The 143,037-nt window shown below is 42.2% G+C and overlaps 6 protein-coding genes across 19 annotated transcripts; 5 read left to right on the forward strand and 1 right to left on the reverse strand.

Moving 5' to 3' along the window:
* The first annotated feature begins 11,046 nt into the window (after window positions 1–11,046).
* On the forward strand, window positions 11,047–17,377 carry LOC101174326 (fibroblast growth factor 8b-like). 4 transcript variants are annotated; one of them, XM_023960058.1, is made up of 7 exons: window positions 11,047–11,216; window positions 11,286–11,392; window positions 15,216–15,358; window positions 15,447–15,483; window positions 15,796–15,976; window positions 16,364–16,470; window positions 16,661–17,377. In XM_023960058.1, exons 3-7 carry the CDS (start codon window positions 15,285–15,287, stop codon window positions 16,955–16,957), a joined length of 696 nt encoding a protein of 231 aa, XP_023815826.1. In that variant the 5' UTR covers window positions 11,047–11,216; window positions 11,286–11,392; window positions 15,216–15,284; the 3' UTR covers window positions 16,958–17,377. The 4 variants fall into 4 exon arrangements, with proteins under 4 accessions (XP_023815826.1, XP_023815828.1, XP_023815838.1 ...); XM_023960060.1 differs by lacking the exon at window positions 11,286–11,392; XM_023960070.1 differs by lacking the exons at window positions 11,047–11,216; window positions 11,286–11,392 and adding an exon at window positions 11,416–11,528.
* Window positions 17,378–18,209: 832 nt separating this feature from the next.
* Window positions 18,210–22,232, reverse strand: dpcd (deleted in primary ciliary dyskinesia homolog (mouse)). The gene is made up of 7 exons (XM_023960074.1): window positions 22,148–22,232; window positions 19,858–19,938; window positions 19,644–19,772; window positions 19,470–19,570; window positions 19,209–19,252; window positions 18,978–19,080; window positions 18,210–18,789 (listed from the first exon to the last, which is right to left on the reverse strand). Exons 1-7 carry the CDS (start codon window positions 22,212–22,214, stop codon window positions 18,691–18,693), a joined length of 624 nt encoding a protein of 207 aa, XP_023815842.1. The 5' UTR covers window positions 22,215–22,232; the 3' UTR covers window positions 18,210–18,690.
* Window positions 19,979–27,276, forward strand: poll (DNA polymerase lambda). Of its 7 annotated transcripts, none has more exons than XM_023960034.1 (9): window positions 22,380–22,458; window positions 23,426–23,846; window positions 23,877–23,919; window positions 24,106–24,223; window positions 24,306–24,647; window positions 24,737–24,910; window positions 25,168–25,296; window positions 26,398–26,566; window positions 26,641–27,276. In XM_023960034.1, the coding sequence occupies exons 2-9, from the start codon at window positions 23,474–23,476 to the stop codon at window positions 26,994–26,996; spliced, it is 1,704 nt and encodes a 567-aa protein (XP_023815802.1). In that variant the 5' UTR covers window positions 22,380–22,458; window positions 23,426–23,473; the 3' UTR covers window positions 26,997–27,276. The 7 variants fall into 7 exon arrangements, with proteins under 7 accessions (XP_023815796.1, XP_004066233.1, XP_023815802.1 ...); XM_023960036.1 differs by having other exon boundaries at window positions 23,426–23,649; window positions 23,743–23,919; XM_023960028.1 differs by lacking the exon at window positions 22,380–22,458 and adding an exon at window positions 19,979–19,997 and having other exon boundaries at window positions 23,426–23,919.
* A 789-nt stretch (window positions 27,277–28,065) lies between these two features.
* wbp1l (WW domain binding protein 1 like) lies at window positions 28,066–42,905 on the forward strand. Of its 4 annotated transcripts, XM_023960043.1 has the most exons (5): window positions 28,066–28,500; window positions 30,589–30,657; window positions 35,490–35,592; window positions 38,874–39,035; window positions 40,120–42,905. In XM_023960043.1, the coding sequence occupies exons 1-5, from the start codon at window positions 28,438–28,440 to the stop codon at window positions 40,926–40,928; spliced, it is 1,206 nt and encodes a 401-aa protein (XP_023815811.1). In that variant the 5' UTR covers window positions 28,066–28,437; the 3' UTR covers window positions 40,929–42,905. The 4 variants fall into 4 exon arrangements, with proteins under 4 accessions (XP_023815811.1, XP_023815814.1, XP_023815812.1 ...); XM_023960046.1 differs by lacking the exon at window positions 30,589–30,657 and having other exon boundaries at window positions 28,077–28,500; XM_023960044.1 differs by lacking the exons at window positions 28,066–28,500; window positions 30,589–30,657 and adding an exon at window positions 31,289–32,188.
* A 1,649-nt stretch (window positions 42,906–44,554) lies between these two features.
* as3mt (arsenite methyltransferase) lies at window positions 44,555–59,481 on the forward strand. The gene is made up of 11 exons (XM_020705503.2): window positions 44,555–44,652; window positions 44,783–44,831; window positions 49,379–49,506; window positions 49,581–49,731; window positions 52,200–52,336; window positions 52,414–52,483; window positions 52,572–52,653; window positions 53,500–53,631; window positions 58,023–58,162; window positions 58,235–58,357; window positions 59,049–59,481. The coding sequence occupies exons 1-11, from the start codon at window positions 44,636–44,638 to the stop codon at window positions 59,157–59,159; spliced, it is 1,140 nt and encodes a 379-aa protein (XP_020561162.2). The 5' UTR covers window positions 44,555–44,635; the 3' UTR covers window positions 59,160–59,481.
* Window positions 59,482–59,581: 100 nt separating this feature from the next.
* On the forward strand, window positions 59,582–115,010 carry cnnm2 (cyclin and CBS domain divalent metal cation transport mediator 2). Of its 2 annotated transcripts, XM_004066239.4 has the most exons (8): window positions 59,582–61,754; window positions 95,820–95,963; window positions 98,640–98,777; window positions 100,341–100,510; window positions 101,490–101,583; window positions 103,893–103,955; window positions 109,413–109,591; window positions 113,629–115,010. In XM_004066239.4, the coding sequence occupies exons 1-8, from the start codon at window positions 59,984–59,986 to the stop codon at window positions 113,887–113,889; spliced, it is 2,820 nt and encodes a 939-aa protein (XP_004066287.3). In that variant the 5' UTR covers window positions 59,582–59,983; the 3' UTR covers window positions 113,890–115,010. The 2 variants fall into 2 exon arrangements, with proteins under 2 accessions (XP_004066287.3, XP_011477780.3); XM_011479478.3 differs by lacking the exon at window positions 103,893–103,955.
* Window positions 115,011–143,037: the final 28,027 nt, after the last annotated feature.

The raw sequence follows: 143,037 nt of genomic DNA on the forward strand, positions 1-143,037 counted from the left end.
CTCCAGTGGTATTTGGTGGAACTGCAACATTTGCGTCTTCCTGTTAAATGGATCAAACTTGAGAACGGAAGGTGAGGGCGTGGCTTTTACACTCTGCACTCTAAAGAGAGAGAGCCAGAGACTGAAGCAGAACAAACCCCACGAAAAATTCAGCTGCTGCCCTTTTGGGGGCGCTGTAATCTAAAATGACTCCAACTCCTGGCATGAAGAAGAAAACTGTCTTCTGTTTCTCTCTCTGAAGAAGCTCCTAACTACACCACCTTTATCCAGCAGACTTTTCCAAAATGCTTTATGATTCCTGACTCTTCAGATTCACACTGTGGCTGTTTAATTTCTCCTCCAAACACACAGATCTTACAGGATTTCCTCTCTTAAGATCCCCTCCTCTGTTTGGCCCATGGAATTCATTGACTGTATAGGAGAACCTGGACTGAGCAACTGTGATGTTATCCATGGAAAATGCCTTACTTCTGGCTCCAGCAAAGTGAAGCCAATTTAGTTGCCATTTTTCCGCAATGCGGACATCGTCACGTTGGAGCCAGACAACAGTATTTGGTCCAAGTCGGTCTGAGTCAATGTTTCTATGGCAACTGTTGTTGCCAATCATGAATGAGCTTGTTGGAAGTCCACATTCCTTCCACTGAAAGCGGGCTCAGGAGAATCTGTCAATCAAACTTTGGGGGTCAGGGCCAGCGGGCACCACATGCTTTTACTACGGTATCTGATTGGTCTGTTCATAACTTGAATAACTTGCGTTAAAAAATATACATAATGAAAAAACAAACAGAGATTAGCAGGAAGATGTTAAGAAAAAGATGTCAGAACAAGACTTGGTATTCCAACAAATAGAATGACAGAGTAATACAGTTTATGTTTATTTGCCAATAGAAGTCTATGTGATTTTGGCTTCTTGGAGCCAGCAAGTACTTCCTGCTTGGATGGGGGGGGGGGGGGCTAATATGCCAAGAGACAGTGGCTGTTTTTAAGGAATTAAAGATCTAAAGGCATTACCAAACAAGACATGCTAACTTTGACTAATTGGGATTGAATGGTGTCTGGAAGCATCTGGAAATTGTTTTAACAGCACAACAGGGTTTTTTTACAAGAACCCCACAAATGAAATGAAAACGCCTCAAAAGCAAGCTACAAGGCAGAAACACCGATTACAAAGTACTGCAAACCTTTTACCATTGGGGAAGTACATTTATATGACACATACAGTCAATGGTCTGGACTAGAGCTCTCTCGTTTGGTCCAAACCAGAGCTCAGGTGAGCTGTCACACCTGCAGAACCATGAGGACCAGCAGAGGAAACCAGATCTGGACCCGACCTGGACCAGACCTGCCAAAATCAAAGGGCCCTTGAATAGTGTCAAAGGGGCAGGTTGATGGAGGTGAGATATCATAACCATAGTAAAAGATTAAAATGTAGTGCTGGCAGGTAGATGACACAGAAGAGTACAAGCTGCTGAAACGTTCCCAAACAACGGGACATTAGACTCTCACACAATAAAAAGGCTGTGGGTGATGCCTGTGTTATCATATTGGAACCTTTCTTTGAGAGGATATTTCCTGTTCCTCAGTAAAGGGACTGAGTTGTGACCAACAGGAGGTAACCTTTAAAAAAACAAGCTTGATTGGGATGTTGTGTTCTGGCTTTCATTTTTATCAGTCACCACAGCTGTTTCTGCTTTGCTAGTTTTCGTGCATGGTTTCTGCTGCTCATTGTCAGATCCCTGCATGTCACTTCTGCTTTGAGTCGCACCGAGGTTCCAGTCTGTTAGAGTGTCGTCATGCTTTACTTTTTTCATGTTTAGGTTCAGTTTTTGGGTGGGGGCTTTGCTCATTTGTTTCTGTTTTCAGCATCTGCAGAGTACTCCACCTCCTTTGGGTCTCACAACCATCATTTCTGACAGGGAATCAAAGTGGTTTTCTTTAATCCTTTACAACCTTCAGTCCTTGTTACTGGTCTGGAATGTGGGCCCTTCTTGAAATGAACTCAAATGAACATAAGAATATTCAAAAAACTACTGTACACCTTTTACAAAATAAACTGAAATGGATGTAACAAAACAAAGGTATCACATCTAAGATTGCTGCGGTAATGTGTTCATAGAATGAGTAGAAACCTGTTATGTAATGGGAACCATCAGATTGTAGCATCACGACCGTAGCCCAAAGGTTGGCCTGTGAGGCTGCACACAGGTTTTTCTCTTTCCAAATGGTTGCTTTGGCATGTCCGTGCCATTTGAGCTTTCTCAGTAGCAAAGCCACAAATCTTGTTTTATTTGATGCGTTTGTCACTATAGGCATTCGCTCCATTTGTTCCCCTGTTGCCCCCTGCCCCGTCCCCCAATTACACGGCTCCTGTGTGGCTCCTCTGTGCATGATAAGCAGCTGTACAGCAGGTGATGCAGACTGGGGCATCTTGGAAATTCACTGGTCAATTTGGATTACCAACATCTCTGTGGATTTCTCACAGGCAGCAGTTTTCTCCGTTTTCTCCAAAACGGAGAAAACTGGCCTGAAGCAGCAACGAGCGATGTTTTTCCAGAAATAGATCAAAGTTCATGAATCAAGTGGAATTTAGTTCAAAAGGCTGATAAATGATGAAGGGTCACCAAAGAACATAAAGAGTATCTTTTTTCAGCTGTTGACTTAGTGAGGTTTCAGCATAGAGGGCGTCATGTCAATCAAAGAGTTTAATCGCGCCCCTGTCAAAATAAAGATTCCTTCCCTATCCATCTGCATGAGGCTTTTGATTTGTAAACAAGTCTCTGTGATCAGGAGTCATTTGAGCACACTTTAGTTTGAGAACAGAAATTAGAGAGACTAAAGGAAATAGGGGGAAATTGGTGGAGTTACTTTTGATGAAAACAGGTTATGGGGTGCTTTAAATAAACAAACTTATAAGAACAGTTGAAGCTTTTCATTAAATAATTTTTTACTGATTGTCGGAGCCAGTTTAGCTCGTGCTGGTTTGCAGCGCCTTCCGTCCGTGAAACCAGGGTTCGACTCCGGGCTGCTCCCTGTTCCCTTCTCTACTTCTGTGCCGGTCCCAAGCCCGGTTGCTTTGAGAGGGTTGCGTCAGGAAGGGCATCCGGTGTAAAACATTGCCAAGTTTACCATGCAACTCGTTCGCTGTGGCGACCCCTGATGGGAAAAGCCGAAAGAGAGACAATTTTTTACTGATTGTCAGGAATGATTCCAAGAAAATGTCAAGTATTTACCATTTTTGTTATTTTGCTAAACTTCTCACATCGGTTTTATCATTTTTCTTTTCAAAATATAGTCCTACTCCAGGGAGTGTCACAAAAACATCAGGCTTAATGGGCTGGAAAACCAAAAACGGAGCACAAGGAGTTAAGAAGGGAGGAGGAGGAGGAGGAGCAAGGAGGGAATGAGAAAAAGAGCATAGGGAGGTACGATTCCCAGAGGACTGCTGAAGTTTCCCTCTTTCTTCTCTGCCTTTTGCATGGTCCTCTCACTCCCAGGTCTGCACAGCTGTGTCAGAGCCGGGGGCTGGTTTCTCCAGAGCCCAGATGAAAGAGCCGCCCTGAGCAGCCCTGCAGGTAGGTCTGCTAAAGCCATTGCTCTGGCTGTCCAGCACATGGAACAAAACGGGAGAAGGCGTTCAGGAAAAAAAAGAGCGAGGGGGGGAAAAGATGATGGAATGAAAACAGCAAAGAAGAAAGAAAAATAACAGAAGACATGGAGAGTGACAAGGTGTAAAGATCTGGGGGCAGAGTGGTGGTGGTGGTGGTGGTGGGGGGTGGGGGGGGGAAAGCAGCCATGGCCGTCCTCCGCCACCCGACGGAACAATGTCTGCTTTTATTGACTTTGTTTAACAGTTTTCAGTGGAAGCTCCGATGTGTTTACAAGACTGTAAATCACACTCTTGTCAGGGCGGGGGGGTCACGGAGTGAAGGACAACCGAGGCATCTAAGATGCTTGGAGCACAGGAGGACTGAGTGAGCCATCCGCATCTTTGCAGCTTCCTGCAAAGATGCAAGGGGGGGGGGGGGGGGTGTCACTAAAAAGAGCAAAAGAAGCTGTTTCAGACCCACAGCTGTGAAGGAAGAAGAAAATAAATCAGCTTGACTCAGAAACAGTTAAAGTGTCAGCAGAGAACTCCTTTCCATATCTGTGAGAACATCATCACACACAAACACTTTTAGCAAAACTGCCCCCCACCCCGTCACTTCTGCACACGGGGGCCGCTCCTGGACCGTCGCTTCGCCCACTCAAAGACTCGCTCAGCTCCGTTGACATGACTCGCTGCTTCACATGTCACTGGTTTCCACAAAGTGACACAAACACACACTTACCCACAAAGACACACTCACACAAATATACACACGTGAAAAACAAACAAACAACCACACACACAAACACATGTAACTACGCACAAACGCATACACAAACACACGTACATACTAATACACACATGTGCACAACACACATACGTAGAAACGCACACACAAAAAATATGCACAAACAAAAACACACAATCCTCTACACCACCTCACAAAAATATAGACGCACACGTGTTCAGGCAATCATCTGCTGTAAAGCTGAAATTGCCCCCACACACACTTTAGCCACCCACCTCTTCTGTGTCGGTTTAATGTCCCATTACAGAACAATACCTGGACTCACAGGCTGTCTGTCCCACACACAAAATGTTCATGATGACGTCAGAGGCTGGGGATGTCCCGATTTCTTTGAGTATCTACCGATACCGAGTCCGATCCCATATTTTTGTAACACATTGGGAAAAAAGAATACGGTAAATGTAAAAAAGGCAGATCCAGGTTTTCCATTATTTTTATTTTATTTACATTCTTTGTTCAGGGCAATTCTGTGAAGTAGTTTGAGCAAGCAAGTAAAAAATTGTGCAACTTCTAACTATTAGAAATAGGTCATAATTAGTCATGTGAGAAAGTTTGGTGCAGAGTTTTGGTATTTCCAGAACTATTGAACATTTTTGATCAGATGTGATTCATATCTCCATTAGAAATTGACAACAATCAAAAACAATGACTTTCTTCCAAAATAATGTATAAATATGATGACATGATGATGACATTGCTCCTTTTTCATATGAAGATTTCTACTATAGTATTTATCTGTAATAATAAGCTTGAAAAATACAGTGTTGATCAAAATAAAAATAAATATTTGATCCCTGATTGGAAAACAACATCCGATACAGATCGAGTCTGAAACTATGTGATCAGGCCCGATATGATCGGGCCCCTGATCACATGATCAGATATCGGAACATCCCTAATAAAGACATTCTGGGAAATGGCCAGGATGGAAGAAAGGAGGACGAGTTCCTCTCATTAGCTGCGTTTACATGGGCAAAAGTAATCGGAATGAACGCCTGATCGGAAGAAAAATGCGTCATGTAAACACGCTGTTCGGAATACTCTGCCCGATCAGACTTGTTCGGATCAAAATATCTTTCCGATCGAGATGGGTGGGTTATGCCGATTGTTGATCCGATCGTTGTGCATGTAAACGGTTCATTCCGATCGTGTGTCACTACTGCTCATGTCATGTCATGCATAGACGGTGTTTCGCTGAGGGAAAGCTTTGCAGCTCATACGGGACTGACCAGCTGCTCTGTGGACGCCCCGTGCAAAGCGCCGCTCCGCTCTCGCCCCGCCGGCTCTCCCCTCTCTTTCAGCCCTCACGAGGGGGATGTGGGGGAGGAGCGCTTCGTGTCCACTGACGTCTGGACCCGGCACCCGAGCTCTGTGTTCGGGTGCCAGTGGACCGAGTCAACCTCTCTGAGCAGAGCAGCCAGATTTATTAATGTGTTTGAGGGGAGGATGCTTTGTTACGTGTGCGTTTTGTTGTTTTGTTATGTGTGAGAATTCGGACTGCGAGCCGTCCCGCTATTCTGGGTTAGCGGCTGCCGGACTCAGGAGAACCGTGTGTGTCCGAGCAGAGCTCCGACCGCCAGCACACACAGCGGCTTTGGGGCGGTGTGTGAACTTTTCAAAGAAGAAATGTCGCTCAGTCCTTAGTTCAAACAATCACGTGGATTTGTGTTTCCAGTTTTGCCCCGACAAAATGAAGGCTGATGTTATTACCACATATTTACATGCAGCCAAGATGCAGATTATAGCGTTTCCCGCATGGATTAAATGTTATGTTCATAGATAGGCTAAAAGTTGTTAGTGCGTGTTAGCCTCTCCTAACACTAGCTTCTTCCAGCTCCGTTCTTCCACAAAAAAGCACTGACCACACGGATTAAAAATAAAATGATGAGCGAACAGGTGCTTCATAATATTCATTACATTAATAAAAGCATGTTTGGAAGATCGTCTCTTATATTTCCGAGCTGCTGCATAAATGTATGTGGCAGCTGTTTGTTTACAACGGGACTCATTTCCGCTTACGGTATTTTCAACACTACTGCGCATGGCCATATTAACTTATTCCGACCGAAAGTGTGACCCATGTAAACGTTTGTTCTAATCGGAAAAAGGTTTTCTGTGCCCATGTGCACGGTTGAATTTTAACCCGACCATTGATCCGATCAAGATATTTTGCCCATGTAACCGCGGCTACTGTCTGACTGCCATCTCTGAGGAAGCTCCTGAGTTTTTCACCCTATAGCTTTCAGACATTTCACTACTTCTCCTCCAAGAACAGAGCTTACAGCATGTCCTCCCTTCTTTGTTCCGTGGAAGGTCTGTCTGCTTTCACAGTGAAGTAAACCGCACCAGAGTTCATTTGCAAGAGAACAACGACCCTGACTCTGTACAGCAGTGGTGTCCAACCATTTTCAGACCACACACCGGTTTGATGTCAGACAATATTTTCACAGACCGCTAACGAAGATTCAATGAAACAAACTTGTTGGTTTGTAGAAGTTGTTTCTGATTTGTGAATAATTCAATAAAAGCAACTTTACTGGGTGTTTTTTTTTTTTACATAGAACACCATTATAACACTGAGAACTCAACCAAGTCTCAGATCATCTTTCAGGCCAGAAAGATTTATCATATTTTTTTTACAAAAATCCTGATTCATTGTGTATTTTTTAACACAAAAGAACATTTTCTGTGCTCAAGTTTCTTGACAGATGCCTACCTACAGTAATTTTTTTCTTGCTGTAGGAAAATACATGAATGTCCCTTTTACAACTTTATGCAACTTTATTTAATTGAATTTTCATTCTCTGTAAAATGTTTGTGGCTGTTTAAACTCTTAAACTTTATGACGAAGATTTTCCCTTTACCATCAAAGTGGATGCTAAAAACTGGACACCAACTTCAGCTGTGTCCGACTTTTATAGTGTGATGGATAAATAAAGCAAAATAAAATGACACAACTGCCGTTAAACTGGTATTTTCTAAAAATAATAATAAACGTGAATCCACCGTGTCTGCAACGTTATGACCAGCATGTGTGAAACATTCAAAAGCCAGTTTCAGGCAGTGCGAGCAGATTCAGGTCCGTGAGAACAACTGTCTCCATAAATCAGTATTTGGAGGAAAACTCCTGGTTTTGTCTGTTAATACCAGCTTAGTTTTTTAAGTCGAAGGCTCTTCTTCGGTTTCTTCACTGACTCTTTTCTCCCCAAAGAAACTTTCCAAATACCTTTTATTATTTGTTTTTTTATTAGCTTTTTAGTATAGCTCTCTGTTGGCAAATGTTGTGGCCCAAGCGGGCTGCTTAAAGTCACGTGACTTTAAGTGTCAGAAAATAAACAAAAGGGAAATAACCAAAGTTAGTATATGCAGTATTTTCTATCTGTGCCCCGGTGACCAGTACCAGTCTGCGGGGCCGGGGTTTGGCGACCACTGCTCTGCAGGACCAGAGTTCTCTTGTTTGATCAGGGGAGCTTTATGCAGAACCAAGAGGTTGATCAGAGGCAACCAGATCTGGACCAAACCAGGACCATTCTTTTGTTCTTTTTTCTTTCTTTACTGATCCTATCCATCAGAGGAGCACATGAGTAAGAGCTGATGGGCTGTCACGTTGGACAGATTTTACTGTAACAATAGGGGTCTATGAATCTTTGGACCCACGAGGTATATATTTATGTAACCCCTTTTGTATTTGACTCTATTTTTCTTGTTGGACCGGACGGAAAAGAGAAAAATGAGAGACAGTGGGATATTAGAGATGGTAAACATACAAAAGTGGCGAGAAATAGAAAGGGGGGTTGAAGAAGTTAGAGGATGATTAAAAACTAGGAGGGGAAGAATAACAAAAAGAGGCAACAAGTTGCTCCAGATTTATCACTGTCAAATGCATATTTTATCAAAACGGTTGGGCCTGACCACACTTACCCTCATCCACACACATTTACCTGTTGGCTCCAAAAACCATCACACGCATAAACATTAACAAACACCATAGAGCAGCTAACAATCATACTTATGCATACAAGCAAACACATGTGGGGGTGGGTGGGGGGGGCATAGAATGTTCTATTTGGATTATTCTGATGTGGCAAAACAACAGCGGGCTGAACTTAATGAAGCTCAAATGTGAATCGATTGCCATTAATTATTTTTTGCATGTTTGTTTGTACACATATTTAATTTACTCTTTATTATCTTTTAAAAAAAAATACAAGGAATCTAGTAAACGTCACCTGCACTGTTCAGTACCAGGTATTTATCTCTGAGTCACACTTGATGAGGTTTTGGATAAAGATGTTCTGGATCCAGTTTAGGTCAGAGAATCGGATCGGCCACCACAACTCATGAGATGAATCGAATTGTTATTAAAATGAATCGTTAAACCCCTACAAGGTACAGAGCCACACACACACAAATAAATAAATATATACAGGTATGCACACATATATGCACATTCACATGCAAATATGCGTGCACACACAAACACTTATTACTCAAATCTTCCATGAAAGTTTCCATGAATCATGTTTTAAGAAGGTTGCAGTATCTGGAGGAAAGATTTATCACAAAAAAAACTCAAACCAGGAACTTCTTTCTGACGTGGTGCTGACCTCTGCACTGCTGTGCAGCTCAGTTTTAAGCCAGGTAAAAACCGTCACTTTCATTTCATAAGCCCTTGGTTAGAAAAAGATGGCAAAGCTCATTGTCACATTAGATGAAACAGAAATAATGTGTAAAAGTGTATTTTTACTTCAACCACCTGGCAAGTGAGGTCCTGGTCTGGTTCTGTTCTGATCCAAAGCTTGTTTCTTCTGACGGTCCTCTTGATTCTGGAGGTGTGAAAGCTCATCTGATTCCAAGTCCAAGAGGTTTGTTTTTCCAGGAAATGATTTTAATTGCACAGCTTAAAGGGAGGCTACACCAAGTGATTAATACTTTACCCAGATTTAGCACCACTTCATAGCTTACAAATGTTATAATATGAAGCACTTCACTTGAATCATTTCAGAGGACTAGCCAACTAAAGTCTCTGGACTTGGGCCCTTCTTGAATTAAACAGGGGTGCTGCCATATTGGATAACTAGTGCTGCCATCTATGGGATGAAGCAAAACCCATGCAAGAGAGGCCCAAGTGCAGGAATTTTGCACTTAATGCATTTTAAATGTAAAGCATAGTCAATACATTACAATATACTTGGGATTAGCTGACCCTGTTTTGTTGCATTTTGATAACCAGCTAAACCAATCCATATCATAAAACTGCCACCACAGGCTTAACCCATTGACTGTATTACATAAAACTGGACGGATCGTGTGTGACGTCACCCATAGAAAACCAGTTCCAACCAGTTGAAGTCAATTCAGTTGCCATTCTTTCACGATGTGTCCATCGCCACGTCCATCGCCACGTTGGAACCAGACATCCTCAGTAAGCCGTGATTGGTCCATCTACATTTCTATGCCAACGACTCTCTCCAATCAGGAGTGAGCATGTTAGAAGGCACACCCCTTCCGAAATGCAGGCTCTGGAAAACCTGTCAATCAAGCGCTTCAAACATTCGACGCCAGGCCACCTAGCTAAATGTCGGCATCTGATTGGTCAGTTTATAACTTAAATAACTTATGTAACAGCAAAAATACGACAAAAAATGGGATTAGCAAGAGCATTTTGATAAAAGGTATCAGAGTCAGAATGGTTATTCTGACAAACAGATGTTTGTTTCTCTATAGAAGTCAATGGGATTTTGGCTTTTTGGAAACAGTGGGTAATTCCTATTTGGAACTTGTGTGTGTGTGGGGGGGGGGGGGGGGGGGGTTATTCCAGTTCACATTAACTGTCAATGGCTGAAGAAAAACTGACACCTCCTTTGGTGTCTGAGGCACCTCCTTGCTCATCTTCTCTCACTGTTGTTATGTGCTGGGACTGTAGAGGGCTGAGAAGTTATTTTTGAAACAAACTCTTTTTCGTTTTCTAGCAAGTCTTGTTACTTTCGCAAACCAAGCAGACTTTTGCAGGTGACTCTCCAGAGACCCAACCTGTGGCATCCAAGGCCAAAAGTGAGCCTGAAGTCAAAGCCGAGACTCCAGGATGAAAGCCTTGCATCAATCATCTCTCTGATTGTCTGCATGTTTAGCTGTCAGATCATTTGCCATAAAGCTGAGCGTGTTTCCAGAAATGCTGCGTTTTCCTTCAGTGAGACGCTTCTTCAGGGTTCACCAAGAATCTGTCAGTGAGAACCAGAGACTTTAGTGCCTGTTCTGAGTTCAGATGTTTAAATGGAATGTTAGGCAGCATAAAGTCTTCCTTCAGCTGCTTCTTCAGCTATGATGAGAAGGAAGAGCCTCAGTGCCTGTTTTGGGTTAACATTGTTGCAACACAGCAGCAGTGCATAATTACAACAGGTGGTTGAAAAGTTTTCCCTCCCGAAAGCCGCAGAGGTTTGGACTCTACACACTAACACCCTCTCTGCTCTGCTTTTCCTGACGGGGATGTGCACCTTTCCAGCTCCCGACCAGGACCAGGACCTCTGCATAAATGCTCATCTGTTCAGATATTCAGTCACGTCTTTTCTAAAAATAACCATTGTGCATCCTTGCCAAAAGGTCTCCTTTGTGCTCCGCTCTCCTCTCCAGCGTGTCCAGAGAAGGTTTGCTGCTCGCGCTCTGATACCAGAGCTCTCTATCAGCAAACTGGGATTCAGATGAGAAAAACAGCGTTGGAGGCTAATAGAAGAGGAAGGAGTGGAGGTAAAACTTGGAACCGCGTCAAGTCTTCTCAAAAATCGTTAAAAGGCCGGAAAAGCGGCTCACTGGAGAATTCAGGAGGTGAGGCAGCCGACAGTTTGGTATGTAACAAAGTGCAGTTAAAAAAAGGAGCTTTTGATCCCATTTCAGAGGCAGACCTTTCATGTTCACTCTGGAGAGTTTGAGCCAAACCTCCCTGACGGGTCATTTTGAGCAAATGTCGTTTGTGTTTGCAGAGACATCCTTGCTTCTAAGTGGTGAGTGGCTGCATCAAATGCTCCCCTCAGCTCCTGAAGCCGTGGATTAGGGTCTGATGAGTCTGAACACTGCAGGAGGTCAAACACGGCGAGAGCTGAACCGGCCTGCGACACCCAGCTATGAAATACAGTTCAGGTGGGGGGATTGAGATCACATGAATTCAAATCATGGATTCACTGGAAAACCAACCCAGTCTCATCCTAAAATGTGTAGTAGCTACATTTGTCCACATGGAAATACGTGAGAGTTTTACAAAAACGGCCCCTAAGTCCTTAAAAAATCTTGTTTTGTGTGATTTTCTACCGAAAAATGAACGAGCATCCGCCATGTTTTTTTCACGGCAGGCAAAAGCTCAGAAGTCACGTGATCCTGAGAAGGCTAATAGAAAATGAATAGGAAAATGAAACGTAAGTGTCTCACAAGTTAGGGGCCGTTTTTGTAAAACTCTCACGTATTTCCAAGTGGACAAATGTAAATACTACACATTTTAGGATGAGACTGGGTTGTGGAAAACTCAACCATCAAAGCCCAGATGAGGCGAGCACGCCTATGTTGATACAAACCAAACAACAATGTGTTGTGAGTAAACCCGATGAGAGAACAGCCCAACACACACACACATTCACACATTTAGGGGGGAGGAGGGGGGGTCAAAATCAACTCTGGAAACTTCCAGAACCCAAATGCTTTAGCTTCTGCATCAGTGTCTTTACTGAAGCTGTCACTGATTCCTGACACATTTGTTCACTGAGCAGCACGCAGGGTAGGCAGGCTGAATGAGTCTGTGGTGGCATGGTTTTTTTAAAGGTACCAAAACCACAGAAGCTACTGAAGATATGAACTTTGCATCTTACATAGAAATTCTCAAACAGTTTTTGCCTGCAGTCGTGAGTTTGTAAAATTTTCAGCAAAGAAATGAAACCAAACAAGTCTACTTTGATCTCCTGAAAGTTTGGCTACAAAACCATCTCAGCTTTTTGTCACATTCTGAGATTGTTCACAAAAAGCTTTGTCAAAATTTCATGTTTTAAATCACCACTAAAAGAAAAGTTTTTTTTTTATTTTTTTTTAAAAACCTACAGGAATCTGGACACTGTCTGGTTATGGGAACACAAATTCTCCTGACTCGAATTGTATTTTAAACAAACGTGTCATTTTTCGTTCCACTGACTAAATGTAACCGTTATTCTCTTTACAGATTGTTTTGTTTATGTTGAGGGAGGCTGTTTTGCAGAGTGACATTTAAGCAGAAGTCACCATTTCTTTTTACTTTTATAAACTGTACGATTGTAATTGCTTCATAAAAATGTTTTTTGAAAGGTTCTGCCTTATTTAAACCTTTTATGTTCAAACATGGAATATCAGCCCTGCCCCATGTTTAGACAATATTTAAATTCTTAGAGCATTCCCATTTTGGTTTGTTAATATTCTAAAACTGAGTCCAAACCTGTTGAAGTTTGAGCTGATAACCCCACAGATGTTCCTCCAGGTCCAGAAGACTCTAAAAAGCTCTTCACGAAATTACTCAACATTTGAATTTAAACTATTTATTGTTTTTTTTTTATTCTGGAAAAAAATATCTGAAATCCCAAAAACATTAGATAGATAAATTTTTATATATTAAAAATACGAATTTATACTAATTTTGTCGGAATAAATGCAAGAAACATTTTTAGAAAACCTAAAGGTATAGGAAACAGAGTTTTTTCTGTCAAAACTGTTGTCATATTGTGACTAAAAGGTCACCAAAGTTCGTAGCTAAAATGAGGGACACGGCGGCGCCCACAGCAGAAACAGGAGCTGGCCAGCCGTCGTGCTTAAGGAGGACAAACTGCGTTGCCATGACGATGAGGTCCGTTCGGGATGCGGGACGACAGGAGAGTCTCTGGGAAATGGATCTAAAACTGAACTTTTATCCTAAAAAAAAGGTTTTTGTATTTAGAACGAATGATTTCACGTTCGATGGAAGCTGAATTATATTCCCGTTTTTGGTAGTCATATTCCCACAGGAGCTGTGAAAAGAACAATTTACCTTAGCTCTGAAGAACCATCTTCTGCTAAGCCTTCGATAAAAGTCTCCTGATCAGTGATTGTGTGGTCTAATTTGATTATCACACATGTGGATTTCATATTTGTTCAACTGTTGCTTCATATGAGTCAAAAAGTGACAGAATTGGGGGCTGAACTGTTCCAGGTGGCAAAATCCCCCGTTCCCGTGTCCCCCTGGAACTAATAAGGCAGTCCATTTTCACCCTTTGAGTCCCTGCATCGGCTGGAATGACTGATTTACGGCTGAGACGCAGCCCAAACTCAAACAATTATACATGTGCTGTATTTCACCCTCATATAGCTGCTCTGTGTGAACACTTTCCCATCGTGTTCGCACTGGCCCGCGTTCATGAGCCTCTCAGAGTGAGTCCAGAAATCTGTTCTGCCTCATTAGGACAATAATCTGATTTGAGGTTGGGAGAGTGTAAACCTACACTGCTTAGAGTTCTGATCTCATTTGAAGCCTCGGCACAGCCAAAGAAATGCTGCCGAGGTCCTGCACGGGGACTAGCATTCGGGTCGGGTTTTTTTGGGGGGTGGGGGTGTACAGTCTGGTTGAGGCAAAAGGGACATTTGTGAGGTTGACATCTATAGTTAGATGATCACCTCAGATGGACTCACGTGATGCACGTGCGTTTCTGATTTGAACAGGACAAATGCGCGTATTAACATTTCTTCCTCAGTGAGATAAAAAGTCATCTTTGGTAAATTTAAGCGACATGAAAAAGACAAATTAAATGTTGTTTTTGTGTGTTCAATGTAAAACAGCGTCACGGTGCAGAGATCACACATTGAAGGCGCAGAACTGCTGCTCCAAACCAGAGAGGCGCGCGACGGCGGCGCAGCGCAGGCCCAGAAATCTCTTCCCAGGCTGAGAAAAGGGCTGTAGTCCGTGGCGCAGCCCTCACATGTTATGAGAAAACCATAGTGCGTTCACGTGGAATCCACACTACTCACAGAGGCAGGGTAAGAAAGCACATCCAGGTTTCTGCTGCGCTCCGCGGGGACACCAAACAACCTCCGAGCTGAAGTCGAGGAAGAACCACGAAACTGATTGAAGAGTTTCCTAAATACGCGCTTCACGTTTTCCAATGCACACATTTCTGCTTAAATTGTGGGAGAGTGTCCTGTCATATCTTTGAGCTCTCTCAAGAAACAGCAAATAATTAGGAGCTTTACATAAATTAGACATCATTAATGAAGTTCTCGTGCTGATTAGCAGGAAAAAGCTCCGCGTCTTCATGACAGCAGCAGCAGTCCGCGCAGCATGAAGCTTTGAGGTGAATGTTTATGGATTTACAGGCAGACAGTTTCAGGTTGAGCACTTCAATCAGTGTTGCGTTTCATCTTGGCTGCAGCCTGCACGCTCCGCCTGCTCCCAGCAAAGAAAATCGACTTTCCCGTAAGTTGGAGTCTTTAAATGTGGACGCGCAGATGCTGTTTGCTCTCAGGACGCACCACAAGGATCAGTCGGAGTGTGCTGGAGCTCCACCGCGAAAGACAGCCGCTGGGGCGAAGTAACCGGACGCGCTTCAGCCTGGAAGTCTCGCGCTCTGTCAAAGCTGCCAAAGAGGAAGGTTCCTGTCAGAAAGCATCACGGAGTGGCACAAAGAGGATGTGATGGTTCGGTGACGGCGACGCGCTCCCCGGAGTTTGAACGCATCCAAGACTTTGTGAACTTGTTCAGTCTGCGCGCGGAGCGGCTGCGGACCGCGCGCCTGAACCCGAGACGCGTTTGGATATCTTAATTGCCGCGGGTCTCCCTGTTCGTAGGTGCGCAGGGGCGGTGAAGGTCAGCTTAAATCGCATCAGGAGAAGCTTTCTTTCCAGTTTCAGCACTGGATGAGCGGAATATTCATGAAGCAGTATCTGAACTTCTGCAGGATGAGGCTGAGAGCATCGAGGTTAGGTTATCTGTAAGTAAAGGCGCCAAAGTTGGTGAGTTTTTATTAAAACAAAACTATTTATTTTGAAGCCATTTTTGTGTTTTCTGCTGTACCACAGGTTCCTTCAGTTGGCGGCGCTTTGCTTTTACGCACAGGTAACTCCTGCTCTTACCTCCATTAACTCGGAAGAATTCAAATGTCTTCATTCATATGAGAAAAACTGCGACAACGTCTCATTAAGAGCAACTGGCATCAATTCAAACATCTTGAAAAATGCAGAGCTGCGCTCTGAAAGGTGATCGTTAAAACACATGTGGACGGGGGCGGGGGAGTCACGGCGGGGTGAAAGATCAGCGGCGCTCAAATCAAGAGTGACATGAAAGCGTCTCCGTGCGGCCCGCCGGGGGCTCGGCCCGCCTGACTGACACCGTCAGTCACGCAGCTGCGTCTCCTCTGCTGTCCCGCAGAACTCCGTGCAGTCTCCTCCGAACTTCAAGCAGCATGTGACGGAGCAGAGCCGGCTGTCGGACCGCATGAGCCGCAGGCTGACCCGAACCTACCAGCTGTACAGCAGAACCAGCGGGAAGCACGTCCAGGTTCTGGCCAACAGGAGGGTCAACGCCAACGGGGACGACGGCGCGGCTCACGGTAAAGATGAAAACGTCTGAGCAGCTGTATCAATTTTATGCTGGGGGGGGGGGTGAAGCAGCTTTTGGTGTTTTCTTCTCATCTGTCTGTGGACTTCAGCACAAACTCATCTCTGTACACCAACCAACCTTCTGTCCTCCACTCCTGGGTTTCCAGGGGTTAGTCTGTCTGACTGTCCCCTTCACCCCCCCCCCCCCCCCCCTTTATACTTGAGACAGTGAAACCCTAAAGCTGCTCAGACCCGAGCGTTCTGGAAGGCCTCAGCAACAATCAGGGGGTCCTTCATGTCAGTGTCAGGACTCGGTGGTTCTCCCACATCCATGAATGTCCCGTTTCCTGATGAGGAGGTGCGTCTCTGAATCATCTGCCTCCCCGTTGTCGTTACAGCAAAGCTGGAGGTGGAGACGGACTCCTTTGGAAGTCGTGTTCGCATTAAAGGAATGAAGACGGGATACTACATATGCATGAACAGGAAAGGGAAGCTGATTGGAAAGGTAATCGGAATTTTGACGTTTGTTGACATTCCAGATCCGCTGAGCTTGTCAGACACCAACATTAGATTTGGGGAATTTTCGCAGCACCTCTGAAGGCTTCCCTGAACATTTGATTGTCTGAATAAAAGAGTGGTGTTTTTCGGAAACATCTGAGCCCCCCTCCCTCCCCCTGCTTTTGTCCTCTCTGCAGAGGAAAGGACGAGGCAAAGACTGCATCTTCACCGAGATTGTTCTGGAGAACAACTACACGGCACTCCAGAACGCCAAGTACGAGGGCTGGTACATGGCTTTCACGCGCAAGGGCCGCCCAAGGAAGGCCTCCAAGACCAAGCAGCACCAGAGGGAGGCCCACTTCATGAAGCGCCTCCCGAGGGGGCACCTGCTGAGTGAAAGGAGGCCGTTTGATACGCTTCCTCTGCCCGTCCCCGTTCAGCCTTTCAGCAAGCGGACTAAGCACTCCCATCAGCTGCGCTCGGAGGGTCGCTGAGGGACAAGCGGCACAGCAGAGGCGCCGCCGACAGCTCCAGACTGGAGGGAAACCTGCATGTACGCCTAAGTGCCCGAAGGCCTCGTTTGTGGATTTACTGAGTAATTCTTGGTACTGAATTGTAGATAAACTATCTAATCTGCTAGTTATTTCCAATTCAGATGATCATGGGGGGGGGGGGGGTCTCCTCAACAAAACTGTCCTGGATGAGAGTTTGGGGGCAGAAAACTGCATCAGAGAATGTTTGAAAGGAGGGAAGTAGACGTGGCAGCTATCTGGGCTTCCAGCATCTGAGTCCCGCCTCACCTGTGGGACACGTAACCTGTTCTTTTCTACATATATGAATATATTTTTACTGTAAAAATGTAAATCAAATATTTATTGTAGAGTGTATATTAAAACCACTAAAGAAAAGGTCCAGGCCGAGCTCTGGTGTTTTGGAAAGTCACCCCCTCCTAAAAAATACCTTCTTTTTTTTTCTCCTGGTCTTCTTCGCACTGAAGACCCAGATAACTGAGGGGCAATATCTGTGACAGGCTGCTGAATTCAATGTGCTCAGCAAGTGAGACCCGGGCCTGAATGGCCCGAGCTATGCATTAAAAGCGATGAGGTCAGCCCACCATTTCGGCTCAGACAAAAGTTACCACCATGTAGTTGCATTTCTCACGATCGCACACCGTAACCCTCAGATCAAATGAGCCCTTTGTGGAACCTCATATAAAAGGGCATGTTATACAATAGTGGGTTCGAATAATAACACGAGGAGGGGTCAGTTATCAAAAAGAAGCCAGTCACACAGGGAGGGGCGACGGGGGGGGGTTACAGCTTGCAGAGAAAGCACCGGGGTCTGTGTGGCAAAATGTGGCATCGACTGAAAGAGGGGGAATGGCTGGGAAGAGGCATTCGGGAATGAAAGGGAGGCAGAAAAGAAGCCCTCTTCCCAGAAGCAGCTGAGCATGACCGTCGGAGGCCAAACGACAGGGGAGGAGGACGATCCGGAGCGCAGCCGCTCCCTGCCTGCCCGTCTGCTGCAGTCAAAAAACGACAGATTTCATCTTCCTGGTAGAAGAAAACATCACATCCCTCCAAATAATCTGGACATACGGGAGCACAGAGTGCCTCAAATGTGTTTGTCTTGCATCTGCAGAAAGACAAAGCACAATGACCTGTGGTTTGGTCTCCGCGAGCGGCACTTGCTTTCTGGGTTTGGACAAGCAGAAAAAAATGCTAGGAATCATAAGCTGTACTTAAATCCAAGAGTCTCACTCGAAGGCCCTCTTCAGGCTGCCTTCAGGTTTTTCTTTGAACTGAATCAGACAGTAAACAAAAGTGCAGCCTGTTTCTTCATGCTGCAAACATGCCAGGATGCAAACTGCTGGGCAAAGGTGCCTCAGACGTCTGCTGTCAGCTGTCAGCTCCGCGTTTCTGGGAATCAGAATCAACCAAATGCAAATTTCAAACCATCAGGTACAAGAGAACAAAACGTGTGAACATCCTTGGAGGGATCAAAATGCTTTGTTTGGAAAATGTAAAGATGTGGGATTTCACTTTCGGACAAGTTCTGAAACTCGTACATTTAGGAACATGGAGGTATTTTGCTGTTAATGTCCAGATTGCAATCAAAACAGAAGCGGGGGGAAAACTTGAGGTGGTTTCTGCAGGCGTGTGAACAAAAGCTCTGGAGGAAATGAGGCTGTGAGGCTGTGAATGCAGCCCCCGCTCTCAGCCAGAGCTCACTGGGCTTTGCAGTCCCCCTCAGTCGTCCCCCTCAGCTCCTTCAGCTCCTTCAGCAGTTCCTGCTCCCCCGTTAGGATCTCTTTTGGCTTCTTGTACTGGAAAAGAAGAAGACATTTCTCATTATCATACATCTCTGGCGGCTTCAAAACAATCCGTGAAACACAGAGAAAATGTGACACATTCAACATCAGGCAAAAGCTCTGGTTGGAAGGACATCAGTCTAAAAAAAAGGAGACTGGATGGTTTTTTTTCCAGATTAAAAAGCAAAGTGTGAGAAACTCACACTGACGATCAGCGTGTTGTTGGCGTGTGTGAAGCTGAGGGCGGCGCTCTCCAGAGGCAGACAACATCGATCAAGATCAGGAATACAGAACTTTTTAAAATACCTGCAAAGACACATGCAGGATTACAAACGCACGGTGCGCCGGCAGCAACGCGGATGGTTTGTCTACAGCGCCATCTATAGGGAGAGTCTGAACATTGCATGCAACAAGTGTGCAGCGCAGGAAGGTACTTTTTGTTTGAGGTCTTTATGACGACACATGGGAGCCGGTTTAGCTCGTGCTGGTTTGCGGCGCCTTCCGTCCGTGAAACCAGGGTTCGACTCCGGGCTGCTCCCTGTTCCCTTCTCTACCCCTGTGCCGGTTCCAAGCCCGGTTTGAGAAGGTTGCGTCAGGAAGGGCATCCGGCGTAAAACATTGCCAAGTTTACCATGCGACTTGTTCGCTGTGGCGACCCCTGATGGGAGAAGCCGAAAGAGGAAGAAGATGACGACACATCTTTCAGACGGCTCCACAAAAACACTGAAGACATCTTTCTGGTAGGCGAGGTTCCGGATTCTCCACTGAAAACAGGCTGTGGAAACCAGAGAAAACGCTGCTGAGCTCTGCAAACCCAATCATTACTAAGCTGAGGTCAGGTCAACATAAAAGCAGAAAAAAAAAAAAACCCACATTGGAGCAGCTCTCTCTGATTATGTCCGAGTCCTGAGATCCCGGGGTGTTGACCAGCGGCTCCCCAACCTCCACCTGCCAGGGGCTTTGAGCTCCCAGTGGGCTTTTATGGCGCCATTTCCGCACTGAAACACATTCAGAAGACTCATCCTGACTCTACCGCCGGCGCCAGTACCTTCATGCTGCAGAAAAGCTACATTTGATCCTCACTAATAAGTTCGTCTGTCTTCAAGTCGTATTCTTCTGCCATCTCTTTCCCATCAGAGAAGAGATAGTGGATCTTCCGCTTACCTGCAGGTAGAATCAAAAGTGTTCACGAGAAATACTAAATAAAAATCTCAAGCTGTGAGGTTATGTTATGTTTATTTATCTCTTTCAACAAAAATAATCAGAAAGTGTCGAGCAGGGACGGAGATGTCCGGGTAGAAACCCACTACAACTGCGGCCCCCCCCCCCCCGCTGTTTAACTGACCACCACGAAAAACTGATTTACATTTGATTTTTGTTTGTTTTTGAACACCGATGAAAACCATTGGGGCCTAAATATTTACATGCAGTCACAACAAAATTTTATTCATCACTTGAAGCTGAAACTTGTTTAAGCATTTGCTCTAAACCAGTGTTTTTGTGGGAGATGGTCAAGTGTGCCGTGAGAAATTGCCCTCATTAACTGATCTAAAAACATTTAACATCTCCAGGAAATCAGCTCTTTGTTCATCCAAACAGGCCCTGGTAAAACACATAGAAGTTAAAAATATGAAATATCATAAAATTATTTTTTCTTTGTGTTTATATGATTCTTTTAAAGACATTTTGATAAGAATAACGGGATACCGTTAGCTGCAGCTATAACTGTGTAAGGAAAAGTCCCGCCCCTTTAACTGTCTCCACCAATCATTCTTGAAGGCTTAATCACATGTCATCAGTATGACCAATCAGAAGTGGTTAAAGTCTTCGCTTCCTTGTTTCGATTTAGCGCAAAAAAGTCTCTCTGTTCTAAGAAAAATACCAGCTAAAGCTCGTCTTTAGCGGTGTAGCTTTCCACAGAATCTGGTATCAGACTGTGGAACAAGTGAACAAAACAATGAAGCTCAAAGACGCTGGTCTTTCTGCGGTCGGCGCATTATCGGCACTACATCTCCCATGATGCAGTATAGTGACTGTCTTAGCGCACAATGAGTCTCTCCTCTTAACGTCTTAAAACAACGAACACACATCAAACAGTTTTTGAATCTTTTGACTAAATTTTTAATACATCTTTTAGAAAAAAACAGCTGCAGCTTCCAGCTTTTTATGCAACAATTATCACAAAAATGCATGTGAGATTGCAGAGCGGCTGTAGATCAATACAGACTATGAGCTTATTTTTTTATTTTTTTTTTTTATCTATTTTTTTGGATGCTGGTGTGCCGCGGGATCTTTTTCAAGGTTAAAGTGTGCCGTGTCTCAAAAAAGGTTGAAAAACACTGCTCTAAACAATAAGTGGGGAGAGGCATTTGCCAATAAAAAAAAAAGAAACTCTTCTACTTTTAGGTTGAATTAGCAGATAAATGCAAGGTAAGAATCTTCATCATTACCACCCTAAAATAAAAATATTAGAAGGCAAAACACACACAGTGTATATAATTAAAATACATAGTTTATCTGTATAAGTGCAGTAAAAAAGGACACATGAATTTCTGATTCATGCCAGCTGTATGTAACATAAAGGAATTTTGAAGAAACGTGTTTAGTATTTGCCCTAGACCTTTGCAACAATAAAAGCCTGTGAAAACAGTGGAATGGTCTATGGCACAGACGGATATCTGATCAGAACTTGTGTGGGTTCAGAATTAAAATGCACTTTCATTGTTTGGTACAAATACTTTAGATTTGGGTCCCCATCCAATCAGCGCATCTGTTGTCCAAATACTGCCCTTTCAAACTCCTCCCATTTAATTACTAATCGTAGATTTGCTTTCGGTCTGTTAATAAAAAATGCAGTTTGGGTTTATAATCAAACTAAACAATACTAACTTGGGTCGAAAGATGTTTTTTGATGTCTCATTTAAATCGCCGTCTGAAAGAGCTTTAATGTTCTTGTGAACAAAAAGCATTATTAGCAAACAGGAGCATCTTCATGGTCAGGTTGAGTGGTATGAGGCTCAGGATTCACTGACACTTGAGCTGCTGTGACTTGTTTTTCTCATGATATTATTTTCTAGCTTGTTGTTGCTATTTTCATAGATTCGGAGTTTCTTAAGTAACGTGGAGCGTCACATAGAATATCTAAAGTACTGTTACTGTTAGTATTTTGTAAATACGAACGCATCTGCTCGAGTCTGTCTTTTCGAGATTCTGGTATTAACGTAGATGGAACTGTAGGGACAGCTAGCTTGTTGCCTAGCAACATGATTAGCTATGAAGTGAAGTCCAACTTTAGGAAAGGTAATTACGTCAGGTTAATACATTTTAAAATGTTTTTATTTATTTAAAGAGTATTGTATCTTTTTTAACTTACCACCCTGTATGAGCGCCGTTTTTCTCGATGACTTCAAAACTTCGGTCCAGCTTTGCAGCTCTGCCATTTTACACTTCCGTCTCTCAGGCGGTTACCACGGAAACAAGTGGCGCGAAAATGTTATTGTGTAGTTAATTTTGAACGATAAAACTATTTCTTAGTATTGTCTTATATGAAATATAAGATAATAATTAACATTATTAGTGAAATACAAATAAATTAAAACGCATTATTTTTGTGACCTCAACCCGGAAATGAAGCATTCATAGAAGGAACAACTTCCGCTTCAGGTCACCTGTGTTTGTAACAGGGTAAGAGCTAATATTTTATAGTACAGTTGTTTTAAGCAACAAATGTTCGGTTTTATTTCAAAATGTAGAAATATTTCAATTTGCATCAAACTGCAGATAAAACAGAAAGGGATCAAATTAAAACTGTTTTCTGTTTTCATCGTCATTCGGTGTGAATGAGCAGCTAGCCATTTACAACAAGCGGAGGAATATTGTTGGCCTTATATAGTCCTTCACCATTGTGACTGGATATTTACAAAAATATTAATTACGGTTTTAAAGGAAACACTATAATACAATTCAGAAAATTAACCTGTTTAAAGAATAGTATGTTGTGCCAGGCCCTGAATCTTGTCTAAAAGAGAGAAAAATGCTATCCTCCCTTACTTTTCAATCAATTTTAACTTCAATGATCGTCTTTTTATGTTTTATTTGTCTGCATGCAAGATATTAACTTCTTTTATACTGTAATTTAGCAAGTTTATCCTTTTCTTTTGTACTTTAATTTGATTTTTCCTCTTTAGAAATACTATTTTTTCAAACCGAGTTTTAATTCTATTATTGTGCTTCTTGAAATGACAAACCTCGTCTTTGTTGTTCCAGTATGTTGAGTCCTAAAATAAAGTTCTACTTTTACGTTTTCACCAACTAAAAAACTCGCAAAACATTTTTTTTTCTGGCTTTGCTCTCAAATGAACATAAACAGGATGTGAAGTGAATTTCTCTAAAAACTCAAAAATCTCTGGATTATTTGGAAGGACAATGCTTTACGCAGACCTTCCAGCTCATTTGCTATTACGCTGATATATTTATTCTAACTCCATATTACAGCCCTTTACCTCCGCCCAGTTACTTGCCACAGACACAGTCTGTGCCAGAAAAACATGTTCCCGTCCATCTAAATTCTCCCTTTTCTGTATTTGGAATTTAGTGTTCAAAGGTTGCTTGATGAGAAACCAACCCGTTTATTTATCTTTGGCTCATGTAGTCTTCTGGTCTGTGTGCAGGCCAGCCGTTCCTCTTCTCAGATGGAGAGATGGAGCCCCGTCATGGGATCATGAAGGCTTTCCCCAAAGTTAAAAGAGCCAAAGTGCTACAGGGACAGGATGCCCCTCCGATGAAGAAGAAACCTGACGAAATAGAGGTTAAGGGGGGAAACCCTTTTAGCAGACTGACAGTGTACCTTCTGCCTGCTGGGATTGGAAATGCGAGGTGCCAGATATTCCAGAGACAAATTCAGCAGATGGGAGGACAGTTGGAGAGTTCATTGTGTGCTGCTGTCACTCATGTTGTGGTGGATGACAGCATGGATGGAGACAGGGTTCTGCGATTGCTGAAAGTGGATGGCCTGCCCTCTGGTGTTCATCTGGTGAAATGCAGCTGGCTGAGCATGTGCATTAGTGAGCGGAAACTCCTGGATATGGATGGATACAGCCTTCAACTCCTGGATATGGATGGATACAGCCTTCTTTTACCCAAGAGGTTCATGGTCATCTTTACATTTTCTTTTGGAGTTTTTGTCTCAGATCAGGTTTTTTCTGTATTCTTTTAAACCTCTAGTGTTCATAGTTCAAGATGTTTCTTTCATGCATATCAAAACACATGATTTCATACATAAATGACATATTGGTATATGCTTTACATCTTTTAAATATATTGTCCACCCAGGAGCTCAGAATCAAAGCTGGAAAGTGTGAGTGAAAAACAAGCGGATTTCAAATCGATTGCAGAAAACTTCCCAGATCCAGAGACTCTTCAAACCAAGCAGGAGGAAGCTGCACTCACGGTCTGTTTCCAGGTCACAGCATTCTCAGATGAACCTGTCAAAGATAAGCTTTTCATCACGATTTATCTTAACACCTTTCTAGCAGACAATCCCAGACACTAAAGAGGAGGTGGGTGGGGAGGAAGACTGCGTCTCCCAGAGCGACCTTGTAGCTCTAATCACTGGTCAGCACCCCGAAGAAGAGAGCCCAGGCGCAAGTGGAAACCCTGATCCAGAGGCTGTCGTGGAGAAAACGGTCCCAGGGAAGTGGGTCTGTGCTCAGTCTTCCAAGTCTAAGACTAATAACTTTAATAAGCACATCACAGACAAGCTGGAGTTACTGGCTAAGGCCTACACACATCAGGGGGACAAGTGGAGGGCTTTGGGGTACTCCAAGGCTGTCAATGCACTGAAAAGCTACCACAAGCCAGTGACTTCATATCAGGTAGAGCTTGCTTTAAGAGCTGCTGGTTCCACTGGTTTTTAGCATGTAATCAACTCTCTCGTTTTCTCATTTCAAATCACTTTCTCTAGGAAGCATGCCAGATCCCGGGAATTGGAAAGCGCATGGCCGACAAGATCGATGAAATAATGGAGAGCGGCCACTTGCGTAAGCTGGATCACATCGGGGAGGCCGTGCCAGTGTTGGAGCTTTTCACCAACATTTGGGGGGCAGGAGCCAAGACTGCACAGCTGTGGTACCAACAGGTGAAAACACAGCCTACGGCCTCTGCCATGTCATTCCTCTGTAATACTAACGGAGGTGGTTTCATCCCAAACTTTGGGATTTATGGAGCTGCTCCAGTTCCAGCTGGGAAACAGGATATTTAGCTGTTGTTTTTGTTTGTTTTAAAGACTCGTGAAATGTTTTTTTTTAACTCAGAGAAACTGAGTTTTTTGTCATTAAGTTTTCTTGTTGAATACCAGCAGTCTCCAGAGGAATTTAGTGTCTTTTTTGCTGTCAGGGATTTCGCACCCTGGAGGACATCCGCACCAAAGCTCGCCTGAGCGCTACTCAGAAAATTGGCCTGAAGCACTACAATGACTTTCTAGAGCGAATGCCCAGAGAGGAGGCAGCAGCTATCGAAAAAGTGGTAATAAATCTTCATTTGACCCATCAAATGCTTGCTTTGTTCTGTGATGATGACTGAAACATTGACTCCTACAAATGTTAGGCTGCATTCCTATGCAGGTGATGGGATCCTCCTTTGAACCATCAGCCATTTGTGAATTGAAGCCCTGAGGTTGGAAAATGTTTGCTGTAGCTTTGCTGCACGATGATGTAAAAAACAGAGAGCAGCGTCCCAAAGGGGAAAAGGAAACTCCAAACCTGGACTGCTCTTAAGTTGGCCAGATAACTGCTGGTTTCTCTGTCAAAGAGCTGCTGACCGGGATTTTCACTTTCCATCAAAGCTGCCAGTGAGAGATTAGACGCGAAGAAGATGACAAAAGCATGTGTGTGTCCTTGGTCTGCGAAATAATGTGCTTTGCAAGGATGCCTCCATATTTAAGGGGGAAAAGTTAAGCATTTGCTGGTGGGGGGCACCAGAGGAAGACTGCAAAAGGAAAGGGTCTCTTTTTTCACGTAAAGAAACTTTCACTTTTCAGCCCTGAAGAAACCAGAGGGCTGGAGTCTACTCACAAACATCTCTGGAAGATTCCTGGAGTTTTCAGGAATGTCAGTGACCCAATCATCATGCCCATCAGGGATGAAGACTTTGCTCCTGATGCACAGATTTCTCTGGAAATGTTTATGATATTCTGCTCTGGAGAAAGTCCTTGTACTTTTAGGTTGAGGAACATTTTTGGAAAAAAAATTCTCAATCTTTGTATGTTTATCAAAGGGCTTCTTTTTTCCTTTGTCTCTATAAGAAAACCCAGTAAAGATGATCATGTAGCAGACCTGACATCAATCAACGTCATTACTTGAGAAGTTCTCCAAGCCCAATTCTTTCATTTCCTGCTTCTTTGGTCATTTCTTGCCCCGATTTCACTATGAAACCTGCAGCAGCCTTACATTTGAAATGAGCTCATTTAATTCATCAAAGTCAGATTCCTCCGTTTAAACATTTACCTTGTCCATGTTAGGTTGGGAATAGAACATTGGTTTAGAAAGCATCGGAAAATCTTTTTAATTGTGGTCAAGTTTTTAAAAGGCCCAGAACTTTAGTCATGCAACGGCTTCTTCTGTGCAGGTGAGGGAAGCTGTGAGAACCTTGGATCCGGGACTCGTGGCCGTCGCCTGTGGTTCCTACCGTCGGGGAAAGGCGACTTGTGGAGACGTGGACGTACTCATCACTCACCCTGATGGCAAGTCCCACAGAGGCGTCTTCAGCAAAGTGTTACAAATCCTCCATGATGATGGTAATCTTATTCATTTGTAAGCAATGTTATTGGATTTTCATGTAGGAGAGGGTGACAAAGTTTTGCCATTTTAGGGTTTTTGACAGACGATTTGGTGAGCCACGAGGAGAATGGAGAGCAGAAAAAATACATGGGTGTGTGCCGGTTGCCGGGCCACCGTCATCGCAGGTTGGACATCATCATAGTGCCTTACGACGAGTTTGCCTGCGCACTTCTGTATTTCACCGGATCCGCACACTTTAACCGCTCGATGAGAGCCCTGGCAAAAACAAAAGGCATGAGCTTGTCGGAGCATTCCCTGAACAAAGACGTGGTCCGCCAGGGCACCTCTAAAGTCTGCGCTGGAAGTCCAGTTCCCACACAGACAGAGAAGGATGTTTTTAGTCTTCTGGGGATACCATACAGAGAGCCGCATGAAAGGGATTGGTGATTATTCCAAGGGAAAATACACCCCAAACTGTGATCCTTCGCAAATACTTTATATCATGGCTTTCAATTCTTTAATAATTTTACAGAATATTAGGAGGAGCTCATTTAAACCTCAAAGTACACTTTCCAAATTGGAAGTAAAACAAGGAAGTATCAGATGTTGCAGTTCCTCAAAATACCACTTGATGTTGGTCACGGACAGGAGTAATTTCCCATCGACTTCCATGTTAAAAGGTCAGATTTCACACCAAAAATAAAAGCATTCAGCAGTGTATCGAAAACCTTTTTGATGTTTATGACTTTTTTTTTCCAATATTATGAAAAGTCTTTGGGGTGGTGGGGGAAGCAAAAGTGGTTAGGTTGGTACACCTAACAGTTTTAAACTTTATTTTGTCCCGGCCCAATTGCAGTCTTCTGATGGTCGTGGAGATGGAAGGAGCAAACAACTGTCAGTGCGCCCCTCCTGCTTAAACTCAATTCTGGAATTAATTTACTTATTTCTGGACAAAAGTTGGCTGCAAACGTGGCAGGAGGATTTTAAAGGATCAACGGGGATGCTGCCAGGAAGTTGAAGTGTTTCCGTAGAGTGTTTGATCTACAAAGTATTATTTTAATTAAATAATGTGGGTCATGGTGGAGAGGTAGAGTGGTCAACCTCTGATTGGAAGGTTGTGGGTTCGGTTCCCGCTCTGCACGCCCATGTGTCAAAGAGTTCTTAGGCAGGACACTGAACCCCACATCACTCCATCGATTGTGTGGGTGAATGGCACTGAGACGGTGAAGTGCGTTGGACCTTCTAAGAAGGCAGTAAAACGCTAAATAACCATTTATTATGAGATAGACGGAAAGTCAAGTAGATCTGTAGGTGGACTGGCTGTGCAGTCAAACGTCTTCTACATGAACATTTTGGAGTCCGGCTGACCAGAGGTTCAACATCCTGTCCTGAACCCGCACAGACATTTTAAAACAAAAATGATTTCCATTATTATCCAAGCTATGTTTTTGTTCACCTGACTGCCTTAAGACGAAGAAGAAAAAAACACGCTCATAAATGGACATGAAAAATAGGCCTGGTGCTCACGCGCACTGCTCGATGATTGGTCAATATCTCTGCAGCTGGTTCGAGCTGACCAACCACGTTCCAGTCCGCAAAACAACTTCTGCTCCGCGGTGCGGTCCGCCTGTCACGTTGCGCACATGGATCCGGGCTCGGTGACCACACCACACCCAGCTGACCGGAGCGGAGAGTCCTCTCCGGGGAACGCCTCGTGCAACAGCTGCATCCGGAGCACCGGCTGAGCACAGAGGAGGCGGCGGCCTCTCGACACGACGCGAGCCAGCCCGGAGCCCGATGTTTTCCCTGTAAAAAACTGTTCGAGAGTCGGCCTGCTCATGACTCCGCGCTTCCGCTTTCTCCTGGATTGAATGTTTTTCTCCTAAATATGGGATTATTTTTACAAGCTGCTGTCGCCTCCGTCTCTCCCACGGAGTCAGCGGCGGAGGAGGTAAGTTGAGCCCCACATACATATGACGAGCTATCAGCTGACCCCCGGCTGAGTTACTAAAGAGTCCGAGCGAGCTCGGAGAATGTTGTTTTCTGACGGCTTGTGTCGCCTAAAGCCGAGAGAAGCAAAGAGGTTCTCCGGGTGAGCAGCCTGTTAGCTTCCGTGGCTAACCCAGTTAGCATGGCTAAGGTGTTTTTATTTTCCGGAGTCTGCGTGTCTGCTGCGGACTCCTCGCCTTCTCTCAGGTTACCAAAGTTCTTTAAGAAGATTTTTTTTCACATTCGAGCGACCGTCCTGACAAACATCACACGCGTTCACGTTACTAACAGGCCCCGCAACGCTGCAAGCTAGAAAAACACTTAGCAGGCTAACATTTCTGTTAAAGTTTGTGTCAGGTTATAGTAGATATCAGGGTTTGACTTGTTATCACTAAAGGTAGAGACAAACTCTTTTTTGGAAAGCGTTTGGTCTTGCTTTTGGTTATTACGAACATTGAAAATGTTGTTCATGTATCACTTTGTGTTACATATTTCTGAAGGGCTTTATAAATAAAGTTTGATTTGATTCTTTAAAGTCTCGCGATTCTTCATGAGTGATCCCAGGAACAGAACAGAAGGTGTTTTTAAAGACAGCTCTGGCCTTCACCCACTTTCATGCTTTAGAAATCCTGTGACATAATCCTTGGCATTCTGTGTCCACTTTAATGTCAGCATTAATGCTGTGAGGTTCACCTGCAGCTCCGCCTCTCGCTGCTCCAGGTGTAGACAGATCCACATTCTGGTTGTGACTACTGATTTCATAATGAGAGGTCAGCTGTAACAAAGGCATATCACTGCAGGGCGACGGTTGCTCTCAGAACACCAGCATTTTTAGTTTATTTTTTAAGGCAATAAACATACCAACAATATAAATGTTCTTACTTGTGGTTGTTCACCTTTTGCCATATCCCTTCAGGGGTCGCCACAGCACAGAACCGGCTTTCACTAATTGGCTCAGCTGGTTTGGCAGAGATTTTTACAGCTGGAGTCCTTCCTGACACAACCCTGTATTTTCTCCGTGCTGGGGACCGGCACAGGGGGCCCCAGTCTTGGGGTCTTTTGTGGTTACATAGCTGGACAGTAGCATAAGGGGTCCTGACCAAGGACCCACACTGGATGAGGATCATCGCGGCCCCTGGGGCAACCAAAAATAGGTTCCCATGAAGTTACTAACACGCGGCCAATTGAGACACCCAGCCACCAGCAAACGTACTCTAGTAACTTTTTTAAAAATTTTGTTTTAAAAGCATTTTTTTTTTGTTAAAGTATTTTTCTTTAGAAGATTAAACAAAAAATCGGCTGTAAATGTGTTTCCAAGGACTTCTTACCTGTTTTATAATTCATTGTTTGGTTACTTAAGTAATGCTGTTGTAGAAGTAATTCTACTTCTGCTTGACTGCAGCCTGTGACTCATAAGGCCCCTCCAGTCAATGTCAGTGCAGATGCACATCCACAGCCACACACATGCAGTCTGGTTGAATCAAAAAGTGAAAGAAACCTCAGGAGAATGGCAACAGTCCAACTTTAAGCGTGAAAGCTAACGGGTATCAGTGTTGCAGTTCTCTTTTGAAAGTGGCAGCACTTTTCTGGCTGGTTAACACCTTGTGTGCAGAATGTGTTGCGACAGTTTTCTTTGCTAAATGGAGCAGAGGGAGGCTTTTTTTAATAGATGGTCCATCAATGAGCTGAGAAGTGGTCAGATATCGGGTCTAGAGCTCAGCCCTTTCTAATGAGGATGGCGTGTTTGTTCACAGAGGACAGTTGGTCTTTGAAGGTTTTCTAGAAAAATGGCAGACCAGAGTAGTCAGTGGAAGTGGTTTGGGTAATTTGGGATGAGGTAAAGGATGTGTGTGTGTGTTTATAATAAATATGACAACAAAGATCTAAGTTGGAACCTTTTCAAACGAAGATGCTCATCATTTGTATCAATCTGTACGGCTGTTAGTGAAGAAGTTGCTTGAATGCATTTGTTTTCCATCAGTTGTCATAAATGAATCACTTTCTAAAATAATTGAGCCGTTTTTCCTTCTTTTGTTTTTGTTTGTTTTAGGGGGACCAAAACCCAACCAAGCAAATGTGGGAGCATAGATTTATGTGGGACAGTGCGGGTCACAGAGAGGTACTGTAGTCCTAACTTAGGCATGTTGTTGATTTGTCTGACATGGAAATTAGTATGGGGGCTCCCTGCTAAAGCACATGATTCACATTTGATGATATTGTTTTGCTGTTTTTTGCTAAATGCGTGCGTTTAAAAGACTTGAGAGCCGTTTCATGCTTGTGCAGAGCGTGGGAATCTGCACGACCCTCTGAGATCCTGTAGGACCCCACAGAATGCCGTGTCCATTAACGGGGCAACAGATTCAGCTGCTGGGCAGTCAAGAGGGACACGTGGTCACTCGTACATTTGGATTTTCAGTCCTTTTCCACAGCCGAGATTTAACTTTGACACGAACCGAAGTTTGAGTCCAATAAATGCACCTTTTTCAGACACAAAAAGTAACCAGTCAAAGACTTGTTTCACTGAGCGCTGCCTTTAAAGTAGTTCTTAAGAGGGTTTAGTAAGAAGGTCTCATGTGCACACAGACTACCTTCACTTGTCCCTCCTGCACATGATGCACAACTTTGGTCCCCCAAGTCCAGTTCTTACCGTTCAGGCGTCCCAGCAGTGGTTGATGGGTTTTTTGACAGGAAACGCCATTGTTTCTTGAGCGATCCCTCCAGCTCCTCAGATGTTGGGTTTCAAGGGTTCATCAGTGTCAGCGCTGTGCCTCATTTTGATCAGAGATACTTTTTGTGGCTGAGCCAAAGAATATTGAAGAGGGGGTGTGGGCAGGACTGTGAGGTGGATCAGGTCTATGCCCAAGGACCTAACGAAGTTCACGTCCTGTCGCCGTTTCTGAGGAGATTTTCAACTCTTTTCAGCAGCTTCTTATTAAGGCATATTATGTTGCAGCGCTGCAGTCGCTTCAGTAACCAGATCAGTCTTTAATCAGCGTTTCAGCATGAGAGAGGTGGATTGTTTGGTTGTTGCATACTCAAAAGGGAGATGGGAATCTGGTCTTTGCGGATTCGTTGCTCAGTCGGTTGTTTGCCAAGACAAGCTGAGATTGTTTTGTTTAGAGCAGACGTTTTTGTTTCCCTTGGTTATTGCATGTGTTTGTTCTGTGAATCCTGCGCCGTCCCGCACTGAGCGTCCTGTCTGGCAGGCAGATGTGAGGAAAACAAGTCTCACCGAGATGAGAAACAGGAGATGCCGTGAAATCGTCCTGTGCCCAGCTGGCTTTTCAGGAATGTCGTGTTGATAAACAGGCCTGCACTTCTTCTCCCTGTCAGCGTTTTCTGATGTTCGGGTCTGGTGTGTCACTGATCTGTGTTTCTGCCTCTCGCTTTCTCACTGCCTGATCATCCTGCAGAGGAGTAGCTTGGAGCTCTGCTGGAGCTTGGAAATTTCCGTAAAGCAATCCGTGTCCAGTGTTTGGGCTGCGTTGGAGTGGGCTGAGGGTTGGTGTGTGGGTAGGGTCGAGAAGCAAAGAAACAGACGGGCTCAGCATTTGCTTCCAGTTTCTGGATCAGGACTCTTCATGTCCCTGGATGCAGGAGCTCCGCCGGTAATGGAAACCCCACTTTCTCATCTTCTTCTGCACTCTGAGGTGACTGAACAGATCCGACTGGACTTTTTGAACAACTTTTTCTGCCCTTCCTATTGACCATCCACCCTGTGTTCTTCCACCTGTTGGCTTTTCACAGTGTGGATGGCTGGTTTTGGTTGTCCATGCTGCTCATTTGCTGTATTGACAGTTGACACAAGACAACATGTTGTTGGAGTTCAGACAGTCGACTTCTGTTGGGGTTTGTTCAGTTTTCTGATCCGATCTGCTTTTATTCTGAATTAATTCATGCATTAAAACCTGAAGGATTTTGTGGGTTGACACACGTCTGAAAGCGTCTCGCTCTCATGACTGAGGTTCTTCAGGCTTGCAGATATTTCTAGAAACGAATGAACCCTAGTTTTCCATTGGTGGAGTGAGGCAAGTTGTATCTCTAATGAATCTGCTAAATATGAAGGAATATTTTCAGCATCTTTGTTTCCCTTAAAACTTCTGGGATGCTTTAATTTTTTTTTCTTTTTTACCTGAGGGCACAAAATGACAACTGAGTCTGCAGACAATAGTAAAATAAATCAATAAAAACTGTCGTTGGCCTTTCAAAGGGCTCGTCGGGGGATACTTTTTAGACTGTATCATTGCTAAATTGATGGATTGAAAGCATAACTCTGAATAAGTGGCACTGGCATCAGCAGCTCCTTCCTGAAACTGCACCATGTTTTGTTTTTGTTTCCAGAAGAACACAAAGTTAAACAAGATAAAATCAGGAATGATTTACAACAAATTATTATTGAACCTAGATAAAACCAAAGTGATGTTTTTTGGTAACAGCTACGCCAATACTGAGCTCTCAATTAAAATGAATAATGTCTCAATTAAAAGTGTTACAGAAATCAAATTCTTAGGGGTTTTTAATCGATGACAAACCAAGTTGGAAGCAACACATCAGACACATACAATCTAAAGTCTCCAAAAGTGTTTCAATCATAAATAAATCTAAACCTATAATAGAATACAACAGTAGATATTTATTGTACTGCTCCTTAATATTACCATATTTGACCTACTGTATAGAAATTTGGGGGAATAACATCTTGTCTTTTTACTTTAAAGCTATCTTGATCATACAAAGAATTTATTTTATCAATCCAGACTTTTAAAACTTTATGACCTTGTGGATTTTTACACTGCGCTACTTCTATACATAGCTAGCGGGAAATCGTTACCATTCAACATCCAAAAACAGTTCTTAGAAAATGAAGGAGGCTTCAAACTGGGGATGTAGGAACTTCAAGATCAAACTGATAAGAACCACAAAGAAAAGTTTCTGTGTGTCGGTGTGTGGCATTAAACTCTGGAACGGGTTACGTAATGAGCTCAAACAATGTTCAAATATCCAAATATTCAAGAAAATGTATAAAGAAACTCTGATTTCATGATATGAAGATAAGATGAGTTAAGGATCAACAGGTGTTTGAATAATTCCAAATACATGTGTGAACTTTATTTTGGTGAAATAATCAAAGCTCAGTTAGTGTTACATTGTAATGTGCAATGATGATCACTGAAATGTTTTAAATGACAATCTATAAACCATTGATTTTCTTTACTTGATCTGCAATGTGTAGCAATAATCACTGGTTTAATGTGATAATAAATGTGTTCTAATAATAATCAATGGTTATTACATGATGGTTATCTAAAGTGTGAATCATTAACGTTCACTGATAGGATGTAAGAATTCTTTCTCAGGATAATCAATAAGCACTTGGATTGTGTTACTTGATAACTTGATCTGAAATGTGTACAGCAATGATATCTGGATTCATATGAAGTTGTTTGTGATTGTAATCAATTAGTATTACATATTTGTGACATGATGTGTGATTTATGAATGAAATCATGAAGGGATGTTTTCAGATGATAATCAATATGCACTGGATTTTGTAATTTGAAAATAATCTACCTGATCAGAACCGGATTACGAAAACTATGCAAAACTATCTAATCAACTCAGTAGGGGTGGGATTATATAAACTCGCTTCATCCCACTAAGCTCAGCATGTCTTTAGTTAATGATCACTATATTTAATTAAGCAAATGTAACTTGGTGTATCTTTCTTTTTGTCTGTTTTTTTAATCTATGCATTTCATGAATTTCTTAAAATGCTAATTTAGTCGCTTATTTCATGCATTTCTGTAACGAGTTTGATAAATCTTTTTTTTTTGCATTGATTAATATTTGAAATTTAAAAAAATCAAATAAAATCCAAAACAGTCCAAAAATAAACCAAACACGGCGCAGTAAAGTAATAGTCACGTCTACAAAAGCAAGCTGATTCATAAAAACAGTTGTTTTTGGGGAGAAATGTTTGCTTTTCTGTTGGTTTCCAAGGAAAGAATTCAGCTTTATTCAGTAAAGTTCAGGGTTTTTTAAGTTGAAACAGTCACGTAGAATCTGGTTTTCATGAGTAAATTGATATCAGATTGGATATTTGACAAACTAATGTAGAATTATTATTATAATAATAATAATCTTAAACTTATGAATTGAAATGGATTCAGTATTTTAGAAGTTAAACTAGCTCCCAGTAACTCGGCACACAGCTGAAGCTTTGAGGTCTGGAAGTGATATGACCTTCATTTAATAACTTTCTCTATTTCTGTAAAGGGCTGATTTCAAACAGTAAAACTGTTTTAACACATTTTTTATCAAGTTCTTCTCTTTAGTCTTGTTAATAAATGCAGTACGCTGTTTTATTTGATGCAGTAATACCCTCAGAGATTTGTCCTCGTCCCTCTGCTTTACTGAGTTTCATTTTTATGTAGATTCTGTCTCTGCAGCCTGACCGGTTTCTCTTAGTAAACTGGATCAGAACTTTTGGAAGTGTGTTTGAAGTCAGTGTGATAAGTGCGTTCTTCTCATTTTTGGAGGACGCTATGGGAATGGTCGGATGGGATTTAATTAGACCTGGTCAGTATCGGGACACTCATGAAGCCGCCGTGGATCATCTGTCAGCACCTGCTGGCCTTCATCCTAAGACTTCACCGAAATACGAGAGGGTGAAATGACCAAGTGATGACATTTTTGTCTGAGGAGTCACCTTCGCTGTGTTGTCAATCTAGACTACAAAACAAGTGGCGGGCAGAACTCTGACACCACAGAGGTGAAGGATGTGTACTGTAAACAACAATCAGGCAGGAACTCTGCTTATTGCCGTGCACATACAGCTGCAAGCACAAAAGGCCAAAGTACAGTGCTGCTTTAAACATAGTTTTCATTTTAGGTCTTGATTTATCGTCTACTTTACTTGAAGTGACCGTGTTTCTCCTCCTCCTTTTGCAGAACCTGCTTCGCTGTGAGGGCGTGAACAACCAGACCTACTTCTGTGAGGCTGGACACTGCTGTGGAGAATCCCAGTGCTGTAGTTACTATTATGAGCTGTGGTGTAAGTCTTTGTCCATGTTTCTAGTTTCCTGCCTAACCCCCTCTGTTTTTACATCCTTTTTTTTTGCTAAATAAGATTTTCACTGACGTGAACCTCCTCAGTGAGTCTGAGCTGCATGGCAGGTTGTTTTTTTTTTTTTAAGGTCACAGTTTTTCTTCTCAAAACCAAAATAAACCTTTGAAACCTTTTGTTCAAAAGCAACCGTCTCTTGGATGGTCCTCCTGGTTCTGCAGGTGTGAAAGCTCACCTGAACTCTGGGTTAGACCGAGCGAAAGACCTCTGGTCGTCTCTAGAACGAGGGTGTCTGTACTCTTGCACATGAACTCTGGTGCAGTTTACTTCAGTGTGAATGCAGACGGACTGCCTTGCGATGCAAAAACAGTAAATGAGTTAGGCGCCGCCCACTTGGAGTTGAAAACAACTAAATGTTGGTCATAGGACAGATGAGACCATAAACAGTTGAAAAAAGTCAAAAGTCGAAAGTTGTTCCTCTTCAAGGTTCAAAGGTCTGTAATGTTCTGCATAGGTACACTTCACAAATTAATCTAGGAAATCATGTTTGATTCTTATAGAATTTATTTGTATGATGGTGCAAAAAAATCCGTATTTGGTCAATAACAAATATTCACCTCAATGCTTTGTGATTTAACCCTGGTTTCAGTGACAGAGGTCAAAGGTTTCCTGTCCACCAGGCTTGGACACATTGTAGCTAGCAGCTGTTCTGGTCTATTTTTCCATGAACGTCTTCTCAAAATCTGTGATGTTTTGGGGGCTGTCGCTGGGCTTTCTCATTCTCTATTGGATTGGAACCCAAAGGCTAGCTAGATCCCTCCACAACCATGAAGAACGTTTGACGTAGCCCCTCCTTTCGGTTCAGTTCAGAATTTCATAGGGCTCGGTTCGCCACATTTCGGTTCTGTTTAACAAATCTGCCTGATATGAGCTGCTATTTTATGAACTATTATTTTGTTGTTATTTATTGCATCTGTTTTGCTTCTGAACACCTGAATTTCTCCCTTGGGAGATTAATAACGTTTTTAACTCTCGATGTATCTATTTTCTGTATTTTTCGGTACAAAAAACTAAGGCAGAAAGAAATTACTCACAAAATGCAGTTATTGGTTTTACATAACAATAAATAAAATTGACCTATGTAGGTGATCTGCTTACTAAAATAAGAAAAACTATTCGCTGCCAGGAACCAAAAGCTTTGGATAATTAACACTGGCCTGGAAAAAACCTTCTAACTTGCACATTTTTTTTCTTGTAGACCCGATTGTTACAGTCGGGTGATGCCGTTTTAAGTTCGTTAACAGATTAGATGTATTACTGTGGCATTCGCTAACTTTGTGTAACAATGTCAACACACAGCATTTGACTTATTTAATTGTGTTTTCCCTTCATGGATTCCGACCACGTGTGGAGTAGGATGAGGCAAGCTAGTGAATTAGCAGCTCGGCTCTCGTTTCCTCGCTACCAGTGACAAAGCAGCTGGGTCGTTACAATCCATATGCGGCTAAAAAAGATAAAACGAACTGAAACGGTACAGAAGGGAACCGAGCCGAAACTGCCGTACTGAAAAGGTTCGGTTCAACCACGTGAATCGTTACACCCCTAGTTTTTGAGATCATTGTCATAAAGAATGATCCAGATGCGTTTCATCCTCAATGTGCAGACTGATGGACGGAGCTTTTTGTCCAAATCTCACCATACGTGGATCCTTTCACGCTTTACTTCATATGGATCAGTCGTCATTAGGGATGGGTACCGAGCCCCAGTATTGAACGAGCCCCCAGTATCCATGAGATCTGACCTCTACGGTTCTGCTATCGGTACTGGAGAAGTCGCCCTTTTTTTGTGTCCCACAATATCTCAACGTTATCTGCCATATTTAACTCACCAAGTCAGTCAATTTTCCATTAATTAATGATATTAATTTTGCTATTCTCGCTGAAGAGGAGAGGTCTGTCTGGCTATTTGTGTGCATGGGGGGGGGGCTGTTGTTCAGACAGTACGCGGCGCGCGCACACACACTAGACAAGGCAGCGGACACACGAAGAATGAAGAACTGTTGGCTTTCTGCAATCTACCTCCACCATGTTCCCCTATGCAACTGGATTTTATTTTAGAGTGAACAGTTTAGTTAATTTGTTTTATATTTCCATCATGGCAGCATTTTTTCAAGACATTGCAGTTTATTTTTCTTTAAATGACTTCTTTTTTCATGTGTTTTACTTTTCAAGATGGAAAATGTATACAGTAAAATGTTTTGTTAAAAAAACAATGTTTTGTTGCATAATGAGGAAATAAAACATTTTATGTTCTTAATTTGTTATTTATTTTTCGTCCTCAAAACGTATCAATAAAGTATCGTTAAAATACTGGATCGATGAGCAGTATCAATAAGAGTAGTAGTACCGTTAAAACCTTAACGATACCCATCCCTAGTCGTCATGTTCCCTTTGAAGAGAAGCAGGCCCAAAGCGTGACGTCTCCACTCCCATGCTTCACAGTGGGTATGGTGTTCTTGGATGCTTCCCGGAATTCTTCTTCCTTCAAACTCAGCAAGTGGCGTTTATTCCAGAGTTTCATTTTGGTCTCATCTGACCAAATGACATTCTACCCATCCTCCTCTAGATCCTCCAGATGATGTCCAGAGAACTTTAGCTGTGGACAAGGGCTGACGTGAGCAGGGGGACCTTTGAAGCACGTCAGGATTTGATTTTGTTGTGTGTTTCAATAGAAGAGCTTCTTAAAGAAATAACAGGTCTGAGACCTGGGAATTAATAAGCAATATTAAACAAAAAAAATCTTTGAAAATGAAACTTTTTTTCTTTATATATTACAACACAGGTGTCACATGACTGTTGACCTTCTGATTTGAAATCACTGATATTGTTGGTGAAACCAGAACTGTAAGTTTTCTTCACAGAGAGTAGCAGCAGGAGTCTGATAAGCTGCTATCTCTACCCCCCCCCCTGCTGACTAAGCCACAACGGTTTCCAGTTTAAAAAGAAAAACGGCTGGACATCAGTTGGCTTGCAGCTCCGCTTGTTTTTAGAATATTATGGATTTTTTGCATTTAAATGATCCTCACAAAGTGAACCAAAACTTTCTGTCCTGCTGATGTTTTCTCCAAATTTTCTATTTTAAAGCTAGAGATCACCTGTTGATCCGAGCTTTGTGTTGGAGGTGTGGTTGCTTCTCCTGTTGTGTGCACGTTGATGCACAGAAAGAGCTATTTGAAAAGGGAAAAACAAACCTGTGCTGCTCTTCCTCAGGGTTTTGGCTGGTGTGGGCCATCATCTTCATTTTAAGCTGCTGCTGCGTGTGTCACCATCGCCGCACCAAACACCGGCTGCAGCAGCAACAACGGCAGCACGAGATCAACCTCATCGCCTACCGGGAGGCTCACAACTACCCGTCCGTGCCCTTCTACTTCAGTAAGAGTCGCCTCCGTCACGCAGCATGCGTCACAGATCTCTGTGATCCAGATCCCAAAAAGATGGCAGTAACGTCAAAGCTCTGGGTCATGTATGGAAAGCAGCAGAGTTGTTGTCTCTCTGAACCTTGCTGGTGGTTTCCATTAAACCAGGGGTGTCAAACTCCAGGCGATCAGGGCCGGTGTAGGTACCAAAACTGTTGGGCCTGCAATAAGTGTTCTGGGGCATGACACTAATGATGACGTCACACTACGGTAACCCCACTTGGACAAACTGCTCGGGCTCTACATATTTTCATTTCAGGTTTCCTTTTGTAACTTAACGTTCATTTCCTTCATAACTTGTGTCTGACATTATTCTTTGTAATGTTTATATTTTACCAACACCCACTTTGTAAAAAGGTCTGTGGCTGTTCGAACGAACCTGCTGCTCCGCATGAGCAAACCGTGTCTCTGAGCAGAGCAGCTGGAGTCTCGTAGCTTCCTGTTTGCAGGCGGCTGTGTTTGTGTGTGCTTTGTTACGGTGTGCGGTCCGGAGAAGGGTTCAGACCGCTGTCCGTTGGACTGCTCTGCGTGAGGGGGCTGCCGGTCAGTTCTGCCAATAATAAAGCACTGGCCACACGGATTTAAAAAGCTTTAAGCAAACATGCACTTCATAATAATCATAGCAATAAGAAAAGCCCGTTTAGAAGATCATCTCGCTCTATGTCAGAGCTTTGTTTGTTTACAACGGAACTCATAACTTCCACGATTGCACCAGAATTTGTCCGGACCAGTCACTTTCTTACACGTCATCAGACCAACATACAGCCAATCAAATCGTGTGACGTCATCATTAGTCGAACACTTATTGCAAGACGAAGCGTTTTGGTACCTACACCAGCCTCCTGGTTTACAGAATTCCTGCCTTATCTGCTGCTAATCACCTGGATCAGGTGTGTTTAGCCAATAAGGAGCAGGTTGACCCTGGGCCTCGAGGCCCGGGTTCTGACACCCCTGCATTACGCAGCGTGACCCACATTTGGCTCTCTGCGGTTTCACAGTGACTTCAGCTGAGTCCTGATTGTCTTTCTTTACCTCCTCAGGGTTTCTGCCCAACTACCTCCTTCCCGACTATGAGGAGGTGGTTAACCGGCCGCCGACTCCGCCCCCGCCTTACACCGCCTTACTGACAGGACCGTCCTCGGTGGCTTCCAGCCCCCTAAATCCTGAGCAGCAGGACGGCCACTGTTCCACCGTCCAGCCCCCCCCAGGCCCTCCCACCTCGGACAGCCTGTGCTGCCGACCCACGGAGGAGCCGCCCCCCGTCTCTTTGGACTTCACGCCGAAGGCTGAAGGGAAACGCGTGCAGACCGCAGAAAATGCAGACACGATACTACGAGGGGGGGGGCTCGGCATGGAGCGGCTGTCCAGCCAGGGGGTGAAGGGGGACAGCGAGGAAGATTGCAGGGACCCGCTGATGAAGGACTTCAGTCTCTCAGAGGACAAGGAGCGCCTCCCCAACGGCAGGAGGAGGCGCTTCACAGGGGACTCCGGGATTGAGGTGTGCGTGTGCGGCACGCGCGGAAGCGGCGTCTGCGGGGGGGCCGGAGGGACTGGCCAGGAATGCAAGGAGTTGAGGGAGCTGGAGAGCCTGCTGGGACAGGACGAAGGAGACGACGACGATGAGGAGGGGGGGGAGGGGTCCGGGGACTTCTGCGACAGCTGTGGTCATGGAGCCTCGCTCCGGGGGGAGGACGACCCGCCGCCTGGGGCTCCAGACAGGGGTCCGACGGGCTCTCCTTTGCCCCCTGACCACCCAGGCGGGAGTCCGCTCCAGGAACCCGTGTGCCTCCTCCTGCACACCATCAATGAGCAGGAGGGAGGGGCCCCCAGCAGCAGCTTGGAGGGCTGAAGGGGCCCCTCTGTCTGAGGGACTTATTGATTCTTTTTATGAGCATGCCCCCCCAACGCACCGCAGCAGTGGCCTTAATCTGTGCAGTTCTGCTTCATTTGGGGGGAGCCGTGGAGCTTACCCCCACCGCACACTCGCAGATCTGCATCAGTTCCGTCATTTACCACAAGCAGCAGTTGAGACTTCAGTCCTGGGGGGGGCAGGAGCCCTCAAAGGCTGTTCCTCGCTGCCACTGAACTGTTGAAGATCATGCACAGCAGGATCATTTTGGGAGGGGGGGATGCAGCATGGAGCTCCTCTGCGGTCATGCGACTGATACTGTACTAGATGTGCAAGGACATCATGCCGGGGGGGGGGGGGGGGGGGGGGGGGGGTACATGCTTGTAAATAGCTTTTCAGTGATTAAAAACCGCTCTGCCTGGAGGTTCACATCCTTTGACGAGTCGGAGCGCGAGCACTTCCTGTTTGCACAGTTTTTGTAGAAGTTGTAGCAGAAAACCCCCCCCAACTTTGTTTCCTGAGTCATCGGGACCGTCGGAGCATCAGCCAGTGAGGCTCCCAGATGCTGAGATTTTTACCCTGATATGATGATTGTAGCTCATGCCTGAAAAACCCGACTGTGCTGGAACAATCAGTGAAACTGAAAAAGCAGCTGCCAAAAACAGGAATGTTAATCTTCTTAGAGATTAAACGGAAAAGGGCGAGCGACTTCAGACCTCGTACTTGCGTGTCAGTCTCTTTCAGCAAGTTTCCACGCTCACCAGCTTTTACTTGACTTGAGACCATCTGTACTCGCAGTTTTCCCATGAACCTCCTTGACTGCTGCCTTACAATGGACCAGTGAGCGACGCTGAAATGCAGCTCAGCTGGTTTTAAGGAAAGTTCTGGTTTTCTTCAGCTCTTCATGTTCAGTTAAAACAGCGCAACGTTCTGTAGAAGACAAAAAGAAACCCCGTTAATCCTCACTTACTCCAGCACGACGACAAGCATCCAAGAGGGCAATCTGCTAAAGATGCAAAGGTTTGGAGGCTCCCATCTGACCGACTTCTTTTGTTTGCACAGCAGAAGATTAGAATTCTTCAAAAAGTGGAAAAATGTGCTAATGTTTGGTGCAAAATGAGATTAAAACGATGTGATAATTAATCTGCAATTATTCTGCATTGAAACTCAGGAGAGACGCTTCAGGCATGAGGCTTTCTTTACTCACTTTGACTCCACATCCAAAGTTTCTGAGCTGGTCTTGAATGCATCACAGATGCGTTCTGCTGTCAGTCATTTAGATTTCCAATTGGAACTGTGTTGAAAGCAAACAGCCCCCCCAGCCGTGTGCACACGCAGCCTCTGCTGGAGTTTTCCTCCCGAGTCAAACGGGTTAAATGGATTTCTGCTTCCATTCCCTGGGGAACATCTCTTAACTCCTCTTCAGTCTAAATGTCAGCTTCCTCCTGGAAAAGTGAGCTGCGTGGTTACTATAGTTTTCATCCATTATGGCCTAAATACACTCTGAAGTGCTTTAGATAGAAATGCTTTTGTAAACTCAAAAAAGTGTACTTGGAAACTTTTAGTTAAGGAGCTCTTTTTCATATCATTCATTTTAAAATTGAAAGGGTTTATATAAAGAATGAAGAAACCACTTTATATTTGGAAGTGCTGTACGATATTCTGTAGCTTTATTCTGAACCAAAATGTGTTTTTCATCTCTTTTTAAAGGAAATCATTAGCGATATTAGTACGAACCGTTTTGGGTATTAAGTTCTACTTTTGAGGAAAGAGTTAAACTTTTGTTAAGATTTTAATCTGAGGTTGTTTGAAGGGTTAATCCTACTAACTGTATACGTTTGTAAAGATATTGGCTGATTTTGCCAAAGACACTTTGTTATGGTTTGTGCTTTTGCACAAACTTGTTTGAATGTTTCGATCATAAGCCATTCATTGTAAGATGGATGTATGTTCAATAAACATCGGATTTACACAAACCCATGTCTCCCACGTCGCATGTGTTTGTGGTGGGCATTTACTCTGGGGCTATTTTTTTAGTTGGCAGTTTTATACACTTGCAGAATGAATGAGCACATCCTGAAATTCAACCGAACCGTTTCCACACAGAAGGTCAAAGTTAAACACCTTCGGTTCAGCATTTACTAAATAGGTTTATTTTCTAAAAGACCAAAGAGGGAAATCCTGTTATGGATTGAGTGAAAGGAAACACTGCTGTTGAATTGAAAGAAACATACAGATACGTTTATTTAGACCAAAAATGAAAGCTTTCATTCTAAATGTCAATGTAAAAGTGGAATTTGTTCAAGCTTTATTTTATGTCATCTTATTGTTGATGGAAATGTTTACAACCTTTAAGAGATTTGTCCTTTTAGTATGTTGGAAGTTTTCGATCTGTTATTTTCCAGCTGCTGGTTCATGAATGCCCCACCCGCTGAAAAAAATTAAATGTTAAATTTAAAAGAAGTATAAATATTAGGTTCATTCAACAATTGGGAGACATTTGGGCTTCAAAATTCTTGAAAAATAAACTTTCACTTTCTGACGTTCTGCTACATATTTATCAACAATAAGTAATAAACTATTAAAAGCTTGAGCAGCTCAGTCAACAAATCAATAAAGTCATTTTTATTACATGATTTATTTGGTGTTTACAACACTCAGTGCAACGTCGGAACCAGCAACCAGAAAAAAGTTGTTGATTTCTGAAATGAAATTCCTTTTCCATTAAGTTCATCAAATAACATTCTGTCTGAATAACCATTTAATGTCACGTATGACTTGATTTAAATTCATTTTATCAACTCTCAAAATCTTTCTCCACCTGCTTTTCAAAACTGGCCCGTTTAAGTATTTATTGTACAATATTTATTCAAACACATTTTGCAAATATGATTGCATAAACTCTTTAAAGAAACACGGGTCCAACCCTTATAAGCAGAGAAATTAATATAGCATCTTTTTCAATTAAAATGATGTGGTGACAGGGTTGCATAAAGTATAATGGATTTAATATTTTTGATTATGGATCATCATTCAAAAGTGACAAATAAATGACCAAGACAACAAAATGAACAGCTTTTAATGAGGTCTGCTGCTCGTTTTTTCAAATAACGCTCAAGAAGTTGAAGAAATAACATCATTTTAATTTCATTTCTCTCTTTCTTTGAGTAAGTACTCTTGTCTCCTCTGTACTCTCTAAATCACATTTGGCTCGGTAGCGTCTCTGCTTTTCAGCAGCACTCTGGTGGGCCACACTAAAAAATCTGACTTAAATGAATGTCCCCTTTTATGAACTGTAACTCGTTGTTTGCATACAGTTTCATTTATTTTAAGTTAATCATCCTTTCAAGGTAGTTGCTGCAGCTAGAACCCATCTGGACTACTTTAACAAATTAAAGAATACCATTCAGTGTTTAAAATTCATAAATGTGTTTAAAAACGTACATAGATAATTTCAACTAAGGGTGGTATGTAAAATGCCCTCCAACTGTAGAATGACCCATTATCGTTGCAATTTCTGAAGTTAACTAAAACCTAATAAAAACGTGCCGGCATCTGTTCTTCATTTCATTTTTTCAGTGTTTTATTTTATTCTGAAATTTTCGGAAATGATTGTTGAGCTTCAACAGGAAGTGACGCATCACCTGAACTTTGAATGCACCAAACATTTCACTTGAACTTTGAACGCACCAAACATTTCAGAGTCGATGGCTGAAGACAGCAGGTATGGCTAGCTTTGGTTTCTTCTTTTTTGTTTCACAGATTGCAGTATATCTGGGCCCGCGCGTTGTTTGCGTGACGGAAGCGTGACACATACGTGATACTAAATGCTAGACTCTTGCTTCTTCTTCAAGCGCGCGCGGAACCGGATTCTCTGACAGCTCCACCCACGTGGACGTGAAGGTAAATAGCTTTTTTTCTTAAACTTTATTGAACATAAACACAATTACCAAAAACGATTATACGTGCAATGGAAACACAGCAATAACAATAATAACATTTTAATATAAAAGAATTCAGCTAGGGACATGTGAATAAGAAATTATAAGTCAACAAATGTTAATAGAAAAAAAATTTAGTAAAAATGAAACGAAAAAAAAAATACTGTATGGTGTCTGTGAGGGTATATTGATATTTTTGAGGGGGTTGTAATGTAAAGTCGATGAAATTCAATTATTATAATAAAGCCAAAAAATTTGGAGTAATCGTTCTCACTTTGCATTTCTGTAAATAAGCATTTATAATATATAATATATAATAATAAATAAATACACACACACACACACACATCTTAAAAAATAATAAAAATATATTAACAGTATCTGTTGAAAACTTATCAGACGATTAATTTTTAATTCATTATTTTTGAATCGCTGCAATGGCTTCTGGAGCTCATAAGAAAGTGCGCTATTCTATAAAAGGTGAACCAAGATTCAGGGGAATTATTGCCAAAATGATCATTATCTGAAAAATTAGCATTGCACATATTTTCTAGATAATATCACGTAAGAGTTTTTTATGTATTTGTTTGACTTTATTATGAATGCTATTTTTTTCAGGTACTCATCACTCTTTAATTCATTTAATATTTCTAAGACTACAGTCACATATGACAGAATGCCACCATAAACGTGATCTGATGGCTTTCAAAATACTATTGACTATTTTGTTACTGGAAAAGATTACAATTACAAAAACCTTTCATCATTAAATAGGTTACCATTTATATAGTTGATATCAGAAAAATAAATGAAACCTTTCTATCCAATTTGGCTTAAATATAGATTTGCTCTTCGTGGTTTTATCTTTGTTGTTCCAAATTACAGATTTATGTGGGAAAAAGTAACGCAACAACTTCCAAGCCAGTGAGGCTTGTTGGTAAAAGTTGGAGAGTTTTACAGGAAGCTTTTTGATATTGTAGTGAAGGTAAAGTGCTGCAAGTTGTGGATTTACCGTGGTAATGTGTGAACATGTGACACAGTAAACACTGTTTGTGTTGACTTTTCCCCCCCAGAACATTTATAACATCATTGTCTGTGTAAACTATAGTCAGCCTGCTGGGGGGTATTCCAGGAAGCATGTTTAAACTAGCCTGACTTTGAGCCTGAACTCTGGCTGAAATCCGCCTGAACTTGCTTACTCTGGGTATGTCGGTTCCAAAAGACCGGATATGAGTTGGCGTAATTACGCTCGACTTGGTAACCCTGGGTTAACGCACGGTACATAAAGACATTCTCAATAGATCGCTGATTTCTGGAGTCACCATGGAAACGCGTGGAGAGAAAAAAGAAAGCGCGACACTTGAGACGGAAGTGATACGGAGTCTGAGATTTTAATGACGGCGGTTAAAAATTATAAGTCCATCAAAAAAGTAACACGGCTGAAAAATAATTTAAATAATTTAGTTAAATTTATTCAAACTCAATAATTGTTAATACAACTCAAATTTACGTATTTATCTAACTAAATGTCACATTACTCCATTAATCTTTTTTCCATCTTAATTACTTATATTTCTTGAACTTTCATATGTCTAAGTTTGAGCCGGCAGATATGCTCATTTTTACAACAATAAAAAGAACGGAAAAAAAATGCACCGAGTGCAAAAACTCACTAAAGAATTTTCTGTCACTGTCATAACAATACTAAGCGGTAGGGGTGCTATATAAACTCATCATCCTATCCTTTACTCTCACTCATGGTGCAGAGACGTAAGCATAGTAGGACAAAATAGCTCTGCCAAACACGGTGAAACACAGTAAAACAGCTATACAACTAAACACATTTTGTAAAAAACCCACACTTAAACCCAAATCCGTTCAGACAGGCAAAGGGAATGATATCCCAGAATCCCTTGCGGTGCCGATCTAACAGCAGCATCAAAGTTACACCTACTTAATTGAATTAATTTGAACGAAAGGAAAATAACTGTCTGAAAACTACGTGTAATTTTTAACAAAAAAATTTCTAACAAAAAATATGATTTATCTTAACTGAAGCAAATAATTGAGTTAGATCAGAGTAAAAAAGTTTATCTTTCCAACATCCATATGTGGTCTTATCACCCTCTCATGGTGGAAAAAGTATTATTTGAGCTTCTTCATCCACTAAATCCTCTTCAAATGGACACACCATGCTGCTTCACCTCTCTGTAAACAAACTAAGCTTCAACCAAACCTGCTCCGGACCAGGTTATGTTCAGAGCATGAGTTGCCATGGTAACTTGACCTACCCTGAAACATACCTCCATTTCTGGAACCGAAAGCTGAGGTTATCAACTTTCTTAGCCTCAAACTTATCGTGGGAGCTAGCATAACCTGCTTTCTGGAATACCCCCCTGTTTTTCTGTTTTTCTATCACTCAGTTCGTTCTTAGCTGTCTGCTGCTTTCTCTCAGGAACTAACTAAGGGTAGCAGCAAAATAAACAAGTGAATGCGCCAGAAATAAACGGATGAATCATAAACCAATCAATTAGTCAAAACAACAACAACTATAGTTTCATTAGAAGCCTAGCCAACTCTTGAAATTACATTTAAACTCCTCAGTTAACTTTAAAGAAAGGCATCAGGCTCTGCTGTCACACGTCTGTCAGTCTCTGCACCACATCTTAACAACACTATGGTCCCTTTATTACACATGTGTCAAACTCAACGCCCGCGGGCCAAATGTGGCCCGCCATGTCATTTTATGTGGCTCGCGAGAGCATAAAAGTTAGAAAAAAGATGTTGGTGTGTATTTATTCATATCTAGGGGGAATTGGACTTGAAATATATCGGGCAACTATACATAAGGATTTAAACACTGTCCATATAACCTAACCTGTCAGACTCCTATGTATAAGGATTTATGCTAGAGTAACAAGCAAACATTTGTTTTCTATGCAACTGTAATTGTCACTTTAAAAACTTATAATAAATGAGTTATTTAACTTTAAGGAAAAGTTATGTTTATTTTTTATAACATTTAGTTACATGTATAAGTTTTATCTGGCCCTTTGAGGACAGCCACTGTGCTGATGTGGCCCTCTGTGAAAATGAGTTTTCACCCCTGCTTTATTATTTATAGAAATGCAATGTAGACCAAAAACTTTATTCAACCACTTGTTATTAAAAAATGATTTTAGTCTCTGCAGTTCCATACTGGAGACTGAACCTGTCATATACAGGGAAATAAGATTTGCTGATTACATGAGAAAGTCACGTTGGTTATTTTTGTTTTCAATTCTAAATTTCTGCCAAGTGGGACTAAATACTACCAAGGTCGTCCATAAGACTTTATCGCAGACATGAAACCAGAAACTGGATTTGGGTTTGTGTTTTTAATCTACACCTTTGGTTTTAGACTTTAACCCTTGTGCTATCTTAGATGACCCCACCCTTACATTGACGTGTTCTCCCTACCATGACAAAGGTGGATAAAGGTGGAAAGATTTCATGTAATCCATGGACACCAGTGAAGATCACAAATCATTGAAGAAAAAAGGTTCAGCGCACTGCCTAGTGGGTCTAAATGACCCAACTCCCAATGTTAAAGTGCCTAGGATAGCACAAGGGTTAAAGTCCTACTCCGATCGTCTATTGATCTGATGGAAAAGTGTTCCCAGTACATTCACAACGTTTTAAGTTTGAATGAAAAAATCTGTGTCGTTCTCTTTGACATAGTTTCTGTTGAGCAGCAGAAGTACATCAGAAATTCGCATCTAAGTTGTGGGCGGGACTATTGGTGCAAAAGTAAGCCTCAGTTTAGCAAGTGCCTGACTTGGAAAGGAGCAGAGCATTGAGACTTTGGCCCACCCATCAGAGTTTTTACGTCACAAACAAGCTTTTTCCAACAGTATTTTTTCATCTGCTCCTGATTCACAGCTATTTAAAGAAAGAAATACTCACAAACACAGTTTTAATCCTATGTTATTTTATATTTGTCCTCCATCATGAGAAAAAGGCTACAAGAACATTTTAAAAACAACAGCAGAACATCAATGAGTGGCTGAGGCTGAGCCCACACAACCAGTCACAGGTGGGATCTGTTGCCGCTGAATGCTCAGGTTAACTGTTAGAACCGACGACGAATGTGTTCAAAAAGTTGATCTTAAACATCGTAAAAGTGTGTTCATTTGTTTTATGGCTGAAGCCTCGTGGTGAAAGGACACCTCTGCTTTATCTTCAGGTCGCAGCTGTTTAGGTTGGCTTCAGTTGTCATCAAAATGGACCAAAGGGAAACAGTTTGGTGTCTGTTACATATTTGTGGAACTTCTTCAGTTTCTGGTTTTACTTTGCTGATTGTGCAGAAATTTCTCTGAACCTAACAGCTTTAGATCCTGCTAGTTTCTCATCTTAAAGTCAGTGTTTTACAGTGTACCACCAGCAGAGTGGCCTGTTGTAGTCATGAGTCTCTCCGGGAACACGTCTTGTTAGTGGCAGCTCCTTGATGAAGGGCGTTTCTTTGAACAGGAGTATTATGGCAGGAAGCTGAAAACAACCTCAGATCTGCAGAGCAATGCCTGCATGACTCCACCTCAGCCCAGCCCCGCCTTCATCCGCGAGGCTTTGAAGAAAGTTCACCCTGAAGTCGTCGCACGGTCAGTGCAGCACTTCCTGCCTTCTCACCTGCTCCTCGCACGGCTCGGACATTCAAGTTTCTGTGACCTCACAGGTACTACGGCTGCGGTCTGCTGGTGCCGGAGAGCTTGGAGGGCTGCTCCATCCTGGACCTGGGCAGCGGCAGTGGGAGGGACTGCTACATGCTGAGTCAGCTGGTGGGCCAGAAGGGTCATGTCACTGGCATTGACATGACTGAGGCCCAGGTACCTGCACCACAGAATATCTGTGACCTGTTGGCTGCATGAACAGCCAGCATTTTTGAAGATGCAAAGAGATGCTCCTTCGCAGTCATGAAGTGAAGAGACCTCCAGGTTCAGGTTTTTCCATCCATCCATCCATCCATCCATCCATCCATCCATCCATCATCTGCTGCTTAAGCCTTAATTACAAAATCCCTTATTCCTGGAAACAGGTTGTCTGCAAGCGAAAAAGGGGCAGATCTTTAAGAAATAGCAACGTCGTAGAGGCTGCAGAAAATGTTCATGCATATTCTTTTCTGCTGACAGCAACAGGTAGTTACCAACACTTAGACAACATGCAATGCATATGCAAAAAGATTTTTTGAAAAGCACAAAAAACAGTTTTTGAAAGCAGATATTTAATATTTTAATTTGCTACTTAGAAAGTTGCTTATAACGTTTAGTTTGCAATGTGTCGGCACATATGTATCACTACATACAGCTCTGCTGAAGTAGCAAAAGCAGGCCACGTCCTCAAGGCTGGGTAGAGAGCAGTCTGTGATGTTTTGGGCTGATAGATAAACTGCTGAATCAGTGTCTTTAAAGCACTACAGCATAGAACAAATTGTAGTTCCTGTTATAATCACTAAATGACACAAATGCCAAAGTGTCTCATGGGCAGAAACTGCACATAGATTTGAAGATGTCTTTAAGCATCCCTGCATGATAAAAATGCAATCTCTCTGTTTCTTAGCCAACTGCTTGTAAGCCAAATGTTGGTCCCAGGTATGGGTTATGTGGCCATTACATTTGTGTAAACCACGGACTATTAGGGCGCCACAGGAAGTTTCTACCGCGCCACACACTGATTTTGGCATTCATTAAAAAAATTGACTTAAACAATGGGGCATAATGCTTATGAAAAGCTATTGATCCAGTATTGAATTCAAACACTTGAGTAAACCGAGTTCTAAAGGCCTGCAGGCAGAAATCGCTTATATTCCCAGGGTTGTTCCACAGACTGTGTCATCTACTCTTGAATTGTTACATTTTCTAATGCTTCCACTAGAGTCAAAACTTTTTACCCCTCGTCTGTCAGCAGAATAAGCTACATCAGGTGCAGCAGCCTGTGAGCTGGAATGGGAGAAAGTGGGAGCTGAGGTGTAGTCTGAAGAGGGGATTAAAGAATTATTCCTAGGCACAGGGTTAGAGGTTGCAACTACCATTCCTGGTGTTGGTGGGAAGAAGGGATCTTGAAGATTCATTGCAAGAGATGTTAGAGAGTTTGGAGGTGTTTGTTAGGCATTGGGCACTTTGAGATAATATTATTCCCATGCATGTTGTTGTATTTGCATCTGCCTGTTTCTTCTACTTTTTGCAGGCACTCTCATTAATTCATTAACATTAATTCAATTCAATTTTATTTGTATAGCCCAAATTCATAACAACAGTCGTCTCAATTGGCTTTGTACTGGTAATTGTAAGGTAAAAATACAATCAAAAAGGATCATAAATGCATAGAATTCAATAGGATAATACTAAAACTTTAACTAAACAGACTAAACTAACCTGGCATCCCTGTCCTTAGACCCTCCTTCGTTGTAAGGAAAAAATAAAAGGTGCCTAAAAGCATCTGAGCTCTAATGTACTCAAATCCATAGTGTTGCTCTAAGTTTTCGTTGTATTATCTCTCGTACCTCATGCGGTACTTTTTGTTCCTTTTCAGGAACATCTTTACACCTTTTTTCCCCCCATACGAACAAAGATTGTAATTACAATCAGCCACGCCCACAAAGCGCATCCACTGTGTCAGGCTAGAAACGGCAGAGACGGGGTCCTAAAACTCTCAAACTTAAACCTCTTCAGCATTTGGCTGCACTGAGAACTTTTGCCCATGAAAGTTGTGAAATGGAGAAGTCTCACCTGAAAGTGACTGACTGCTGACCATGAAAACTAAGTTTGTAAAGGGACTGCATGACATTTTTACTCTCTTATAATAGTTTGAAATCATTTCAAATTTCTATTTGGAAAAAACCTGATTCATGATTTCTTCTTGTGGTGAAATCGTTCTGCACTTTCCTGACTGTTTCTGCAGTTGCTCGGGGTTAGTCACAGCAGATGCTGCTGGTCATCAGTGACCACATTTACATGCACATGTTCCGGATAAAGAGCCAAAGATTTTAGAAGAAACACTTGACAGTACGTGCAAAGCACGTTGGTGAGGGCTTGTTTTACAGGACCAGAGTCACTAAGTGAAAACTTTTTAACATATCATTCTTGAGTCAGATGTCTAGTCACAGCTTGACTGAAACCACAGAGAAAGGTTCAGAAGAAACTAGCTGTGAAGGGGAACTTGGATGAAATTTGTCTCCTAAAACCTGGATGAAGTTAAAGTGAACCAAGGATCAGACCACAGTTTCTCCACAATAAGACTCAAGAAACTGTCATTTCTAACTGATTTCTGCTGAAAATGTATCACCGTTTCTTCCCAGCTAGATGTGGCCAGAAAATACTTGGATTATCACATGACCGAGTTTGGCTTCCAGAAGCCAAATGTCAGTTTTGTGCAGGGATACATCGAGGCTTTGACTGAGGCGGGCCTCCAGAAGAACTCCTTTGATGTCATCATGTAAGATCTCCTACCATCCCCTGCTGTCTCTACCCAACAGGTCAGGTCTTTTGAACCCTTCACTTTGTTTTTTGTAGCTCCAACTGCGTGATCAATCTCTCTCCAGACAAGAGGCGCGTACTGTCTGAAGCTTACGCCGTGCTCAAGGTTCAGGCTGTCGGAAAACCAGCACTCATGAAGAGCTCTGTGCAGAATACCCGTCTTTATCACAAACGCTGTTCTTTCTGCTCATCAGGATGGGGGAGAGCTTTACTTCAGTGACATCTACTCCAGTGGAAGACTGCCAGAGCAAATCAGAAACCATAAAGTGTTGTGGGGTAAGTTGGAACAAAATCCTCCTGACACAAAATCAGAGGTGGCAAGAAAGACAGAATGATGTGTCAGTGTCAGTAGATGATGCTCATCTACATGGTGATCCAAGATGTTGGCTCAAGGGAATTTCAGTCTCTGCCATTAAATATGTATAAAGGGCTGGTCTGAGTGACCCCTTCCTCCTGGCTGTCTAAAATGGAAGTGCTCATTGGCTCCAAAAACCCAAATTCCCAAAAACTTCTAGATAAATATACAGCTATTTCTCAGTCATTCTATTTGTCAGAATAACCATTGTTGCTCTGATTTTTTTTCCAGCATGTTTTTTATTTTTTAAAATCTTTTTTTATGATATTTTTCTGTAGTTTAGGGTGTTCTAGTTATAAACCGACCAATCAGATGCCTCAATAAAAGTATGCGGTGGCTCCTTGCATGTGGACAATTTAAAATGTTCGAGCCATTCTGCCAAGCCCACTTTCAGCCCAATTTCTGTTGCTTATGAACTGCTTTTGATAGTTCATGTAGGTCATGGTTTTTAAGTTATTTCTGTGTAATTCTGAAATCTTTACAAAAACTTTCCAAGCTGTTCATTGGACTCTACCACCTGAAACTGGGAGAAAATAGAGGTGTTGTAAAACATCTATTCAGTAGTGTATTAATACCTGCCAAGCAACATGAAAATGTATATTCCTTTTTGCTCACATTTATGTCTGCATGTGTCCGGAAGTTTCTGAAATATTTCCTCTGGTTGGTGTTCTTCATGTTGGACGTGGTTTAGGAGCCTGCAGACTGCGTATGCACCCAGCTGTTTCTCTGTCAGAAGTGTGACACGTTGGTCTTGCTTGGTCTGTCAGGTGAGTGCCTTGGTGGGGCGCTCTGGTGGAAGGATCTCCTGCAGATGGCTGAAGCGACAGGCTTTAGTTTCCCGCGGCTGGTGACAGCCACCCCCGTCACGGTGGGCAACAAGGAGCTGCTGGACATCCTGGGTTTGAAATCCCTTTCTTCACTATTTATGCTGAAAACTGCTGATTTGTATTCATCAAATGTCAGTTTTCCATTGAGGATCTTCATGAATCCCATACCACTACAACTCCTTTGGCATCCAAGCAGCGTTGCCAGATTTGATGGAATACCCCCTAATTGGGCTTTTTTATAGAACTTTGACACAGTTGATTACATTTAACCAATTAAAAAAAGAACATTTTATGATTTTGAAAATATGTGCTTTTGGTGAAAAAAAATCGTAATGGGTGGAAATTCAGCAGAAATTTAAAAAATCGGAAAAGTTTCACAGTCTACTGCTTTTTATGCGACGTGCGCATTTGGCATGTGATGTGCCTTCAATAACGCTGTCACAATGTAGTGTGACCAGAGAAGCCTAGAAGGTCCAGGAACAGAGTTCTTTATTTTATTTGACAGGAAACCCAAAATGTCTGCACAGTTGCTTTTAATCTCCTTAGCCTCCCCTTCACACTGAGCTCCTTTGTCTTTAAGGGGCTCCAGTTAATTGGCTAGCCTTTCCCATGAAGGAAGCCACTTTAACCAAACAATACAAAAAAGACAGCAAAAGATACAAGGCTCTCGAAACTATACATTTAAAGTCTAGTAAGTTTAAAGTCTAGTACGTGTTCTGTATTCTCAGGTTGACATTCTGTCTATCCTGCTCTCTGATTGGCTGATTCTCCTGGAGCATCTTTATTTATCTTTATCTTTATTTTTGAATGCATTCCCTTGTGTTGTCCTAAAAAAAACGCTGCGGACCGGTATAACGTCATACAAATTTTTCAAGGACCAGTCTTTAAGATGTGGCGGATAACTCGTCGTAGAAGGAGGACCAGAGACATAACAACACAAACTCTAAGCTTTTATTATGACACGCATCAAATCAAATCAAACTTTATTTATAAAGCACTTTTCATATAAAAATATAAAACAAAGTGCTTTACATTAAAACACAACAAAGTATAAAAACAAGCATTGACGATCTAAAAATAAATAAATAAAAATAAATAAATAAATAGGGCCCCCCTCCCCGTACCTAGCCCCCCACTCCTTTCACACATCCCACCCCCTAACTGATGGCAAACGACAATGAGACGTAGGCTGAGCACAAAAACAGGATGCTGGAAACGCTAATAATTGGAACTTCCCCCTCCGTGAACAGTCGCATAGACAGCCAAATGCAGCATCACAGGCGGGGACCGCTCCACCACAGCTAAGCGGTGATGCAGATCCCCATCTAGAGCCGCAGTGGCTGAACAGCAGCCGACCCAGAGGGAGAGGTTCCAGCTGAGGAAGCACTGGAAATACAAATAAATAAAAATGAGAATAAAAAAGTAAACATATTGATAAAAACAATAAAACATTAAAATAAGGTTAATTAAAATAACGCGTTAAAAATCAGGTTCAAGTTCATAAAACAAGATAAAATGGCTGAATAAATAAATAAAATAAAAATAAAAAGTACATATAAATAAATAACTGAATAAATAAATAAAAGCAGTAAAGCATTAGCTAAAAGCCAGGTAAAAAAGATAGGTCTTGAGCCTTTTCTTAAAAGCATTAACGCTCTCTGCGGCTCTCAGGTCCTCTGGCAGACTGTTCCATAAACGGGGACCATAGTGCTGAAATGCAGCCTCTCCATAGGTTTTAGTTTTTACAGCTGGAATGGTCAACAGACCAGTGCCAGAGGATCTCAGGGTCCGTGAGGGTTCATACTTTACTAAAAGATCTGATAGATAAGAAGGCGCAAGACCGTTAAGACATTTAAAAACGAGTAAGAGTATTTTAAAATCAATCCTAAAGCATATGGGGAGCCAATGCAGGGATTTTAAAATTGGGGTGATGTGAGCTCGCCTCCTGGTCTTTGTAAGAACTCGTGCAGCAGAGTTCTGGAGAAGCTGAAGGTTCTTAATGTTGGTTTTTGGAAGACCGGCAAGCAGGGTGTTACAATAATCAACTTTACTCATGATAAAAGCATGCATTAGCATCTCCATATTCGCAAGAGAGAGTAGTGGGCGGACCCTAGCCAGATTTTTGAGATGATAAAAACCAGTCTTAACCACCTGTTTTATATGTGGGATAAAAGTTAGCTTAGAGTCAAAAATAACACACAGGTTTCTGATTGTTTCTGAATGACCTATAGAAAGTTCCTGTAGCTTCAGAAACTGTTTCTCTCTCTTGGCTTCAGGACCAATAACTAAAATTTCCGTTTTGTCCTGGTTGAGCTGCAGAAAATTATTTGCCATCCATAATTTCACATCTAAAATACAGTTAAAAAAAGTGCTTCTATTGGTCTTGTGTCATCAGGAGACATAGCTATGTACAGCTGGGTATCATCAGCATAGCTATGAAAACTGATGTTGTGGCTTCTGATGACATTCCCCAGAGGAAGCATGTAAATGTTAAAAAGCAAGGGGCCAAGGATGGAACCTTGAGGCACTCCACAATTAATTCCATGGACCCCAGAAAAGTGTGTGTCCATGCTTACCATAAAGTATCTCTCCATGAGATACGATTCGAACCACTTGAGAACAGTCTCTGAAAGGCCAAGACTTTTAAGTCTGTTTACAAGGATCAGGTGATCAACAGTATCAAAAGCTGCGCTTAGATCTAGTAGAACTAGTACTGAGATCTGACCTGAATCCAAGGCACATCTGACATCATTAACGATTTTTAACAAGGCTGTCTCTGTGCTGTGGTTCGTTCTAAAACCAGACTGGTTTATCTCAAAAATGTTGTTTTGAGAGAGAAACTCATTCAGCTGAATAAAAACAAGTTTTTCTAAAACCTTACTTAAAAATGGCAAGTTGGACACAGGTCTGTAGTTATTAAAAACTGAAGGGTCTAAAGTAGTTTTCGTGAGTAACGGTTTCACCACTGCCGTTTTAAAGGCAGCAGGAAAAATACCCGTCTGTAGAGAACCCTCAAACAGGAAGGGAAGTCCTTCGGCATCATTTTGTACTCTGGGCACCAGGAACAAGAGGGAGGGAATGAAATAAAAAAAGCAATAAACAAATATATACCTGTGGTGTATCTTGTTCTTGTATTATGTTATGTCTAAAAGTGATGAATTTTGACACAGTTGACAAGTAGACAACACTACTGTGTCACAAACGCGTTGAACACCGGTCTTTTAACACTCTCTTAGAATATGGTGTTCACACTGGACTGTCGCATCCCGATACTAACCCATGTACTCAGTTAGAATAGGCTTAAGGCCCGTTCACACCGGGACGAATTTCGCCGGCGATTTTCGCCGACGTTTAACGCCGCGTGACTAAACAAAGGGCACCAATGAGAGTGTGCACACCGACGCGAAAAAACGCCACGCGTCAAAGCGTCAAAAAAAAAAAAAACGCCTCGGGTTCGTTTTTTTTTTTCTACGCGTCGCGTTGAAATCTATTCGACCAATGAGAATGGCACTTTTGCACACGTGTCTGGAGCTTCTGAAGTTACAGTAAAACACAACTTGGGGGCGCTCAAACACGAAACTGCCTTGCTGAGCACACATACCAGCGAAGAAGATAGACGCCAAGTAGCGTCTACACTGCCGTGAAGAAATAATGACGGACATTCTAAAATATCCCCGAACCAAGCACCAGTTGGAGCTACTGGTGCTTGAAATATTCATGTTTTCTTTGTTTGATTCTGACAAGCGCGTAAATACTTGCTCTCTTCTTCTGAGTAAAAAGCGACTTTAAGAAGCGTAAAGTTGCGCAGCGCCACCTTGTGTACAGGAGTATTTCTGTTTACATTAAGCGCCATCTAATGTCAGGGAATGAAATTGCATGTTCGCTCGGCTCATCGTCAGCGAAAATCGCCTGGGTGTGAACACAAAAAACGTAGCGAAAAACGCTGGCGAATAACGCCTGGCGAATATTCGTCCCGGTGTGTACGGGCCTTTAGTGTGACATGTTGAAGCGGTGCAAATCTCATGAATCTTGCTCCAAGCTTTTTCTTTCACAGCTTTATTCCAATATGTGAAATATTTGGTGTCATATTATTTCAGCCGTTTGTTTGGTTCATCTTCCTCCAAACTGACTTTTGTTTTAGGATCCTGGAGAGGCTGGGGGTCAATGGTGAGGAACTAGTTTCCAGGACCGCCTCCTTTGATTCCAGAAGAGGCACACTGTACACACTCCTCATTCAAAGCTGTGATGATTGTTAGTCTGCAGAAAACCATCAGAAATCAAAGCCCCACCCTCCTGTGCTGGGAACCCCGAACAGGAAGGAATGTTCTCACGCAGCTGCTTTAGTTTCATCATTTGTTCTCATCGATTCACTTAAGTGTTTTGATCATCCAGGACGTTTCCTCAGACATCAATGCTGCTCACCAGCATCAGGTCTGATTCTCCTATCTGCTTCTGTCACACAGGTGATTTCAGATTTGTCTCTGCCACATACCGCCTGTTCAAGCTCCCCAGGGGTCAGTCCAAGGCCTGCCGGGTGATGTACAACGGAGGGATTCCAGGGTCAGAGACTGTCCTCCACTTTGACTGTTGCTACACCTTTAAGGTCTGTGTGTCAGTCCTGCAGAAACCAGGTTTTGTGTACGCAAATGTTTTAACATGGTGGTAATATCTGCAGGCCAATGAGCCAGTGGAGGTGGACCAGGAGCTGGCCAGCATCCTGAAACATTCCAGGTTTGCAGACGACTTCACTTTCCAGCCACCAGGGGGCTCCTGTGAGCCCCGCAGCGTCCCAGCTGAGGTCAGTGTTTCCCAGACAGTCTGAGGAATGAAGTATTCTGCTGTGCGCCTTTGTCACAGTGGAGATGAGTGTGTTTCCGATACCAGCTGGAAGAGCGTGACACACCCACGGCCGCACACGCGCTGCACGCTCTGTGCCTCACACACAGCAACACACACACTCGGAGGGTTGAGCAGCTGCTTGCAGACATAATCGGACTGGAGTCATGCTGGGAACCTTGAGCAGCAAGGAATGTTCTCTTCTCTTGCAGTGACATCTTATCAGCTCCTGGTGTCAGAAGTGCACAGGCACATGTACACATTTGTCAATATTGCTGGACTGTTTTACAAAGCTCTCGTACTCATAGATAACCACTTCTTTTAGCTTCTGCTGAAGCATTTATGCGTGGAAAGTACTTTAGAAGTGATTCATTACAGTCAGTTTACTATTTACCTTTGACACCCATCCGCCAACCACCATGCCCACCTCCTGAAGGAATCAAGGAGGAGAAAGTCTGCCTAACCCACACGGGTCTTAGCTGATAGGACCACCTTTATTCGTTCCTGTAAAACTGCAGCTACAAGTACTGAAAACAATCCTGCGCTGTCAAGCATGGTGGGCGGTGCTTTGATTTCTGATGGCACTCAACTTTGCTGCACAAAGCCAGATAACATCTCTGCTCTCAGCTCCTAACGCTGAATTATTGATGCAGGCGAACGCCGCGGATCCCTTCGAGCTGGCCCTCAAGTCCGGCGAGCAGGGCCTCGTCTCGGCCACAGGAGGGGGGTGCTGCAGCACTCGACCTGCTGACTGCTGCAAGTGATGCTGGGAAGACCACGGGAAGGACAATGCTGCACCGCTCCGTCAGCATACAGGACCTTTTCAGAAGCGGTGTCCTGCCTGTGACTTTCTGTTTCCTTTTTTTTGTGCTCCAGTCTATAAATCTGTAAGGAGAAAGGAAGAAACTGGTTTATTTTTAGTTCTAATCTTTCAAAATGAGAAATAATTTTAAATGGAAACCCAAAGAATGAGTTAAAACATTAATAAGCAGTATAGAAAGGTTAATGATCACATGTTCATTCAGAAATGTCCTTAAAGACAATAATGTATGCCAGTTCATTAAAGCTCTTATTGTCACATCAAAACTTGTCTTTTTGACCTTTTTTCATTTAAGTTTTGCACACAAATCATCTTTATAGAGTTCTAATGTTCTGCGTCGTGAGTCTGTAGCTATAAAAATATTCAAACATTGAATGTTTTGGTTTTATTCCATCTATCAACCAGCGGAGGGTAAAAAGTTTTTTGTCAGAGGTTGGAAAAGTTTGCATCTAATCAGGACTTTCACCCCCCACCCCTACCCCCTGTCCAGCAGCCAAACAAATGTTTGACTCTATGATCAACGGACACAAATGTAGATTTAAAGAATGCAGACTTGAGAGTAAATATTTAGGGAATCCCTGAAGTTTAAAGGATGATGTTCCTGAAAAGAAACTGCCTCGCATCTTTTTGCCCGGTCAAATCTGCTCATTTGCTGTGAGGAAACAGTTGTGGCTTTTTGGAGGACCGTTTGCGCGCAGCTCTGTCACTCCACGCGGTCACGGAGCGTGAAAGTGTCTGTCATCCCCTCACTCAGCCAGGCTTCTTCACATGAGGTGCACTTGTTTGGGAATTTCATTCGCCGAGGAAGCTGCGCAGGCCCCGCCTCCTGGCCGTCTGCGCCCCCTGATTGGTCGCCGCCGTCGCCTGTCTCGGGGACATCAGGCGAGGCGTGAGTGGCCCCAAAGTCTGAGCTCAGTGTCGGACACGTCGTGGGAACGAGCGTGTCCCGATGCACCAGTCCCGGCCGCCGTGCGCGGAGATGAAGGCGGACTCGGACGGACTCTGATCCACAGCGCCTCTCATTCAGGAGGTCGACTTCTACTGCTGATCGATATGGCAGATCCGTCATCCCAGGCAGAAACCGCCGCAAACATGGCGTCACTGAACCGGGTTCGAGCTCTGGCGATGATTCTCTTGACTGTCACGGGCTGCTGCGGCACCCCGACGAGCGGCGCGGAGGGCTCCGAGGAGACCGTCATAATCGGGCTGCGGCTGGAAGACACGGACGACATTTCCTTCATGGACAAGGGCTTCCTCCGGGTGAGCGAGCGCTCCCGCGTCCGCCTGCGGGTGTACGGGCAGAACATCAACAACGAGACCTGGTCCAAGATCGCCTTCACGGAGCACGAGCGCAGCCGCGCGGCGCGCGCCTACGACAGCTCCTCCTGGGATGAGCAGGACTCGGATGACTGGTCCGGCGCGCATCCCTGCGGGATCAGGACTTCGGATATCATCATCCTCCCCAACATCATCCTGAACCGAAAGACCTCCGGAATTTTGGAGATCGACGTGAAACCTCTGCGGAAGACCGAGAGGAGTAAAGCCTACTACCTTTGCATCGCCACCTCCGCGAGTGCCGCGGCGGGGACGCACGACCCGTGGACCGAGAACACCTGGATCTACCACGATGGGGAGGACACCAAAGTAATCGTGGTGGAGGAGAAGAAGTTCCTGTTGCCCTTCTGGCTCCAGGTCATCTTCATCTCCATGCTGCTGTGTCTGTCCGGCATGTTCAGCGGCTTGAACCTGGGCCTCATGGCTCTGGACCCCATGGAGCTCCAGATCGTCCAGAACTGCGGCACAGAGAGGGAGAAGAACTACGCCAAAAAGATCGAGCCGGTCCGGAGCCAGGGCAACTACCTTCTGTGCTCGCTCCTGCTGGGGAACGTGCTGGTGAACACCACGCTGACCATCCTGCTGGACGACATCGCCGGCTCCGGCCTCATCGCGGTGGTCATGTCCACCATCGGCATCGTCATTTTCGGGGAGATCGTGCCCCAGGCCATCTGCTCCAGACACGGCCTGGCTGTGGGTGCCAACACCATCTTCCTCACCAAGTTCTTCATGCTGCTCACCTTTCCCGCCTCCTACCCGGTGAGCAAGCTGCTGGACTACCTTCTCGGACAGGAGATCGGAACCGTGTACAACCGGGAGAAACTCCTGGAGATGCTGCGCGTCACGGACCCCTACAACGACTTGGTGAAGGAGGAGCTGAACATCATCCAGGGCGCGCTGGAGCTCAGGACTAAGACGGTGGAGGACGTGATGACCCCGCTGAGAGATTGCTTCATGATCCCCGGGGACACCACCCTGGACTTTAACACCATGTCCGAGATCATGAAGAGCGGCTACACGCGCATCCCCGTTTTCGAGGGCGAGAAGTCCAACATCGTGGACCTGCTCCTCGTCAAGGACCTGGCCTTTGTGGACCCGGACGATTGCACGCCGCTCAAAACCATCACCAAGTTTTACAGCCATCCTCTGCATTTTGTCTTTAACGACACCAAGCTGGACACCATGCTGGAGGAGTTCAAGAAAGGTGAGGCGAGTTTACTCCTCCGCTGTCAGCCTGCAGCTGGCGGAGGCACCTGTCACAGGTGACTCATACAGCAACCTGCGCACCATCCAGCGCACAGCTGGATATGCAGACGCAGCTGCTGCGTCTGCATATCCAGCTGTGCGCTCACCTGCAGACAAAACCTGCTTTGGAGGAATGTCTCTCAGTCGTTCCTGTACAGAGGGAGTGTAAAGGCTTATTTATTTATCCATCCTTCTTCCCATCGCTGCGTCCTGTGTTAATGTTCTGCCTCTCTCCTTCTGTTTTCCACCCCCCACCCCACCTCACCCCACACACTTGTGGGAACGGTGCAGCAGTCCCGCTCACCTTATCAGGTGGGGGAATCTGGCTTGAGAAGCTGCTTTGGTCCACCTCTGCTGGAATGCAGTGGTGTGGACAATGAATACCAAACTGGAAGCGGACTCCCATCTGCACATTTCTCTAGGCCGCTAGAGAAACCACTATTTTGGACAATCTTTGGCCTTCTCTGAAGTAGGCACACCTGAACGCACACCTGTATGTGTGCAAACGCGGATGTGAGCGCCTGCTGCCTTTTGTGCTCATTAGTAGTGGATAAACATGCAGCAAATCTATCAGCTCTGTTACCAGAGATTAACTCTCAGGGCCAAATTAGCATTACATAAGGGACTGTTTGGGGACAGGGGGGCCAGTTATAGTCATTTCTGGTTTACAGGTGTATACCGAGGTCCACAAATGAAAACAAGTTTTACATAAACAATTGCAGAATAATGGTTTGGTAAAAATCTATTTATGTCCGTCAGACGTTTATAACAGCACAAACACAAACACACACATTTACAGTCACAAACTTTTTGACACCAATATTCTTCTTAACTCATCGACCATTCTGAACCGTTCCCCTGCCAAGCAGCCAATCCGAGTGCAGTCTCTCACTAGTCAACCAGATTGCAAACTATTGATGATAATTGCAAAAACAAAGGACACTTCTTACTGTCACCTACCATCATAAGAAACACCAGAAAAAGAATCTTCATTTCCACTTGTGAATTCGGGAGTGTAGAATATTTTTCAACACACTTATTTGTTTTACAGTTTTTCTTCAGTTGCCTTGGTGCATTTCTCACAACTTAAACTTTGCTCAACAGTTATTGCAACCTCCACAACATTTAGTGGTAGTTTCCTGTTCAGTTTGTCCCATAGCATCTGTTTTTGGAAACATAGCAGTTGATTGAGAACAAATCTCTGCAAAACGATCACTTTAGACTTGCTTTTGATCATTATTAATTTGTTTTTATCCTGTCTCTCAATATTAACCATACTAGCACAGGCTGAATAATCATTGTTTCTACAAAAGAAAATCATCTTCATTTCATTGCTTGTGTGATTACACACAAACCTGTTGAACATGTCAGACATTTTGTAAATTAATTTTAAACCCTTTTTATTGAGTTTCCATGAAAATGTCCATAAATAACCTTTCAAAGGTGAACCTCACACTGATGAAAAGGAGCTGTGAGCTATTAATAATAATGGATTGGATTTATCTGCGCTTTTCCAGACATTTGAAGCACCTACAATATATGTCTATTATTCACTGACTCCTCATTCATGCTTGGTGATGGTCGCCACAGCTGCTGTCATACACATTCACACACACCAGTGGAGCAACACTGCAGGCAGGGAGGTGGACACAACAATGGTTGGCTGGGGGGAGCGGGGATCGAACTGCCGACCCTTCGATCATTGGACGACCTGCTCAACCACCCGAGCCACTGCTGCCCATCTCAGTCACTCACATGAAATTAGACTTTACAAGTATGTGTATCGTAACCAAGTGACAGGATTGTTATGAAGTGCATAACGTATCTAACTGCAAAACATGGACGGTCAGCTTCACGTAAGAGGGGTAAGGATGTGTGGAAGAAGGGGTCAACCACATAGACAGGGGAACACTTGTGGACCGTGTGGTAGATGATGACCTCACAATGGCTGTGGCGTGATGGCTGGTCAAAGACTGCAGTGAAATGTTGGGAGAACCATCAGTTCAATTATTAAGACATTTCATTGAGAGACTAGGTGATCAAACTGTAAGATATGTCAGCACAAACTGATTTGCTCTGCTCTATCATGGGCATAAAAGAGATTCTGTCCCCTTTTGCACATAGACTTCCAGTTTACTACAACTATAGATCAGATTTTGTGGCATAGTGTGCTGCAGTGTAATAGTAAAGAAAATAATATTATATTACAGCACTGTAAAAATGTAGCACGTTTACATTTGTTTGTACTTACAATACAATCTAGAAGAGGCGGAACAGACTCTGCAGCTAAAGTGGATATTCAGTGTCTTTATTTTTATTGATTTCTAATTTTTAAAATGTCGTACGTGGCTGTCTTCACTTTACGTGACATTTGGAAGCACTTCCAGAGAAATCTGTTCCAATGAGCACACGTTCAAACCATTTGACTTGATTGGAGTCATAACTTGCCATTTTGACGACACTGACACTTTTTACTGACATAAAAACTTGCTTTTAAAGATGAAATTATCTATTTTGATAAAAGGACTCGCTATTAAAGAATGAAGTACTCATTTTAAGCGATTGACTTGTTTTTGGTTGATTGACCTTCCATTTTGAGAAAGAGACTGACTACCTTGGTTTGCAGTTTGCACTAATTGTTTTAAGAAACGCCTGAGCAGTGGCGCAAACTTTAATACTTTTGTGAGAAATGCAGCAAAGCGACTGAGAAAAACTGTTAATGTGCTGTGTAAAGAGTGCAAAACAAGAAGCAGAGAATTATTCTGCACAGGCGATGGTTTTTTACAGATCCATAGATGTTGTTTTCAAATGCAATGCTAATTGACATGGATGGACATCATTTAACAAATGCAAAGTCCTGCTGAAATGAATATATTCGTCCACACCAGACTCACTACTGGCAAGCATGCAGATCCTTAAAAACCTGTGAGGCTTCTCCTGTGACCACCAGCATGTAAATATATTGTTAAGTCATTACTTGGACTATAATCTGTTTTCTTATTTTGTAAATTTAGTGGAATTTAGAAAACAAAACCCCATTTATGTTGTCATAAATAATTAGCTAATTTTTATATCCAGGTTTAGTTTAAAGAAATGATGACTGAGCTCGTATAAACATTTGAAACACAAATGTCATTTATAAATCATCTTTTGGAATTAAATGAAGTTGATTTTGCTGTGGCAGAAATTAAATGATTTGGAAAAATACAATCATAAGAAATACTACTTAGACTGAAGTTCTTATGAAGAATCAATTTTTAATCGGAGGTGTGAGTTCACACTTCAGCTGTTTACCTTCAAGGATTCTCTACAGCAAAAGCAAATGCACAACAGAGACAAAAGTGAAATAACACCCACAGTATGATACAAACCCTTAAGACCCCAGCAGATTACCTATATGTACAAACGTATTAAACTACCACCTTCATAAAAAAATGTCCAAAGTTTTCTTTATAGTTACTCTCTGGTGAAACAAAGTGTCATTTAGTGTTGTCAGAAATTCCTTTGGGATCATTCATGAACTTAGACTCCCAGTTTTTAGGATCAGGGTTTAGTGTTTAAGCAAATTGGTTCCTCCCATACAGCAGGAGGCAGTGTGCTCTCTTTTTATTGGTTTACCATCCACCACTAAATGATTGAGAAATGACTTTTGTGCGTGTAGAAAAGGCCTTACAGTATGGAAAAATTGCCTTCTCTCATTTCCCATCATCCCTTTGTTTACACTTTCTCCCGCTATCTTACAGCCCCTCACAAACCCAACCTGACATTACTGGTGAAAGGAAAATGGTGAGCAATATTTAAGTTATCCATACAGTTTTGAGCCAGATACCAGTTCAGATGAGCAAAACAAAGACATACACGGATCTACTTGTTTACAAGTGGATGTATCAGAATGGAGCGGAGCAGGAAGCTTATAGCCTGGCTTCTGTAGCACCTACATCACAGCTACAAGCCTTTTCCAACAGGTTTTTGTTTTTGCCTTGTCCTGATTCTCAACAATTTGATTAAAGAAATAACCAGAGATGCAAATTTAATTTTAATTTTTGTTAAAGATGTCTTCTATCATGAGAAAAATGCTACAGGAACATGCCAAAAACACCCAAAACACAGTTTTCATTGGAGTGAATCCTACCTAATATACCCAGCAGAAATGAGTTTAGTTCCAACATTTATGGCATGATAACCCTGACGCTGATGAAACAGTCGGTTCCGTACCCTTTACCAGTGCCTGCTTGTTTGTTTGTTGGCTTACGATGTCGGTTAGGTCTGAGGCAGCAAAGGCTGAGAGATCAATGCTTTTGCTTCTGCTCTAGAGTGATTAGTTTGTGGCTGACTCTGCTTTCACGTTTTCTTGAACAGACTAAATGAAACTGAGGTATGGTTGAGTGTTGATAGAATTATGAACACATGAGCCTGTGGACTGAGCATGTCTCCAGTTCTGTGAGACACTTAGTTCCTTGAAGATAAAAGTTTGCGGGATGTTGAAGCCTCTTAAATGTTCTAAGGAAACATGTCCGAAACTGGATGAGCAGCTATGATGCACATTTTCTTGGCAGATTCCTTCTTACAGATAACTCCTGCTTCTTTACAAGGTCCCCTGTCGAAGAGGTTAATCACTGTTGTAATTTTGGTTTGCATCCACCCAAATGAGTCTGCAGCGTGTTCCTGTCATACTTTGCCGTGCTGGAGTCATCATGCACTCTTGGCTCAGCTCGGGTGTTTAGCGGCTGAGCGTTCCCGCTCCTGGCCGCGCACCAGAGGGAATTTGCCTACAGCCCCTCCATGGAAGTCATAAGCCATTGTTGTAAAATGGGCACTGGAGTTAAAGTTTCCAGTCTATCTGGCTCTGTGGTCTCTGTGAACTTGCAGTTCAAAGTGCTTTGTATTGTAAGTCATTGTTAATTAATTTGATGCCACTTGCAGAGCTGCATAGTTGTCTGGAGGAAACGGAGGTCAAGGAAAATCACAGGAGTACTGTACGGCTTCCAAAGCAAAGTCGTTTGTTCACACACGGCGGAGATGTTTCAGATATTTTCACAGCTAAAATCCATTTCCTGTAACAAACAAGTGAAACCGTATAGAAGTGAAAATGATCTCATTAGGCTTCATTTTGTGTGACTGATGTACTGGAAGCCGGTTTAGTGCAGGTCTTACAGGTCAGGGGTTACAGTCAGATTCATGCTGAAGTCTTTAATGCACACAGACATGCTTCTGGAAACTTCTGGCCCCAGCTTTAATTGCTCTCTGCCCCGAAACCCCAATCATTACTGTCATGCAGGAGCTGTTTTTCAAGCTGCAGGTTTACCGGTTAATGACTGGGTCACTCTGTGCCATTTGGGACCTAACCAAGCAGCTGAAGCAAAAACAAGAATTTGGCTGCTTTCCTAACGTGAAGTTATGTGTGATATTCCTGAAAGTCAGAGTTACTCAATCACTCACCGGCTTTGTGAGGGGGGGTTGTACTCTTGCAGGAGCACTCCTACGGGGTTACAAGAGCGTTTCTGTCGCTCCATCTCAGCAATTCAAGTGTGTGCATATATTTAATTGGCTAATCATTTAAAGATATTGGTGTTCCTTTACAAAAATCCCCTGAGCGGATACTTGTTTAAGAGCAGCGTCTCCTGTGTGACAGAGCCTTTTTGAGGTCTGGTACCTCTTGAACTAGTTTTCTTGCTGCTGCAATATAGGCCAATCTATGCTTAATTCAGATTCAGCAGCCGCTGTGCACTGCACTTTGTGTCAAAGTGAACTCCCTTTTCTGCAAATTGTTGAATAGCTGACAGGATTTCAGCGTTTTTCCCCTTTGAGTGGTTTCATTCTTTTTTACTGGTTTGTGCGAAGCGTACCATCTAAAAGCAGATATAGCTTTTTCCCAGTAACCTTTGGTGCTACAAGCGCTTGCATTAAATGGTGCAGTGTTGGTAAGAGCACTTAATGTTTTCTGATGAGGGACACCCCTTTGGACTCAGCAGGACTTCACCATCCAGCAGCTCACTTTATCAGAACTAATTACCTTGATTCAATGGCTGTGTGCAATAATATGCTTGCTGTTTAAGTGGAGTGCACGAGGAGATTTTCTCCTGTTTAGAATCAAATTTCTTTGGGAAGTAGCACTTCAATCTTTACACCAAAAATATATTTAAAGAAAAGATGGAAGCATGCAGCTTTCTTGTTTTTACAGCAATTAAAACATTACTTTTACACTTTCTTAACCTTTCTAAACAATTCTTTCTGCAAAAATCATGGACACATGACCTTTTCCTAACTATTCTATACGTAAGGGTTAATGGCCGACGAAGTGTGTATTATCAGAAATTAACGCACGACGTGGAAGCCTGAACCGTCCGCAGAGGACGGTTGCTTCTGCAAAGCGTGTTATGGTGATAATGCACAATTTGAAGGCCATTAACCCGCTTATACCATGGTCACTTACAAATGAAATAAATATTCTACCATTTTTAGTACTTTATTCCTGTTATTTTTTTGGTTTGATCTAGGGCTGCACGATATGAGGAAAACTTGCGATATGCGATATAAGTGATCAATATGGCGATAACGATATAATTTGCGGTATATAAACAAATAGAAAAATAACCAAAAACATAATTCCCATTTCATTGCAACAGTTTAAAAATTATACTCCAAATGACCCTCATCGACATAGGTGACAATCGTCTAACATAATAGGCCTTCATCTGATTGGTAAACAATGGGTAGGCAACCATCTGATTGGTCAAAGCATAAAGGGATTTATTTGATGCGTTAAATGCTTCAAGCTGCTATAAGATTGTTTTAACACATTTTGGGTTTACGATTTATTGCGATATTCACCGTCTTTCGCGATATGCATATTGCAGAGCTGGGTAATTTGCGGTATATTGTGCAGGCCTAGTTTGATCAATTTTTTTCACAAGAAACGGACTATTTGTGGCGTGGTGCAACAGACGTTTTAGTGACAGCGTGCTCCGCCGCTTTGACCCCTGATCTCTACTCCAGTTGCAAAGGAAAGCAATATCTATGCTTATTGTCACGACGGGTTGAATAAAGCATCAGTTCAGAGAGAAAGTTCACCTCTTACTGCTTGTTTTTGTCCAGATTATAAAGCTAAAGTTTGTTTTAAAGAAGCCAGCGCAGTGATACAGAACATTTAAGCTATGTGACCAGAACATTTCTGTTTGGTGTGCGGTTATCACTCTGCATTATCACTTTTTAAAGCACACCCAGCAGCCAATCAGAAACGAGTACTTACCTGGACCATGTTATAAAGGACAGTATGGTGCAGCCAAATTCACAACAACAACAGTCATCTTGATGGGCTTCATATAGGTAATTGAAAGAGTAAAACATAAAATCAAAAGGTTCATGATTACACAGATATCAATAGGGAAATACTAAATTGAACTAACAAACTGACTAAACTAAACTGGACATCCCAGTCAACGTACCTGACCCCCTTTAGACTCTATTTTTGCTATTCACAATCCAAAGGATGCTGTAAGAGTTTATTGACCAAGTGTTTAAGTGAGTAGCTAGAAATGGGCAGAAAATCCATTTGTCAACATATGACACAAATGCAAAAAATTACAAAAATATCATTAAGAGGCATGTAAATCCATCCCGGACAAGCCCCCTACAAATGCTATGCCATGATACGAACTACAAAAAAATATTGAATGAGACATGAGAGCATGTGGGCATAAAAGCTGGCACCACGTAGCTCTGCTCAAACATACATCAACTCGCAACCAAAACCTGCATGAAAAAAAGCAGAAAACGCAAAGAATAGGCTCAACCATGGCAAGAATTTGGAAAAAAAAAAGTTGGTTCAAGAAGCAGCAACAAGAAAACCCCAAGATAATTGTTTTTGTGTTTGGTTTCTAAGGAAAGATAAAAGCTGGTGCTGATTGACAACACTCTTGTAATCCCTATTTGACAGGACTCATAAGGTGTTCTGTGTCGTGTGTAAAACTAACAAAACCTTCAGGCAAAATTCGTGCCTTATTAATTTTTCCAGTTCATTTTTCAGTGTTAATTTATTTGCCTTCAGAAACAACCCTGACAGATATTTTCAGGTAATAGTGTGACTGCACATTCTCCTTTTTTCGTAATTATTTGGATTTTTGTGCCACATAACCCTCCTTCACTCAGCGGCCCACCTCTGACTGTCCTTTCGAACAAAGACGCCATCTTGTGGAAAAACACTGGGAGACAGAGAAGAGACAAAGACAAGTGAAACAAACACCTTTACATTTCAGACAGAACTAAAATAGCAACGATCAGACATTTTCAGGTCGCAGTGCTTTGTTCTGTTTGGCTTCCTACAATATGCTCTTGTGTGGGATGCAGGCAGCAGCTGTGCTGGTGTCATGAACCACCTCAGGTTTAGGTGGAGATCTCCACATGATGTTTGTTTCCAGAGAATTACCAAATGTTTGAAGCTTGACTCTGTCTTTTTGAGGGCAGGTTGTCTTCCAGTTTGTGTTGAACCAGGGCTCAGCATTACTGTTGATGTCACTAGGAAGCCAAAACCTGAAGATGTCATCACTGTCCTGTCACATGACCTTTTTTACAATCAAATTATGCAGTTTCAGTTGTCTGAATGAAGATATGGTTACACTTGACTGTAAAGCTTTCATACAGAAGGCTAAACGCAACATCTTATGTAATATGCTTGTAAGACGAGCCCCTACTTTCACCACTGTGCATAAAATGAGGTGTTTTACTTTTATGTTCATGTGACTTTTGCTAAATGCGATGTTACAAAACAGCTCAAAGTGGGCTTCACATTTACAACCTCAGTTTCTCATATCTGCACCTGGTACATTGATGTAATGACAGCACAACTAACAGGGTGGTGGGATGAATCTGTGTGGTGGATCCATCCATCCATCCCTCCATCCATCTGTCCAGAGATGAAGAATTAATTTTTTCATACCCAATGACCATCAGATAAGATAGTATTTTCTTTTCATAAAAACAGCTCAAACATAAAGACATTGAGTTTGAAGGTCATCCTAAATCCTCAGCATGTAGCAGAAATAACACTTAATAAAACTATATAACTTAATAAAACTAGAAGACTGATGAAGATGCTTCTTCTTTGATGAAGCAAATATAATAAGAGATATTCAGAGTTTATTCCTGATCAATTTGGGTGAAAAGAAAGGCAGCGAGGGGATGATCAGACTTAATTTATGTGAAAAAGGATTGCAGCTCTTTTTGAGGACAGTCTTCTCCTCTTATGCTTATGCTTACATTAAAACCCAAACTGCAGAATAGATGCTGAGAAGCTGTCATGCTTGACAGCTCTGTCATCAGCTGTTTCCCTCAAACCTCAGCAGTGCAGCGTTGCCTCTTCCTAAAGTTACTCCATTGGATTTCTCTCAATAGTGACGACACGTGCAGTCGTGCAGCATCTGGCATTATTTCACTTTTAAATGTCTGAAACATCTGCTATTCTACTTCCGATCTTCAGTAAATGAGTCCAGTTCTTCTCTGTCTCCAAAGTCAGGCAGGCATCGTAGAGCACTCCATTTATTAGCATGTTTTACTGTTAAAGACAAGCAATAATTCTGAGTAAAAATTCTTCTTATGGGTGTTTTAGAGAAGTTTCCAGCTAAATTGAACCAAAGGTTGCAGTCTTGTGTCTCCTGGGATCAGTGTCGTACATTTGAATTGGAATACTGAGCTCTTAGTGAAGAAGAGTCCCTTCTGAGGAGCTGCTGTCTCAGGTTTTGATGAATGCTTCTTGGACCTTTGATATTTTCCCTGTTGACTGGAGTGAACCGTTGGGATTGTTCTGTGGCAGGACCGACTTTGGCCTACATTCTTCAGATTCTGGTGCAACATTGAGTAGGATTTAAGACCCGATTAGCACAGCAGTTGAGGAGTGTGAATCAAAAGGAGGTGCAAACCCAGAGCCAGTCTGATCTGGCATTATGACTTTCTTTGTTTTTATTTTTCGGATGGGAAAACCGTATGTATTCCCCTGAAACCCATCTGTCCTCGGGGAGCCGGGAAGGCCGGGGGTTGGTTGTCCGTGCTTCGCTCTGCTTTTCCATCACACTGTGCCCACAACTCCTGTCCACCAGGCAAACAGCTTTTTCACTATCAGCTGGCTAGAAGAAGCCCACAACAAAGCTGCTGTTGATTTGAAGGTTTTGAAGTGAAGAAGCCTTTTTTCCCTAAACTTCTCTGGAATCAATGTGCAGAGTGACGGCAGTCATCTGCGAACAAATGCCACATTGTGCTGGGGGAGCAGTCTATTTCTCCTGAAACAGTAATGTTTTATTATTTCAAATGTGCTGGGATTTCTTCAATCAGCTTTACATCTTGTCCCCTCAAAGACAACCTCTGACTTGCCAGAACCCACCTGATTTGATGGCCGTTCCTGTGGAGCGTCTGTACTTCTGTGTTGTTCAGGAGTCGGCTTCCAGCACGCATTGCCAAGGATCTGTCGCCATGCGCTCCTGAGGAAAATTTGTTATTATGCAATGCAGAATGCAGCCACCCCCACATTGCTTTGAATAAGCTGTTTCCCAAAACAGAGATCACACCAGGCCAGTGCCTTTTTCCTCTGACAGATTATTTCGGCTTCATACTCTTGACGCGCTCGCTGAGGTGGTACCGACCTGTGAGAACCTGACTGGAAAAGTACCACAAGAATTTAAAACTCTCCTGGACTCCGGTAAAAAAACAAAGTTCAGCTTTGTCATGTTCTTCAACATGTTCTAAAATCTTTGCCCAAGTATTTTCTGAGCACGCAAAGGATGAAAGACTGTTCAGGTGAGATGTTGAATTAAAATACAATATAACCAATAGCTTTATTCCTTAGATTTAAAGGTGCTCCTTTTTTTAAAAATGGTAATAATTCAGGGTGAGATCGTGATTTTCTCATAGTTTGAGGAGACAGAAAGTAGATGGCTTGGTTTTGTGTTGAGAGGAAATGCTTGTTTTGTCTGCAGTTCTGTCTTCCAGATGTTATCGGGGTCATCTGGGTGTTGTACTCATATCAAATGAACGGAAATTGCAGCTATTAGTGTCACTGTGTGTTGATTAAAAGAGGGAGAAGAATGATTCAGATTATTGGGTTTTAACAGTGGAACAGAGAAAGTTTGCCGCTGGTTTGAAATGAGAATCCACCACATTTCTGGCAGAGCGAGAAATTCTTCTGGTCCTCCAGGCAAATCATTTATAAAGAATTGTGATAACAATCAACCAGAGTCTGATGAATGCACCAATACTATGTTTATCAAAAACAAGGACATTTTCATGATGTGTTTTTGTTAAAAAGTAAAACTCAATAATAGATGATTAAATGTTAATCTTTATTATTGTTTGGATTGGTGGTTCAATTTTTAATTTTAAACAACAAATTTAAACATCAGTATTGACTAACAAAACATTAGCTAGCTGGCTAAGCAGTTATTTCCTGTAGACCAAGCGTCCCCAAACTACGGCCCGGGGGCCGCCCCCGCCCCCCTGAACATTACCAGAGAGAGACACTTTTTTTTTTTTGCATTATAATTATTTTTTTAGGCTGGCCACGTGATCAACACTCATGGAAGCATGGAAAACGGAATCCCTGGTATTGTTTCCTCACATCAATAAAGCTTATTTGGTTATAGTAGTAGGTTTAAAGATTGTCATCTGGACTTGGTTTTTAAAGTTGAAGACGTTTCACCTCTTATCCAAAAGGTTTTGTCAATTCTGAAATAACTGTTTAAGAGCTGGTTTATATGTGCTCATGGGGGAGGAGTCAGACCTGAAACTGGATAGTATTGGTTCCGTAGATTGCATTGGTTTCGGGTCGTTGGGAGTCAGCTGGAGTTGGGGAGACAGTGGCTACCCTCCCCAACCTGCTCGTCTCTTTGACCCAGGTGAAACTGGTTCGGTTTGTTTGGGTTTCAGAACATTGCTGTAGATGCAGTTTCAGGTCTGACTTCTTTCCCATGAGCAAATATAAACCAGCTCTTTTAGCAGCCATTTCAGAATCGACACAGCCTTTTGGATAATAGGTGAAACGTCGTCAACTTTAAAAACGAAGCCCAGATGACAAATTTTAAACATACTACTAGAGCTGCGATGGTGTGGGATTTTTGATCACCGCTGTGATGAACCAGCAGGGGGCACTGTGTTGCGGTTAATCACACCCCCCCCTCAAAAAAACACAAAATCCCCCACGTCGCAAATGAATACAATTACAACGCAGTATTCTTTATTAACAAATAACAGTAACAACTAAGTACTACCTATCTAACTAATAAACTAACTATATAGGTGTTTTAGCATGACTATGTGTGTCAGCGCGCTGCATGTCAGGAAGAAGCGCGCACAAGTGTGTTGGGGGTGCGTGTTGATTCTTCTGCAGTGGACTGCTCTCGAGCTGCAAGCGAGGCTTCACCTGTGCTCTCTGGTACAGACATCTTCTCAGAATATTATGTATTGCCCAGTAATAAACGAGACTGCTGACACCCATGAAGAACGCGAGACATGAGGCTCCGCCTTTGTTTATACAGACACGTAACTTGGCGCTGCACAAAATAGTTCCTAAACAAAACATCTAGTGATATTCATCGAAATCTAACAGTGCGCGTTCATGTTTGGTGTTACAGAGTGAAGGAGAACAGTAATAAAGGGTTTCCACCAGAATAACACTGACTGATTCTTTATTAAACCGCTGTGGAGTAGAGCTGTGATGGTGTGGGATTTTTCATCACCACTGTGATGAAGCAGCATGAGTCGCGGTGTCGGGACTCTTGTGACCCCCCCCACCCCGCAACACAAAATCCTCCAGCGGGCAGCCGCGTCTCGCACTCAAGAATGCACGCAGCTTGTAATGGAAATGAATACGATGGAAATTATTAATTTGAACGCAGTAAATTTGTCGTATTTCCTCGAGAGACGGAAACTTCTGTTGTAGACTGAGGATGTGTATGTGCAGCGGAAACCGCGCGAGTGTGTAAGTGAGTGAGAGCGCTCGCAGGGAGTGAAGGAGAACAGTAAAAAAAAGGTTTAACCCAGAAGCCCTTTAAGTCTGAACACAGGACTAGCAGAATAAGTAAATTATAAGCAAAGATGAATGTGTTTAATGTTTTTATTATAGTTCCAATCACGCACCATATGCAGAACTTTAAAAAAAAAACAACGGTCCGGTGATGACCTCATGCGGTTATCATCACACCCCTACCTACTACAATGATGGAATCAACCTGGATGAATGAGAGTCTTCATAAACAAAGCTTATTTGAATTAAAATGTGAGCCAAGCTAAAAATGCTGCTACTGCAACCTCACTTTGGCCCTGTCATAGAACTTGAACGTGACCCCGCCCCCCCATCAGAACGGAAAAATGACAAAAAGGATAGGTAAGAGAAACATTAATTGCAGGGTATTTAACCTACACTCTAAAAAGAGTATTTGGGCTGTATTTGGAAAGATTAACCTTTTTTACATTGATCTAACTTAATTATTTAGTTTGGTGAAAATAAATCCTTTTTTTGAGTTCATTCAACTTAAAAATAACAAGTGGTTGTCTGACATAGTTATTTTACTTTCAATCAACTTAATTAATTTTGTGTAACTTCGGTGTGAAACTGTCAATGCGTCATGACGTCATAACGTAAGGCAGCACAAGGAATTTGTGGGATACCATTTTCTTTGCCTGTCTGGGCAGATTGGGGTTTAACCCTTGTGCTATCCTAGGCACTTTAACATTGGGAGTTGGGTCATCTAGACCCCACAAGACAGTGCGCTGTACTTTTTTCTTCAATAATTTGTGATCTTCACTGGTTTTCATGGATTACATGAAATCTTTCCACCTTTATCCACCTTTGTCATGGTAGGGAGAACACGTCAATTGTCATCTTGACCCCATAGGATAGCACAAGGGTTAAGTGGGAGTTTTTTTCCATGTGTTTTGTTGTCTAGCTGTTTTACTCTGTTTTAACTAGTAATTTAAACTGTTATGTTCATGTCTTTCTGCACGCAATGAGTTTGGGTCTGGGAGCGGACGATGACCTACCCCCTTGTGCGGAAAGATTATCAAAGACAGAGCTCACGACATTTGAGCTCCTGCCCTGTAGAGCAAATCATAGCTGGGTCATTCAGGTCTTGGAAATTACGAGGCCTGTTGGCCTAAATATTAACATATGTAGAATCATAGTGAAAAAATTAAATAAATAAAAACTAATGCCAGAAATACATTGTATTGAGTAGGAAAAAATGTATGAGATTAAGTTAAATAAATTTGTTAATTTGAGTTGAATAAACAAAATAATTTAAGATAGATCAACATAAAATTAAATTGAGTTGGATAGACGTAAAAATTTAAGTTGAGTAAACTTAATTCAATCAGGCGTTATCAATTGAAGTGATTCATTTAAGTTGAATCAACTTTTTTCTTTTTATAGTGTAGGAAGTTGATCAGAGAGAGCAAACAGTGGTGTCTACTAGGTTAGCCTCCTTGAAACCTCCAAACCTGGAATATAAGGAAATAACACAAAGACCTCAAGAGACTACTCATATGAGTCATTCAAGAGATTCTGCTTTACAACTGAAGTTGAACATTTACCAAGCTTGTGCATGGACAACAGAAGATTTATTCCTGTGAACAACCCACAAAGATTTATTTGGTTATTAATTTTCTAAAATCTAAAATACTGTTACTATATATTTCCTGACTTTTTATGGAAAGAACTCAGAGAGGTTTATTTGTTTTTTACTGATCTCATAAAGAGTGTTATTATATAGTTGCTGATTATCATAATTCTTTTTTTTTGGTGAAGAACCTAGAGAGGATTATTGGTATATGGTTATTAAAATTTGGTTATGGGTGGCTTTCGGTTTACATTTAGGCACCCCTGCAATCGTCACACTTTTTCTGTTTCAAACTGACCCTCGCCCCCGATCAGAGAATGGAAACGTCATGTGGCCCACGCTGGAAAAAGTTTGGGGACCCCTGCTGTAGATCACCACTGTCTAGCTCACTACACTATAGGTGGATTTAAAGTTAATTAATTGACAAATTAAATATTTGCCATTGTAGTCATTAAAGCACAATTAACCACAGAAAAGTGATGTGCCAAATGAAGCCAGATAAAAGCTATAAGCAAAAGTGACATCAGACCTGGGATCATTCAAAGTCTCTGGAATAAATGGCCTGTAAGCAGATTGGTTGCCCTTGCAGCAAGATGAACTGTATTGAAAGTCTTCAGAAGTTAGTAAATGAAAGGACATTCTGCTGGAAAAAGAAAGCGGAGCAAATACCTGCATGCCTCTTACAATATTAAGCCTGGAGAAAGAACCAGTGGAGTTGAATTGTTATTTATCCCCCCCCCCACACACACACAGTTTTAATGGGAGATACACAGCTCCCTTAAAGGGAACTGTGTGTCTGAGAACCTTTTGTTCACAACTCAACTCCAACTTTCTGTCTACATTTTTATTTAGCTCCACTAAAGCATTGTTAAAATATCAGCTTCAGCTGCAGATCTTCTCAAGAGCTGGGATGTTTTGGGGCTGTTGGTGGACAATAGAGACTTTTTTAACTCCCTCCACAGATTGTCTGTTGAATTGAGGTCCAGAGACTGGTTAAACCACTCCAGAATCAAGAAATGCCTTTTACAAAGCCACTTCTTTTTTGCCCAGGTGATGTGGGCATCATGAAGATCCAGCCACGTTACATGCGAAATGTTATCACTGATAGGAGGAGGCTTTCGTCCAAAATCTCACCATACATTCAGTGTAGATCCAATCATCCTTTACATTTTTCCTTAAAACTGATCTGTCGGTCATCCCCTTTGAAGAAAAAGTAACCATAAAGCATGATGTTATCACCCTCATGCTTCATAGTGGGTATAATGTTCTTGGGATGTTGCTCAGCATTATTCTCCCTCCAAACACAAAATAAAGTTTATACCAAAGAGTTCCATTTTGGTCTCCTCTGACCACATGACATTCTACTTCTGTGAGGTCTGTGAGTTGCAAGTGGTGGAGGATGAATGGACACTTTGTATTCTGCTGGACTCTGATTGGGTGGATTATTGTATATTGTTATTTTAGTTCTGTGATGGCCATTTTCTGTATTCTGTCTTCCAGTGTCATGCGGGATGGGCACATGAGTGCATGACACTTAAATAAAATCAAGTCAATCTATCAATCTACCTGTCCTTTTCTGGATCATCAGATGGACTCCAGAGAACCTTGGACATGCGCTGGCTTAGGTAGGGGAACCTTTGGAGCACTGCAGGATTTGAATCCATGACAAAGTTTTGTGTTACTATAGTAACAGACCACCAACATTACAGACCTTTTTCCTATTTTTAAGTGGGTCAACTCGCAGAATCAGTGACTTCAGATACTTTTCTTTTGCTTCACTGCAAGTCTAACTACAGCCTACGTTGTTAGAAAGTCATGCTTTTTATTTTAAGATGTGATCTGAAATGTAAGCAATCTTTCAGTCTTGTCAAGAGCTTCATCTTTATGGTTTGTTCCTATTGGAAGTTGAATCCTTAGCGACTTGTCAGATTGTGAGCCGGTTGGGTTTTCCTGCATGATATTACGCATAAAGGTTGGACTTGAAAGAAGAGTGTTTGATGTGAGGTGTGGCTTTAAATCTGCTTTTTTTTTTATTAGATTATTTCCTATTTATTTATTTATTTTTATTTTTACAAAATTTAGTTAGCAGGTGGACAAATGGGTAGATATAACAAAACACTTTCACTTCCCTTTGTCCCGCCCAAATGCTCATTTTTCAAATGTTGTTAAAGTGAGTGGAGCTCCCCTGTCGGGTTACTGGGATCTGGACCTCAAAAAACTTAGATATGTAAATTTGGTTACTTTTAAATCTTTTTTGTTTCATACAGCATCACAAAGTCCCACATGTTTACAGCAAATCAAGCCTCAGCATTTTTTCTTTCCACCACCATGTTTTACTGTTGAAATTATTTTAGTGCTAGTTTGTGTCATCAGGATGATAGTTTTTATGATTGGAAGTTCTCAGTACAGAGGAGGTTTACAAGAAGAAACCAGATCTTTAAATATTTTATAATTGCTTACTAAATGATGTCCCAGTGATCTCTGGGTAATAATTTGAACAGACATAAATATCTGTCAAAGGTATGCAATATTGTTTCATGAATTTGGTTTGTGAAAGACCAGGAGACAGACGAGGCAGATGCTTCTAAATTTGAAGACTAGAATCTAAACTTGACAAAATCAAAATGAGGCAAGATCCCGAAATGTCAGAAAAACAAGATGTGACAAAAAGTCTGTCTTTAAACCACGGACATGAGGATTCTGAGGTGATGAGCTAACTCCTTAGAGAAGGACGAAGCAACAGAATCAGAACTTAACAAAACTTTACACACAAAACTGAAGTGAACTGAAGCACAGTCAAATACCCGATCCTCACTGGAATGTCACCATGAGCACTTTCATCACGGTTACCTCACATGAGATATCAAGAAAACCCACAAAGCTTTTGTAGATCGAAAGCGGGATTTCCTCCTGATCCCACTCTCTGCAGACTCTTGTTTCCTGTCTCCAAGCCTGTTTACTCTAGGAATTAAAATGCATCCCACGTGGCGTGATCAGGACTGGACTGCTGGACGTGCGTCATGCTACACCTGGCATTAAGATTCATCTGCACACACATGCTGCAGTGATCAGATCTCAACAAGCCACTCTAAATGCAAATGGAGGCAGAAACTCACATACAGTCAGCTGAAGGAAACAAACAGGAGAGCGGGCGCTAACCGTCCTGTGGCTAAAGCCCACTTCTGAAAGCTCACGTATTCAGACCGAAACATGTTTAACATGCAGGGGGGACGAGGCACACCAGAACCATTCATTTCTTCCATTGAGGGTCGCTTAACAACCGACCTCAGGCTCCTGACGGGGACCTTGCTGCTCCTTCTGTTCGCCACAGAGGAGGAACTTGATGCTCCTCTGAGCAGAAACCTGCATAGAGCAGACCTCTTCCAGCATGACATGCACTCATAACCCATAACACACTGGTCAGTTTTCTGTCTGTTTACCCAGACTTTACTCAGAAATGAGCTGGATGGAGGCCCTGGTTTGATTACCGGCTGGGACTTTTCTGTGTGGAGTTTGCATGTTCTCCTGTGGATGCGTGCATTATCTCTGAGCACTCCCGCTTCCTCCCACAGTCCAAAGACCGACATGCTTCATAGGTTGATTGGTGACTCTCAGTTGCCCCTCTAGAGTCACCAATTGAGTGAATCCTCTATAGTGAATCCCACCTTCGTCTACCAGTAGCCAGGACAGGCTCTGTGACCACAAAAGAGATACGGCGGTTTAGGGTTAGGGTTAAGTAAATGGATGAATTTAATGCCACGATGTGGCTGCAGTCCCAAAACAAGACTAAAAAAAGTACGAGAACTTTGCCTTCGGGACCATTCTACAAATTCATTTAATACAACAGTATTGTCCTTCCATCTTCTTCCGCTTATCCGGGATCGCAGGGGCAGCAGTCTAAGCAAAGATGCCCTGATTTCCCTCACCCCGGCGATTTCCTCCAGCTCCTCTGGGGGGACCCAGAGATGTTCCCAGGCCATCCAAGACGCGTAGTCTCTCCAGCATGTCCTGGGTCTTCCCCAGGGCCTCCGCCCAGTGGGACATGCCCGGAACACCTCCCAAGGGAGGTGTCCAGGAGGCATCCGGACCAGATGCCCGAGCCACCTCAACTGGCCCCTCTCGATGTGGAGGAGAAGTGGTTCTACGCCGAGCTCCCCGCGGGTGACCAGGCTTCTCACCCTGTCTCTAAGCGAGAGCCCAGCCACCCTACGGAGGAAGCTCATTTTCACCCGCTTGGATTTGGGACCTCGTTCTAGTTATGACCCAGACGTCGTGACCATAGGTGAGTATTGGAACGAAGATGACCGGTAAATTGAGAGCTTTGCTTTCTGGCTCAGCTCTGTCTTCACCACAACGGACCGGTGCAGTGACCGCATAACTACAGAAGCTGCTTCGATCCGCCTGTCTATCTCACCCTCTGGTCTTCCCTCACTCGTTAAAAGGACCCCAAGATATTTAAACTCCTCCATCTGGGGCAGGGACACTCCACCCACCTAGCTGGGTAGTTTTAAAGTATTATATGTTATCCATCTATTGGTCTGTTATCTGGTGTTTGAGTCGGGAGCAAGGACTCTTCCAGGGAAACACAGATGGCTTCCCAGCATGTCCTGGTCTGCTCTGGACCTCCTTCTTGTTGGTCATGCTTTTAGGAAGGTGAATTTAAGTTTAATTTACAGCCGGAATTCCAAACCACTGTCACAAAGCCTTCATCCCTGCAGACAACTAACCTCCATCTTTCCTCACATATGAACAGTGAATCCAGATACTTAAGCCTGTCCACTTGTGACTCATTAATTAGCTAGCAGAGAGCTTAGCCCTCAGACTCGGAGATGCTGATGTTCACCAAAGCTGTTTTACCACTCTGGAGATTGCTATGACACAACCCCTGGAGATGCAGAATCCCATTTTACTGACCCAAAAGAACTGGTGCTCTGCGTCTTAAGACGGCATTGTTGTTTTGAAATATGCATTTTCCAACAACACATCGATATGGCTCCAACAAACCTCTAACTTGGGAACTTTTTATTTTAACTGTTTGGTTTATTGTAAAACTTAGTATCTTTGTGTTCATTGACTCTTTATTTGGCTATAAATCTAACAGAGGTGAAAAAATCCTGCTCCGTGGATCAGAGATAAAGTAGAAGTACCTGAAAACTGCTGGAATCACAGAAACCTCCACTCCACTCCCCCTGTGAGGCTTCATGAGAGCGGAGGGTCTGTCCAAAAGAAAATCAGGCGCATTCAGGCTGTGCCTCAGAGAGGGACAAAAAGCCCTGCCGCTCGGTCAGGCCAGTCTCCAGGCGGAGCGCAGATCCCTCAGGGAAGCCAAGTGCAGCGAGTCCCAACCCCCTCCCACATTCCCTCTCTCTCTTCTCTCTCCATATTGTCCTCTTCCCCGTTTCCCTCGGTGTTATAAATTACAGCGACACAAACCTCCAGGCCTAATGCCCTGCTGTGGATGCCTTCCAAGCTGCAGTTTCAGGAAAGCCAAGAGGCCGGCTTCATTGATAACACCAGGCGCACCGTCCATCTCTTTGTTTTGAGGCAAGGGGAAAGGCCCGAGACACCAGCGCCTTTTATAAACTGTTGACCGAGACTGCTTTTCTGGGGAAGCGCAAGAAAAAGACTCGTGATTTCACCAAACTATGGATTTGAAGCTACTGCTAGGAAGTAGTCAGTTATTTTTGAGAACATTTGGAAAATTTTCTCTCTGCCGCTGGAGTTTCTTAGAAATTGGCACCAGCCACCTGCAGGCATGTATTAGCGAGAGCCAATGAGCCATGAAGTGTCAGTGTCGAAGGGGCATGTGACTGCTTTATGGTCTCGCTCTGCCAAAGTGATACTAAAGGGAAAATCCACCTTAAAATAAAGCACTGGGTTTCAGTGGCCATGGCTGGATGCACGAGTTCCAACATACAGCAAAAATATGTTTAAATGGGATCAACTCTTTGAGACCACCTGAAAAAACAAGACGATCTGAACCTTACACAGATGAAACTTAAAGTGCGAACGAGCAAAAACCCATTCTGATCATGCAGGGGGGAAAAGCAGGAGGACACAAGGCTTAAATGCATAAAGGAATTTTTCTCTGAGAAGAGAAGAAGCAGTTCTAGGTCACTCAGTTCTCTTCATATGCCTGCCCTCGCTGGAGTGTCCCAACCAACAGCTAGGGGGGTGGGGGGCTGCTAGTAGAGCCCCACTATGGGTTGCAGGCCTCAGCCACTGCTCCAGCTGGCCCTTCAGTCCCAGATCCAGGCTGAAAACTTTAACCCCACAACAGCTGAACCTGCAGCTTCACACAGTTGATTTTCTTCTTCAGGAAATTCTTGTGTTGACCCCGCTTCATCGGGCATGGACGCGGAGCAGACATTCAGCCAGTTTTCGTCAATCAGCTAAAGGGAAACTCATCACTGAGGTCAGATATACAAAAATCCGACGACGGAGAGTAATCACATGTATGCAAATTGACTTAAGAAAATCCTGCTCCACTGGGTAGTTACTGATCTGTTTTATTTTGGAGAACTACGCACGAATTGATTTAACTTTGAAATTTCCTGTTACTGTTCGCAGGTCTTTTCCTAGTAGAAGCATCAGTGCTGTAGGATCCAGTTTGTAGTTTTTAATCAGGGTTTTATGTGACTTTTCTTCTCATGTTTTAAATGCGTGTTTGTTTCATCTAGGGATGGTTAAATGGATAAATGAATGGATGGAGGGATTGGGGAGTGTGGTTATTGATGGATGATCGGATGGTTTCAAATCAGTAACGTAGCTTATTGCTCTTGTGATCTTCTGATTTTGCTCGTTTGCTGTGGAACAGTTGGCTGGTAATTCTGGAGGCTCATAGTTCTGATCTTCCTGAAATCAGGATTCTCGCATCTCCCTGAACATCTTTTTTATTCATAGGCAAACATGTTGTAAGAAAGAGGAGACTTTTTATTCAGACGTTTGCTCAGCAGAACACGGCACTCTATACTAACATATCAGCGTTTTCCCGGAAAGGTCCTAGTTTCCTGTGATCTGCTCACCATTCAGCAGTTGCAACACTTACATAGCAGAGCAGCACCTGACCGCAGGCCCATTCATTTATCCCCACTGCTTCCCCATTGATGCCTTGTCTTATGACTTAGGCCCAAAGGAATCTCCACCCAGGGGACCTTTCAACAACAAACCCAGCCAGCTACGACAGCAAGCTGCTTCTCTGAATGAACAACAATGTAATTCCAGCAAGTGTGTGCGCACCTCTGCTGCATGTGTGCAACCGTGTGGTCAAACGTTGCCGGCTAGTAGCAGCGGAGTGACCAGAATAATGACAGTGGGAACTCCTCTGCTTTAAGGCGGACCTCATTGTTGTGTCAGACACGTGAGCTCCTCAGCAACCTTCAGCAGAATGTGGCAGGGAATGGTGGACTGAAGCTCCGCAAGGCGTTTGGGAAATTTCAAGTTTTCCACTCACATTTAAAACAACAGAAACTCAGTTTCAGCAGTTTGAGGGCTCGTGCCTTCTTTATTATGATATTTTCTCTTTAATCATGAAAGTTCCTGGTCTTAAACATATAGGTGAATGTGTGAATTTGATCTAAATCATTGTGCTGTGGTGGTCAGCATGTGTCTGCTCACCTTAAGGTATCGTAGCTTCACTCAGACAGGTGAGACATGGCCTCCTCCAGAAAATCATAGCAGGAAATTTGGGACCTCTAGCTCTGAAAAAGTGAAAAAGCAGAATGCACCCCACTCTGTGCCGAGATTATCAGTGGAAATGTGGGTTCTTGTGGAGGCTCAAAGAAGCACTTTACATAACATCAACCTCTTGGACGTGGTCCAAGATTTAAAAAAAAAACACACTCGGTCTTTGGCACAAAAGTCCACATTTAAACTCTCCTAGAAGGCACCAACAAACGGCTGATGAGCGTTTGGGGCACATTCTTCACTGCAGCCACATTGGAAGGTTTTTAGTTGAAATTGAACGTTGTTTGTTTGGTTTTTGCAGGTTGATCTCGCCTTAGCAGAGTTCCATCAAGCTTTATTGTTCTCTAACTGAAAACAGTAGAAGGCACCAAGTGTTTTCTTGCATTTGCTTCCTAGTTCTTTTAAATGATTGATCCCTGAAGTATTATTTTAATGCTCCTCATCTGATTTTTAAGACAAAATCAACAGCAAGTCACCATTCTCCTGGATCCTGTCAGAAATGTTTTCAATGTAAATTTAATAACCAGGCTCTCCTAAAATGATTGCAGATTGTTTAAAAATGTGTCTTCACTACACAAAAAGTGCTAAAGAATGACTGTCAGAGGAAGAGTTAAACAGAAAAGTTTATTTAAGAAATAATACAGCTCCATATACAGCACTATTTAATTTTATTCAAGCTTATTAATTAAAAAAAAATAAATAAGGCAAAAAGAAGTACATTTATTTCAGTCTTTAATATAACTAACTAACTAACTAACTAACTAACTAACTAACTAACTAACTAACTAACTAACTAACTAACAGAAAAGTAAATATATATATATATTATATATATATATACATGTTAAATGCCAATTAGAGGAAACAACAAGGCACTGCTAAATGAAATATTTCTCCCCATCTTTTCTTTTTTTTTAAATTGCATTTACAAACAATCACAAAAAAATGTCCAAACCTGTCTGGCAATGTCATAAAGAAAAGTATCATTAAAGATCCAACTTTATGATTCCATAGTCAAAAAAGAATTTCTGGATAAAAATTGATTCATGGGTGAGTTCAAGGAAAAAGACAGCGAGATAAATAGAGACAGAAACTCAATGTTCCAACTCCTAAAAAGCCCACAGACGCCAGGTTGTAGAGGGTTGAACTGACTCTCATGGTAAACAGTTTTAGAGGCTTATTGCTTTATTTGCTTCTTCCAGAAGAATGTACATTTCTGTTTGAAATGAGTCCTTTGAATTCTGTTAAGAGCCCAAATTTGCACGTTAGTGGTGTGATTGACAGGTGGGAAGACCTATTACTGTTTTCTGAACGTTGTTGAGGTTTGATGATTAATTTACACATTTTCCGGCAATGGATAGATTAAAATTGTTTATGTAAAAAAAAAAACAACAGAAAACCCCAAGCTTTTTTTGTGTGTTTGTCTTAATTGTCTTCTTGATGTCCTGTAAGGACCCAACTTTGTGTTGATAAAATTAAAATTTTTGCTTGTTGTTGTGTTTGCGTGTTGTGATCTAAAGTTAAAACAACAAAAACAAGAAATCAGTTTTTGAAATTGGCATTAAAATGGAATTTGGAGCATCCGGAATTTCTGTAGACAGAAAAGACACTATGGTCAGTCTTCAGTCCATCCCTAAACAGGAAGCAATCAGGAACATAAAATCTTAACCCAGGAAAGTTGTCATGTCAAAAATATGTGAGAAAGGTTATTTATTTTTATTTTTTTTAAACAGTGTATTTGTTGTGTTTTTACATTGGAGCCAGTGGGGACTAATGAGGTTGTGTAGTGACCCCCTGGAAGGTTTTTGGTGACTTCACAAGAAATCAGTTACTCTTTATCTTTTTTTAAAATGTGCTTCAACATTGAAGTCGAAGGTTCACTTTGGGTGAGACAGGAAGGTGTGTGTGTGTGTGTGTGTGTGTGTATTGCATGAGGGGGGAAGGGGTCGCCTAACTAAATTCTAACCTTCATAAATATTCTTCAGCAGAGCATATCACAACCAGCTAAAGTTCACTTTTCCTCACTACACCAGTAGATGAGTTCCTGATCATCCTGATAATGAAAATCCTCTTTCCCTGAAACGTGAGGTGAAGAGAAATAAATCCTACTCAGAAGACTGTTCCTCTGATCATAATTCTTCCATAACTGCAATGTAAAACCTTTGCAATTTAAACTCCGGTGATGTGGGAGGAGTTGAAAAACAGAACTGAATGTGACAGTCTGAAGGTAATTCCCATTCAACAGAGTCAGTCTCCCAGTTTTCTGTAAAACAGACCAATTTTACTGTAGGAATAAAGATCCAGTTATTTGGTTAACCAGCACGTGAAGGACGTCCACACTGGGAGGTTTGGTCTGGGTCTACAAAGCAGAACTGTCACACGCTGTATTTGAGATTACTTTTGACAGAAGAAACACAGAATTTGATTCTATGACAGACAGATTTTTGTTTTGCCCATAGAATCCCACGACCACATGACCAACTCTCACTCTGTTTTTTTAACTCTCTGACTCTGGTTTCTGCGTGAATGCACATGGACTTGGACCAAAGAGAGGAGGCGATCCAAAGTGAGGAGATGCTGGAAGCTCTATGAAGAAGAAAAAAAAATGCCACAGTGTGAATCTGAAAGACGCAGGAATTATGAAAGAGTCTGGAAATATCTGCTGGGTAAATGTGGTGTAGTGAAGAGCTGCAGGAGCTTCGTCACACATGACAGTCAAAGGAGTAGAGGGGCCCACTGTTTTCTGTCTCGTCAGATCTCGCTTCAGACTTACACCCCCCCCCCCCCCCCCCCCCCATGAACTGCAAGATTTTTTAATTCAATTAAATTCAATTGTATTTACATAGCCCAATTTTTCTTAACAGGCTTCACTAGCTGTAAAAAACATAAAGTCAGTTATATCAGTTATAAAATCAGTCATTTTTAAGGCTGTTCAGCCAGAGACAAATCATATAAAATCTTGAAAATATCAGCATTTAGTATTTAAACTTTAGAGAACAAGAAAACCTTCTTATGTGTCTGTCCCCGCTTCACCCTTTGTCCAGGAACTTGAATTTTTGTCCTGTGGGTGGAGCATCAAACTACTGGATGAAGTCTTTCCAGACACATGGTTGAAAGGAGTTCACTTTCATTTGGTTTGAAATATGCCCACATCCTAAAGAAAGAAAGAAAGTTTACAAAGAATTTAGTCATTCTGTTGCTCTATAGGCCTTTTTTGATAGACAACATTTCTGAACTGACCAGCTATAACGCAGCTCTATACCATGACCCACCCTGGAATTGGTAAAACTCAGGATTAGCGAACAGAATTTTAGTTGATCCCACAACAGGGAAATTGTAATTGAGGCATTGCATAGCGGATGGGAGGAAGGATCTCCAAAAGCGCTCCTCCCTGCAGCAAGGGTGTTTTGGTCTCTGACGTAAGTTGCTGCTCAGTGTTCTCATGATGTCACGCAGAAGATGCTGAGAATTGTCCATGATGGATCTCAGTTTCTGCTGCATCCTCATCTCGCCCACCAAAGTCACAGACTCTAGGGTACATTCTAGAACGGAGCTGGATCTCCACATCAGTTTATCGATCCTGTTCCTGTCAGTTCATCCACTGCCCAGCATCACACTTCGTAGAAGAGGACAGCAACATCGCCATCATAAAAGGTTTCTAACAGGGTCCTGCAAACTAAGAAGAACTCCACTCTGGCTTTTTTTTGTGCAGGACGTATGTGTTAGTCAGTCTTAGTCATTCAGTCCAGTCTGTCATTGAGGTGTACATCCAGGTATTTATAAGGGTCCACTGTCTCAATGTCTTTTCCCTGCATTTCATCTGTAAAAAAAGAGGTCACTTCCTTCTGAACCTGACCATCATTTGCTTTGTTTTGCTGATGTTATTGTGGAGAGTTTTGGATTCACACCAGCAGACAAAATTCTCAATGACCCCCCTGTGCTCCTCCTCATCTGTCGCACATCCAGAGATGACAGTGTCATTTGCAAACTTCTGCAGGTGGCAACAGTCCAAGTTGAAGATGAAGTCAGATGAGTACAGGCGCAACAGAAAGGGTGAAAGCCCTGTGGAGCTCCTGTGCTGCAGACGATCTCATTAGACACACAGTAGTGGAGCCTCAGATACTGTGGTCTGTCAGCGAGGTAGTCGATGATCCACGCCGTCAGTCGATAGTATACTCCGGCTGCCTCCAGTTTCCATCTCAGCAGTGCAGGCTGAATGGTGTTGAACACACTGGAGAAATCAAAAGCCACGTTCCTCACAGAGATCCCCACCTGCGGTAAGAGAGGGATCGGTCCAGCAGACAGATGGCGGCGTCATCCACTCAAATTCTGGGTTTGTTAACAAACTGCAAGGGTTCAAATGCTGAATTCATCACTGGAAAAAAGTTGTGTAAAATGAGTCTTTCCCAGGCTTTCATCAGATGAGATGTCAGGAGATCAACATCCACAGGCCTCATTCACAAAGTCAATGTTTGAATTCATGACGACGAGATCAGAAAAAGACAGAAGGACCACTTTGGTGGAATAGTTTGTCGGGAAACTTTTTTTTTTTTTGCTTTTGCAAGATATTCAACATGTAATAGACGTAGTGGTTGGGTGTGCAATCTTAGCCTCTGGAACCACAGCCGAAGTCCTCCACAGTACAGAAACCTTCTCCAGCTTCAGGATCATCACATAGAAGTGCAGAAACACCTGACACATCTGGTCTTAACATACCCCTGGACCAGTCTGGAACAGATTTCATCTGGGCCTGTTTCCTTACTGGTCTTTGTGATTTTGAGCTGACGGCTCCCCTGATCAGCAATGAGGCAGAGGCAGACTCAAGGTGGGCAGGGGAAGAAGCTGGTGAAAGCACTGGCAGCGACGGTACAGTATTAGAGGAGAAGAGCTGCTGATGGAGAGCCAATGTTTCATGGGGCATGAGTGGGCTAACTGCCAACGCAGTCAAATCTGTTAAAAAAACAGATTCAAGTCATTAGCCCATGTCAAGTCAGTAGAGACCATTAGGCAAAGTTTATTTGTGAGGGAGTCACATAGATTTTTTTATGAACAAGTAACTGGCAAACATGTCATTTATCTGTACAATCTGTCTCCCTTCTGAGCAAAATAACACAAACAAACATAACAGACATAAACAGATTCTGTTTGTGTCTCCAGATAATGAAGGTCAGACTGGAATTATGTCACTGTCTTGGCCAAAATCATGAGCTGCATCAGACTCCAGTCTTTATTCTTGTTAGTGGAAAATGAGCTCAGAATAGCTGCAAAGTGCAACGTTTTACTGGAGGTAGAGTTAAGTGATCATCCACGGGTTCCCATTATCCCAGCCTCACTCTATATTTGTCAGGGCTTAAATATTTGGAAAAATAGAGGGAGAGCTAAACAGGGAGAGGGGTCAATGATGAGTGTTCACAACAGATACAACCCCTCATACTCACAACCCAACTCTGTTAACCTTTTGTGCCTATTTATAGAGAAAATTCCGCTACGGAAAAATATGACTAAACTGCATTCCATAAATAAGCTGGGAATGGTGGAGACAAAAAAGCACATGGCTCAGTCTCTGATGGTTCCGGTGGAGATTCTCAGGCTGTCTATCAATGGATGGATGGATGGATGGATGGATGGATGGATGATGGATAGTCAGAAATTTAATGGATGGTTGGTTGGATAAAAGATTGTTGGATAATAAATGGATTAGTGATGAATGGATGATAGATGGACGGATGGATGGAAAGATAATTGGATGGATACATGGATAGGCAGTCTTACAGAGAGATGGGACTGTAGTTTTGTTTGTGATGTTTTTAAAGGAGGGTTTTCCAGGGTTCAAACAGGTTTATGGTTCCAGAGTGGACACAGCTGAAAAAGCTTTACGGCATTGTGAAGTTGACAGTTTGAAAAAATTGGATGAAGCTGAATATGGGCCATGTAACAGAAAACTTTAGGGACTTCAGAGGGCTAGCCACTGCTCCCCAGGGCCACAATCTACATAATCTTCAGACAAGCTGCTTCTGAGAAGTAGCTGTGGGGAAACCTCAGTTACTCTTTTAATGACAAAAGGTGTTTTTTTTTTTTTTTTACTGGAACATTTGCTCTTGTTTGTGGATGAAGTAAACTGCAGAGGTAAAGATTTGACATGTATTAAAAATGTGGGATTGGTCGAGTGTGATCGAATTGCTGAGCTTAGATCAGTGATGAACAATGGATCACTTGGTGTGAAACCTTGGTTCGGGTTTTGGTTAGTTTCAGTTGTTTAGGTTTGGTTCAGTTTTATTTTGTCCACCAGTGCATTTCGGATGCTCATCGTGGTAAGAGCTTGTTTTCCACAGCTTTGAATAGATCTTATTTTATTGTTTTTAATTTTATTACACTGTATTTATCCCACGAAGGGAAATTCTTTCTCCGCATTTGACCCATCCCCTTGGGGAGCGGTGAGCTGCAGCCGAACCGTGCTCGGGAGGCGGTAGCTTTAAGGGTCTTGCCTAAGGACCCTCACTGGGTGATGTTAATTGCTCTCTATTGATATGTTTATTGCCCCCAGTACCATTGCTCATTCCCCTCCGGGAATCGAACCCTGGTTTCCTACATGATAGCTCCCCACCTTACCAACCGAGCTACCCAGCCGCAACCAAGCTACCCAGCCGATGTTTATCTTCTCGTTCTGGATGCTTGTCCAAGCTTTAGCTTTTATAGTTTGCATTGTAGCCAGAAACTCTGTAGGTTTTTTAAGTACCTTTTTTTGTATCAAAATAATTGATAATGGATCGATCCGCAATGAGGATTATCCGCAGAGTCAGAGAAAGCTGCCATTATTGAAATAAACAAACAATCACACTTGGACGTAAGTAGATCCAAATGAAACTCAGACACTGATGAAGAGTCTGGATGAAGATGTTCAACTTTAAAAAATCGGCTTTTTCATTTTGTGACCAAAGGACAATTAAATATCCAGAAAACTAAATGAATAGTAAGGGTTTAGGAAAAAAAACTATTCTATTTAATGGCCCACTCCAATGAAAATCATTTTTTGGCTTTTTTAACAGGTTTCTCTGATGCCGGTAGACATTTATAAAGAAAATGTGGCTAAAAATTGCACTTCTGAGTATTTATTTAAATGGTGGCAAATCAGGAGCAACAACTCAGAAAAGAATTACTAATGAACTCCTGCCACTCTGCAGAAACTCTGTCGTAAAATGACAGTTTTTATTTAAATTTTGCTTAAAAAAAGGATAATCGTAATTAAAAGACCACTGGGAAAAATTTGTCAACAGATCAAAAGATGATCGGAGTGGGACTTCAAGCAAACATTTTGTTCAGCATCTTATGTTCCACTTACCCTGACAGCTGTTTGGCAGTGCACCACACTGAGCCTCATTCATCAGCTCCAAACAAAACAACAAAAATCTTACGTGAGGCATTTCGGAGTAGATGTTCATTCATTAGTCTCACTGTGGTTGTAAAACAGAGTTTTTACGGTTGTTTTTCATGACAATGAAATAAGCTGAATGTAACATCCAATCATGTTTTTCTGCTCATTGTTACTTTAAGTTAGAAAAAAATGTCTGTTTTCTGTCCATCACACCTCTGATTTGATTTGCCTTCCGTGAAAAAAAAGGATTTATTGTTTATTATTACCGTATTTTCCGGACTATAAGTCGCTGCGGAGTATAAGTCGCACCAGCCCAAAAATGCATTATAAAGTAGAAAAAAACACAGATAAGTCGCACTGGACTATAAGTCGCACTTTTACAGGAAATTTATTTGACAAAATCTGAGACCAAGAACTAATAACTTTCACAACCTCATATGAAACAATCATAGCAGACTGTTTATCTCATAATTTCACAGTAATTGTTTCTCAAACTTATTTATTTATTCCTTTCATGAAGCATCATTGGCCAACTAATACTCTGTTTTCATCCTGTATTTGTAGAAACATTTGTCATTTTTATTGCATTTCTGAATCTATGAAATCATTGGAAAATAGAATATTGTGTTGTTAGCCTTCAAGATCTTACTGTAAAAAAAAGTTTGCTGATCCTCTGAGTCACTTAACATACTCTTAACACTTAACATACCTCATACATCAAATTGACCCAGGAACGTCATCTCTGTTCCACACAAATGAACATAACAGGAGGGTTAACAATGTATTTATTTCAATTTATTTCCAAAATAAGTCGCTGCGGAGTATAAGTCGCACCCCTTGCCAAACTATGAAAAAAAGAGCGACTTATGGTCCGGAAAATACGGTAATTGCAGAATTTACAATGATGAAAAGTTCCTTTGCCTTTAATATGGGTTCAGTTTCACAAAACAGGCTTAATTATCACAATATTAACAATAAAAATAATAAAACTGTAAATGTTGAAACAAATGTTTAAAAGCAAAGTAGGAAAAACAGTGGGTGGAGTTTCAGATAGTAAAGTCATTGACTGTATATGAGATCTGGATTGAGTGAGTTTGATGTCACCATAGAAAATAGCTTACTTCTGTTTCCAACGAAAGGAAATGTCTTTAGTCTACTTTTTTTTTTTGACATATAGACATTGACAGGTTGGAACCCCAAATCTTCAATAAGCAGTGATTGGTCCAAGTTGGTCTGAATCAACATTTCTAAGGCAGCCACTCTCGCCAATCGAGAGTGAGCTTGTTGGAAGTCCACACTCAGGAAAATCTGTCAATCAAACGTTCTTAACATTCAATGTGAAACTATATACTTTTATTGAGACATCTGATTGGCCAGTTCATAACTTGAAAACTTGCAATAAAGAAACAAAATATCATGAAAAAGAAGTTGTAATTAGCAAGAACATATTCAAAAGTGTATCAGAGCAACAAAGGTTATTCTAACAAATATAATGACTGAATAATAGCTGTCTATGTCTCAGTAGAAGTCTATGGGATTTTAGCTTCTTGGAACTGCTGGGTACTGCTGGGTAAAGATGATCGGAGTGGGACTTCAAGCAAACATTTTGTTCAGCATCTTATGTTCCACTTACCCTGACAGCTGTTTGACAGTGCACCACACTGAGCCTCATTCATCAGCTCCAAACAAAACAACAAAAATCTTACGTGAGGCATTTCGGAGTAGATGTTCATTCATTAGTCTCACTGTGGTTGTAAAACAGAGTTTTTACGGTTGTTTTTCATGACAATGAAATAAGCTGAATGTAACATCCAATCATGGGGGGCGGAGCCAGCAGGGATGCTTTGCTTTAGAGATGGGGAGGATGCTGCGGTTTGTGACAAGAACGGACAACAATCAGCAGGGATAAAGCCATGAAGGACTGACTGCAGTGGTTTGGAGATGTTCAGAGGAGGGGCATTAGGAGATTCTTAGGTTAGAGCTGCCAGGAACAGGTCTGAAGAACGGGCACAGCGAAGATAGATCGAATTGATAGAATTTCATTGCTGCCCAAGGAAGAGGATGCAGAGGATTGGGGGAAAGAAAGCTGATGATTTTACGTGGCTTCACTTGAAGAGAGCAGCTCAAAGGAACAAAAGATTCAGGATTTTAGCCTTGATGAGCTCCACACATCCTCCGTGGCATGGACACTTCTGTAGCTCTCTATCTGGATGTGTAGAACGCAGCACCACAGAATTCTTCCCCTCTTCTTCAGCTGATGTTTGGCTTCCTCCTGAGCTAATGCAGAGGCTGCCCTTGTGGCCCATTGATCACCCTAGCCTGACAGTTTCGCGTGCACTGCTGCCAAAGGTCACATGCCAAGTGCTGTGTCTTTAGCCTGAATTCTCCAAGATTTTTCTCCCTGGACTCCCTGAGTCTCCGCACAATGTTGCCCCATTGAAATGTTCAAAATGTTGAGTGAGATGGGAGTCTCATGAGGCCTGGAACACTCGCAGCTGGTTGGAAAGATTCAAATGGGGGATTGTTAGGGAATGACCCCCCTTTGATTTGTCCTCTAATGACATTGAATTGGTATTTAATGAATGTCAAATCGACTGCTGGTAAAGATTAAACCAATATTTCTCTGGAGATACATAAGCAGTGTGTCATTCCTGACAATCAGGGTCTCATTTTTTCTAAAACCTGTCATAGTTCATAATCACGGTCACGTGTTGACCGATAAGGATATTGAAATCTTTATTTTTTATTTTTATGTGGACACATCTCGCACAAAGTTTTGAAGGTTGATTCGGCTGATTCATTTACAGTCATCCCGATTATACATTCGAAACAAGATTTTATCAAAGACAGTTATCAACAGAAATCCTCCCCTGTTTTGTTATTGATTGTCTCTCCTTCTTATGTTTAAGAAGTGTGACTCTTTATTTCCATTGCAGCTATTTGTTGTTATTCAGAGAAACACAATTTTCCAACTCTGCTTTTGCATCAAAAACAGGCATCTGACAGTTTATCTCCACATTTTTCATTCATATGTGTTATATTTAAAAATGGAAAATTAGTGGCAGTCCCAAACTGCAGATGGTGCATTTGTTAGGTGGATGTCAGCACAGAGGAGGAGGAGCTCACTAATCAGTTTCACTGACCATTTTCCTTTAACCCTTGTGCTATATTAGATGACCCCACCCTTACATAGACGTGTTATCCCTACCATGACAAAGGTGGATAAAGGTGGAAAGATTTCATGTAATCCATGGACACCAGTGAAGATCCCAAATCATTGAATAAAAAAGGTTCAGAGCAATGTCTAGTGGGTCTAGATGACCCAACTCCCAGTGTTAAAGTGCCTAGGATAGCACAAGGGCTAATTCTCTGACAGATTGATTATAGGAAGTTCTCAGGTACTTCTGTTGAACAATAACTTGAACTTGTGGGAAAACACTTGTGTTTGTCTTTGCTGAATGAACCAGATTTTGCTGAATAAGTAGGAATGTTAGACTCCACTTGTTTAGGAGAAGTTTTCACAGTTATCTTCTAGTGGAACATGGACTTTAACAAGTGGCTGGAGAACATTTACAGCTTGGGACCTTCGGGTTCATGACTTGATTACATGTGTCGTATTTAAAGAAGCAGCAGCTTTCCCCATTCATGGATTAAAGCATTCTCATCAGGTTTACTATCACACCTATACATCTCTCACACTCGTATACGCAGACAATGCCCTCCCAGTTGGGTTTGCAACGCTGACAACCCGCTCATGGACAGTCTGATCGCCCAGGAGAGGTTTGCCCAGCAGGCTGCTGGTTTACTCGGTGAGAATATCACCCGGGCGGAATGGAAACTTCATTTTGCTGGGGCTAATATTAGCCTGGGCCTCTGGAAAATTCCTTTTAAATGATCACAAGCTGAGAAAAGGCAAAGAATTTGTTTAGTGTTTTGCCTGACAGTCTCCACTGCACACACAGAAGCAAGTTTCTTCTTTTCTCAGATGCTACAGGAGGGTCCTGGGAATACCAGGCAGGGCAGAAGAGGCTGATTCCATGGAACAGGACTGCTTGACAGTCTGCCTCTGAGGCCAGAGGGTTTTTCCTGGCAGCGTTCACAGTGTCACTCTGAATAGTCCATCAGTGATGGTCATTTATCTTCTCAGGAGAAGCAGCTTCTGCTTCAGATGTTTGTGTATCACCTGTCTTCTGTGTGATGCAGGTTTCTTTTTTCACTGAGATAGATGAAACAGACATTTGCACAATTGCTTTGCTGTAAACACTCTTCCTCACCCTATAGTGTATCAGTCAACTAATTCTCACTGCCTGAATTTAACTGCTCTTTGACCCTAACATTGCAACCTGTGCTTGTGTGTGTGCTTTGCTAGGAAAATCCCACATGGCCATAGTTCAAAGGGTGAACAATGAGGGTGAGGGAGACCCTTTCTACGAGGTTCTGGGAATTGTCACCCTAGAGGACATAATCGAAGAAATCATCAAGTCGGAGATCCTGGACGAGACTGACCTGTACAGTAGGTTTCCTTCTCAAAGCTTGTTTTGATGCTAGCTCTTGGCTTGAGACCATGAACTCATGAACAATGTCAATATGACCGGACGGCTGTCAGATCTAACCAATCAAGACTCTTTTCCATGTTCTTGTGTGTTTGTGACATCTAACAAGCACTAATGTCTGTAATGCAGATTGTGACAACTTAACCACATATTTACTGTTGGAGATATTATGCAGAAAGGAAGTAATAATGCTCAAGAGAGACAAAAGTGTTGAGATGGCTCGCCATTTACCGACAGATTCTTCTGCCGCTGTGTTTGGGTCATAACTGTAAAGATTGGTGGCATGTCTCCCTGCCTAAGGCTTCAGGGGTGAATTTTATGTTAAACCACTAAATGGTCCCCAAACACAAGTGTTACTGCTTTTATAGCATTTTTGACACCAGTAGGATTGTGTCGTAAGCGTTTTTATTTATTTTTTCTATGCTTTTAGACAACGCTTAAATATGTACCTTCACCTTTTTGGTCTGTGGTTTAGTCCGTGTGGATTTAAGTATCTGTGTGTTCTGAACACCAATAAAGGAAGGGTGGAGCTTGAGAGCGAGTGGCGGCATCTGTCCACTGTAATGCAGACTAATTACCTGATCACTCTATTCTCCTACACACAACATTCAAGGAAGCTAAAGGCAGAGTCACAGAGATTTTTGGGGTTTGCCTCATCTAATGGTCCTCTTGGTTCTGCAGGAGTGAAAGCTCACTTGAGCTCTGGTTTGGACCAACTGGTCTTCTTGAGAAGAATGGTCTTTGCTCTCCTGCAGATGAACTCTGGTGCGGTTTACTTCAGTGTAAACGCAGAAGGAAGTAGATGTTATAAGCTCCTTATATTTGGAGGGAAGAAACAGCCACAGCGTGAATTTGAAGAAGCAGGAATCATGAGGAAGTTTGTAAATGTCTGCTCGGCGAATGTGGTGTTGTGAGGAATTGCAAGTGGCTCTTCAGAGATGATAGAGGATGAGAGACAATTACTTCTGTCTTTTTATGACAGACTAGAGCTTTTGTTCATGTTGCTAAAAGGTTTGGAGTTCAAGCAAAGCAGTTCATAATGTTTAAATGAGGCTTTGCTAGGTCAGAGGTCTTCAACTTGAGGCTCCACAGCCACATGTAGCTCTTTTACTCCTCCATAGTGGCTCTCTGTCTGATTACAATTAAGTAATAGTAATTTATAAGAGTAAGGGCTACTTATTTAACATTGGTTTAGTTTAAAACCATAAAGTTTATACATTTATGGCTGAGGTGCACCTAGACGTAACCGGGTTTTACATCCCTGTTGACACCAAGATGCCTTCTTTGCTCTACACTTCCTCCAGAATGCACAGATTTCAAATACCAAGCAAAACTTTTGGAAAAAGTCAAATTTTTCCCCCCCTAATAGCTCAGTTAATTATTATTTTTATTATATAGTCGTATATTTTGCTGCACAACAATGGTTAATAGCTATCCAGTAGCTAAATATATAGGCCTATATTTGTATATTCTTTATGTACTTTTACTGGACCTAAACTAATTCATTTATGTTTATGTTTAGGTTAACAGCAGGAGAACAGATGACTGCTCACCAAAGTAGACCTAAGAAATTATGAGAGAAAACACAATTTTTTTTCTTGCGTTGTTTAAAACTTTTTGTTAGGAGTACATTAGCTGCACTGGGACAATCCTGTGGGGCATAGGAAGTCTTTTATTTTTAAAGTGAGCCATACGAGCTTTAGCCAAAACCAGAAACAATTTTTCATTTTGAGAAAATGCTAGTTTCTGCTTTTATTTATGCAAAAAAATAAATATAATTCACATTAATTATAAACATAAAAATGTAACAAGACTTTGCGGCTCCTACGAGATTTTGATCTGCAAAAACAGGCTCACATGGCTCTATTACTGTTGAAAGGTTGCAGACCCCCAGTTCAAAATAGTATAGATTATAGATAATATAAAACATCCCAGACCCTCCTGGTGTGTTTGTGGACAGCAGGGTAAACTGTGTTCTCAGTCTGTGATTTCTGAGGAAAGAGCAGTGTCTGTGTCTAACACCTCCAAACCTAAAAATCTTTAGTGTCCAGTGAAAGTTTCTGAGAAATGTTCTTCATATTGGCTCATTTTTAGTCATGGTGTTGTTGCATGTATTTTAGACAATAAAAAACTATTTTAAAACACTAGGTAAAGTTTGCTGGCAGGTCTATGATGCTTCTTGGACTGCAACTCTAGTCCTGTTCTGGAGCTGTTTCTCTGTAGGGTTATCTATGTTCCTTCTTCCGTTTGTTTTGGACCTGTTACCTTTTAGGATTGTTCCATGTCCTAATGTTGTTGGTAACATTTGTTTTCCCTTAACACCCTTAAACTTGTTTAATTTTCAACATTTTCCATCATAACTCAAATATTTTTAATCAATCAGCATTTAAGGAGCCATCTTTTTGCCATTTGAGGAGAGGTTTTGTGCATGGGATCTGTCTGGTTTGTGATGCCTCTAGTGGAAAGACAGTTTGCTCAGTTATGTTAAGAATGTGGTAGAAATGCTGCAACAATGTTGTGCGCTTTAGTTTTTCTCTGAAAGCACTATTGCTGAGACCACAGACAGGTTCAAGTTCATGTTGAGATCTTTGTCTGATATTTGACAAAGGTCCTAACTTTTCATCTTCCTCCCTCAGCTGACAACAAGTCCAAGAAGAAAATCACCCATCGGGAGAGGAAGCAGGATTTCTCAGCCTTCAAGCCCTCTGACAATGAAATGAAGGTTAAAATATCACCTCAGCTTCTGCTGGCTGCTCTTCGTTTCCTAGCAACAGGCAAGTGGGCGGTGTTGCTGCTTGACTTTCCCCAGTGTGCCCTCAGCCCCTCACTGTGGGGAAAGTTTATGTGTGAGGGGTTTGCATGGGCTTTGAGTTTCGGGTGAGCCCACTAAGGATGTGTGTAGAATGAGTATGTGCTGCGTGTAAATGGGGGGGTCCAAAGAGGGTCTGCTGCTCCCTGGTGTGCATGCAGTGTTTGGTAGGTCACACGCTTGAGCCTCCAAGCCGTTGGCTCGCTCGTCTGTGACATCACTTCCAGTATGTCTGGCCACAGTTCCCACTTGAATCCACATACTTGTGTCCTTGCTGGCGCAAAATATTTCATCAGCCTCCCCGGGGGGACAGGCAGCGCCAGCGACTGCCTCTCTGCATCCGCATTTGCTACAGAACTTTGACCGAGCAGCTAAGCATCAATTAAGTTCCTCTAAAGGCTATTAGGGAGTTTAGTTCCTCATGGTGGAGCCTGAAGCAGCTGACACACATCAGCACCGCTGACTTGAAGGAGCTGATTGGCACAACAGGCGGCTGAAGCTGACCGCTCACTGTTTGAAAAGAATGTGTGAATCTTCTCAGATGTTGGGACAGATAATGTTCTCTTCTATTCACGTACCAAACTTGGTAATATAATAAAATACCCAAATAAAAAAAAATCAATATGTAAATAAATCAGTAATTATTTTCTGTTTATTCAGTCTTCTATATCTGCTGTTTTCTGATTTAAACGTCCTTATTAACACAGTTCAGTTAACACTGTTAAACTATTAGTAGTAAACACAAAAGAAGACTCAGATTTTACAGTTCTGTAACCTCCATCAATGGGTTCTTCTGATTCTCTTGCCTTCTTCTTACTGCTGGACTCTTTGCATCACTTCCTCCCAAACAGCTGAGACCCTCAGTACAGCTTGAAGATGATTGTCAGTAAATCTGGACTGTACTTGGACTTATTGAAATTTAAGGTGGAGAAGTCAGAGAGTATGTGCTCCCAATTTTGAGTCTGTGTTGAATGTTTTTTTTTTTTTTTAATGTTTACTCTTTAAAACACAAATAAGTAAAGGAGAAACAAAATTCAGAAACCATTATTGGATTTTCTTTCTTACGACTTTTTGCACATTTAAACCCTGGTCACAAGTTATTGTAGAGCAGCTGGTCAGCCACTCCTATATTTTCATAGTTGAATTCAATAAGTGGTTCATAAAAGAACGGGCGCTGTTCACTGGAGATCAGAACAATCATTACAGATACCTGAGATCAAAAAAAGGCTCAAAGGGGGGGGGGGGGGGGTAGATTAAAACTAAATTGAATGTTGAGGACAACTCCAACTACCTGTTCTTCTTCAGTCTGGCTGCAGCTTCGCCTTCATCTCACTTCATCGCCTGTTTAATGTAAATTTAATGTCTTAAATCAACAAAAATAAAAAGAATATTGAATTGAAATTCTTACTGATGTCTGATAAAGTTTGGAGTTTCAACAATGTGACAGAAAAGAAAAAGAGATTTACTATAGCATCATTTTGTGGGTAAGAAACCAGAAAAAACTCCAACTTCCTGTGTGTCTCCTTAGAGGTTGAGCCATTCTACCAGGAGCAGATGTCCCAGAAGATACTACTCCGCCTGCTGAAGCATCCCAACGTTATCCAGGACCTGAAGTATGATGACAACAACAAGCGAGCTCCAGAGCACTACCTCTTCCACAGGAACAAGCCTGTGGATTACTTCATCCTTATCCTTCAGGTGCAGCTCACACCCAGACCCCAGAGCTGTGGGTTTTCTTCACAAGCAGAGTCTGGAGCCAGATGAAAAATCTGCAAAGTCTTTATGCAAATGATCATTTGGTGTCACACATTCATGCTGAACACGCAGATTCTCCTCATCATTGCAGCTGAGCACACAGCAGCTTTCCTGTTTTCTTTACCTCAGAGACCCTGCAGAGGGGCAACCCCAAAAATGCAACACCCATCAAAGGCATGCATGCTTTGAATGACCTGCACACAAGTCTGAAGGACTAATTTATCTTTTGGGACAGCATTCTGATTTGATATTTTTCCCTAAATAAAATTGTGGTTATTTATAAATAATTGTTTGCTTCAAATTGAAAATATGCCTGAATTTCAGTAGCTTTTGGAGCCATTCTATGATTTTTTTTTTAAATGAAGAGGATGAAGTGGATTAAAGTTTTATTGCTTAAAAACAGGAAATGATTTTCTTCTTTTTTATTTACAAACGGAAACTTTGCAGAATTTTGTTGCCAGATAAAGCGAAGTCATTATCAGCATTAATATCTGTTAAACTTTATTTTACATCAACCTTTTTTGGATTTGGTTTTGATTCTTGCAGAAATCAGACTTTTTTTTACTGTCTAAAGATTCTGTCACAATGTTTCTGCAAGCTGTCCTGCAGCTCAGCTCTGAAAGCTCACATCTGCTGCTTCATCAGCAGAGTTCTTTCTAAACACCAGAAGTTAGAAATTCTTATAGGTTTGGGAGGTTATCGTTGTGTCTCCTGGAAAAGTCCCTGCCTGACAAAAACTCTGGATGTGTCTTGATCATCTTTAGAATTGATCCCAGCAGTAGCATCATTTCCTAAAAGCTGCAGCTGGAAATGCATTAAGTCTCTGTCGGCTCCCTTTGTCACATGTGGGATGGAAAATGTCTACCTAAGAATGTCTGCAAACACAAAAAGATGAAATAACAACAGTCTGGTGTGATTGCAGGGGAAGGTGGAGGTGGAAGCAGGAAAAGAGGGCATGAAGTTTGAAGCTGGACCGTTCTCCTTCTACGGGATGATGTCTTTGACGGCTTCACCTGGTAAGACCTGTTCTAAGATGAAAACTGAATTAAAACCTACTTTCAAAAGCTCAGGAATCAGTTTACATGTTAACAAACATAGGTTTTATTTCAGTTCAGTTTCCTTTAAAAAAATTGTTTATTCAGAATTGAGGTTATTTAACAATAAGAATACAAAAAATCTACCAACTTAAGGGATTTCATCTGTTTGAATACTTAATACGTCATCACTGTTGTTATATTCAGTCCGGTGTGAGCAACAGATGACACGGCAGCAGTGTAGTGTTTCTGAGCATGCAGCAACACACCTTCACTTCCTCCCTCTGACAGCTGAGGACTGTGTTGGCAGTTTACAGTCTGTTGAGCTGGCTCCTTAAATGTCAGGAAAAGTAGAGAGGGAGACCAGAGAAACCTGGTTTCTGCAGAAAAAGCAGCTTCCTCCTCCAGATCGACAAAAGGTCTGCAGACATCGTCTGTCAGAGGAAAGAAGCAGCTGGATGGGGGGGATGAATGAGAAAGTGGAAGTTGGGAACAGTTGTTTGCGTAAAGCTGCTAACTGATTTCTCTGGAACCAGGTTTCCCTCAAAGGGCATGTAAACACTCCTTGTCTCAATCTCTTTTGGGGTTCTTTTCTCCCAGCAGTTTATGGTTTTAAGTAGATGTTGGCAAAAACATCCCATAATTTATGATTCAAGCTAAGTTTTAGTGTTTTATTTTATACACAAAGGCTTTCCTCTTCATGTCTTTGGTCATCATCCAGGAGCCATCTTTTCCCCTCTCTTACCATTGTCTCCGTTTTTAAACTTTCCTTCACCAACAGGAGCTTCTCTGCTGCAACAAGAGAACTCCTCTGATCAAGACTGTTACATCTCCATTCACAGCAGCAGGTTTTACAATGGAGAATTTGCTCTGATCTATGTTTAAGATGTTACATTCAGAAGTAAGCAACAGATGGGGCACAGCTATTAAAATCACCAATACAATGTTAAAAAAAAAGCCTTTCCAGTACAAACAGTATTTGAATTTTTTAAATCTAAAAATGTGTCTACCGGTAATCTAAGATGTTTGATTGAACAGCTTCACTTCTCCTTGGGAAGACTTTGGGACTTCAAGGGAATCTTACAAAACAACCCCAAAACCCTAATTCAAATGAAGTCTTAATGTCATGAAATGCAAACTTTTAAATTTACACGAGCCAAGAGACTTTTATGCACTAAATGAGCTCATTTTGGATGCGTGAGATCTTTAAATACTTAAAAAGCAGCAAATGGCCAAAAAAGCTGTAAAATCTAAATAGATTCAGCTGCCAGAACTTCCTAAGACGTGTTAATGTGAAACCAGGTGGTTTCTGGTCTGTAACCTGATCAACAAAGGGACGAATCACTTCAATCTGGGAAAGTGAAGGAATTATGGAACCTCCTGAAAAGAAAACTTTCCTCGAGAACAAAGTGCAAAGTACAGAGCAGAAAAACTGGAGAAGATCCTTTTTGGCACCTGTTTCAGGGACAGACTTCAGAGTTTCTGCAAGATGATGCAGAACCACGGACCGCAGCCTCATCCTGGAGGAGTCAGAACTGAGCTGCTGCAGTCAGAAAGGAAACTGACATTAAAAACAACCACAAACCTAAGTCAGGCAGGAACACCAGACCAATACCAAACCTACAGAAACTCAGAACCTCCATGTACAGAGAGGACAGAGGAGGGGGTGCTGCACCTTTGTAGCCATGGTAACCATGGTGACCATTCTCCTGTCCAACTGCTCTGGGACCTGCAGCAGCTTCACAATTGAAATGAGCTGAATGTTGATAATGGTAATGACAATTCCTCAGTTAAAGCATTTCTGTTCTCTGCTCTAGTGAGTATAACATTTTGACTTGCGTGATTCAAATTTATTTTTAGTTTTTATTTTATTTAGATAAAAATCCTCACGATTTTTCCAGTATTCGTCTGTATTTTCAGACTGTGATGATGTCATGTGTTTACTGAAGTGTGAGCAGGTAATCAGTCAGTCCCACGGGCAGAACGTCACAAAGATGACGACAGCAGAGCTCCTCCAGCTCTCCATTCATAAACTGCTGTCCTCCAAGTTCTTCTTCTGCTCTGCTTCACTCAGGTGGTGGGATCTGAGAGACCCCTGCTGGTGGTTTAGCAGAGCCTCCTTTCCTTTGGTGAAAGCAAAGCTGGCTCTGGACCTCTCAGCTCCTGACTTTAACTTCTCTTCCAGACTGGCTTCAGCTTGATGATTTGTGTGATTGCTCTGATTATGTCTGCACTTTAACAGACTCTGCTCTTCTCTCTGTTCCTCTTGTGTCATTTCTCTCCTCCCCAAGTGCCTTTGTCCTTGTCCCGCACGTTTGCAGTCAGTAGAGCAGAGTCATTAGCGGGATCTCCAGGTACAGTGGGGGTTTCTTTTTGTCTTCACTCACACCTGTCTCACTGCTGACACACAAACTTACCGTTGTTCTGCAACGTTTAACCCACTGAATAATTTCAGATGTTCCTCAGAAGTGTTTTTAACCTCTATGGTGTGGGACTTTAGCAGTTAAACTTCCTGCATGTGAATGTGTTCCTGAATGCAACACGTAGTTGAAGTTCGCATGGGTGAAAGAGAAAGAGGGAAACAGATCCAAATGGAGACCCACCAGCCTCGTCTCCTGAGACATTAGTCAAGTGACTGAATGGTGTTGCAGACTGGAGGCCCCAGAGTGGAACCAGGCTCCGCCCCCTTCGCCCCTAACCTTTAACCCTCCAACCACAAAAACAAGACCTGCAGCTACAGCCCCCTGCTGGACAGCGCTGAGCGCACATGCAAAGACACAGACGGATGCATATGTTCACATGCACATGTCTTGAGAGTGCCCCCTCCTGCATTAAACATAAACACACTTGTGGAAATGCTGTGGAACAAACGACCTCTCTTTCCTCCTTCATCCATGACCCACATTTACCTCGCCTTGCTTTTTCTCGGCTGCGTGGCCTGCGCACGCAGCCGAGCTTCATGTTTAGAAACATGTTTACCTCTCATTCCCCACACAGCTATGTTTTTGACTTGACCTTCCCCCCCCCCCCCCCAAGAAGGTGGAGTATTAATCCACAAAAGTTCACATGCCGGGTCTTTGGCCCTCTGTCTTCCTGCACACACACACGTATTCCAACATGGGATTACATACATTCCAGCCTACGTAGCAGCTTTAGCGTTGGCCAAGCTGTTTCCACTTTGTTGTGGGCGATTTTCACCACCTTTAAGAAGTGGAAAACATAATCTGACTTTAATTAAAAAATACACAAAAAAGAACAAGTTTTGCTCGTGGTGGCACCAACATCAGACGAAGTTCTCCACTCCTTCCATACCTGCCATATGTGACCCCCCCCCCCTTATCAAAAACAAGAAAGGAGATTTCACAGCAAACCTCTGACTCTTATTGAGAAGGAACTTCACCCAAACTGAACATCCTCCCTGAGGGGTTCACTTAGCTTTACTCCATTTCAAACATAGTTTAAATCTGGAAAACAGTTTAGACAATTAATGATAACAATCTGGTTTGATGGAAATGAACAGAATTTAGTCTCCAACGTGCTGCTTCTCCTCACTATACACACAGACAGAGCACTGCATGGACATACAGTGGGGCAGAAAAGTATTTAGTCAGCTACCAATTGTGCAAGTTCTTCCACTAAAAAGATGACAGAGGCCTGTAATTTTCGTCATAGTTAAACCTAAACTATGAGAGACAAAATGAGTAGAAAAAAATGCAGCAAATCACATTGTCTTATTTTTAAATAATTTATTTGCAAATTATGGTGGAAAATAAGTATTTGGTCACCTACAAACATGCAATATTTCTGGCTCTTCGAGACCTCTAACTTCTTCTGCTTCAGGATCCTCTGTCCTGCACTAGTTACCTGTATTAATGGCATCTGTTTGAACTGGTTATCTATATAAAAGACACCTGTCCACAAACTCAAACAGTCACACTCTAATCTCCACTATGGCCAAGACCAAAGAGCTGTCTAAGGACACCAGAAACCAAAATGTTGACCTGCACCAGGCTGGGAAGACTGAATCCTTATTAAGTAAGCAGCTTGGTGAGAAGAAACCAACTGTGGGAACAATTATTAAGAAATGGAAGACAAACAAGACCACTGATAATCTCCCTCAAACTGGGGCAAACTGCATCCAAAGAACACCAAAAATAATGTACAGCATGGGGGTGGAAACATCATGCTTTGGGGCTGTTTTTCAGCAAAGGGACGAGTGATCCGTGTAAAAGAAAGAATGAATGGGGCCATGTATGCTCAGATTTTGAATGGAAACCTCCTTCCATCAGCAGGGGCATTGAAGATGAAACGTAGCTGGGTCTTTCAGCATGCCAAGGATCCCAAACACACTGCCCGGGTAATAAAGTACCCCAGTACCTTGAAATGCATCTTACAAAACGTAAGATGCATTTCAAGGTACTGGAGTGACCTAGCCAGTTTTCCGATCTCAACCCCATAGAAAATCTTTGGAGGGATTTGAAAGTTAGTGTTGCCCAGCAACAGCCCCAAACCATCACTGCTCTAGAGGAGATCTGCTTGGAGGAATGGGCCAAAATACCAGCAACAGTTTGTTAAAACCTTGTGAAGACTTACAGAAACGTTTGACTGCTGCCCTTGCCAACAAACAGGATAGAACAAAGTACTGAGTTGAACTTTTGTTATTGACCAAACAATATTTTTTTTAATTCATCTTCTAAGCCGTTTTGTCCCTTACGGGGTCACGGGGCTGCCAGAGCCTATCCCGGTCACTTGTGGGCGAAGGCAGAGGAAATTCTGGAAAGATTACCTGTCTAACTCAGAAAAATAATTACCGTATTTTCCAGACTACAAGTTGCTAGTTTTTTCAAACGCTTACAGCCCTGCAGCTTATTTATAGTTGTGGCTAATTTATGGATTTATTTAGCGGCTGCCTTGTGCGCTTGATCAATACTAGAGCAGAGGCTGAATGCATGATTCAACTTCAAGCTTCTAGCCATTACGTTTTTGACACACCTGTAAGCAGCCAAACAGCATGGACCTCACTTCAGGTCTTAGACACTTCAGTCATGGTTCAACAAAAACGAAACACGCATGCCCAGCCGCATCCCACAATCCTTTGGTGCCATTAGACCCAACATGCACGTGACCGCCACAAAGCTGCTGTGTGAGATGGAGACATATTCTCCTGAATTCGGCTGTTCGTTCACATAGAGCTGCGGGACAGATGGCAGTCTGAAGGCTCCCACACGTAACAAAGCATCCTTGCCTCAAACACAAAACTTATTAAGGTCCGATTGCTCTGCACGGACACAGTTCGCTCCGGCAGCAGCGCCCCGCGTGCAGGGAATGGACGTCAGCGGGCACGAAGCGCTCCTCCCTGGAGCCCCCCTCGAGTGTCGGAAAACATAGGAAGGGAGAGACAAGGAGCCCGCGGGGAAAGGGCGGAGCGCAGAGGCGTCCGCGGAGCAACAGTGTGTCACTGTTGTGGAAGGAAACTTCTGGCGAACCCGCTGCGCAGAGGCGCGTGATTTTAAGTCGCCGCTGCTCTCTTTTAATGGTCTGTTTTTTTAACCAGCCCTGTTACTACCATACTGCTGCCGCGACACAGGCGGAAGGAGAGGAGAGCTGCTCTCTCGTTCTCCACTCCTTCCACTGCTGATCCTTCTTAAACACGCACAACAGTGTGGCGACCTGGGGGTTAGCCCCGCCTTAAGCCCCTAAGAGTCATGGGAAGTGGGGAATCGCGGGTGTAAATTTCCTCATCATAACTGAGGGATGTAATGTTGATTATATGGTTACTGTTATGTACTACTGTTATTTTATGTATGATACCTCAATTGTCAATAAGTAAAACAACAAAAAAAACATAACTGAGGAACCTGTGCACAGAAGTGACTTGCATGCTGTTTGGCAGATGTAGGTATATTCAAATACAAGAGCCGACGCAATGCCGACTCCTCCCACAGTGAGACAGTCAGTGTCAAGTTGATTGTATTGATATCAGCATGCAGCTTGTACACTGGTGCGGCTTATGTAGGCAAGAAATTAGAAATTTGGTGGTTGCGGCTTGTACACAGGTGCGCTTTATAGCCCGGAAAATACGGTACTTTTCACCATAATTTACAGATAAAGTCTTTAAAAATCAGACATTGTGATTTTCTGGATCTTTTTTTCTCATTTTATCTCTCATAGTTGAGGTATACTTATGATGAAAATTACAGGCCTCTCATGTTTTTAAATGTGAGAACTTGCAGAATTGGTGGCTGACTAAATACTCTTTTGACCCACTTTACATTCTGTGTGAAAGATGATGCCCTCTTGTGATTTCTGTGGGTCGGAAAGTGACCTGATCATAACAGGTCCAAGTGTCAGTGAATGCAGCATCTGATGTTTGAGGGGTGGAATTAACACGACCCTGTTCAAAGCGATTCGAGTCTTCAAAAGTGAGAAATGAAGGTGAATTTATATATTGTGTAAAAAAGTTATCACAATATTAAAAAAATCTCCTGACCACTGGAGGGTGGTTCCAAAAAAAAACGAGTAATTTTCACTGTATATAATATCAGATTTTTCTCCCAAAAAAATGTATTTACAGTCTGGTCTCAAAAACCTGTTCAATTATATTTTTATTTTCTATTCATGACATGAATGATGTTTTCATGGATTTTTTTTTCATTAAGGGTTGTTTTTTTGCTCTCTGAATGTTGTTAAGGTAGGATGAGTCAACTCTAGTCATTTAACCCCCCCCCCCCCCCCCCCCGCCCTTATTGCTGTGATCAGGAACCAGTGAGCTTCCATTCCATGTGTGCTCTTGTGCGCAGCTATCCTGCTAGTTTGAGTAATTTCTTTCACTCCTGAGGTTCCATTGCAGCTGAAACGTCCTTCAATTCTATCTTTGTGGTGCCTTTGTTTAAAACAATGAAAGAGATGAAGTTTTTCTGCATGTTGTTCATGCATCATGCTGAACATTTGCGGGGCTTTTAGTGATTTGACACCATTTCTGGTTTTTATTGACAACTTTTGTCCTTTGATTTAAAAAAAACGGATTCAAATTAGACAGATGTAATTTGTTTTAGGGCAGTTTGGGTGGTTTTAGACCCCCAGCCAACTGTTGTGCTCCCACCAGACACCTCCCACTGTGTTTCAGGAGTTTCCTCAGGCAGAAGCATCCATCTTTTGCTGAAGAGAGATGCCCAGAGTTTTTTGCAGAGTCCACGCTACTAAAACACTTCAGATTCTTATTGGATCAGAAAGACAGGAAGTCTTCTGTTTGAATGAAGGGAATCTGCTTATTTTCAGTCTGTGTGTAATGGGCCAAATGGACTAAGCAGAACAACAGCCAGAGGAGAAACAATTGTGCTCAAACGTGGGGTTACCTGTTCACACTCAGTCACAATCAAGCTGTGACACAATAAATGCAAGAAAATATGCCAAAACAAGCAAGAATGAAATAGCTTGTGATTGTATTGATCTAATTATGTAAACATGAATTCAATGAACCCAATTGTTTTCATTGTGTTGACATAATGGCTCATGTAAGTGGTCAACCAATGAGAAAACGTCCTCAGCAACAAGCGACTGACTGAGGAGTGTAAACTATACCCCCCTTTTATTTGGCGTATTTTCTGTTGGATAAACATTTGTGAGACAAACATGTCTTGTTGACTTGCTATTATAAGATGATGTTTAGCACATAAAGGAGGATTCTATGTTAACATTTGCATGACTGGAGATGTCTCTCTCTGATCGTATCAGCCAAAACCCTGCAGACGCTGTAGACCCATCTTGGTTGAACTCGTTGATGTTCACTGTGATCCAACTCTCTTTTTTAGAGAACAAGTCTCCTCCTCGACCGTTTGGACTGAACCACTCGGACTCTCTGAACAGGAGCGATCGTATCGACGCCATCACACCAACTCTGGGCAGTAGCAACAACCAGCTCAACTCCTTCCTTCACATCTACATCCCTGATTATTCTGTCCGAGCAAGCTCAGACTTGCAGTACATAAAGGTAAGCACAGACCCGAGCACAGGTTCTGGAGTCACTCAGTCTCTCACTTTTCATCCTTTCAGTTAGTGTGGACTTCATGTATGTCTGTACTGTGAGTAAGTACGGGTTAATATGGGTCTCCACTGAAAAAACCAAGCTGCAGAGGTGCTCAGCTGAGACATGCTTACTCGTGTTTAACCATGCTTAGTCATTCTTAGTCATGCCGTGCAATGATGCAAACTTATCTATATCTAAAACAGAAAAAAGAAAGACCAAACTTTTTCTGTTTAAGCTCAACACAAGCATTTGAACTTGGCAGACAAGGTGAAGGATCAAGGTTTTTTCCAGTGGTCTCACATGAAGGAGAACCATCACTTTGTTGATGAAGGCTACTGTTTTATAATTGCTTCCATGTGACTGTGGTTGGTTTTGGTGGTTGTGTAACCCAGTTTTTCCAATCCTGGTCCTTGGAGAACCCTGTTCTGCATTTTTCAAACCTACCCTGCTCAAATACACCTGCCTTTATTATGTTTTACCAGAGCTTGATGATGAATCAGATGTGCTAAAGCATTACAACATGGAAAACATGCAGGACAGTGTTCCCCAAGTAGCAAGGTTGGGAAATACTAGTGTAACATATTCAGTGAGTTCTCTCTCCTTTCTAACATCAAAGCCACACTAATGTGCAGTGTTCCCACGCTTATTTGCGTATCACTATTCGCTGTTTCACGTATTCGTCAGTCGCGTGACTCCTCCAGGTTATCACAAAAACCCAACTCAAGACGCTTGTATGAGACTTTTGCGTCCCAAGGAGGTGCTGTGGGGGAGGAGGGGGGCGGAGATGAAGAACACACCTGACTGTCGGCTTCAACTTTTAAGGAATATTTCACAACTATTTCCGCCGGTTCCTGAATCACTATAACCGAAATGTGTGCCCCTATGTGCCCCTGCATGGAGAAATGGCATCAGCTGACTCAGAAGCAGCCAGAAATTATCTTAATACGCTGAGGAATATAATTGCGGAGAATAATTATCCTCCAGAGCAGGTGTTTACTATGAATAAAACCGACCTATTCTGGAAGAAGATGCCCTGTCGGACTAAACTGATAAAGGAGGAAGCACGGGCGCCTGGTTTTAAGGCACAGAGTGACAGTGACACTGCTAATGTGTGTTATAAAGTATGCAACATTTCAGTCTATTACTTTGACAAAAAAAAAACAACTCTTTATGTTGCGAAATGAGGGGGGGAATGAACTTCACCAAAGACTCTATTTCTACTGTTTTCAATTTGGTTATATTTTTTTCCTGAAATTTGCTTTTTTTCCCTGAAGCATCAGACCTCATTGCAAAGACCTGCAGTTCTACCCGGACAAGCCCAAGTCACAACATCTTTTACTACAATCTATTTTTTTCTTTTTTATTTCTGTCCTATTTAAACTCACAATGTGCTTCTAGCTTATTCCTATTAGACATTACAAAGTGACACCCTCCTCCAGTCAGCTACAGCTTTGTCATCTAGGAACCACCATCACTCACTCCTCTCATAATTCTTTTTCTCTTGGACTATGGACTTTTTAATCTGCAGTCAAGAAGTTCAATGTCATACCTGCTTTTGTTTCACAATCCAGTGTGTGGCTCTTAGCTCTTACCAAACACACCTGATGATAGCAGCTCCAGCTGTTCTTTCAATTGGGTTTTGTTTTCACCATACCCCCCCGGACAGGAGTTTGTGAAGGCGGGGTTAGGTTTCTTGTCACATCTTCATGGAAATTTGCATACATGTAACCGCACTCGAGTTACTGACACCCTGAACTGCTGATCCCATTTGACCTAAAACTAGACCCTACTTTACCAACACAAAAAGCTGGCAACAACTTGGACTTCCTTTCGTCCTGCAACAGCAGCACAGACAACATTTCCGTCACTCCTCCTCACTTGTCAGATCATTTCTTTGTTCATGTTTCCATCAGTGTCTCTTCTTTTCCTTATGTTTTCCCACCGGTTACTTTTTGTAGCAACCTCAAACCTCAAACTGCTACTCCACCTTCACTGTAAGACTTTTGCACCCTTGATACAATCCTGTGTCTCTGCCTGTCCCTCTGACCTCTCCACCTGGTTGAAAGAAAAACATTTTGACCAGAGCATCTCAAAGTCCAGAACATCTTCTGGTCTGTCCTGTCAGTCTCTCAGTTCAGCACAATTTCACCATCACTTCAAGATCTTCAATAATCGCCTCCGTAAAAGATAACAGAGAATTTGGGAGTCACCGTATGAGCTTGAAAGAAAACATTTCTGAAATTTCTTGTGGAAGTAGATTTTCTCTGTTCATTGAGAAGATCCGAACTGATCACACAGTTTATGCCACTCAGCTTCTTGTGCAGACACTTGTCCTCTCTCAGCTTAATAACTGTAATGCATTTCTTATAGGGCTACAGGTGGAGCCTCTCCAGATGATGTAAAATGCAGCTGTAGGACTTGTTTGGTTGCTTAATATGCCTCCTATTAACCATCCAAGAGGATATCATGTCACTCCTCTCTTCAGTTCGTTGCATTGGTTTCTACTGTAATAGCTGCTCACATCTGATCCAAATCTTTGACAGTTGTGTATAGTAAACTCCCGCCTGCCTCCTCTGGTCCAGGACCATGACCCTGAACACACACTATGCTCTGCAAATGAGTGACATCTAGTGGTTCCCTCACAACATGGCAAAAGATCCGAAGCTGAACTTCTAAGCTCTCTGATCCCACAGTGGTAGAGTGACCATTTCATCTCAGCACACACAGCAGTCTCTTTTACAATCTTCAAAAAAGGTAGAAAGTCAAATTAATTGCAACTTCTAAGCTAACATAAGAAAAGAATCTCTATCTTTTTTGGGCTAGATATTTTTATTTTTTATACTGTGATTGTGTCCAAATTCCTTCACTATTCACTACTAAATCTAGGGCACTAGATAGTCCCATACTATAGTTTTTTAGAAGTTAGGGAGAAGTGAGGGAATTTGGAGATAGTCTAAGAGATTTCAACATGTTATTTGCTTGTTTTCCTTCTCATTTGTTTGTCGCATTAGATAGAAGCATTAACTAAATAACTAATTCTAGATCAGGCATGGCTTTTTTAAGAACACCAGCTACGACAGATGCCTCCTTTAAACAGCAGGAGGAAGTATGCTCTCTTTTAAGTGGTTTTTTCATTGCCTATAAAAACAATAGACAAGTCAACCCCTCCCTTCTTGGGTTCCAAAATAGAAAGTACCATTGCTGCCTCAGACGATCGCCGCCATGTTGAAAGCAGTCGACAGTAATTGGTCGGAGTCGCTCTGAGTCATCGTATCAATGGCAACTACTGTGGCCATTGCCATAGATATGATGACTTCCAGCGACCAATCACTGTCAACAGGTTTCAACATGGCAGCAAATCAATGGTGAGGCATTTTGCCTCATTTCGCGAGATCTAAGGCATTTTCTATGGATTACGTCACACGTCAATTTGCACATTGTTTTTACAGTAAATGGGTTGTCATGCACTAATAAATGGGAAAAGGTCTTGTGGGAGTTTTTAATATTTAGTCATGTCGTTGAGTCTCAGTGTTATTTGTAGTTTGGTTAATGTTGAGATACTTTTAACTTGGGGTGTAACTTATGTCATAGCTTTTTTAAAATTAATTTTACTTTTATTTATCCCACAATGGGGAAATTGTTCTCCGCATTTTACCCATCCCCTGGGGGGAGCGGTGAGCTGCAGACTGGCCGCGCTCGGGGGGCAATAGCTGGCTGGGGAGAGAGGGGATCGATCCGCCAACCCTTCGGTTGTTAGATGACCTGCTCTATCGCCCCAGCTAAACTGCCACCCATTTTGAGAATTTTGAGAATGGTGCCCCATGACCCTGCAATTGCTGGACAACCTTTGCAAGCCGGCCTAAGCAAGGTTCACTTAAACCTGTTGGGGGATGGAACTTCTAAGAAACCAACAGAACTATACAGATTGCCTGGTTAAGTGGAACCCAACAGTCATTGTGCGGCATCAACATCTAACCATCATTCTCTTTCCTGTATCTTAGGTAACACGTCAACAGTACCAGAACGCTGTAATGGCCTCACGGATGGACAAGACTCCACAGTCAACAGACAGCGAGTTCACAAAGATTGAGCTGACTCTAACTGAACTCCACGATGGTGTGGAGACTCCAGTTATGGTAAATACTATGTCCAGCACCACCCCCGCCATTTCTGTGGCCAACGAAACTTCCCACCTGCTCAACCAGAACTGCGTGGGCCTGAGCAGAAGCAATCACAGTGCCCACAATGACGGACCCATCTAGTCCCACAGCTGAGCCCGGGGGAGCGCCAAGGCCTCCACCTCGACTCATGAACACGCAGGCAGCGGTTGCGAGGACGGAGATGAGGAAGCACGGGGTGGAGTCAGGGTCGCACTCCAGCCGGTGCAACCCCAAGAAGGGTGGGTGCTGTGTCACCCCAAAGACCCCCATCTGAACCCAGTCAGGACCCCTGCTGTGCTGCAGGCCTTCTGCAGGGAGGGACTATCTGGCTCTTTGATGGCGGTGAAATGGACCAGAGGACGCCCGAGTGTGCAGGCTGTGCACCCCAACACTCGCAGTGCTTTTTCCTCTGGCCAAAAGGAACTCGTCCCCTCCCAAACACCTCACGTGACCGCTTGGAAACAGACAATCCCACTGATCTGTTTGTTAAGGAGACTCTGAACCAAACCAACCTGTAAACCCGAAAAACACAGTCGACCACGAAACGAGAATGTTTTTCTGTATTTATTTATTTTATAAAATTGTATGTATATATGTTTGCATAAAGGCATAAACTAGAGCATGCAAGAAGTGGAGATGAAGATCAAGCTGTTCTTCTGAGGAGGTGAGGCTCCTTTACAGATTCAGTATGTATATTACAGAATTTATTATTTTTACTATTATCCAAAATCAGGCTCATTTTCTCCTTTAAAGAATCACGATATTGCCTTCAAGAGAAATCCAATTATTAATTATTTTTAACAAAGTGCAATGATTCACAACTTATTTAAGAGATGATTATAAATAAAATAATGACTGTATTATAAATTGACAGATATATTTGTATGCCTGTACTGTAAATACTTGTTTTGGAAACGGCGCCCACATGCAGGCAGAGTGGTGTCTCAGCCTCTTTCTTTGCATCCTTTGACCTCAAACGGGAATCCATGCTGTAGTGTCACTCGGGCAGATGGGGGGTGGGAATGTGGGCAGAGCTCAAAGTGCCTCAACAAGGTGTCTTTTCATGTTTTTTTTGTTGTCAGTTTTAGGCATAATCAGATGTTATAATTGCACAGTATTAATGACCTCATGTAACCCTTGTGCTATCCTAGGCACTTTAACATTGGGAGTTGGGTCATCTAGACCCCACAAGACAAAGCGCTGAACCTGTTTTCTTCAATGAGTTGTGGTCTTCACTGGTGTCCATGGATTGTATGAAATCCTCTTCACCTTTAACCACCTTTGTCATGGTAGGGAGAACACGTCAATGTAAGGGTGGGGTCATAGGATAGCACAAGGGCTAGCATGTTGAGCAGCGTTCAAAAGTGACCTCATTAGTGTCCTTGAGCAAAGCTTCTCTGCCACCTCTGCTAGAAAGGCTTCTCCAGTGATGTCTCCTCCCTTTTCTATAATTTTCCGCAGCAGTAAATATGAAAGATATTGTTCCTTCCCTGCGTTTGTAGTGTCTAACCGAAGCTTATCAATTCTAAAGTTGATTCAGATGAGAATCTAAAATGTTCTTCACACATGCTGGCTGCTATTAAAAAGATATTTATATTGTTCTGCTTTTATCTAAGATGCTTTAGTGTTTATTTCCCATTTAAATGCTGACAATTGAAGAAGCATTGATGGCATGACTGGTTTTTATCAATACAAAATGGCTGCTTTGTGTGACGCATTTACATTTGAGCTTTGAAAGCAACTAAATCTGTGGAGCAACATTAAATCAACAGGGAAAAAACTGAAAATCTTTTACAGCCTGTTGCAGCTGCTGTTTGTGGGTTATCAGAAGATTCTGGGCCTGCAGAAGCTTCACTCACTGCTGCCTCTGCATGGAGAGCTTAAAGCTCTGCAACACGGAGATGAACAAAACATTCCTGACCTGCCAGAGTTGTGGAGGAACTCCTGCAGGAAACATCAGTTTGAAAGAAGAGCTGACTCAGGTGAAACATCAGCTAACATCTCAGCAGTCTTTGGTTGAAAAAGAAGTCAACACTTCTGCGTGCTCAACTCAAGGAAAAAGACAAAGATTCAGATGCTGCCAGTAAACTTGGAGAAGTTACTGTCAGTGCATAGAAAAGCAGGACAGCTGAAGCTCACAGACTCTCAGTCTAACAGGCGAAGAAGCTAATCTGCTCCCAAAGAAATGTCCAGTAAGCAGGGGAAAGACGGCTCCCATCTCTTGGCTGAGTCCACAGAGGCAACAGTCACATTGAGAACAGCACCGATGGAGAACCAGAAGAAGATTAAAGAATAATGGCAGCAGTGGCAGCGAGAAAAGTCGAGAAAAGGGAAAATCTTCTAACTCACAGAGGCCCTCAAGGACAAAAACATCTATGCTTTTAGTCCATTATGGACAAATCCAATCATATAAAAGAAGAGATGGAAACCAGCAGAAATCAAAACCCAAAAAGAAATCTTCATGCAGAGATTCCTTGACTTTTTTTAAACACCTTTAAGACTCTGACCACAGGTAAGATCTCTGAAGGCATCGTCTCTGCAGACTCTTCTCCTTTATCTTTAAAACACTTTTCATCTAGTTACAATTTTGTCTTTTTCACTCTGAAAATCTCACAAATCAGTTTCACACTCCTCAGCCTCCCTGGAAAAGTCAATGCCAGGGTACTGGAGAGGAGAATCTGTCCGATCGTCGAACCTGAGATCCAGGAACAACAAGGCGGTTCCGTGAACTAGCTGGTGGTGTCCTGTGGAGGGTGCTCTGGGATCCGGGAACCTAACTGAGGACTATACGGTCTCTATAACTGGAGCATGAGCTTGGTTTACAAAGCCAGCAGAAAGTCTGACCTGTTCCCGGTAGATGTTGGATTTCGGTAGGGCTGCCCTTTATCACCAGTTCCTAGTTTTTATGGACATAATTTCTAGGCGCAGCCAGAAATTTGCAGATGATGTTGTCCTGTTGGCTTCATCAAGCCAGGACCTCCAGCGTGCATTGGGGCAGTTTGCGCCAGAGAGGATCAGCGTAGCTCAATCTGAGGCCATGGTTCTTGACCAGAGAGAGGTAGTTTGCTCTCTCTTGGTGGGTAGAGGGCTCCTGCCACAAGTGGAGGAGTTTGAATATCTTAGGACCTTGTTCCCGTGTAAGGAAAGATTAGAGCGTGAGATCGACAGCCGGATTGGTCCAATGCAGTCCTTATGGTCACGAGCTATGGGTCATGACTGAAAGAACGAGGCCCTGACTACAAGCGGCTGAAGTGAGCTTAACTCATGAGAGGCTGGGCACCCACTTAAACATTGGATGAGAAGCGCCCCTGCAAGAGGAGAGGTCTGTCGGAGCCAGAGGTGCGTGGTCCTTGACGATTGGGCATGGTCTGCAAGGTGGAGGCAGGAGGCAGGAGGAGAACTTGGAGCAAGAGGTGCACAATCTATGACGCTTGGAGACAGCAAAGCACCAGACACAGTCATCGCAAGTCCTCAATGCAGCTCGGACCAGTAAAACACTCACTTGGAGGAGAGGGGAAGCGGCATACCCCCAGGAAGATTACCTCGTACACAGCCATTTGAGACACAGACAGGGGAGCGGGCTTCACCTCTCCCCAAGTTTGGTGTACCAGCTATACTCCAAGATTTTTATTAGTAGCGTGTAGCTCAGTCGCCAGTGGATTTGATTTAGGTTTTATAAAGATTGACTTTTATCCTTCTTGCATGACTGTGTTTGAACTTCTAAATCTATTTGGGGATTGTCTCTTTGTTTTTATTGCATACGTACTGGTGGCTTGGAGTGCAGAACTGCTCATGTGAGAGACTTTTTTTGCCTAGACAAACGGCAAATTGGACTTTGATTATAAGCTCCACATGGACAACCATCATCCATTCACTTTTCTCATTTATATTCCTGATGTGTTGGCTTTAAATGTTTTGTTTTATGTCATCATTGTAGTCAATCAGTTTCTAGCTTTAGCTTATGTGCTGAAAGGCAAGTGAAAGGAGTGAGTCTCAAAAACCTTAAAGCAGGGGTGTCAAACATACGGCCCATCACAGAAGCCATTGGCTTCTGTGAATGAATGTGAAATAAGTGATTAGACTACCATGTTGGTTGAGGCATTTTATCCAACTGACAAAAACAAAACACAAAAACAAAGCTACACATAAGCTGACCATTGGTTATTTTGCTTTAATGTTACTGGTCCGGCCCACTTGATATCAGATGAGTTGAATGTGGCCCCCAAACCATGAGGAGTTTGAGACCCTTGCCTTAAAGTAATAGATAGTAGTACTCTCAATAACAACAAGCAAAATTATGATGTAATTAAATGTGGATTACTAAACATTAGATCAATTTCCTCAAAGTACCTCTTAGTCAATGGGTCAATTAATGAGCAAAACAAACTTAGTCTACTAGCCGTAACAGAAACTTGGCTACAACAGGATGACTTCGTTACTCTAAATGAACCCCCCCCCCCCCCCGTTATAATAACTATCAGAAATCCAGGATTTCAGTGAAAGGAGGTGGTTTAGCAATAATACTACAGTCTAGCTTACCTATTAACATTAAGTCAAACGCGTTTATAACTCCCTTTAAAACATCATATTGTCTGTAAGTCATCCTAACAGGAAGACTCAAAAGCAGTTTTATTCATAAGTATTCATCGCCGTCCCAGGCCGTATTCAGAATTTTTAACTGAGTTTTCTGACTTTCTATCGACTTTTTTTTTTCATATTCTGATACAACTATAATAGTATGGGGTTTATATATATATATATATATATATATATATATATATATATATATATATATATATATATATATATATATATATATATATATATATATATATATATATATATATATATATATGTATATGCTGATTACTTTAGTGAATGTCTAGGAAATGCATTTGCAGCTTTACTGGATAATGTTGGTTTCACACGAAACGTAAATGAACCCACTCACTGTCACAAGCACACTCTGGAGCTTGTTTTAAACTCACGGTATAGAGATTAGCTATCCTTAGTTTCCTTCCTCATAACCCCATCATTTCAGAGCACTTTCCAATTACCATTAGAACATGCTACTGCCCTAGTGAATAAAAAAACAGTTTAGTAGAACATAATCTGACCATTCTGTGTCTGAGTTTACTTAGTCACACGCTGAGCCAAAACTCAGAGACCAGCTTCTATAGCATTAGTCCTAGTATAAATGACCAATTCGTTAATGATGCCTTACAAGCCCTCAGGAGAACACTCAATGTTGTTGCCCCTCTGATACATAAGTTTGTTAGAAAAACCAAGTAGCACCGTGGTTTAACGCTGGAACACATTCTCTTAAAAAAGTTACCCGTAATTTAGAAAGAAAATGGCGCCGCTTTGGTTCAGAGCAGTCTCGGAATAACTGGAAATATAACCTCTTAAATTGTAATAAATCTCTGAGTAGAGCCAGAACCCTGTACTATGCGACCATAATATCAGAGAATGGAACTAATTAAATATTTTTCTTTTTAGTACTATAGCCAGACTAACCAGCAATCAGAGCTCAGTAGAACCACATATTCCTGCTACTCTTAGCTCTGAAGATTTCCTTACATTTTTTGATAGTAAAAACTCAAACACTGTCATCAGGGTTAACGAACTGGCGAAGAATGCTGGAGCTGGGTCTCCTTATGCAGAGCAGAGTCTTGATGAGATGAGTAGTTACAGCTGTGAGTCAGGAGCAGAGCAGAGCTGGGAGGGGAGGAGTCTGACAGAGCCACCATGACAAATACTAGATATAAGTTGAATCAAGTTATTCCTTCTATCAGCCCAGAGCAGACTGAAGTGGTAGAAGTGAAGGTATTCATAGAAACCTCTGTAACATTAGATGGCTTCACTGCTGTGGATCAAGCGGAAATAACATTAGTTGTTACGTCCTCCAAAACCTCAACTTGTCTCTTAGACCCAATCCCCGCTAAGCTTTTCAAATAAACTTTCCCCCTAATTAATGAATCTATACCAACTATAAATATATATAGTAAATACTTCTCTAGAAACAGGTAGTGTGCCACAGTCTTTTAAATATACAGTTACTCTTCTGAAAAAGCCTAGGTTTAGATCCTGGTAATCTGACCAATAGACCAATATCAATTCTCCCCTTTATTTCAAAAATCCTAGAAAGAGTTGTAGTTAAGTAGCTTTACTGTCATCTACAGGACAATAGCGACTTAGAAAATTTTCAGTCAGGGTTCAGGCCACACCACAGCACTAAAACTGCACTAGTGACAGTCTTTAATGACTTGTTATTGGTCTCAGAAAAGGGAATACTCTAAATTCTGGTCCTGTAAGACCTCAGTGCAGATTTTGACACTATCGACCACAGTATTTTACTCCAAAGATTAGAGCATGACATCTGGCGTGTGCAGACAGCTGCTCAGGACCTTGTACGACACTGTGGTGGCCTCAGTGATCCTTTATGGAGTTGTGTGCTGGGCAGGGGGCAGTACAGACAGAGACAGGAGGAGGCTTAACAAAAAGGTTAAGAAAGGCGGCTCTGTCCTGGGCTGCACACTAGAGTCCATCAAGGAGGTGGTGGACAGGAGGATGTTGGTTAAGTTAACATCCATCATGGATACCCCCTCCCACCTCCTGCACCAAACTGTAGAGGCGCTGACCAGCTCCTTCAGCATGAGACTGTTGCACCAACAGTGCAAGAAGGTACGCCATCGCAGGTCATTCCTCCTCACACCCATCAGACTGTACAACACTGTGTTAAAGTGACACTCCACTGACCCAGGGGTGTTTTTTTTTCCTTTCACTTATTACTTATTTTACAAACGGTTGTAGTCATCGTTTTTCCGTTATTTTTGTTCTTTGACGGTTGCTTTTGCTGTGTATTTTTACTTATTTATTTTTGTTTAACCCTTGTGGTGTCCTAGGAACTTCAACATTGGGATTGAGCTCATCTAGACCCCACAAGACCTTTTTTCTTCAATGATTTGTGATCTTCACTGGTGTCCATGGATTACATGAAATCCTCTCCACCTTTATCATGGTAGGGATGACACATCAATGTAAGGGTGGGGTCATAGGATAGCACAAGGGTTAAATTTGATTTACTTTTCATTTGAAAAAAGCTATTTTTACAGTTCTTCCTCTGTCTTTATAATGTTGTTCTGAAGGTAACTTTATCATCTGTGAATGCCACTTTTTTTTGCTGTTTGTATTTCTGAATGTCTTTTTTGCTGCTGAAGATAAAAGAATTTCCCTGTTGTGGGATGAATAAAGTTTTATCTAATCTAATCTGGATCAGAGGATCTGCCGTCCAGTGGTTTGAATCCAATTTATCTAATAGGTAGCAATTTGTTAATGTAAATGGACAGTCCTGTCATTGCACTCTAATTAGCTATGTAGTCCCACAGGACTCAGTTCTAGGACCCATCCTGTCTATGCTTTACATCAAGGGTGTCAAGCTCATTTTGGTTCGGGGGCCACATTCAACTCATCTGACCTCAAGTGGGCCAGACCAGTAATATTAAAGCAAAATAACCAATGGTCAGCTTGTTATCTGTAGCTTTGTTTTTGTATTTTGTTTTTGTCAGTTGGAAAAAATGCCTCAAACAACATGCTAGCCTATTCGCTTATTATTACACATTCATTCACATCCTTTGATCTTTATGTTTTTGCTTTGATTTCCATTTTCCATATAACTTTTCCACTGATCTTCTTGTTTTTGCTTTGAACCCTTATTTCTTTTGACCTTTCCTATGATCTTTATAATTCTGCTTTGGCTGCTATTTTCCCATTGAATCTTCCTCTGATCTGGAGGTTTTTCCTTTGATTGTTGTTTGCCCTGTAACTTTTCTTTTGACGTTTTTGTTATTGCATGTATTTCCATTTTCCCTCTAACTTATCCTTTGATCTTGCTGTTTTTTTCTTTGATCACTTATTTCTTTTAACTTTTCCTTTGATCTATTGGTTTTTGCTTTTATCCCATTTTTCCTTTGTTTTTTTCTATCTTTATGTTTTTGCTTTGATTGCTATTTACCCTTTGACTTTTCCTTTGATTTTTCTTAAATCCTTTTTCCTTTTATTTTTTCTATCCTTATGTTTTTGCTTTGATTGCTATTTACCCTTTGACTTTTCCTTTGATTTTTTTATTTTTGCTCTGATCCCTTTTATCTTTTGATCTTTCCTTTGAATTTTATAATTTCGCTTTGATTTTCATCTTCCTTATAACCTTTCCACTGATCCTCATGTTATAATTTGAACCCTATTTTCTTTTGATCTTCCCTTTAATCATCATATTTTTGCCTTGACTGCTATTTCCCTTTTGGCTTTTTCTTTGAATTTTTTATTTTTGCTTAGATCCATTTTTCCTTTCAATTTTGCTTTGAACCCTATATTTCTTGATTTTTCCAATGATCTTTATGCTTTTACTTCAATTTTCATCTTCCTTATAACTTTACCACTGATCCTCATGTTATAATTTGAACCCTATTTTCTTTTGATCTTCCCTTTGATCTTCATGTTTTTTGCCTTGACTGCTATTTCCCCTTTGACTTTTTCTTTGATCGTATTGTTTTTGCTTTGATCCCTTTTTTGCACTCAATTTTGCTTTGAACCCTTTTATCTCTTGATTTTTCCTATAAACTTTATGTTTTTGCTTTGATTTCTATTTTTTCCCGTAACTTTTCCTTTGATCTTCCTGTTTTTGCTTTGAACCCTATTTTCCTTTTAATCTTTATATTTTTGCTTTGATTGCTATTTTACCTTTGACCTTTTCCATTATCTTTTCATTTTTCCTTCAAACCCATTTTCCCTTTGATCTTTATGTTTTTGCTTTGACTGCTTATTTTTCCCTTTTCCTTTTACCTTTTTAGTTTAGCTTCAAACCCTATTTTCTTTTGATCTTTCCTTTTGACGTTTATGTTTTTTCTTTGACTGCTAATGTCATGACTAGCGAACTGAGGCAGACCCAGATGCTGTAATCCGGAAGGATACTCGGCAGGCGAGGAAGATGAGTAGGAATAGGTTTAATGAATTTGAACAGAGTTCCAGGTGAGGATGTTGCGGAGATGGTTGGAGGGTCTTGACGGCGAACACCGTGATCCCAGGCAGATATCCAGAGGAGCGACGAGGTGGAACCAGCGAGAAGGTGAGTAAGAGCCCAGAGCGTATCAGGCGAGGTCGGGATCCTGGGTATGCAGAGACAAGGCAAAGTTAGACGAGCTATCATAGGCAAGGACAAGAATAGCAAACTAGGCCAGAGGATGCACCGTGGAGCACAACGAACTAGCGACGGTTACAGGTCATAGGTCTCCTTAAGAGTCCACCGGCTGATGAGGATGAGGAGGTGCAGCTGGTGTCCTCAGGTGTGACTGATGAGGGGGAGGGGTCTGCTGGAGGCACCGTGACAGCTAATTTCCTTTGATTGTTTTCTTTATGCTTTGATCTCTTTTTTTGCTTTTATCTTTCCTTTGATCTTTATGTTTTGCTTTGACTGGTATATTCCCTTTGACTTTTCTATGATCTTTTTAGTTTAGCTTCAAACCCTATTTTCTATTGATCTTTCAGTTTGACCATTATGGTTTTTTTTACTGCTAATTTCCCTTTGACTTTTCCTTTGATATTTCTGTTTTTGCTTTGATCCCTTTTTCTCTTATATTTTTCCTTTGATCATTATGTTTTTGCTTTGATTTCCCTTTTCCTTATTACATTGCATTTGAACTTTATGTTTTTGCTCTGATCCCTTTTTTTCTTTTAAACTTTCATTTGACTGCTATTTTCCCTTTGACATTTCCTTTTTTTTGCTTTGAACCCTTTTTTCCTACTATTTTTACTTTGAGCTTTAAGTTTTGACTGCTATTTGTCATGTTTTGTCAAGTTCATGTCTGTCATTTGTGTCCTCATGTGTCGCTCCCTGTTTTCTTTTGAAAGTTCCATCCACCTTTTCCTGCCCATGTCTGTCTTCCCCCACAGCTATGTCTACCTAATCATCCCTGATCTTTCCCACCTGTGCTGTCCCTCCTCATATGTATTTATGCTCTGCGTTCCCTCTGTCCTGTGCCTGTTTGTCATGTGTTTTCGCTTGCCAAGCTTACGCCAATCTTGTGATCTCAGGATTAAAAATAATTCCTAGAACTCTGCATCTTAGTCCTCTCCATTCTGTGGTTTTGTCAGTACAAACAGGCCAGAATGGACTCAGCAGAGAGCAGCACTCTAGCTGCCGTTCTACAACGCCTGGAGGCTCGCCTTTCCCAGCAGGAGGACTTCCAGAAGTCACCGGCCGCCCACATGGTTCAGGTCACCTCCCAAGTCCAGGAACTACGTCCAAGGCAGCCCTTGACCAACCCGCCCCCGGGAGCCTCTTCAGCCGTCCCGGCCTCTGCCCCGCCAGCGCCTGCCCGGTGTCAGGAAATCAGGATCGCCCTCCTCCCGAGCGTTACTCAGGGGAGTCAGGATTATGCAAGCACCTCCTCACAGACTGTTCGATCTATTTTGAACATTCTCCCCATGCATTTGGATCAGACAGAGCCAGGATCGCCTTCATGAACTACCACCTATCGGGGAGGGCTCGAGCTTGGGCCATGGCCAAGTGGGCTCGCGACTCCCCTCTAGCCTTCCAAAAGGCTCTTCAGTGCACGTTCGATCCCGTATCTACCATCTATAAGGCGCGGGAGCTTACCTGCATACGCCAAGGAGGGGACTCGGTCTGTGAGTACGCCGTCCGTTTTCGCACCTTGGCGGCGGAGAGCGGATGGAACTCGGTGGCACTGTACGACGTCTTCCTGAAGGGGTTGGCGCTGCGCATCCAGGAGCAGCTCATACCCCTGGATTTACCGTCAGGTCTGGACTCCCTCATAGCTCTCGCCGTTCGCACGGACAATCGGGTTCGTGAACTGGCCTCCCGGCGTAGCCGCGGTCCCATGGGGCAAGCGACGTATAGCGGGACAGAGGCCACGGAGAGGCGGGTCTTTCGCCAGGTTCCGGCCGACCCGCCTCACTCGCCCCCTAGGGGACGGGAGGAGGAACCCATGCAGGTGAACCGAGCATGGCTCTCAGCGGAGGAACGACAGCGACGTCAGCGGGAGGGACGGTGCTTCTACTGTGGAGAGCTCACCCATCTGGTTCCTTCTTGTCCTATGAAGAATTCTGCAAGGGTGAGTCACATTGCAACTGAGGACAGACCCTCCTCGAGGAACCTGGTCCTGGGTTATCCCTGGCTGTGTAAGCACGGACCCCAGGTCGACTGGTCATCAGGGAAAATCCTGGGATGGGGGTCAGACTGTGATGAACACCGGAGCCCTGGGTCCGCAGGTAAACTAACCCCTGTAAACATTAACCCACTTCCCATTCGTCCTGCTTTAAGTCCCTGGACCCCGGAACTCAGAACAGTTCCCACCTGTTACCACCGTCTGGGTGAGGTCTTCAGCGAGTTCAGAGCATCGAGTCTTCCACCCCATCGTCCGTATGACTGCGCCATAGACCTGGTTCCAGGGTCCACCATTCCCAAAGGGCTTCTGCACTCCATTTCAGCGGCAGAACGCCAGGCCCTGAATGACTATATCAACAACTCTCTGGCGGCGGGCCTAATCCGTCCTTCCTCCTCTGCAGCCGGGGCTGGGTTCTTCTTCGTTGGGAAAAAGGACGGGACCCTCAGGCCCTGCATCGACTACAGCACCCTCAATGACATTACCATTAAAAACCGTTACCCATTGCCGCTCATGTCCTCTGTTTTTGACCAGCTCCAGCAGGCCAAAGTCTTCACAAAACTCGAACTCCGAAACGCATACCATCTGGTCAGGATCAGGGAGGGGGACGAGTGGAAGACGGGGTTCAACACACCCAGGGGCCATTATGAGTATCTGGTAATGCCCTTTGGGCTAACCAATGCTCCCGCCGTGTTCCAGGCCATGATCAACGACGTCCTCAGGGACTTCCTGGACCACTTCGTCTACGTGTATTTGGACGACATTCTAATTCACCCCCGTGATCCGGACACTCATGTCTCCCATGTCTCTGCGGTTCTTAAGCCCCTTCTGGACAATCACCTGCATATCAAGGCGGAAAAAATCGAGTTCCATGTCTCAACCGTCGCCTTTCTGGGATTCATAGTGTCCGCAGGGACGGTCACTGAAACGTCCCTTTGCGTCGGCTCCGCTGCTCACTCTGCCTGACCCATGCCGCCAGTTCGTCGTGGAAGTGCATTCCTCCAATGAGGGGATTGGGGCCGTCCTGTCCCAGCGGTCGGAGCAGGATGGAAAGTTGCATCCCTGTGCGTTCCTGTCCAGGCGTCTCTCTGCTGCCGAACGCAACTACGACATCGGCAACCGAGAGCTGCTGGCGGTCAAGGTGGCCCTGGAAGAGTGGAGGCACTGGTTGGAGGGGGCCGAACACCCCTTTGTGGTCTGGACGGACCACAAAAATCTGGAGTACATCCGGAACGCCAAAAGACTTAATTCTCGCTAGGCCCGTTGGCGACTGTTTTTTGACCGTTTTTCTTTTGTTCCCTCTTACAGGCCGGGGTCCAAGAACATCAAGCCGGATGCTTTGTCCCGTCGTTTTGACCCCGCGCCTGATGCCAAAGCACCTGAGCCTATCCTTCCACTGTCATGTGTAGTTGGAGCGGTGTCCTGGCAAATAGAATCTGAGGTAAAGCAGGCTAACAGCGGGGTGCAGACGCCCAGTGGTTGCCCGAGGAACCACCTGTTCGTTCCTCTGTCACTACGCTCTAGGGTGATTCACTGGGCCCACGCCTTGCTGCTTTCCTGTCATGCGGGAGTTCGGCAGATGATGCACGCAATCTCCCCGAGGTTCTGGTGGCCAAGCATGGGGTCGGAGGTCTGGGAGTACGTTGCCGCGTGTTCAGTCTGTGCCCGGAATAAATCATCCACCAGACGTTGCATGGGACTCCTTCAGCCCCTTCCCATCCCTTCCAGACCATGGGCTGACATCTCTATGGACTTTGTCACTGGCCTTCCCGTCTCACGGGGCCACACCACCGTCGTGGACAGGTTTTCTAAGATGGTCAGGTTCATCGTCCTGCCAAGACTGCCATCGGCCAAGGCCACGGCTGAGATCGTCATGCACCAAATCTTGCGATACCATAGGTTCCCAAGGGATGTTGTGTTAGACCGGGGACCGTAGTTCGTGTCCCGGTTCTGGAAGGAGTTCTGCCGGCTCATTGGCGCCAAGGTCAGCCTGTCCTCGGGACATCACCCAGAATTCAACGGCCCGACTGAACGCCTCAATCAGCAGCTAGAAACTGGCCTCCGGTGCTTGATCTCCCAGAACCCCTCGACATGGAGCAGACTCCTGGTGTGGGTGGAGTTCACCCACAACACTCTACCTACCTCGGCTTTTCACCCTTCAAGTGCGTACGCGGCTACGACCCTCCTCTGTTCGCAGATGCGGAAACTGAGGTCGCCGTCCCGTCTGCTTACGCCCTGGTCCGTCGCTGCCATCACATCTGGGCGGCCGCTCGACAGATCCTGGCTCGACAACAGGATCGGGTCAAGACGGCTGCGGACTGCAGGAGGCATCCCGCTCCCGTCTACCAACTCGGCCAGAAGGTTTGGCTCTGGATCAGGGATCTCAACCTACACGTCCCGTGTAGGAAACTGGCTCCCTGGTTTGTGGGACCGTTTCCCGTCACCAAAGTCATCAACCCAGCTGCGGTTCGCCTTCGTCTGCCCCGTTCCCTCCGGGTTCATCCTACGTTCCATGTCAGCAAGGTGAAGCCGGTGGTGGACAGTCCTCTGGTGCCTCCCTCAGAGCCCCCACCGCTGCCCAGGATGGTGGGGGGTGGTCCGGTGTACACGTTGCAGAAGATCCTGGCCGTCAGGAAACAGGGTCGTGGTCGGCAGTTCCTGGTGGACTGGCTGGGCTACTATCCGGAGGACCGCCAGTGGATTCCGGAGCTTTCATCGAGGACAGGTCCCTCCTGACTGACTTCTTCAGGTTCGGGGCTCCTTGACCATCTGGTGTCGGTCCTTAGGGAGGGGGTACTGTCATGTTTCATCAAGTTCCTGTCTGTCATTTGTGTCCTCGTGTGTCACTTCCTGTTTACTTTTGAAAGTTCCATCCACCTTTTCCTGCCCGTGTCTGTTTAAACCCATTTTTCTTTTGATTTTCCTTTGATCTTCATATTTTTGCTTTGATTGCTATTTTCCCTTTGACTTTTCCGTTTATTTTTTTTTGTCTTTGCTTCAATCCCTTTTCCCTTTTATTTTTCCTTTATCTTTATGTTTTTGCTATGATTGCTATTTTTCCTTTGATTTTTCCTTTGTTTTTGTTTTTTGTTTTTACTTTGACTGTTATTTTCCCTTCGACTTTTCTTTTGATCTTTTTAATTTTGCTTCAAACCCATTTCTCCCTTTGACTTTTCCTTTGCGCTTTATATTTTTGCTTTAATTTTCATTTACCTTATAACTTTTCCTTTGAAATTCATGTTTTTGCTTTGAACCCTTTTTTGTTTTGATCTTTTCCTTTATCTTTATGTTTTTTTCACTGAATGCAATTTTTCCTTTGACTTTTACTTTCATCTTTTTAGTTTAACTTCAAACCCTTTTTCCTTTGATCTTTCCTTTGATCTTTATATTTCTGCTTTGACTTCCATTTTACCTTTGAGTTTTCCGTTGATGTTTTTGTTTTGGTTTTGCTCCCTTTCCCTTTGATCTTTATTTTTTTGGTTTGACCGCTATTTTCCCTTCAGTTTTCCTTCAAACCCATTTTTCTTTAGCTTTTCCTTTGATCTTCATATTTTTGCTTTGATTGCTATTTTCCCCTCGAGTTTTCCTTTGATTTTTTTTGTTTTTGCTTTAATCCATTTTCATTTTTTCCCTTATCTTTATGTTTTTGCTTTCATTGCTAGCTTCACTTTAATTTTTCCTTTGATCTTTTTGTTTTTACTTTGACTGTTATTTTCCTTTTGACTTTTCTTTTGATTTTTTTAATTTTGCTTCAAACCCATTTCTCCCTTTGACTTTTCCTTTGAGCTTAATATTTTTTTTTTATTTCAATTTACCTCATAACCTTTCCTTTGAACCTTTTTTTTCTTTTGATCTTTTCTTTAATCTTTATGTTTTTTCGCTGACTGCTATTTTACCTTTGACTTTTCCTTTCATCTTTGTAGTTTAACTTCAAACCCTTTATCCTTTGATCTTTCCTTTGATCTTTATATTTCTGCTTTGACTTCCATTTTGCCTTTGAGTTTTCCGTTGATGTTTTGTTTTGGCTTTGATCCCTTTCCCTTTGATCTTTATATTTTTGCTCTGAATGCTATTTTCTCTTTGATTTTTCCTTTTATCTTTTTTTTCTTTAGTGCTTTTTTTCCTTTTATTTTTCCTTTGATCTTCATGATTTTGCTATGAACCCTTTTATCCGTAGATTTTTCCTATGATTTTTATGTTTTTACTTTGATCTCCATTTTTCCTATAACTCTTCCTTCGCTCTTTTTATAGTTTCTTTGATCACTTTTTTCTTTAGCTTTTCCTTTGATCTTTATATTTTTGCTTTCACCCCTTTTTTCCTTTAATTTTTCCTTTGATCTTTATATTTTTGCTTTGATCAGTTTTTACCTTTCATGCTTCCTTTGATCTTTGTGTTTTTGCTTTGACTGTTATTTTCCTTTTGACATTTCCTTTGATGTTTTTATGTTTGCTTTCATCCCTTTTTTCCTTTTTATTTTTGCTTTCATCTTCATGTTCTTGCTTTGATCTCTTTTTACCTTATAACTTTTCCTTTGATCTTCATGTTTTTTTGAACGTTTTTTTCTTTCGATCTATCCTTTGATCTTTATGATTTTTCTACTACTATTTTTCCTTTGACGTCTTTCATCTTTTTAATTTAGCTTCAAACACTTTTTCTTTTTATCTTTCCTTTGATCTTTACGTTTCTGCTTTGACTTCAATTTTACTTTTGAGTTTTCCTTTGATGTTTTTGTTTTGGCTCTGATCCCTTTCCCTTTGATCTTTATATTTTTGCTTTGATTGTTATTTTCCCTTAACCTTTTCCTTTGATCCTTGTGTTTTTATTTTGACTGCTATTTTCCCCTTTGATCTTTTTATTTGGCTTTGATCACTTTTTCCTTTGATTTTTTCCTTGGCTCTGTAGGCTTTTGCTTTGACTGCAATTTTCTATTTACTTTTTCCTTCCTTTTTTTATTTTTTGCTTTTAACCCTTATTGTATATGTATATGTTGTGTATATATATATATATATATATATATATATATATATATATATATATATATATATATATATATGTATATATAATAGGAAATGGAAATGGAAAAGTAATGGAAAAGTATATGGGAGAAAGAGACAGCACATAACAGCAATGCCCAGTGGCCAGTCTCTCTGAGAAAAGAACATAGCAACCTCCCTGAACAGAGTCCAGTAACCATCACAGTGGCAGACATCCAGGAAGCTCATGTCAGGCATCATTGCAACCAAGATAAATAGGCACATGGATCAATTGATGAGTAACACACAGAATGGCATTGGTAGAGACTCCAGAGGAGCCAAACACCAACTCCTTGTCAACAGAACAGTCGCTCAAGACTGTATGTCACGACACACCAACCTGTGCACAGCCTGGATTGATAACAAGAAGGCCGATGACTCAATGCCACACACATGGATCACTGAATGCTTGGAGCTGTACAACATCAACAGGACTCTAAAAGCCTTCATAGGAAACTCAATGAAGCTGTGGAAAACCACCCTTGAAGCCAATGGGAAGCCACTTGCACAAGTGTCCATCAAATGTGGGATATACCAAGGTGATGCTCTGTCCCCACTGCTGTTTCTGCATAGGTCTGAACCCCCTCAGCCAAATAATCAGCAAGACTGGCTATGGATACCGACTCAGAAATGGGGCCAACATCAGTCACCTCCTCTACATGGATGACATCAAGCTATATGCTAAGAGCGATCGTGGCATTGACTCCCTGATCCACACCACCAGGATCTACAGGACTGACATTGGGATTTCATTCGGGCTCGAGAAATGCAGCCGGATGGTGACTAAGAGAGGCAAGGTAGTCCACACAGGAGGGGTCTCACTCCCAGAAGGAACAATAGCAGACATCGAGGACAGTTACAAGTACCTTGGAATTCCACAGGCAAATGGCAACCTGGAGCAGGCAACAAGGAAAGCTGCAACAGCTAAATACCTCCAACGAGTAAGGCAAGTCCTGAGAAGCCAGCTCAATGGCAAAAATAAGACCCGGGCAATAAACAGCTACGCACTGTTCTCAGAGAGACCAGCCACTGGGCATTGCTGTTATGTGCTGTCTCTTTCTCCCATATACTTTTCCAGTACTGTTCAGTTTCTAGCCTTGGTGGGTCTGCTCGGCTGTTTTTACCCTGCCGCATATATATATATATATATATATATATATATATGTATATATGCGTCAAAATGAAAATAGAAATGAGATAGAAACTTGTGCGCTTACTTGGTCCGTTCTTTTTCTCTTTCTTTTGTTGATGCAATGCAGCTGTATTGCTTTTTTGATGGGCGTATAGTCTTCATACGCCGTCATTAAACTCTCAGACTCTCACTGAAGTATAGCGCTCTCTTTTTTTCTCCACGCATTTCCATGGTGACTCCGAAAATCGGCGATCCATTGAGAATGTCTTTATGTACTTGCAAGCGCGTTACACCCATGAGTCAAGCTTAGTTACGCTAACTCATATCCAGTCTTTTGGAACCAACATACCCAGAGTAAGCAAGTTCAGGCATATTTCAGCCAGAGTTCAGGGTTAAAGTCAGGGTAGCTTAAACATGCTTTCTGGATCTAATGTTATCCCTTAGTGAAGTTTGACCTTTGCTCTGTTGTGACTTTGCTCTGCCTTGCCCAGTTTGTTTGCAGATTCTCTTATAGCTCCTTGACCATCCTCTCAAGCCCTGTATGTGTTTTTCAATAAACACAGTTGTACATGGTTCTAAACGTCTCAGCCCCTTCATCACAGTCATACGCTAAAACCATATTTTCCGGGACATTTTTACATTAATGGGCCTCATCCAAGTGTCCGATGTTTGGTCCTGGGAGCTGTTTTGGTGGATTAAAATATTTTGATTTAGGTGCCTAAGGCAGACCTGTCCCTCTTGTTCCCCTGTTCTTCACGGTCATCATTTGGGTGACTGGAACAAGGAAAAATTTTGCCCAGAATTTGCATTGGAAGATTGTTGCCCAATATGCTCTACATACCTTCCTTGTAATCAGGCAAACATTTTTGAGATGAACTCTACTGGGGGGTATTCCAGAAAGCAGGTTATGCTAGCTCCCACGATAAATTTGAGGCTAAGGAAGTTGATAACCTCAGCTTTCGGTTCCAGAAATGGAGGTATGTTTCAGGGTAGGTCAAGTTGCCACGACAACTCATGCTCTGAACATAACCTGGTCCGGAGCAGGTTTAGTTGAAGCTTAGTTTGTTTTCAGAGAGGTGAAGCAGCATGGCGTGTCCATTTAAAGATGATTTATTGGATGAATAAGCTCAGACAATACTTTTTCCACCATGAGAGGGTGATAAGACCACGTATGGATGTTGGAAAGATAAACTTTTTACTTTGATCTAACTTAATTATTTGCTTCAGTTAAGATAAATCATTTTTTTTGTTAGGTCACCTTAAAAATAACGCGTAGTTTTCAGACAATTATTTTCCTTTCTTTCAAATTAATTCAATTAAGTAGGTTTAACTTTGGTGCTGCTGTTAGAGCGGCCCCGCAAAGGGATTCTGGGATATCATTCCCATTGCCTGTCTGGATGGATTTGGGTTTAAGTGTGGGTATTTGACAAAATATGTGTATTTGTTTAGCGGTTTTACTGTGTTTTGCCGAGTTATTTTGTCCTACTATGCTTACGAGTGAGAGTGAAGGAGAGCATGACTTTTTATAACACCCCTACAAGTTCTTACTGTAATGACAATGATGGGAAATTCTTTAATGAATTTTTGCACGCCGTGCATTTTTTCCGTCCTTTTTATTGTTATAAAAATAAGCATATCTGCTGGCTCAAACTTAGACATATGAGAGTTCAAGAAATATAAGTAATTAAGATGATAAAAAGATTAATTGAGTAATGTGACATTTAGTTAGATGAATACGTAAATTTGAGTTGTATAAACAATTAGTGAGTTTTATAGACGTAAGAAATTAGGTTGAATAAATGTAACTTAACTATTTGTTACCAAAAGAAGTAATTCATTCAAGTTGGCAAAATTGAATACGATATATATATATATATATATATATATATATATATATATATATATATATATATATATATATATGCGTCACAAGGAAAATGGAAACAAGATCAGAAACTCGTTCATTTACTTTGTTGTTTTTCTCCAAGCAGAAACTCTTTTTTTTTGATGATGCAGCCATGTTACTTTTTTGATGGACTTGTAACTTTTTTCCGCCGTCATTACAATCTCAGACTTCGTCTCACTGAAGTATAGCGCTTTCTTTTTTTTTCACCACGCGTTTCCATGGTGACTCCAGAAATCGGCGATCTATTGAGAATGTCTTTATGTACTTGACATGCACGTGCATTAACCCAGGGTTACCAAGTCAGAGGAATTACGCCAACTCATATCCGGTCTTTTGGAACCGACATACCCAGAGTAAGCAAGTTCAGGCGGATTTCAGCCAGAGTTCAGGCTTAAAGTCAGGCTAGTTTAAACATGCTTCTGAGTTGCTTCTTTGAAAGAATGAAGTGTTTATCTGAATAAACCAAAGTTCAACATGACAGTTTGTCTCACGTTTTGTTTCTTTCCTCATGTTTGCCAGTTTTGTTGCTCTGATGTCATGTTAAATCCCTCAATAACACACCACTCCATAACGGTAAGATACCCATGTGCATTCTGAAGAGGGTGTCAATGATTCCAGGGCAGAAATATTTCTCTTTTATGGCAACTGCATCATCTGAGAGGAAGTCAGTTTGTTTGATCCCGTCTGACTTGAAAAGCAGTTGTAAAAGGTGGTTTCTGGGATTTTCTTAATGCTGCTTTATTCAAATCCCATCACAGTTTCTCCTTTAAATGCCTTGTCCTGGGTTTGCAAAACACACTTGTCCAGATATACGTTGCTTTCTTTTACCAAACTTGTGTACTCTTCTGCATCAAAAAGCACACACATGCGATGGAATAATACAAGGGCTCAGTGGATGTTTGTGCAGTGGGTGAGCAAAGCAGAATGTTGCATACTCCTTAATGGATTTGTCACCAGTTTTTTGCCCAAATTCTTGTAACACACTTCCTTACTTCAAAGGATATTTTGGTGAGACTCTTATGTTGCCAGCCATGATTCCTTCAGTTGGTGTTTTTTTCAACATGGAGTAAAAGTAATTGCTGACATCACTTCCTACAGCTTTGGCAGTCTTTCCTCTTTGGCGATATTTGGCTGATGTAAATCTTTTTTTTTATCTTGGTGTGTAATGTCACCAAAGTGCTTTAAATTAAATTATATTTTTTATCAAATTGTTTAGGCCCGTTTTTTGTGAAAACTAGACAGCCATTAAATGCATTTTGGTGAGGCACGTAAAAACAGCAATTTTTTTGTGGCTGTCATCTCATTTTACATGTTATTTGAAAGCAAGCGCACAACAAGGACGGAGTATGTCAGTCCATGGAGGACGTGGTTTTTGTGTTTGTATTTTGAATGCTTTTGGTGCTTCATTGCAGTTTTGGAGAGCACTTTTGGGATGATGTCTGTTTTTATCTGTATTTGGACTTGTTCACTTTTGGAGGATGGCTTTTTTTGTCATTTGTCCTACAATCATTACATCTTTGTAGTATCTTTGTCATATGGGTCATCTATGGACTCTGGCTGCTTATGATATGATTGTTCTGAGTCTTCAGGACTGCTTCTGTCCTCTTCACTTGCTTTTAGCCCCTCTGCACAGGAAAGCTGCTCTAGATCACTGTTTTCCTCGTCTGCTTTCTCTTTGACCAATTGCCCCATCTTGTCCGCTATATGCTCTGAACAAGGGAGCTGCTCTAGATTCTTTATTGAGGTACCAATGTCTCCACTTGGCTCTGTTATTTCCTCTATCCTTTCTAACTGAATTTGCATTCTAAACAAAGATTTATGTAGTATTAATTACAAAATATTTAGTTTATAACCTATTATTTAAGATACCAGAGGTAAAAAAAAAATATATGTGAATGACTCTCATCTGTCTTGCCTTCTGAAACTCCGAAACTCAAGAACTGAGACCCTTCCATATCCATCTTAAAAGGTATTTATTTAACTAAGTATTTTTCAGTATTTCAGATGTCAGGATCACGAATTTGCAAATTGTACATTTTTACTACAGCAGATAATTTGGTCTTTTCGATCTGTTCTATTCTTTTGCCTAAGAAAATAAATAAAATCAGTATAGTAGGTCAGGCAAAGGGACCTGATGACAGTTTGAGAAATCGCATGACACAATTTATAGCTAAACTCAGTTTATCCAGTGTTTTATACAAGCCTTTTTTTCTGTCCATAAAATGAAAGTGTTTGATTAAAGTACTTTTCACAGTGTGTGCAACACTGAACTCTTTGGACATGGGTGTTCAGTGCGTGGGTTCCGTTTCTTTCATGAGGCGGCTTGGCTATAGATGCAAAGCTTTAGTGTCATTGCCATAACAGGATATGAATGATCCCAAGAGGACCAGTTTAACAAAACCTAGTTATTTCTAATCTAACTAAATTTTTAAAATATTTCGCAGTGTGTTAAGGCATTTGACGCAAATACTGCTTTAGACATAATATAGACGATGACTTCTTTAAACAAAAACTGGTTTGCATTAATTTTTTGTTTAAGAAATGCTTTGTGCATCAGGCCGCAGTTGCATTTTAAAATCCTAATAAATATGATCATTTATTTATCAACTTAAGGGTTTGAACTATTTCAGGAGCAGCAATTGTCAGACTGCACTGATGATCAAAAAGGGGATAGATCAGGATCTCAGTTCACGGTCCAAAACAGAAAAAACATCTGATGAAGACATGTCAGGTGAGGATTATGTATCAGACTTTGTGTGTCACAAGATGATGATTCAGATGTGAACATTTCCATCCCTGACTGTTTAACCCTTGTGCTATCTTAGATGACCCCACCCTTACATTGACGTGTCCTCCCTTCCATGATAAAGGTGGAAAAATTTCATGTAATCCATGGACACCAGTGAGGTTCACAAATCATTGAAAATGATTGTTCAGCGCACTGTCTAGTGGGTCTAGATGACCCAACTCCCAATGTTAAAGTGCCTAGGATAGCACAAGGGTTAAGTGAAGACTACATTTTAGCATATCCTGTCAGGGGATGCAGAAAATTGAGCAAGTCCCGATGGAGTTCTATCCAGTTCATCTGCTTGGGGGCTCCTCTCTGAAACTGACCGCTTAAGCTTCAGAGATACTGGATCCTTAATCTTTTGCAGACTCACTAAAGGACCACTCAGAGCCAAAGGGTGATGCTGATGTTCCCCTTTTAAAAGCTATACTCATCTGACACTGAGCTAACACAATTACTGTTACTGTATGTCTGTGGGAACCCACAAAGCAAACTGTTGTGCCATTTGTGTCAGGCAGAACTCAGGCCTGGACTCAGATGCAGTTTAGCATTTTTAATCTTAGATGAAGGCTTTTGCTGTGGCACAGGATAAGACCAAACACACTGGCACAGGACAAAGGGAGACTCAAACTATTTAAGACACTAGGGAGGGAATCACAGGTGGAAACAATCAGGAAGGATTACACAGTCACACCTGTAGGGAAACACACTAGGGCAAGAAATAACAAGGCCTGAAATCAGGAGAGTTGGTATTTCAAAATAAAACAGGAAGTGCAACACGAGACAACACCGGTGACAGACATTGACCAAAAGTTTACAACTCAGGACATAAGACTGAAGTTAATCTGTTGAAATTTATATTGCTTTTTTCTTTTGTTAATGTTAAAAGATATCATTTCAGGTATACTTATACAATTTTGATAGATACTATTGTCACTGCAGCAAGCGTGTGTGGGGGGTTGTTACATTTTCTTTTTCCTAGGGGGCATGCAAAAAATAACTGAGATGCACTGATGTAGCCCATCTTTTGGACTATTTAAACGTGTAGTTGTAGTGTTAAGCTCATTCTTCTCTGAGTTCTGGTACATCGCCTGTCGGTCCTGGGGGAGGATCCCTCCTTCGTGTGGACACCCCGGAGGTTTCTTCGTTTTTTTCCGGAATCTGTTTTTTTTTTAAGAAGTTTTCCTTACCGCAAAGGAGGGTCTAAGGGCAGGGATGCCCTTTTTAGTTTAGTCTCTGTAGTCAGTTCAGTTAAGAATTTTACTATTGAATTCTATGTATTCATGATCCTTATGACTTTATGTTTACTTTACATTTACCGCTGCGAAGCACATTAAGATGACTGTTGTTGTGATTTTGGGCTGTATAAAGAAAACTGAATTGAATTAAAGAATGCTAAATAACTAACCTGCAATGCACCCTGGAAAAAAGGGTGCTTCAACAGAGAATCAAGTGGCTTCAAAGTTTTTATTCCTGAACATGCCTAACCCAAGGAAAATGTCTTGTAAGTTTACTTGAAATCAAGGGTTTTTTTCTTCTGTTTTCCAGGAAAAGATGCTCATCAAGAAATGCGGTCCCAAAGAGTACAGAAGAAGTGGTCCACGGCAGAAGTAATACAGCTGCTGACGCTGTATTTCAGTAGTCAAAGGACAACCAGCCAGCAAAATTGAGTCACTGCAAATAGATTGAAGGCCATGGTTGAAGATGCACGATTTTGTGATAAACAAAATTTCATTTGTGTTTGATTTGTGGAAGAAGCTAATGAGGGCTAGTGGATCCTCCGTTCATCTAGTTTTCTTGGTGATGTCTGCAGTTGGCCTGGTGTTCCTGTTGTGTGTATGTGGCACACAGTTCTATGTGTTTTATGTTATGTGACAAATAGCCAAAAGTTTTAAATTGTGCTGAATGAATTCAGAGTGAAAGTTGGATAATAATTACTTGCAGATGTGCCTCGGCTACTTAAAAATATATAACACTGAATATTATGATGTAATGTTTTGTACGGACCTTAACTTCAAGAAATTCTTTGAACTGGACCTCTTTAATTTTAATTGAAGACCCCTGGTCTTGAGGGAATAGTCCAGGGATACCATATTAACCCGCTCAGGTGAGCGTCTGGGTGTGTGGGTGACTGGAGCCATGGGTGTGTGATTAGAACTGCAGTGCTTTAAAAGGGAACAGTTTGTGTTAAGATTTCTTGCTCAAACTGTTTAAATTCAGAACATCAAGCATAGTGAATGCTTGATGAATGGTTGATGTTCATCTATTTTTATTTTCCAGACAAAACTTTTTTAAAATTTTATTTCTAGTCTTTAAATGTGGAATTCAGTCATTTTGGTTAAAATATATTTAGATGTGCTTGTGTTCTATGTAAAGAAATGAAAATATCCCTGCAATAAAAATGTAATTGTTAACTGTTTTTTTGCATTTGATCTTATTAAAGTAGTTCAATAATGCAGGCCAGATGGTCGGCCCTTACATAGTTTCACCTCGCCAAATTTGACCCTCCTTGCAAAAAGTTTGAACACCCCTGTATTAACCGAATAAAACTTTAATACTGTATTTCCATCTCGATTGTTTTCAGTAGAAATTTTATGGAGGTGAAAACAGGTAGCTGATCTCTGAGATCTTTTTCCATTTTGAGTCAAAAGAAGGAAAATTCTCTAAAATGATAAAAGTGAAGTGTTTCATATTATAGCATTTGTAAACTATGAACTGGTGCTAAATCTAGGTAAAGTATTAATCATTTGGTGTAGCCTCCCTTTAAGCTAAGCAATTAAAATCATTTCCTGGAAAAACAAACCTCTTGGACTTGGGCCCTTATTGAATTCACAGATTCAGTTTTACAACCCTATGTATGGCGTTTCATCGCTGCCATAAATTGAACGAGCGTGAAGACAACTGAGCGGGCGTATTCAGGAACTGAGTGAGCGAACCTTACAACCACGCAGTCAGCGATTAAACGCCAAACCTATGTGGCCTGCGAGTTAAAATACTTGCCCATCCCTGCCCCACACAGAGTTTTCACTGACCAAAGTAGCGCCTTCAGCGACCGCCTTTGCTCTCTGGCATGCTGTACTGAAAGGCTTAGGAAGTCCTTTGGATGGAGTGCAATAAGACGGTTCAATGAGGTTGGGAGGGGAGGGGGCATGAGGCGGCGTCACTGAATAGGCAACTATTTTTACTACTTTTTACTACTATTATTGCTTTTATTTGTTTTAAATGCAGTCGGATGGTGACAAAGAGAGTCAAGGTAGTCCAGACAGGAGGGGTCTCACTCCCAGAAGGAACAATAGACCTTTTTCGCAAAAACCGGAAGTTCGTCATCAACGTGTAAACCTAGTTCCGGTTTGTGCTTCGCTGGCGGAGGAATGGCAGAGCCTAGAGTGTTTTCGAAGAGCCTGAGTTGTGTTCCGAAGTTCACCAGCACCGATGTGATGAAGAGTGTGAAGATGCAATCGTCCACTAAAGGAAACAAATTGGACATGGGATATAAATTCGTCCACGAAGAGTTTATCCACCATTACCAAGGTAAGCTTCAGCTAGCTTTAGCCATAGCCGCATCACCGGTAACTCTGTGTGTTTACGTCAACTGTAAATCCTGGTGTTATTAATTTGTAATATAAGGCATCGCAGTGAATATGTTGTGTGTATGTTTAAGTGAAAAGGCATGAGATTAACATAACACCCAAAAATTTGGTGAAGCTGTAAATAAGAAATGTTAAGTTGCCCGTATGCGTGTTCATTTTGCTGCGGTTGCGGCACTTTCTTCACTTACTAGTATTATTTTTCTGAAAGTATGGTGAGCAGAAGTCCTCTTTTCCTGGACATGTCCTCTCTTTTGATACTTATATAATAAAATAACATTGAACATAGATGAAATGTAATTATATTTGCTTCATGTATGCAGCTCTGAACACCAATTACTCTCGATGAAATATCTCACAAACTCACTTCACTCCTCTTTTTTACAAACTCAAATCTGGTCACCCTATTGACAGTTATAGTTTCATGTCATTCTGAACATTGATGTAGCAACATAAGTATGTCCTAATTTTAACCTATATAATTTATTGTGTCTAGATATCACTGGACGCAGAAAGTGCCAACCTGAAAGCTTTCGTCTGCAGTTGTGTGGCTGCTAAAGGATTTTGCAATCACATAGTTGCCATCCTGTTCCAGACCGCACATTATTCACAGCTGGGTCTGCAGGCTGCTCCACCCCCCTGGCCTGCACGAGTGGCTTGCAAAGATGGCACAGGTGGGTTTGTGATCATATTGTCATTATTTTTTAAGAACGTATGTGTATCCATAACAACTCTAAATTATTATAAAAACACCCCAAGTAGTTACTACAGACTTTAATTGCTTTCTGCCTTTTACTTATAAGGGAATCCATCCTGAACCGGTTAGTGAGCTGATGGTGCAAAAACCCAAAACAGTTGGCAGGGACGGTCAGAGGTCCACACTGTACAAGGCATACAGGTGATTAACTTTTTGTTGCTTTGTGAGCAAGTTAAGTTTTTTTTTTTTTAATCTTATGACTAACCAAATTATGGTTACAGCAGATATAATGAATTAAATTTAAATGTAGTTATGCACTTATGTCTAACTTTTGTGTGTTGTGTTTCTCTTGTGTAGGACCACAGCCAGATCCATATGATGGCATCTGGAAGCAGATTATGCCAGGTGCAGCCCCAACCTCTCATGGTTGTGTTGGATGGGTTTCTGAGATGGAATGAAAGAGAACTTGGATATATATTGTGGCAAATGCATGAATGCATACCTTAAATTACACTTATCTTGTCTTTAACAATCAGTTCAGCCTTCTGTCTTACTGTTGATCTGTAATGTTATTTTTTATTGTAAATGTTTGATGTTATTTGCATACCAAAAAATTAAACGAGGCACAATTTTGACCAAAATTGTTTTATTTGTTCATCTAATTTTTTTGTGTAGTCAGTCACATTTCAACAGAAAAATATTACGAATATAACAATTATATTTAATTAGATTTTAAGAATATGTGGAAACACTAAATTTTTCCATACTATTTGCACATTATACATTATTTACATACCAAACATTAATTCACTCTTCAAAACAAAAAAGTCCATGATAATTTGCCAAAACACGGCGGTTAAGCCAGATCTGATTCACACTGCCCATCAGTGTGAGCGGCACAGAGAGTTCCTGATGTGAAAGGACTTTATCCTACTGATCACTCTTTCCACCATAATTCTGAGGCGGGTGATGGCTGCGGTTTGTTCTGTTTCCTCCTTGCTGAATTGAGCTGAAAGCTTAAAAGGTGGAATAATGATCTTAGATCCAATGTCAGTTAGGAGGTCTTGAACGAGGAACTTTTGTCCGCCATGACATCGTCTCCTGGCTCCAGCAAAGGAACTTGGCTTCTAAGTCATGGATGTAATCCAAAGCCTCATCCAGAGCACCTGTGAAGATAAAGAAATTAAAAATCAGTCTTAATATATTAATGCTACCTTTCAACACAACACAGTAATCATGTTTTGAAAAGTATGTTAAGTATTTAATTACAAATACATTTCATTTATTTTTGTTAAGGAAATTACAAAATGACAAAATGCTCAAAAGTGATTAAATACATGTAATTAAAATAGGTGAGAGCATGAACATCTTTTATTATAAATATTAATTTGTTCAGGTAGAAATGCATGTATCCAATAACGGTACACATAGTTGACTAACGTTAACCAAACACATTATGAACAACCTTACCTGCAGGTGGGTGTGTCACGTAGTCGTGATCCATCTTTACTGTCTTAGCTTAGCCACCATGTCGCTAGTATCTTCACAGCTTAGCTGCATAGCCTGACGTTTGAGGTTCTGTCATATTCTGACTCCCTTCTCAAAGGATCAGTAAAGTTGTTCCAAGGGAAAATACTCGGGGCAACACCACTCTTCAGGCGACGAACGACGCAGCCGCACCACAATCCCAGAGCGAAGTTAGTAAGTGCCGGCAGCAGAGGGTGCTACCTGTGTTTACATTAAAACTATGCCCTTCATCTCTTCGGATCGCCTATATCCATTTGGGTTTCAGGTTTAGATCCACAGGAAAATAATGAAATGAAAGGTAAGGCTGTTTTTGGTTGGAAGACGAACAGCCTGGAACGCAACAGAGACTGCAACTCTTCGACTCTGCCATTCTTCATATCTGCTGCTACGCTAACAGGAAGTTGTTTTACACGTCATTGACGTATTTCCGGTCGAAAAATGCGGAAGTGTGAAAAAGGTCTATAGCAGACATCGAGGACAGTTACAAGTACCTTGGAATTCCACAGGCAAATGGCAACCTGGAGCAGGCAACAAGGAAAGCTGCAACAGCTAAATACCTCCAACGAGTAAGGCAAGTCCTGAGAAGCCAGCTCAATGGCAAAAATAAGACCCGGGCAATAAACAGCTACGCACTGCCAGTTATCAGATACCCTGCAGGAATAATAAGATGGCCAAAGGAAGAGATACACACCACAGATGTTAAAATACGAAAGCTCCTCACCATGCATGGAGGGTTCCATCCCAAATCCAGCACCCTGAGACTGTATGCTAGCCGCAAGGAAGGAGGCCGAGGACTAGTGAGCGTAGAAGCCACTATCCAGGATGAAACATCCAAGATGCATGAGTACATCAAGCTCAAAGCCCCAACTGACATTGTGCTCAGTGAATGTCTCAGACAATGGAGAGCAGAGGATACAGTGCTGGAGGACAGATCCTCATGGGAGGACAAACCCCTGCATGGGATGTACCACCGGACCATAACTGAAGCAGCTGATATCAAGAAGTCCTACCAATGGCTAGAAAGGGCTGGCCTACAGGACAGCACTGAAGCGCTCATCCTGGCAGCTCAGGAACAAGCCCTGAGCACCAGAGCAATAGAGGCTCAGATCTACCACACCAGACAAGACCCAAGGTGTAGGCTGTGCAAAGAAGCGCCTGAAACAATCCAGCACATAACTGCAGGGTGTAAGATGCTGGCAGGGAAAGCATACATGGAGCGCCACAATCAAGTGGCTGGAATAATATACAGGAACATGTGTGCAGAATATGAACTGGAAACCCCAAGGTTAAAATGGGAAACACCTCCGAAGGTGGTAGAGAATGAGAGGGCAAAGATCCTGTGGGTCTTCCAGATCCAGACTGATGGGATGGTAATGGCGAACCAACCAGACATTGTAGT

Source organism: Oryzias latipes, chromosome 1 (genome assembly GCF_002234675.1).
Source record: "Oryzias latipes chromosome 1, ASM223467v1".
Taxonomy (NCBI): Eukaryota; Metazoa; Chordata; class Actinopteri; order Beloniformes; family Adrianichthyidae; genus Oryzias; species Oryzias latipes.

Bases quoted from the DNA above. Each gene is read 5' to 3' on its own strand.
- LOC101174326 (XM_023960058.1), top strand. From the start codon at position 15,285: ATGAGCGGAATATTCATGAAGCAGTATCTGAACTTCTGCAGGATGAGG. The intron at 15,977-16,363 runs GTAAAGATGAAA...TTGTCGTTACAG, and splicing joins GGACGACGGCGCGGCTCACG to CAAAGCTGGAGGTGGAGACG. The intron at 16,471-16,660 runs GTAATCGGAATT...TCCTCTCTGCAG, and splicing joins AAGGGAAGCTGATTGGAAAG to AGGAAAGGACGAGGCAAAGA.
- dpcd (XM_023960074.1), bottom strand. From the start codon at position 22,214: ATGGCAGAGCTGCAAAGCTGGACCGAAGTTTTGAAGTCATCGAGAAAA. The intron at 19,253-19,469 runs GTCGTCATCTTC...AACCAGCACGAG, and splicing joins TGGAGCCGTCTGAAAGATGT to CTAAACCGGCTCCCATGTGT. The intron at 19,081-19,208 runs GTACCTTCCTGC...GTGTCTTTGCAG, and splicing joins ATAAAGACCTCAAACAAAAA to GTATTTTAAAAAGTTCTGTA.
- poll (XM_023960028.1), top strand. From the start codon at position 23,474: ATGGAGCCCCGTCATGGGATCATGAAGGCTTTCCCCAAAGTTAAAAGA. The intron at 24,911-25,167 runs GTGAAAACACAG...TTTTGCTGTCAG, and splicing joins CACAGCTGTGGTACCAACAG to GGATTTCGCACCCTGGAGGA. The intron at 26,567-26,640 runs GTAATCTTATTC...TTGCCATTTTAG, and splicing joins ACAAATCCTCCATGATGATG to GGTTTTTGACAGACGATTTG.
- wbp1l (XM_023960043.1), top strand. From the start codon at position 28,438: ATGGGATTATTTTTACAAGCTGCTGTCGCCTCCGTCTCTCCCACGGAG. The intron at 28,501-30,588 runs GTAAGTTGAGCC...TGTTTGTTTTAG, and splicing joins CGGAGTCAGCGGCGGAGGAG to GGGGACCAAAACCCAACCAA. The intron at 30,658-35,489 runs GTACTGTAGTCC...CTCCTTTTGCAG, and splicing joins ACAGTGCGGGTCACAGAGAG to AACCTGCTTCGCTGTGAGGG.
- as3mt (XM_020705503.2), top strand. The intron at 49,732-52,199 runs GTACCTGCACCA...GTTTCTTCCCAG, and splicing joins TTGACATGACTGAGGCCCAG to CTAGATGTGGCCAGAAAATA. The intron at 58,358-59,048 runs GTCAGTGTTTCC...TTATTGATGCAG, and splicing joins CCCGCAGCGTCCCAGCTGAG to GCGAACGCCGCGGATCCCTT.
- cnnm2 (XM_004066239.4), top strand. From the start codon at position 59,984: ATGAGGTGCACTTGTTTGGGAATTTCATTCGCCGAGGAAGCTGCGCAG. The intron at 95,964-98,639 runs GTAGGTTTCCTT...TTCCTCCCTCAG, and splicing joins GGACGAGACTGACCTGTACA to CTGACAACAAGTCCAAGAAG. The intron at 109,592-113,628 runs GTAAGCACAGAC...CCTGTATCTTAG, and splicing joins CAGACTTGCAGTACATAAAG to GTAACACGTCAACAGTACCA.